The 137,231-nt window shown below is 39.4% G+C and overlaps 7 protein-coding genes across 8 annotated transcripts; 2 read left to right on the top strand and 5 right to left on the bottom strand.

Annotated features, from left to right (window-relative positions):
- Window positions 1-11,137: 11,137 nt before the first annotated feature.
- Window positions 11,138-15,320, bottom strand: LOC117512722 (myoD family inhibitor domain-containing protein 2-like). The gene is made up of 4 exons (XM_034172905.1): window positions 15,235-15,320; window positions 14,952-15,041; window positions 12,793-13,041; window positions 11,138-11,481 (listed from the first exon to the last, which is right to left on the bottom strand). The coding sequence occupies exons 2-4, from the start codon at window positions 15,028-15,030 to the stop codon at window positions 11,219-11,221; spliced, it is 591 nt and encodes a 196-aa protein (XP_034028796.1). The 5' UTR covers window positions 15,031-15,041; window positions 15,235-15,320; the 3' UTR covers window positions 11,138-11,218.
- A 3,429-nt stretch (window positions 15,321-18,749) lies between these two features.
- Window positions 18,750-28,685, bottom strand: LOC117511499 (forkhead box protein P1-B-like). The gene is given in 13 exon segments (XM_034171517.1): window positions 18,750-19,357; window positions 21,618-21,784; window positions 21,995-22,049; window positions 24,214-24,344; window positions 24,584-24,685; window positions 24,863-24,939; window positions 27,321-27,422; window positions 27,425-27,484; window positions 27,487-27,511; window positions 27,605-27,682; window positions 27,985-28,030; window positions 28,032-28,070; window positions 28,669-28,685. Coding segments are annotated over 13 exon segments (1,065 nt in total). The 3' UTR covers window positions 18,750-19,191.
- Window positions 28,686-42,934: 14,249 nt separating this feature from the next.
- LOC117512719 (myoD family inhibitor domain-containing protein 2-like) lies at window positions 42,935-47,214 on the bottom strand. The gene is given in 5 exon segments (XM_034172902.1): window positions 42,935-43,210; window positions 43,213-43,356; window positions 44,687-44,935; window positions 46,846-46,935; window positions 47,129-47,214. Coding segments are annotated over 4 exon segments (588 nt in total). The 5' UTR covers window positions 46,925-46,935; window positions 47,129-47,214; the 3' UTR covers window positions 42,935-43,094.
- Window positions 47,215-50,441: 3,227 nt separating this feature from the next.
- LOC117512718 (forkhead box protein P1-B-like) lies at window positions 50,442-83,220 on the bottom strand. Of its 2 annotated transcripts, XM_034172901.1 has the most exons (16): window positions 83,107-83,220; window positions 75,031-75,171; window positions 66,115-66,237; window positions 65,926-66,015; window positions 63,295-63,415; window positions 63,059-63,170; window positions 62,866-62,973; window positions 59,932-60,019; window positions 59,550-59,627; window positions 59,261-59,456; window positions 56,788-56,864; window positions 56,509-56,610; window positions 56,142-56,269; window positions 53,911-53,965; window positions 53,534-53,700; window positions 51,091-51,256 (listed from the first exon to the last, which is right to left on the bottom strand). In XM_034172901.1, exons 2-16 carry the CDS (start codon window positions 75,154-75,156, stop codon window positions 51,091-51,093), a joined length of 1,737 nt encoding a protein of 578 aa, XP_034028792.1. In that variant the 5' UTR covers window positions 75,157-75,171; window positions 83,107-83,220. The 2 variants fall into 2 exon arrangements, with proteins under 2 accessions (XP_034028791.1, XP_034028792.1); XM_034172900.1 differs by having other exon boundaries at window positions 50,442-51,256; window positions 65,926-66,237.
- Window positions 83,221-87,421: 4,201 nt separating this feature from the next.
- Window positions 87,422-99,561, bottom strand: LOC117512717 (eukaryotic translation initiation factor 4E type 3-like). The gene is made up of 7 exons (XM_034172899.1): window positions 99,136-99,561; window positions 95,513-95,585; window positions 92,788-92,882; window positions 92,628-92,688; window positions 89,650-89,716; window positions 89,364-89,519; window positions 87,422-89,268 (listed from the first exon to the last, which is right to left on the bottom strand). Exons 1-7 carry the CDS (start codon window positions 99,258-99,260, stop codon window positions 89,222-89,224), a joined length of 624 nt encoding a protein of 207 aa, XP_034028790.1. The 5' UTR covers window positions 99,261-99,561; the 3' UTR covers window positions 87,422-89,221.
- An 87-nt stretch (window positions 99,562-99,648) lies between these two features.
- LOC117512716 (serine/threonine-protein phosphatase 4 regulatory subunit 2-like) lies at window positions 99,649-113,364 on the top strand. The gene is made up of 7 exons (XM_034172898.1): window positions 99,649-99,698; window positions 105,478-105,571; window positions 106,051-106,088; window positions 106,209-106,280; window positions 106,436-106,585; window positions 110,779-110,987; window positions 112,201-113,364. The coding sequence occupies exons 3-7, from the start codon at window positions 106,057-106,059 to the stop codon at window positions 112,371-112,373; spliced, it is 636 nt and encodes a 211-aa protein (XP_034028789.1). The 5' UTR covers window positions 99,649-99,698; window positions 105,478-105,571; window positions 106,051-106,056; the 3' UTR covers window positions 112,374-113,364.
- A 15,296-nt stretch (window positions 113,365-128,660) lies between these two features.
- guca1b (guanylate cyclase activator 1B) lies at window positions 128,661-130,296 on the top strand. The gene is made up of 4 exons (XM_034171612.1): window positions 128,661-129,078; window positions 129,310-129,459; window positions 129,584-129,698; window positions 129,843-130,296. The coding sequence occupies exons 1-4, from the start codon at window positions 128,875-128,877 to the stop codon at window positions 129,965-129,967; spliced, it is 594 nt and encodes a 197-aa protein (XP_034027503.1). The 5' UTR covers window positions 128,661-128,874; the 3' UTR covers window positions 129,968-130,296.
- The last annotated feature ends 6,935 nt before the right edge of the window (window positions 130,297-137,231 follow it).

Below are 137,231 nucleotides of genomic sequence, written 5' to 3'. Positions count from 1 at the left end.
GATGTTAATAACTACATAAAACATTTTAAAAACGTATGCCCTGCCTCCTTCCAAATAAATGAACAAAATAGGCATATATCATGATTAATTTTAATCTTTAGTTTGTTCTCACTATGAGATATTTTGTAGTCTGTCTTAACACTGATAAATCTTTAAAATTTGTAGTGTGGATTGGTCCTGCAGTGTGCAAGTTGGACATTCCTCAATGAAGTACTAAAACACAACTATTTTTTAAAAAGCAAAGGGTTTGTGTTGTGTAGAATCAAGTTCTGTCTTTATTTAACGATTAAGTATGTTTGGAGTTTTATATTAAGCATCCTCAAAGTCCGACAATCCCAAGATTTTGCATGTCGAAAGTACTCTGCTATAAGCAAATCTTTGGCCTGAAACAGCTCATTTTAGACTTCTGTTACATATGTCACGGAGGCCTACATGAACTCCTGCTTGCGCTGTTGGACACGCCCACTGAGCAGATTTGCACTTTTCATAACACTTTGAAAATAGTCTGTGAGGGAGAGAAAAGCATGAAGATGAAAAATAGACTAGAGTACATTCATCATTCGCTGAAGCAGCCAGTGATGAGTAGCTTGGCCGCCATCTTGTTTAACAAAAAAAATGAAAGTACGAATTATAAACAAAGCAATGTACGTACAGGTTGCACCAAAAACATTTGTGGGCAACAGTCATCCAGTCCACTGGCTAACTACTGAAATCTTTCAAGCCGGAATCATAACAAGGTCACAGCTATTGCTTGGGTGCTACAGATGCAACTGAAAGTTTGAAGCCATCATAGTGATAAATATTAGAGCACTTATAAAAATCAAATCAGTTATTTACAGAGAAGGGCTACTAGAGTCCATTTGCAATCACAGATTTTCACCCAAAAATGCAACAACACTAAAAACGGTGGCAATTCAAGAGGGTGGATGAATATATCGCATCAATGACTTTGGTGTCTGCTCTCGTCCTTTTTTTCATCTCTATGCAAACAGGATAATATTTGTAAGAAAGAGGGTATGGCAAGAAGGCACTTCCTTTCCATTTAAAGTGACGCGCACAGAAACAAGCTTGATTTGTTATTGTTAATATTGTTTTAATTTATCATTATTGTTATGACACATCAGCTCAGATTCTGCGGAGTATTTTTAGCTACAAACTTTAAATATGTATGTTTAGCACACCTGACTTAGCAAGCTGAAAATGTGTGTAATATGACCCCGTTAAACCTTTGCAAAACGGTGTCTGATATCCTGACCTGAAATCAGGCACTAAGACGTGGATACAGTTAACTCAAGCTGACGCAATTGTGTACGAGCAATTGTAGCACATCGGTTCAGGTGACGTCTGGCTGACTAACACGGAAAGTGTCCGTTTTCTTCAACTATGCAACACGTCCAACAACACAGTCTCTTCTTGAATTAGTAGTTAAAAACATAGGCTTATGTAATTGCTGATTAATTTAAGTGCCTTAAAGTCATATGTGTTGTCAGAGAAATTGTAGACACTTGATGTTTATTCTGATGTTTGGTGCTTCATGTGTTTAATGTGAAGTGATAAGATGGAAAGCCATAGGAAAGATTCTCTCTCTCTTTCTCAGATAACACAATAACACTGAGCGGTAAGAAATGTTTGTGTTGTATTTATTAAAGCCAGCCTTTACACTGTCGTACTGAACATTGAGATTAAAATGGTGTCATTTTCTAAATGCGATTCAGTGGTGATGGCCAAAGTGTGTTGCCAAAATTAAGTAGTTATAAGAACTTCATAGCTGATTCAGTAATGGTGTTTTTCCTCTTTAGAAGCAAAAACTTAAAGGACAGGTTTACTTTTTTTTTTTTTTTTACAACTTTAGTTATAGCAAAACATTGGTAGAAATCAAATGATGTTTGCCCTAAAATATCCCAGTGGACAATGAAATCAGGGTTGGGGGGAGCGATATTTTACATTGTACATATTTTATTTTATGCTCTTTAATATGGCTATTCGTAAATAAATAAAAAATTATAATTATTATTATTTGTTAATGTTACCAAATTACCATAACTGGCCAAGTAACAGATGATTGTTCTAAGCAGTTTGCATCAGTTGAATCCTCCTCACCGATTGGGGAAAGTCAGGAAAAGTTAGTTTTGAGAGTCAGAGATCCCAGCACGTGTTCATAACTCCAAGCAAACAAACATTTGTTTTTTCTCAAAAAAAATTTTTTTATCTGCACAGCGTTACAGAATTGCACACCATTGCAGCCTCAGAGCAGCTCTAAACTGCTTCTAAAGAGCACATTGTGTTGTCCCTGATGCTGAGCAGACTCTGGCTCAAACTCTAGGACAGAGCCAGCTTTCCTGATGAGCAAGGCAGCACAGTCTCCCCCCCAGTACATTCTGCTGGAGTGGCCTTGAGCTACACAGAACTCCAAGCAGGCAAACTCTTCTTGGTATCTTGATAATTTTTGTGCGCGCGCACACACACACACACACACACACACACACACTGGTATACCTGCCAAAAAAGTGGGTGAGCACTCTTCTTTAAAATATCCACCCCTCCCTGATTCATTCTGCTGGAGTGCGGTCAAACTAAACTGCTGGCCTTGATTCAGCTCACGCTCATCCTTGTAACTGGCAAGCGCGCTCATGCCTCATTTCAGAAATTTCACACACTTGCCCTCATCCTTCATTTGTGCACTTTCTGGTTGACACTCTTTGAAGTAAATATTGCTCAGCACTCATTTAATTTCTGGGGAAATACTTGGTGTGAATAAATACATAAATATTGACATTATAATGGGGCCTATGGGGTGTGTGGGGGGGGAGGTAGGATAGGGGGCATGGTATTGCGATAGTGGATCCACATCGTGATGTTGACCAGGAATCAGCAATGGAATCATCCAACTGCCCAACCATGTGCTCTGCTCACCTTTGACAAAAAAAAAAAAAAAACAGAAATAAAAATTAAAAAATTAAATTTGTTTCGGAAACAGTGAATGAGAGCAAATGAGGCATCCATCCTGACAGTTAAAAAAAAATTCAGCATCCACTCAAAACGGTAACGAAATAACACTAGCGACCTATGTCGCGATCGCCAGCACATTGGTGGTTTCAAAACATACCTGTTTATATCAACTTTGCACCAGCTTTAGAAGCTAGCTCTGCTCTTTTTTTTAATCGATGATGTGCTTTTAAAAAATATATATATATAATTTTTAGGAACATATTGAACATGCAAGCCTCTCGAGTACGCTATCCTAGGTGGAAGTGACACGTTAGTGGAATCAGCTAACCTACGAGGGCTGTCAATAAAGTATAGGTCCTTTTTATTTTTTTTCAAAAACTATATGGATTTCATTCATATGTTTTTTACGTCAGGACATGCTTGAACCCTCGTGCGCATGCGTGAGTTTTTCCACGCCTGTCGGTGACGTCATTCGCCTGTGAGCACTCCTTGTGGGAGGAGTCGTCCAGCCCCTCGCCGGAATTCCTTTGTCTGAGAAGTTGCTGAGAGACTGGTGCTTTGTTTGATCAAAATTTTTTCTAAACCTGTGAGACACATCGAAGTGGACACGGTTCGAAAAATTAAGCTGGTTTTCAGTGAAAATTTTAACGGCTGATGAGCTGATGACTTCCCACGGTGCGAGACGTCGCGCAGCGCTCTCAGGCGCCATCGTCAGCCTGTTTCAAGCTGAAAACCTCCACATTTCAGGCTCTATTGATCCAGGACGTTGTGAGAGAACAGAAGTTTCAGAAGAAGTCGGTTTCAGCATTTTATCCGGATATTCCACTGTTAAAGGAGATTTTTTTTAATGAAAGACGTGCGGACGGGTCCGCGCGTCGGGACGCAGCCGACGCGGTGCGGCGGCACAGGAAAAACACCTCCGTGTTGATAACCATTTGTAAAATCCAGGCGGCTTTTGATGGCTTTCAGTGGAGTGAGTATATGAGAAATTGTTTAACAGCTGGACATGTTCCAACTTGTCCTTAAGGCTTCCAACAGAGGTGTTTTTCCTGTGGTGGAGCGTCGCGGCGGCTGTGAGCCGACGCTGCAATATGAATGAAATCCATATAGTTTTTGAAAAAAATAAAAAGGACCTATATTTTATTGACAGACCTCGTATAGCTTTTTCCCTCCAGATTTTATTGAAAAATGAACGACAGAAGCAGACCGTTGAATCTTCAGCAGAAGTTTAAAATATCACTAGTGGGTAAATAGTCCCGATAGAAATTTATCACCAGTAATCATAAAATTCCAAAACTTGTTAATAACTACACTATGCAAGGTTTGGAAAAACACCTTTTAGTTCGTTCAGAGCTTGATGCAGACGCCTCACTGATAACCCGTGTATTTTTTTTTTCTTTCAGCAATTCGTGGACAAAGGAACTTCTTCCATACAACAGAATTGTTAAACACGCGTAACACAATCAGAGGCTTCATTGCTAACAATGTTTTAATATAAATGAGGTTGTAAAATACTTATGTTTCAAAAATAGACATAAGCATGCCAGTGGCAGAGTAATAAGTGGTGAATACAAGCTCGAGTTTACTAGTCATCGTAGATGTTGAGCCTTAATAGTGCAATACACACAGATCTGTAATATTGCCCTTTGACTGAACTCTTCAGCTTTTTGTTTTTCCTCCCAGTAGAATATGTCTGATCACAGCAATGTGACTTTTGACACTGGACATTACATGTAGTAGCACTTAAAGCATTGATTGTTCATGATTGTAGTAGATGTTAATTATTGCACATTATGGCTAAACCACTAATGAAGACCTCAGTTTACATCTGCTCATTCTGAGTCCTGATGTTCACTTTCTCTGCTGATGTCACTACTGTTCTTATATTACGTTTTTTATGATATGAATGTAGCAATAGTTACGCACTGGTTTTGAATTGGTGAACTCAAAGTCATTGGTACTCCATGTGGACACTATCTGTGAGAAATATTAAAGACTTTATTTGAATATTTCCTTGTGTGTGTCTGAAATCTGTAACATCCAGTTCAGTTTTCTAAGGAAAAAAAGCATAGTTTTGAAGTTTTATTTTGTGTCATATTGAGTATGAGGTGGGGTTAATGGTGCCTACAAGCAGCCCACTAGAGGGTGGCCATAGATATTTTGGGTTCAGTTTTCATGAGCTGTGATCATCTGGTACCTAGCAGGTGCCTTGGAGTATGTATGTTGTTTTAAGATTTATAGTAAGTCTGTTTGTGCCCAAATGTGATTTTTGTAGTCACTGACCCCATGAGTATTCAAATCAGGTCAGTGTTGCTATAGATAATTTAATCCATTGGGACATACGGTGCTCTTGGCTATATCCTTTGCCAAGACTAAGTTTGGGTGGGCAGGAATTAAAAAAATGCTGAGCAAGTTTGGAACTTGACATTAAATTGTGTATTTTATCCATTTACATGCTCTTTCTTTAAAGCTACACTATGTAGGATTTGGTGTCATCTAATGGCAAGGTTTCATAGTGCATTATTCCTTCGCAAGTCTTGATTTTCTTTCCTGATGTCAGAGGTTACATCAAATCAATCAATCAAATTTTATTTATAAAGCCCTTTTACTACACACAAGGTGCACAAAGTGCTTTCCATTAAAATCAAACAAGGAAAAGACTGCGTGCATAAACAGTTAACATTCAAAAAATAAATGCAAATAAATAAATAAATACACCATCACTGCTTAATAAGTATCAAAAGCCAGTCTGAACAAACAAGTTTTGAGTCGAGCTTTAAAAGGATCAAAGTCTGTCATGGTTCTCATGTCGGGGAAGTTTGTTCCAGAGTCTAGGCCCAGCAACAGAAAAAGCTTGATCACCCCAGTGCTTATACCTGGTTCTTGGGACTTCCAGTAAAAGCTGGTCTGTAGACCTTAAGGCCCTGGTTGTGTTACAAATACACAACAGTTCGGAAAGGTAAGAAGGGGCAAGACCGTTAAGAGCTTTAAAAACAGAGCAAAATTTTAAAATCAATTCTAAAAGAAACGGGGAGCCAATGAAGAGAATAAACAACTGGAGTGATATGTGGCGACGGGAAGTGTTTGTTTAAAAAACGTGCAGCTGCATTTTGAACCAATTGAAGCCGTTTGAGAGATGACTGGGAAATCCCAACATAAAGTGCATTGCAATAATCAGTCCTTGAGCTGATAAAAGCGTGAATGGTTTTCACATCAGAGTAAAAGTTTTAATTTCTCCTAATTTACTGCTGTGCGTAATCACAAGCCAAATTTTTTAAGGGATAGTAATGTTCTGAGAATGCTAAATTTGGAAATTCTCCCTCTGTGCATGCGCAGCCATAAATCAGGTAAAAATTGCATACAAAGATTGTTTTATTGCCCATAAATATAACCACGGCCTAAGCTACACACATTTTAACAAACGGCGATGAATAAATTTTGAGTGCAGCTCAAACTTTGATCTGGTGTTTAGTTGCTAAAAGCTGCTAAAATGGGAAAAAAAAAAAACCTTGAAATAATCACAGCTGTATAAATATATAATGAACGTTGTAGAAATGAGGCATATACACAGTGAACACATAACTACACACAATAAAAATGAAACTTAAATAGAATAATACAACCCCTGGCAATAATTATGGAATCACAGGCCTCGTGAGGATGTTAATTCAGTTGTTTAATTTTGTAGAAAAAAAGCAGATCACAGACATGACACAAACTAAGTCATTTCAAATGGCAACTTTCTGGCTTTAAGAAACACTATACGAAATCAGGAAAAATAATTGTGGCAGTCTGTAACAGTTACTTTTTTAGACCAAGCAGAGGGAAAAAAATATGGACTCACTCAATTCTGAGGAATAAATTATGGAATCACCCTGTAAATTTTCATCCCCAAAACTAACACCTGCATCAAATCAGATCTGCTCGTTAGTCTGCATCTAAAAAGGGAGTGATCACACCTTGGAGAGCTGTTGCACCAAGTGGACTGACATGAATCATGACTCCAACACAAGAGATGTCAATTGAAACAAAGGAGAGGATTATCAAACTCTTAAAAGAGGGTAAATCATCACGCAATGTTGCAAAAGATGTTGGTTGTTCACAGTCAGCTGTGTCTAAACTCTGGACCAAATACAAACAACATGGGAAGGATGTTAAAGGCAAACATACTGGTAGACCAAGGAAGACATCAAAGCGTCAAGACAGAAAACTTAAAGCAATATGTCTCAAAAATCGAAAATGCACAACAAAACAAATGAACGAATGGGAGGAAACTGGAGCTGTGACCGAACTGTAAGAAACCGCCTAAAGGAAATGGGATTTACATACAGAAAAGCTAAATGAAAGCCATCATTAACACCTAAACAGAAAAAACAAGGTTACAATGGGCTAAGGAAAAGCAATTGTGGACTGTGGATGACTGGATGAAAGTCATATTCATTGATGAATCCCGAATCTGCATTGGGCAAGGTGATGATGCTGGAACTTTTGTTTGGTGCCGTTCCAATGAGATTTATAAAGATGACTGCCTGAAGAGAACATGTAAATTTCCACAGTCATTGATGATAGGGGCTGCATGTCAGGTTAAAGGCACTTGGGGAGCTGGCTGTCATTACATCATCAATAACTGCACAAGTTTACGTTGATATTTTGGACACTTTTCTTATCCCATCAATATAATGCATCTTTCCCATAGTGCGAAAACTGTGAAAACATTCCTTGCCAAAAGACACATAGGGTCACTGTCATGGCCTGCAATAGTCCGGACTTAATCCAATTGAAAATCTTTGGTGGAAGTTGAAGAAAATGGTCCATAACAAGGCTCCAACCTGCAAAGTGATCTGGCAACAGCAATCAGAGAATGTTGGAGCCAGATGATGAAGAGTACTGTTTGTCACTCATAAGTCCATGCCTCAGAGACTGCAAGCTGTTATAAAGAGCAGAGGTGGGTGCAACAAAATACTCGTGATGTGTTGGAGCGTTTCTTGTGTTTTTCATGATTCCATAATTTTTTTCCTCAGAATTGAGTGATTCCATATTTTTTTTCCCTCTGCTTGGTCTAAAAAAGTAACCGTTACGACTGCCACAATTTTTTTTTCCTGATTTCTTATAGTGTTTCTTAAGCCAGAAAGTTGCCATTTGAAATGACTTTAGTTTTGTGTCCTGTCTGTGATCTGCTTTTTTTCTACAAAATTAAACAACTGAATGAACATCCTCCGAGGTCGGTTGATTCCATAATTTTTGCCAGGGGTTGTATTAAGGATCAATACTCATCAAGACAGATCAATATGCTCAGTTGCGACCCTCCAGAACGTGAGACGAAATGAGGGTGGGTGTGACATTCATGGAAGATTTTTTGACAGGCAAAATATGCTCCACGAATATCCAGAATATCACGCACCAACACGCACTATTAAGAAACATATTCAGATGCGTTAAGTCACATTAAGAATGTCAGGAATGTGTCACAAATGACAGAAAAAATTACATTCGTAACGCGTCTTGCTTATGTGTAAAGCACTTAAGGGAGACACCAGCCACCCCTCCTGAGGAAGCCCATTTCGGCCGCTTTACTTTACTAGCGTTTACTGAAAATAAAGTCTGAAGGGCCTAAATGAGAGGGTGAGGACTTTCCAGGCACTGTGAGAGGCAAATAAAGAAAAAATACTGAAAAAGACAGGGGTTAAGACGATGTAGTTGCAACACCCCCCCCCCCCCCACCCCCCAAGAAGCTGAAGGGTTTTAGCCATGCTAATGCTCTCCAGAAGCATTTACTAAACAAAAGTCTGAAGGACCTAAATGACATGGGGAGATGCTGAAGAGCTTCACTTGTTCATGCCCATGACATATACATATTACACAATTATTAAATGAATGAGATAAATGAATATGCTTCAAGAGTGCATGACGTTGCAGTAATCAGGCTGCTGCATTACGTTGAAGTTATATTTGCTTGTCATTTCTGTCAAGTCACGCATGATTGTTTCCTACAATAAAACATAATACATCAGCTCAAAAAGTTGCATTAATGACACAATAGTGACAACAATTCAGATATTTACCTCTTAGCATCAGTCAATCTATGTTGGCTTCACTTGGACCAGATTTAAACACAAGAAAGAATGACATTTCTAGAACTCTCAGCTGACTGTCATGCTTTGTAGGAATTAAACAAGAACACGCTGGATGCATATCATAAGCAATTCAATAGGACGAGAACATGGGACAAAATGTGAAGATTAAATTAACTTGGTATTAGATGCATTCAAACTGTAAAATTTCATAAATGTATGTAATGCTTTCTTAGGGATAATGGATTATATGCAATAGAATTATACAATCAGGATACAATATATTTATGGAACTCACACTCACTTACTCATCATCAACCACTTACTCCAATTAAAGGTCATGGGTGTCTGGAGCCTATCCCAGTAGTCATGGGGCGTGAGGCGGGGTGCACCCTGGACAGGACACTAGTCTGTTGCAGGGTCACATATGGACAAACACACATTCACACACCGCACACCACCTATGGATAATTTAAAATTTCCAATCCACCTAATCTGCATGTCTTTGGTTGTGGGAGGAAGCCGGAGCACCCGGACAGAACCCATGCAAACGTGGGGAGAACATGCAAACTCCACACAGAAAGGCCACAGGTGGGAATCAATCCCATGACCTTCTTGCTGTGAGGCAACAGTGCTAACCACTAATTCACCGTGCAGAGAAAATTATGCAATGTGATTACATATAGATTTTGTAAACAGATTTTTTTAAAAACATTTATTTATTTTGGTGTACATTATTTTCTGTGTGAACACATAACTCTCTCTACTGAGTAACTGACAGTGAAAGTTACTGGTACTAAAGACGGACTGCGAGCTCTGCCCTCTCTGAAGCTTCTTCAGTCAAAGCCAAATAAGTTAGATGTTTTATTGTTAGTGGAGTGTAATTCACTAAAAAGTACTGTTTTACACAATACACAGATATGGAAAAAGCATCAAACCATTATTATATTCTTATATCAGCCCTGACGCCCATTGGTGGCCATGCTTATCCCTGAATTCTGCAGCATGAAGACGGGACACCAACAAGTTACTTCCCCAGCTGAGGCGGGTGGGTGATTCTTTAACTACAGGCACTATTGGCCTTGTAAATGTAATTTCCACCACACCATTGCCTTACAATATAAAGCGCCTTGGGGCAACTGTTTGTTGTGATTTGGTGCTGTATACATGTGCTCTGATGTTACTGTTTATCTCCATAGAAACTACCCAAACAATCTTTCATACAAACTGTTTAAAAGGACATTACAGTGTTGTGGTGGAAATTACGGCAATAGTGTGGGACAACTACATTTTGTTTAATAAAATCACAACAGTTGTATGACATTGAATACCCCAATTATGTTTTGATTATTTTACTGATATTTTATTCAGAGATATTTTAAAACATTTAAAAAAAAAAAACGTTTCTTTACCATTCATTTTTATCATTGAAGATCAAAAGTCTTGGTGTGGAACAAGCACAAAACGGCAATATTTGCATATAATGATGCTGAAAAAAGGTGAAAAAGTCATCATAGACTACAAGAACAAATTTCTTAACACACTTTCATTGTAAAGATAACTATAAAAGTGTGAAATTTCTCCTTTTTTGTTTTTCATACAGTATGATCAAAGGACATAATAAGTGCCCGTAGTCTAAGAATCACCCGGGTACGCATCTACAGATTTGTTGGGACCGGGACAGTACAAATGTCTTGTCCAAGGACACAAACAGGTAATGTGACTAGGAATTAAACATCTCTACATAATGGTAACTCCTTATCCCTTTTGATTATTATTATTACTACCATTATTTGTTTGTTGTTTATAAAAGCTGCCCATAAGTCCATCAAGAATTTATTGTACTGTTATTTTTAAATTAATGCAAGGAAATGTGAAGGTGTGCACTGTGACCAACTGAACAGCGAGGAAATACTGAAATTTACATGCTTTCGGTGTATGGGATTTTTTTTCATTTTATTTTTCATGCAGGAGTGGAGAAACCATCACAGTGCTATTCAGCTGTTCACCTTCTTTCCTTATGTGAACCTGCGACGATGATGTTTCAGTAAAAGCCACTGATGTTTCTTTTCTGGTCTTTATGTGCATCTGGCATTAAGATGCACATAAAGATCCAATAATAATGGAAAGTAATGATATAATGTTACTTTAATTATAGTGGGGTTGGGTTACAGATTTCATTTTCGAGTAGGACATTTTCAGCGATAGCACACCTCTGATATCTCCATGGCCAGTTCTAAGAGTTCTGCTGTGTCCTTACAGGAGTTGCATAAACTCCAGTCCAGTTCCACGTTGCAGTTACAGCAGTCTTTCTCTGGCTGGTCTTTTTCCCCACACTCCTTGATGTGTTTGTATGAGGGAAAGCAGCGAGTCACTGCCCTTTCACATGTATCCGGTAACATAACCATTAACTCGTGGAAATGGCAGTACAGACAGGCAAGCAGAACTGCTGCGCAATCATCTAGGGGCAGAAATGAAAAATAAGAGCAAAGAAAGGAAATACCAGTTCAAATTATTTTGCATAAACATCATCTAAACGCCTCTGATTACAAACCAACTATAGAAATACACAATTGTGATGTTATTAAAGTTACAGTGTGTGTGATTTAGTGACATCTAGCGGTGAGGTTGCAGATTGCATTATGCCATCACCAGTCACGATGTGGTTGCCTTTAAGAATAGGAATAAGATTAACTTGATTTATCCCAAAGGAAATTATCTGCCAGAGTACTGAAACCGTAACAGTAAACAGTAAAGAAGGTTTTTTTAAAGACATTTGCACAAAATGTTCAACAATATTACATATAACTCTAGCTGGATAACTTTGAATAACTGTTCAACTAGTATTATGTATTTTTTTAACATCTGCACAAGATGTTCAACAATATTGCACATAACGCTGAGCAACTGAACAACTCTGAATAACGCTGTTCAGTTATGCATTGATCCTGTAGAAGGGGGAGGAGTTATACAGCTTGATTGCCACAGGTAGGAAAAACCTCCTGTGGCGTTCTGTGGTGCACCTCGGTGGTCTCAGTCTATGGCTGAAGGTGCTCTGACAGGACATTAGTGTGGCATGCAAGGGCTGGAAGGTGTTGTCCCTGATACTGAGCAGTTTCCTCGGCATCCTCCTCTCTGACACCTCCACCACAGACTGTAGCTCAAACCCCAGGACAGAGTCAGCTTTCCTGGTGAGCTTGTTGAGTTTGCTCATGTCAGCTGCTTTCAGCCTGCTGCCCAGCACACTACAGCATAGAAAATGACACTGGAGACCAGCGAGCAATAAAACATCTGCAACATGTTGTTGCAGACGTTGAAAGATCTGAGCCTCCAGAGGAAGTACAGTCATTTAACATTTTTGCTCCTTTGCCTTCTCTTGTGAGAAGCAATACGTATGTTCCCCCATTCCACAAAAATGAGGGTTCTCAAACTTGTTATCCTGCACAAGCAACCAGTGGACGGTGTATGAAAGAGAAACCACTGATTCCTCTAATTCTTTTCTTCAGTCTTCCGGCCATGTTACAAAATGCAAAAGGAAGAGTAAGTGTGTTCCTTTTGGGTTGCTGTATCAACATGGTGGTGCAACATGGTGGACTCCATGAGGGGGGGTGGAAGGGCTCATTCCAAGCTTGTAAAACACATCACTTAATAATTGCAGGTAATTATACACTGATGAACAGATGGTTATGAGTGGTATATTCTACTTATGCCAATAACCACTCCTAAATCATACACACTGTAGCTTCAATTTTTAATAGTTTAGCAGAATTACCTCCAGCATCGGGCTGGGACGATTCTTCTGAGGAAAAACAGCTGCTGCTGTTCTTCCACTTGTCAGAACTCAAGGAGAAGCTGGATCCACCACACTCACTGCCACCCAGGGGATCATGGGAACTGCGATCGATGTCCGGCTCATCTGGTTGTTGGTCTGAGATGGTGCTCAGTCGGCGCCCCCCACTGACCACCAACTTCCCCTTCATCTTCTTAGATGGGCTGAAGAGCACAGGCTCAGGGACAATGTCTTTGATGGAGGACACAAGCAATGCAAACAAACAAACAAACAAACAAACAAAAAAAACTTATTCCGGATTAGACTGAATTAGATTCATCTTTAAATTCAGGGCTGAATCAGTTCAGTTAGACACGCTGTATCAGGTTGTCAGAGTTTTAATTATTCAATGCACCATTAAAGTACATTATGTCACAGAGGCGAAAGCTCAAGGAAACTTGCTCAGTGTACATTCAGCCACAGACTATTGATTTGCTTAATTTTCCTGGGTTGAATGAAGCTTGAAGGAAAATGTGCTGTCGTGAGAAAAATCTGCTCTCCTCATACAGCCAATAAGCGCAATATCACATATCCCACTGAGCCTGACTAAGTACCACCACACCAGCCTCCGCCCTGATGTGGTTTCAGCCTGGGTGAGTTGGAGCGATGTTTTGCTTGTGGATGTACATGTTTTGATGATGACAAAATGGGATGACAGGATATAAAGGTAGCCAAAGTAAAAACTAATTGGATATAAAGGTAACAGAACCAAAGTAAAAACTAACTGGATATAAAGGTAACAGAACACAAAGCTAAACAAACCCAAAACTAACGGGATGACAGGATAAAAAGGTAGCCAAAGTAAAAACTAACTGGGTAAAAAGGTAACTGAACCTAAAACTAACTGAATATAGACCCAATAGAATATAAAACTTAACAAAGCTAAAACTAATTGGATATAAAGGAAACAGAATATAAAGCTAACCAAACCCAAAACTAACTGGATATAACGGTAACAAAATCTAAAGCTAACCAAACTAAAAACTAAGGTTATAAAGGTAACTGAACACAAAGCTAACCAAACCTAAAACTAACTGGATATAAAGGTAACAGAATATAAAGCTAACCAAACCTAAAACTAACTGGATATAATGGTAACAGAACCAAAGTAAAAACTAACTGGATATAACGGTAACAGAATATAAAGCTAACCAAACCTAAAACTAACTGGATATAATGGTAACAGAACCAAAGTAAAAACTAACTGGATATAATGGTAACAGAACCAAAGTAAAAACTAACTGGATATAAAGGTAACAGAACACAAAGCTAACCAAACCTAAAACTAACTGGATATAAAGGTAACAGAATATAAAGCTAACCAAACCTAAAACTAACTGGATATAAAGGTAACAGAATATAAAGCTAACCAAACCTAAAACTAACTGGATATAATGGTAACAGAACCAAAGTAAAAACTAACTGGATATAAAGGTAACAGAACACAAAGCTAAACAAACCCAAAACTAACTGGATATTAAGGTAACAGGCTATAAAGCTAACAAACCAAACCTAAAACTAACTGGACATAAAGGATATAAAAGCAACAGGATATAAAGGTAGCCAAATCTAAAACTAACTGGATATTAAGGTAACAGGATATAAAGCTAACCAAAGTTAAAACTAACTGGATTTAAATGAAATTGGATATAAAGCTAACTGAAGTTAAAACTAGCTGAATACAAAGATATGTAATATAAATGTGAATATAAAGCTAAGGGAATCTAAAGTTCATGATTAAAATTAATCAAGTCTTGAATTAACTGGAGATTAAGTCTGCTGAATATAAATAATGACTGTTAATAAATCTAAATCTAAATGACTATAATGTTAAGTGAGTTGAAAACCAGATGTTAACAAAATCTAAGACTGAATAAAGCTTAATGAATCCCAAATAAATATAAACATAAACTTAACTGAATCTAAATTGAATAACTAACTGGAAAAAGTAGCACAAAATAACAAAACATAAAGTTGTATATAAAATTAGGTGGATATGATAATATTAACTGATTATAATGTTGTGATATAAAATGTCTATAAATGTCTATAAATCTTGGCTTCTATTTGGAAGCCATTTGCGGTAAAGGTGAGAAACATACCCTCAGACACATGATCTCCTATGTGATCCAGCTTGATACATTCCTGATCCTTCACAGGACAGTGGGAACCAGATGACATCTTACACTGTGCTGTAATGTGAAGAGAAAACATAGGCACTCAAATAAAACAGCAATGAGGGGTCACACCAAATATCTTCTCAACACAAACTATTTCTGCCACATGCAGCATTCATGTCCTGCATAATAAAAACCGTGCAAGAACTATTCACACAGAGGAAGAAAAACAAAATAGCTCTGCTCAGTCATTTAAGATTAGAATTACCTCTGTGCTGCTGGTTAACTGTCCAGGAGCGGGATGTGCACGATGTGCAAGCCGAGCTCCTCTGATATTTAGTGCCTCAGATCATCATGCACACACACACAATGCCGATCAATACTCGCTGCTATAACACCCTGTGCATACATGTGCAGCTCTAAATTCTATTCAATTACACTTTTATATTGGCAGCAAATCCACATTCAGACAAGTCACTCATCAAACATGAGGATTAAGGAGCAACGGCAGAAAACACATCGATCTGGCCACAATTTATCGCGCTTCAATTAGCGCGTGTAAACCAATTATAATGTTACCAGGTTTTCTGACTGGGCATGTCAAAACAAGCAGCTGTTCAATCTCCTGAAATTGGTGACCTCCATAGATTTAATTTAGTTTATTCAGTTGTTAACCCCGTCAAGAAATTGATACACGTAACATAAGGAGGATTCGTCCCATCCTGTCTCTAAACTGATGACAGAGACTCTGATTTATGCCTTTGTCTCTTCTAGACTGGATTATTGCAACATCCTGTCCTCTGGCTTACCTCAGTCTCCAGTTGGTTCAAAATGCTGATGCTAGAACTTTGACAAGACGTAGAAAGTTTGACCACATAACACAGATTTTGATATCCTTTCATTGGCTTCCTGTTTCTGTGAGGTATGATTTTAAAGTTTTGTTACTAACTTATAAAATCATTTATACCATGGTCAGTGAGAATTCCATGTCTAACTAGCGTACATTATTTTCATGTATACGCACACGTAGTTCGGCGAGTTAAGTCACTGTAATATCACTCCGCTCTGGTCGTCACCACAGCAACGCGCAAATCAGTTTGGTGCAGATCAGCTGTGTTTTGACAGGTGAATGACAGAAACGTGATAAAACATGGATTTCCAAGTGAATGTTAATATTTTTGGACAAAATGAAATGTTTGAGGAATGGGAAGAGGAGGAGAGCAAACGAGAAGAACATTGGACGAACTGGACAAGATTGAAGACGGGAAAGAAGAGAACACGAAAAAAGTTAAATATTTATGTTAGCTCACTGTGTGGGACCATGGTATAAGCTGATTAAACACTCAAAGCTGTGTATTATACGGTTTGAATGCACGATGCGGAGTCTAAAACATGATGCGAAGCGGAGTGGTGTTACTCCGCGTCCTGCATTCAAACCGTATATGCACTGCTTTGAGTCGTTTAATCTTTACTTACGGACTACCGCCTCCCTGCTGACTAAATTAAACCCTATGTACTAGCCCGTGCTCTACGTTCTCAGGACTCGATTTCTTTGTGTCCCTAAAGCTATAAAAAATCTCAGCAGGCCAGTCTTCTCTTCCTGTATTCCTGTCCTGTCGAAGGATCTCCCTGCAAAGATAAAACAGTCGGATTCTGTCGTAATTCAAGTCCAGACTAAAGACTCATCTATTCCCCTCTTATATGACTTGCATACCAGCTGTAACAGAGCACCCTCACTATATCGAAATTCTGGGTCTGTTAGTGAAGCTCAGGGCTAGCTGCCAGCAACCACTTTAATGTTTCTGCTTCCCTGTTGATTTGCTGCTGGTGAACTCATGCCTTAGGTGCTGTTATCTCCAGTAGACCAATTTTGCTCTTTTTTCTCTCTCTGATTTGCTGTGTCTGGGATTCCAGGAACTGGTACTGCTTCCAGAGGATCAGGCTATCCTGGCAATGGCATACGACATCTGCTATCAGAAGTATTCAAGAGTTGAAACTAGAGACTCTGCACCAAGATGGACCATTTGCACTTTTTCTTTCTTCATCTTTTGTAAAAGCCTTGTAACTGTTAGAATGGCCCAAACAGTGGGACACCCCTCTCTGAGTCTGGTCTGCTTGAGGTTTCTTCCTCAAAAACCCCAGAGGGAGTTTTTTATTACCATGGTTGCCTGTGCTTGCTGGGGGGGGGGGGGGGGGGGTAAAGTTGGACCTTACCTGTGTGAAGCACCTTGAGGCAGTGTTGTGATTTGGTGCAATTTAAATAAAATAACTTGAATTATACATATTACTAGCTTTTTCATTTGTTCATAGTTACTTTTAGTATATTTTATTTTTTCATGTGGGATTGACATATTTTGGATCATTTCAGATAATAATATTACTGTATCATTACTTATTATCTCCTCTATGTATGCCTGCTTGTTTATCATAAATGTCTTCAAGGTCCACAGTGCAGGCACTCTATTTTGGAAGGTTTCTTGTATTATCCTTGACAGATTTGAAATTTCTGTAATTTTATTGCTCAAATTAAATAATTTCTTTTTCTATTATATGCACATAAAAAAATAAAATAAAGTAGAATTATATTAACATTCCAGTAATTTAGGATGTTACAACCACTGGAATTAATTCATTTCAAGCAGTCATTTTATTTTTACATCATATTCCTGTGACTAAAACACCCTCTTTTTTGTGTAGTTTGTTTACAAATCAATTTTCATGCAGTTTTTTTGTTAAACTGTCAGATTTACAAAATGCTGCCTTTTGTTATGTGGCATTGATCACAGACATTGTCTGCTAAATTTGAGAGTAGATCTGGTTTATTTTTTAAATGCATTACTGACACTGCTTGTTTCATTTTGCAGGACGTTTTTCTCTGCCCAATCCTTAAATCATAAAATAATAATCTCATTGTTTGGTGTAGAGTGAGGGATTGCAGAAACTCTCATAGGACACATCTCACATGGAGCTTGGTCATTACAAGTTGGATATAGGAAACAAACATGATTGCTAAAATTTCCAAAAAAAAAAAAAAGGGGGGGGGGGGTTCAGTGATGTCACACTTATACCACATGACAAATGGTTATGGGATCAATAAGCTTTAGATCACATTCTTCAGCCTAACTGCTTATTAAGATATCCTAGAGAATGTTTTTAAAGACCATTAAGATATATTTTCCCATATTTGCAACATTACCACATTCTTGATACCACATAATTACAAATTTACTGAATAATAGAAGTGCTGCATTGTCCATCTGCTCAGATGTTTGCAGTTATACCCTGGAAAAAATGTTATCTTTTTGTCACTGTTAAACTTGACCTTTGGCTGATCTGCCCCCAAAATTTAAAGATAGGGATTAATGAGAATCTGCTCATGCATTAATTATTTTGCAGCAAGACACAATGTCCATGTTACTTATAGTAAGTGCACCTGGCAAAACTGGAAAGACGTCACATAGGGCTGAAGAAAAGTATATTCTGGTAAAGATTGTTTTGTTCCATCAATTAAGAATTTGTTATTGCTTTGTGATTATAACAATAATGAAAGCAGACGTACAGAGACATTTATCACGAGGAATTTATTATTCAGAGATGCATTTGTTTACAGGAACAGTAAATCTACATTATCTACTCTCATGAGATCATTCAGAAGTAATTCATCAATATTTACGATATGAGGTGGAAAAACACCAACAAATATAAAGCTTTTCATTCTTTTGGTCAACCGAGTACATCTTAAATAGAAATATATCAGATCATGTTGGCAGTGAACATTTTTTTTTTTCAGTTTAAAAGCAACAATTTTAACTTTGTCTATTTTCTGAAAACTAAAAATCAGGTAGTGTGGCACCAACATAACATAATGTATCTATATAGAAGGGAAAAACTGAAGTGCTAACCATCAATGTTCCCTTTGCTTTGGCTTCTCCATACATAATGTTCTTCTGTGTACAGATATAAAAAAAAATTAAAAATTGAATAAAATTAAAAATGAATTAAAAAAACAAAATCCAAATAGTCTCACTTATGTTTCTGTGAACTCACTCGACGTTACAGACAGAACCAAGAGCTTGATTAAAGTCATGGGATAAGAAAAGATGAAAAATGTGTTTCCTTCATGAGAGACTGTTCGGTTATGAAGGTGAAGCAGTTGTGTTTATATATTTATTTATTGGGGAGGAATCGTGAAGTTGCACGAGTCGAGAGTGGGCGGGCCTTGCAGTCAGAGCGAAGGCACGCGGTCGAACTGAAGGTTTGGCGTCTCTGGGCTGCTGCCGTCTTCGTCATGGATCATCATCTCTGGGCTGTGGCCGTGCTCGTTGGTGCTCTCTGGAGATTCGTACAGATAGTTTTCAGTTGCACCTTCGTCTTCCTGCTCCTCTTTAATGCTGGTGTGAGGAAGACGCAGAAAAGCAGGCATGCTATTTTGGATTAAATTACAATGGAGCCCAAACATCATTAAACTGTACAGTCAGGACCATAAGTACTTGGACAGTGACACACACTCCTTATTTTGCTTCTGTTCATCACCACCATACAGAGGAAATGAAATAATCAAGATGTTCCTTCAGTGTAGACTCCCAGCTTTAAATCAAGGGGTTTAAAAGTAGGACAGATTTGTGTAAAATATCACTACAATTGTGTTTTATGATAAACACAAAATATTGTGGAGACATTGTTTGATATATTCTAATAATAATAGTAAAAATAACAATAAAGATACCATGCCAAGCTCAATTTTCTCTTTAAAATCAATGTAATTATGGTCAGAATGGATTCAGAGTGTAAGAAATTACACTGATTTAAAAAAAAGACATGACATCTATTTTATTATTATTGTACTTGGACGTTGACCTGTGGGGAACTACGGGTTCTAGATGTGGTCATTTGTACTATATATGGACAACAGCTGACTTTTGGGGAAAATCTGTTTACAGTTATGCTACATTTTTAAGAATTGACATAGAAATGTTTCTTGTTTTATTGAAGGTTTAATCTGTTTTCAGTTGTGTTCAATTTTCTGAAAATGATTTTTTTTTTTTTTTGGTCATAAATAAGCTTTTCTGAAGCTGTTTAACCACTACAATATTCCATGTAAAGAAATTCAGAATAACTGAAGTTTTATATTTGCACTGTGTCCGTGTTCATCAAATTTCTTTTCCCTTTTTTTTCTTGGCTTGTGTGAGACACTGCTGAGACACAATTTAGCTGTTTTGTCTGGAGTGTGAACATGTTAATTCTGAGTTTGGGGTCACATGCATACAGAAAATGTCCAGATTTGATTCTGCTGTTTGGGATGTTAGAGGATGGACAGACTGATGAATTCTGTCAGGTTTGCAGCAACCTCACAGGCTTTTATTTAAAATACAGGCTCTTATTGTGAAAGTGTGTATTGGTCCGATCATCTTGCTGTTTTCACGACTTGAATCCTCATGAAAAAATACATAAGTATGCCAAAGGACGAAAGTCAGCTTTTTCTGGATTTCATTTGATGCTCTGGATACACATACACACAGAGGCCACTTGCCTTTTATTATATGGATAATGATCAATGCCAAAATCTGGTGTATTTTCATGAAACACATCATCATTTCACATATCTGCCCCACTATAACAGAAATATTGCTTTATCTATTTAGGAATTACAGTGTAATACATACTGCTTCCATTTGAACTTTTACTGGCCATTTTATTTTTACAAGTCAGGGAATGGATACATAAACATTCCCAGTGAGTATGTCTCGGATGTAATTCAGGGTATTCCTTATCAGACCTATCAGTTCAGACCTGAACTATGAATTTGAATGTGTAAGGAGGAGACAAGTGAGAGAAGCCACCAAGATACTCATGACACTTCTGAAGCAGTTACTGGTTTCTGTTGCTGTGATGACAGAAACTGTATACAGTGCCTGTTTTGGTACCACCAATTATACAGCTTCATATTTCAGTCAAACAGAGAAGGATTTTCATCCAAGAAAACATTAAATCCAGGCTTGAGTCTTCCATGTGCCTTCTGGCAAATTGTAGCTGAAATTTCACTTTTTTAATGAAACCCCTCTACGTCACTGCACTATGAATCTGTGTAGTTGGTGAAGGTACAGACAAAAGTTGCACTATCCATAGTTTCCTATACAAAGCCATAGAAAACTGACCCCTTCAGAGCTGTCTTGACAGCTTCCCTCACTAACTTGCTTCTTGTACCATCGGTTTTTTAGAACTGCCTCCTCAGGACAGATTTACCATACTATACATAAATTAAGTTCAAAACATATTCAATAAATTGTAAATGTTCATGTATTCATCTCCTGACTGCTGTAAAACTGATAGTTTGTATTGACAAAAATACAACTATTTGCTTATTCAATTACATAATTATGACCTCTGAAAATGGAGGGCTTGTGTATAAAAAATGGGAGTAATTCCTAAATTGCTAATGTAATACTTTTGTTAAACCTCTTACATAAAACTCAAAGTCTAAACTATGAGCAGAATTTGATTGTTGCATTTCAGCTCCACTGTGGTGGTAACACAAAGGCAACATTACAAACTTGTGCCACTGTTCTCACACCTATGGAGCTGACTGTGTATCAGGACAATGAAACAGGGAGGTGAAGTTATTTTTATTTATTTTGTCCTGTGGACACTTACAAAGCTTGAGGAGGAGACTGTGTGGCACTGCTGTCACTTTGGTATCCAGATCCGCCAGCGAGAGCGCCGTTCACCTGCTCCTGCAGAATGTGCGGCAGCGAGTGAAACGAGATGCTGCCCATCGCAGCAGGGTTGAAAAGAGGATTGTGGCAGTCGAGACCACCACTCTGAAAAACAAAAACATTATAATTATTCACATGTACACCACTGCACACAATGCACGCTGACACGGCGCTGGCATCTTTCTTTTGACTTTTTGCAAACAAAAATGCCCAGCGGTGTCTGCTGCTCTCACCTTTCTGTTCACTACAGCAGCTTCAAACAACACACACGAGATATTAATTCATTCCAGGCCTGAAATAAGACTTTTGTCTTACCTGCACAGCAGAACTGACTAAGCATTGACGGCTCTGAGAATTCCTCAGCATAGATCTGTCAGCAGCAACACAAAACAAACAACAACAAAAAAACAAGTTATATTTTATTTACAAGGGGCGACAGAGGTTTGAGCCTAATCCACAAATGCAGGGTATGGTTTTCCATCTTTTGCATTTCTCAAAACTGCATCCTTGAGAAATGTTCCACAGACATTCGTGCACCTGGAACACGGGGACTAAAAACTTGCATAAATTACTCCTCATTTTGGCTTCTGAAGAATGCGATAGTTAGGAAGCAGACTTTTCATGTTGCCTGCATCAAAGGTTGATGCCTCATTTCCACATAGAGTATATAGTCTGTAGGGTTGGGTATCGAGAAGCGGTTATTTTCGGGTATCCACTGATTGGATCCACTGACATCAATAGCCTTTTGCTTAATGATTCCCTTATCGGTCCTTCAGAGCGCCCGTTGTTTTGAGGGTGTTTGTCGGAAAATGATCATTTCTCAACGTTGATTACAGAGCCGCTGCAGGGTCTGTAATCAACCGCTTCTGCAGCGTGACTCCACTTTGAAGTGTGAACCAATGAAACAATGCTTCAATCCGCTGGCTCGTTGGTTTTTGTTTTATTTGGCTTTATCTTCATTTTTCCCCGCTAAAACCCTAAAGAGCATATGCCTGTGAGTAATATATACCCTTTTATGTTAAACCGACCTGTTATGGTCTTCTGAAACAGTTGATAGATGTATTTATAACTTAAAAATGGGACAGATGCTAATGCGTTAGCATGTCTATGGCATTGTCAATGTTAAAGTCAGTATTAGCTGTTCGCATCTCAGCATGTTTGTGTGCATTTGTTTTCTGTATAATAATTAATAGCTCAGCGTTTGTTGTCGTAAAAGAGTCAAATGTATTAAAAATTGTAATTTTTGTATTTATATATTATTATTAATATTAATAATAATAATAATAATAGCAACAACAGCAATAATTATAATAACTCTTTGGAAGAGGCAAGTCCACTTCTTAACCCCTCTCAAAGCCATTAAAATATGTCAACTGTGAATCATTTTGTGTGGATTAAAGTCACTAACTGGGACTATTGTCTTGTTGCAGTCAAGAAATGAGAATCGTCCTCCGTTCCATTGGCACAGCTCTCTGCCAAGACAGTCTGCTTGGAATTAGTAACTTCAAAACGAATTGCCGCTTTACATAAAATGACACCTCTTTCCAAACGCTGTTATACAGACAATAAACTACAATAGACTAAAACGTTTTTTCCCCAAAATGAGACGTCCTGCGTTCTTTATGAATTACATCCTGACATGCGGCGCAGCCAGCTGCAACAGCTCACCTCAGATGTATGGAAAGACATTCATGCCAATAATGTCCAAAAGGAAATGCTTTTGACAAAAACTACAGATTTTGTTTATTTCTATTTAGTCCAGAGATCAAGGATCCACTATGTAGAGTTTATTTATGTCCAAAGTTTAAGGATCCAGTGACCAATTTCATATTTATTTACTTTAAGACTCAATAAAATGTTGACATAGAAAACCTGTAAGGCATACTTTAGTACACAGAAAATTCACAGGAGGTATCGATAAGGGAATCGAAAAGGAATCGGATCGATATCGATAAAATGTTATCAATACCCATCCCTAATAGTCTGTGTCCATAATATAAATGAAATGCCATCTAGTGATCAATGCAAGGAACTGCATTTCATTACAGAGGCTACAGTGCCTGTGAGAGGTTGTTTTTGTCTGTTTTTCCATCATCCACTTGTGCGGAGTATGTGCACATAACACAGGTGTTTTCGAAAACTATGGCTGTAGCTTTAAGAAGCTCAACATCTGAAGGCATAGCAGCATCTCAGAAAACGAAATGGCCAAAAAAAGTAAGGCACAATGCCGCAATCACTTTCGGCTTTAGGGGAACCCCAGGTGACACCTACAAGCTAAGTTCACTCCAAGACAACTAAAGCCACACGTACGGAATTTTGTTCAGAAACCCATCCATTTTCTTTTGTGAGTATGATGCATTTGAGTTTGTTTTTAGAACATCCTCAGTTTCTGCAAAACAAAAACTTCTTTACAGTAAAATCTGTCTGCAGTTATTGTATGAAGTGGAGCCGCGAGGTCAGACAATTTGATGCGATTCATCTGACATAGTATTAGAGGAAAATACAGATGAAAACGCATTATGTTCAAATTATACCCACCATTACCAGCAGTCTTCTGGGGCCTCCGTCTGTGGAACTCAATCTCATCGACTGTCCACACAGCTCCCTTCACATTTTCCAAACGCACAAAACATTTATGGAGGCTGAGATTATGTCTCACTGCATTCTAAGACATTAAAGAAAGAACACGAAAACAAACACGCACTGTAAATACATGCAATCTTTCCAGAAACGAAAGCCACATTAATGCTTATATTGGTAAGAAAAATTAAAAAATTAAAGGTTAACGCAGTTAAATTACTCACAGGGCATCCCTGTGCTGCTTAATTATATATATATATATATATATATATATATATATATATATATATATATATAACTATCAATAATCAACAGTGTTCCTACCTTCCATGTTGCTGCATTACTCCTAAAATATGCAAAGTTTCTTGTGAACCAGTTGTAGATTTCATTTAATGTCAGTTGATTGCGAGGTGATTCAAATATTGCCTGAAAAAGACCAACAACATGAAAGAGTTACTGTATTATTATTATTATTATTATTATTACCATTTTAAAGAGAGATGTCCATCTGCTTCATTCTAATTTGTTTATTTAAAAAAGCAAAAATTTTAATTTTGGGTAGTTTTTCACCATCCCTCATAAAGTGAGTGGAGCCAACAATACCTGTCTGATGAGAGATGCGTATGTAAAGGGAGGTCGAACTTCTGTGCTCAAGTAGAAATCCTTATTGTCAACGATATCTGTGAAAATGGGGAAAAAATAGTTTTCACATAATTTCTATACACGCACGCCATAAAACTCTGGAATTTCTTTTGTAACAGACAGAAGAAACACGAGCGCACAGCGTGGCTGTGGTTTGATACATTCAGTCACTAGCCGAGTTTCCATTACAGATTTGCGTAAATTTAAGTGATATTTTCAGAATGGCAACAAAAAAAAAAAGAAAAAAAAAAAAAAGAATAAGAATAAGAAATGGCAGTGTTTCCATTAACTGATGGAAGTGACTGCTGGGTTTTGCCTCTCGCCAGAACTACAATCCCAAAAGTCATAGCGACGAATGGGTAAGTGGAACTCAATACTGTTATGTTGGTGAAATGGTAAATATTTATATAGCGCTTTTCCATCTGAATCAGATGCTCAAAGTGCTTTACACATTTATGCCTCATATTCACCCCGATGTCAGGGTGCTGCCATTAGGGGTGTCAGAAAAAAATCGATTCACATCCGAATCGCGATTCTTATTATTACGATTCTGAATCGATCCAAAATGTCCAAGAATCGATTTTTAAAAAGCATTTTTTTTTTTCATTTTCTTGCTTATTTGCTGCGTGCTTCAAACACTCGTGAGCTGCAGAGTTCAGTGGCTGTAGCTTAGCATGGCGGACGAAGAGCTAATTCAGCCAGCACCGTCTTTGCTGAAGGCAAATGTTTGGGCACATTTTGGATTTTATTATTTGCTGCGTAAGAAGGAGCTTGACATGACTTATGCAGTGTGCAAAATCTGCAAAATGAAAGTCAAGTACTTTGAAAACACTTCAAATCCGCAAGCCCAAATGCTATGCTATCACCCGGAGCTAAAAGAAGTGGAGCAGCGGTCTCTGCCGACTACTGACCAGCGCTTCGCTAAACTGCTAGCCAACTCCGAATGAGCAAAGCAGATAAGTAAATTTACATCTAGAATCACTTGATTAACCTTGTAAAGCTGCATTTTCTTAAACATAAACATTTTTTAAGTAATAAACTATTCTCAGAGCTCTTTGAATCGAAAATCGATTCTGAATCGAATCGTCACCCCAAGAATCGGAATCGAATTGAATCGTGAGTTGTACGATTCACATCCCTAGCTGCCATACAAGGTGCTCACTACATACCGGGAGCAACTAGGTGATTAAGGACCTTGCCCAAGGGCCCTTAGTGATTTTTCTGTCAGGTTGGGATTTGAACAGAGGAACCTCTGGTCTCAAACCCAACGTTTAACCACTAGACCATCACCTCCCCTTAGTGTTTATTCACATCCAATATTGTTGCCACAGTATCTCTTTTAAAGTTTGCCATTGTACACAGATAAATACATAGAATGAAATTTGTCTTCTGCATTTAACTCATCCTAATTACAGTTATATCCAATCTAACCACTAGGAGCAGTGGGCAGCTGTGGTCCGCCGCCCAGGGACCAACTCCAGATGTAGAAACTCTGCCTTGTTTATCATAGTGGGGAAAACTGGAGTGCACAGAGGAAACTGGGAACATGCAAACTCCACACAGAGAGGACCATGTGGGAAGCGATCCCAGGACCTTCTTGCTGTAAGGGCACAGTGCTTACTGCAAATCCAAAAGAAAACTAATTTGTTGCTGCACAAATCTGTCATTTCCGATGCATCTGTTATTAGCTTTCACTTCTGCTCTGTTGTGAGCACAATCACCACATTACTCTACACTCTTTGGCTGTACATACGAAGGTCAGGGCAATGCACAATGACAATTCAACAAATCTGACATTTCACTGCAGTGTGTATCCCAGGTTGCCCACGCATTCCTCTGTGGAAGACTGTCACTATGCACCACGTATACAATAACAGAGGCACCTGCAAAATAGGGCTGCAACTAACTATTATTTTCATAATTGAATAATCGATCAGTTTTCTTGATTAGTCAATTAGTTGTTCAACCCATAAAATGTCAAAAAAATGATACTCAATGTTAAGACGACACATTCAAATGTCTTGTTTTGTGCACATCCCAAATATATTCTCCTTACTGCCAAAGCAAAGTAGCAAGTAAAATAAACCAGAAATATTGCTACTTAAAAAGTTGAAATCACAGAATTTGGATAAAATTACTCAAAATGATTAATTGATAATCAAAATAGTTGTCAAATTAACAGTCGATTAATGACCGTAGTTTTACCGCAATAATGGAAGCATGGCGGCAATGAAGTGAAAACCAGGATCTTGGTGTTGCACTCTTATTCCATTCTTTGGTAAGCACTCAGGCGCACAGGCGATTAAATCTACACTTTTACCCATCAAGTGTTTGCTTAACACACTGAGATAATTCAAAATTTGGCCTCATGTGTTTCAGTTCTAATCAGCAAGACTGTAATTGAAGATCCCACTGTTACCTTGACTCACAGACCGGCTGTATCGCCTCCGTACTGGTGTTCCAGTGAAAATGCTACTGGGCGTGATGACTGACGGGGAGTCAGAGAGTGGCGTCAGGGGCGTGGTGCTGTGGCGCTCTGAGACAGGCTCAAAAGAGGAGAGCCTTTGGGCAACGTTGTCTGGGGAAGGATACATTGGACATAAGATTCACCTGAAGGAGAAAAAAACAAAAGCAATACATTAAGTTAAAAAGCAACTCCAAGCAAAACAATATTTAGTTTAACTGTAGGGAGTAGCAACTCACCGGCTGTGCTGCTGGTTTGGGCTCAGAGGACTTTAGATGAGCCATCATAGCTTGTAGTCGCTCTTTGTCCTTTTTCAGCTATGTTACATCAGAAGACCAAAATAGACACAGAGTTAGTGACTTCACAGGATGTGCTAAACCAAAAAAAAAGAAGAAAAAAAAAAGAAGGCGTTTTGGTGCGGGAACTATTGTTTTTCAGAACATCCTGAATATTAAATTATCAAAAGCTACCACTTCTGTTTCCAGACCTGGTGTGAAAATGCTCCACTGCTGAAACCGTTTAACACAGAGAACTTACTGCCAGAGCATCTTAAGAAGTTTTTCACTTTGCAGTGACCTTGCAATTAGACACCTATTAGAGAGAAATAAATCAGCTGTACCTGTAGCTCCAGCTGCTGAACCACTTGCATCTGCACACGGCATTGCTGTACTCTTGTCATCTAGTGTGTGTTCACTGTTCAAATGTCTGCAGAAAACAACAAAACTAGTGGTAGATAGTAGTCATGGAGGGCAAACATTCTTGAAATCAGCAAACACTGGAGGTGTGGAAATTTCTATAAAAAGAGAGCTGATGCTGAATTTAAACATTTGTGCATCAACGTAGTGATAAACCACATGAACAAATAAAGAATTGGCCTGAAAATAAGATGGCCGTGATTACTGTCACAAAATGACGTGGTGTGACTCTGCTGCTCTGTTTATTAACATTAAATCTCTCCTGATGCAGATTGAGTAGCGAAAAAATGGGTCAACTTTTTAAATTAAACTGAGCAAAGGGGAAATGGGGAGTCACGTTAGTCCAAGTAGCAGCAGTCAAGGGAAGGGATTTTTGGATACTGTAACTGAACATTATTCTGTTATTAAAGTTAAATAGATAACTGATTGAGATGTTAAAATGAAGTAACATTCGACACTGCTGATAATTACATTCTGGACTCACAAGCCATTCCAAGAGGGAGTGGTAAATCATCTATATATTAAAAGTGAAATGGTCTGTGTATGTGTATGCGTGCGTGATTTTATTTAGTAAGTTCAATGTACGTGCATAATATAATTGTAAATACGTTGTAAATACGTTCATAATACATGGACGACACAAGAAAGTGAAAACACTTATTTCCATTGTGGTCCATTTAAAAATCAAATGACAAAATAGAAGTAATAATAAAAGAAAATAATACTGATAATAATAATAATGATAATAATTATTATTATAATGTGTATATGATAAAAAGAACCTAAACAATTTCTAAATACATTAAGACAGTAAATTAACATTAAAAATTCTATAATTAACAGGAAATAAAAGGGTTTAGTTCTTCTTCTCAAAACTGTTGATGTTTAAGGTTCTCAAATCATTCTGGACTCACACACCATCTCATTATGGACTCATTATAGAAATGTTGCACAATTTATTACCACCCTTGAAAAATACCAGCTACCTATTTATAAACACTGCCCAATCTGGAGCCCATGGATCCCATGGGCAACACGCTAGTGTGTGCGTGCGTGTATATACAGTGAGGAAAAGTTCAATTAAAGTCACCACTTCATCAAACCCGGATGTCTTTGGAAGTGGTAGGAAGCAAATATGGGGACAACATGCAAATATGGGGACAACATGCCAACTCCACACAGAAAGGACCAGTTTGGACTGAAACTTGGGACCTTCTCACTGTCAGGCAACAGTGACTGCTAATCATTAAGCCCCTTCATGTGGAACCAGTACCTCCAAATGATTCTTCTGAGGTATTGTACTTTGCATGTGGTCTTAATTTTTAACTGATATTTCTCAAAAATTACATCATGTCCTCAGCTGACCCTCAGTCATTCCACCAATTTGGTCCAAATGATGTCAAAACTCTTCAAGCTAGTTTGTACACACACAAATGACTGAACACACAGGACCGAAACAATACCTCCACACGTGTGAGTCACACGTGGGATGGGTATCGATAAGATTTTATTGATATCAGTACCATTATCGATTCCTTATCTATACCTCCTGTGAATTTTTTGTGTACTAAAAGTAGGCTTTACAGGTTTCCTATGTCAGCGGGTCAAAGAGCTTTTTCTTATTGTGCACCCGCTCTGTGGAATGGTCTTCCTGCGACCATGAGGCAGTCAGAGTCCATGGACATTTTAAGTCAAGACTTCAAGCCTATTTTTATTCTCTTTCTTATGAATAGTTTTTATTTTTATCTGTTTTATTGTTTTACTTCTGTTTTTAATTATGTATTTGAATTTTTACATTTTTATTTATTTATTTTAATTTTTTACTGTTCTATGTGAGATGCCTTGAGACGGCTTCTGTTGTGATTTGGCGCTTTATAAGCTGATTAAATTGAATTGAAATTGAACAACATTTTATTGAGTCTTAAAGTAAATAAATATGAAATTGGTCACTGGATCCATAAACTTTGGACATAATAAACTGTACATGATGGATCCTTGATCTCTGGACATAAATAGAAATAAACAAAATCTGTAGTTTTTTGTCAAAAGCTTTTCATTTCAGACATTATTGGCATTAATGTCTTTCCATATGTCTGAGCTGAGCTCTTGCAGCTGGCTGTGCTGCACGTCAGGATGTAATTCATAAAGAATACAGCACATCTCATTTTGGGAGGAAAAACATTTTAGTCTATTGTAGTTTCTTGTCTGTATTACAGCATTTGTAAAGAGGTGTCATTTTATTTAAAGCGGCGATTCGTTTTGAAGTTATTAATTCCGACTGGACTCTGTCTCGGCAGAGAGCCGCGCAGCGTTTGGAGCTGTGTCAACAGAACGGAGGAGAATTCTCGTTTCTTGACCATAACAAGACAAGAGTCCCAGTTAGTCACTTTAATACACAAAAGGTGTGTCGCACTGCAGAAACGGTTGATTACAGACCCGCTGCAGGGTCTGTAATCAACATAGAGGAATGATCATTTTCCCGACAAACACCCTCAAAAACAACGGCTGCTCTGAAGGACCGATAAGGGAATCGTTAAGCAAAAAGGCTATTGATATCGGTGGATCGAATAATTTCTTAACAATACTCGAAAAGAACCGGTTCTCGATACCCAACCCTATGTGTGACCATACGCAGATATATAAAAAAAAAAAAAAAAATCAATGAGTGAAGATCCACTTGAGCCATCAGGATGTGATTGGCAGAAGATGTTTCCATAGATGTCAGATGAATCCAGCTTTAAAGCAGGGAACAGATGAGGGTCTGCAGTCATACTGAAGGTTCTTCACTGATGAAGAAACTTGTCTCTCTTTGATTTCAAGGAGTTAGAGATGCAGGCTCGGGCTCACGGACTCGCCATCGTGAATTCCACGCCGTGTTCCGCTGACCTCGGAGCCCGGACCATCAAACAGGAGCCCTCTATCGGAGACTGTCATCGGGACATGTACCAGCTCCACCCTTACCGCCAGCACCACCCTGGCTGCGCCTCAGATGCACCCAGCAGCCTGGAGCTAAACGAAGGCCACTATACCGTTCACGCCAAGGCGGAGTCCAAACTGGGTGACATCCTCATGGAGGACACCCTGTCGCCGGTGAGAGGGGGGGACCCGTTGCTCTCCTCCGTCTCCCCAGACACGTCGCCTTACAGCAGCTGTAAGAGCAGCGTCAGCATGGATGAGAAGGAGCAGGGCTGTTAGCACCCGCTACTGGAACACGCCCCACCTGCATCTTCACCGTCTCCATTCTGCTTCCAGCGTTCACGTGAGCTGCTAATGCGCGCTGAGCTACTGGAGAAGCTTCTCTTCTTCATATTGTCAGTTTCCTTCTCGTTTGTGTTTAATGTATTGCCTCATTATACCTTCAACCTTAATTTCAAGGACTGATTTTTAAAGTACCAGTTTGATTAGTTTAATCAATATGTTGGTGACAATGAGCTATAAAATAGATGTTTTTATATTTAAAAAATATTCCTATGTATATCTTTAGACAGAGCTTCTGCTTATTTCTACTGATTCCAAAGAATCTTGGGAAGTTCAAAATCACAGTCAGAAATACAGATTCAAAGCTTTTTAAATCACTAGCAATAATAGAAGACATATATAGTGCTTTACACTCCTTGTGTCTTAGGTAGAACTTGAATGTGCCAATGCCTTATTAAGACGTGTGCACAACATCAGTGTTGTTTTTGCTACGCACATTTTTTTTTTTTTTTGGTCAGTCTTTCAGTTGAACTTTCTTTTCTGACAAATTAATCATTGTAGATTATGATTTTATTTCTGTATCGAGGTACCCGTGACTTTATGTACACATTCCCGTCAAATTATTTATTATTAGATGTTAATAACTACATAAACATTTTAAAAACGTATGCCCTGCCTCCTTCCAAATAAATGAACAAAATAGGCATATATCATGATTAATTTTAATCTTTAGTTTGTTCTCACTATGAGATATTTTGTAGTCTGTCTTAACACTGATAAATCTTTAAAATTTGTAGGGTGGATTGGTCCTGCAGTGTGCAAGTTGGCATTCCTCAATGAAGTACTAAAACACAACTATTTTTTAAAAAGCAAAGGGTTTGTGTTGTGTAGAATCAAGTTCTGTCTTTATTTAACGATTAAGTATGTTTGGAGTTTATATTAAGCATCCCTCAAAGTCCGACAATCCAAGATTTGCATGTCGAAAGTACTCTGCTATAAGCAAATCTTTGGCCTGAAACAGCTCATTTTAGACTTCTGTTACATATGTCACGGAGGCCTACATGAACTCCTGCTTGCGCTGTTGGACACGCCCACTGAGCAGATTTGCACTTTCATAACACTTTGAAAATAGTCTGTGAGGGAGAGAAAAGCATGAAGATGAAAAATAGACTAGAGTACATTCATCATTCGCTGAAGCAGCCAGTGATGAGTAGCTTGGCCGCCATCTTGTTTAACAAAAAAAATGAAAGTACGAATTATAAACAAAGCAATGTACGTACAGGTTGCACCAAAAACATTTGTGGGCAACAGTCATCCAGTCCACTGGCTAACTACTGAAATCTTTCAAGCCGGAATCATAACAAGGTCACAGCTATTGCTTGGGTGCTACAGATGCAACTGAAAGTTTGAAGCCATCATAGTGATAAATATTAGAGCACTTATAAAAATCAAATCAGTTATTTACAGAGAAGGGCTACTAGAGTCCATTTGCAATCACAGATTTTCACCCAAAATGCAACAACACTAAAAACGGGGCAATTCAAGAGGGTGGATGAATATCGCATCAATGACTTTGGTGTCTGCTCTCGTCCTTTTTTTCATCTCTATGCAAACAGGATAATATTTGTAAGAAAGAGGGTATGGCAAGAAGGCACTTCCTTTCCATTTAAAGTGACGCGCACAGAAACAAGCTTGATTTGTTATTGTTAATATTGTTTTAATTTATCATTATTGTTATGACACATCAGCTCAGATTCTGCGGAGTATTTTTAGCTACAAACTTTAAATATGTATGTTTAGCACACCTGACTTAGCAAGCTGAAAATGTGTGTAATATGACCCCGTTAAACCTTTGCAAAACGGTGTCTGATATCCTGACCTGAAATCAGGCACTAAGACGTGGATACAGTTAACTCAAGCTGACGCAATTGTGTACGAGCAATTGTAGCACATCGGTTCAGGTGACGTCTGGCTGACTAACACGGAAGTGTCCGTTTTCTTCAACTATGCAACACGTCCAACAACACAGTCTCTTCTTGAATTAGTAGTTAAAAACATAGGCTTATGTAATTGCTGATTAATTTAAGTGCCTTAAAGTCATATGTGTTGTCAGAGAAATTGTAGACACTTGATGTTTATTCTGATGTTTGGTGCTTCATGTGTTTAATGTGAAGTGATAAGATGGAAAGCCATAGGAAAGATTCTCTCTCTCTTTCTCAGATAACACAATAACACTGAGCGGTAAGAAATGTTTGTGTTGTATTTATTAAAGCCAGCCTTTACACTGTCGTACTGAACATTGAGATTAAAATGGTGTCATTTTCTAAATGCGATTCAGTGGTGATGGCCAAAGTGTGTTGCCAAAATTAAGTAGTTATAAGAACTTCATAGCTGATTCAGTAATGGTGTTTTTCCTCTTTAGAAGCAAAAACTTAAAGGACAGGTTTACTTTTTTTTTTTTTTTACAACTTTAGTTATAGCAAAACATTGGTAGAAATCAAATGATGTTTGCCCTAAAATATCCCAGTGGACAATGAAATCAGGGTTGGGGGAGCGATATTTTACATTGTACATATTTTATTTTATGCTCTTTAATATGGCTATTCGTAAATAAATAAAAAATTATAATTATTATTATTTGTTAATGTTACCAAATTACCATAACTGGCCAAGTAACAGATGATTGTTCTAAGCAGTTTGCATCAGTTGAATCCTCCTCACCGATTGGGGAAAGTCAGGAAAAGTTAGTTTTGAGAGTCAGAGATCCCAGCACGTGTTCATAACTCCAAGCAAACAAACATTTGTTTTTTCTCAAAAAAAATTTTTTTATCTGCACAGCGTTACAGAATTGCACACCATTGCAGCCTCAGAGCAGCTCTAAACTGCTTCTAAAGAGCACATTGTGTTGTCCCTGATGCTGAGCAGACTCTGGCTCAAACTCTAGGACAGAGCCAGCTTTCCTGATGAGCAAGGCAGCACAGTCTCCCCCCCAGTACATTCTGCTGGAGTGGCCTTGAGCTACACAGAACTCCAAGCAGGCAAACTCTTCTTGGTATCTTGATAATTTTTGTGCGCGCGCACACACACACACACACACACACACACACACTGGTATACCTGCCAAAAAAGTGGGTGAGCACTCTTCTTTAAAATATCCACCCCTCCCTGATTCATTCTGCTGGAGTGCGGTCAAACTAAACTGCTGGCCTTGATTCAGCTCACGCTCATCCTTGTAACTGGCAAGCGCGCTCATGCCTCATTTCAGAAATTTCACACACTTGCCCTCATCCTTCATTTGTGCACTTTCTGGTTGACACTCTTTGAAGTAAATATTGCTCAGCACTCCATTTAATTTCTGGGGAAATACTTGGTGTGAATAAATACATAAATATTGACATTATAATGGGGCCTATGGGGTGTGTGGGGGGGGAGGTAGGATAGGGGGCATGGTATTGCGATAGTGGATCCACATCGTGATGTTGACCAGGAATCAGCAATGGAATCATCCAACTGCCCAACCATGTGCTCTGCTCACCTTTGACAAAAAAAAAAAAAAAAACAGAAATAAAAATTAAAAAATTAAATTTGTTTCGGAAACAGTGAATGAGAGCAAATGAGGCATCCATCCTGACAGTTAAAAAAAAATTCAGCATCCACTCAAAACGGTAACGAAATAACACTAGCGACCTATGTCGCGATCGCCAGCACATTGGTGGTTTCAAAACATACCTGTTTATATCAACTTTGCACCAGCTTTAGAAGCTAGCTCTGCTCTTTTTTTAATCGATGATGTGCTTTTAAAAAAATATATATATATAATTTTTAGGAACATATTGAACATGCAAGCCTCTCGAGTACGCTATCCTAGGTGGAAGTGACACGTTAGTGGAATCAGCTAACCTACGAGGGCTGTCAATAAAGTATAGGTCCTTTTTATTTTTTTCAAAAACTATATGGATTTCATTCATATGTTTTTACGTCAGACATGCTTGAACCCTCGTGCGCATGCGTGAGTTTTTCCACGCCTGTCGGTGACGTCATTCGCCTGTGAGCACTCCTTGTGGGAGGAGTCGTCCAGCCCCTCGTCGGAATTCCTTTGTCTGAGAAGTTGCTGAGAGACTGGTGCTTTGTTTGATCAAAATTTTTTCTAACCTGTGAGACACATCGAAGTGGACACGGTTCGAAAAATTAAGCTGGTTTTCAGTGAAAATTTTAACGGCTGATGAGCTGATGACTTCCCACGGTGCGAGACGTCGCGCAGCGCTCTCAGGCGCCATCGTCAGCCTGTTTCAAGCTGAAAACCTCCACATTTCAGGCTCTATTGATCCAGGACGTTGTGAGAGAACAGAAGTTTCAGAAGAAGTCGGTTTCAGCATTTTATCCGGATATTCCACTGTTAAAGGAGATTTTTTTTAATGAAAGACGTGCGGACGGGTCCGCGCGTCGGGACGCAGCTGACGCGGTGCGGCGGCACAGGGAAAAACACCTCCGTGGTGATAACCATTTGTAAATCCAGGCGGCTTTTGATGGCTTTCAGTGGAGTGAGTATATGAGAAATTGTTTAACAGCTGGACATGTTCCAACTTGTCCTTAAGGCTTCCAACAGAGGTGTTTTCCTGTGGTGGAGCGTCGCGGCGGCTGTGAGCCGACGCTGCAATATGAATGAAATCCATATAGTTTTTGAAAAAAATAAAAAGGACCTATATTTTATTGACAGACCTCGTATAGCTTTTTCCCCTCCAGATTTTATTGAAAAATGACGACAGAAGCAGACCGTGAATCTTTCAGCAGAAGTTAAAATATCACTAGTGGGTAAATAGTCCCGATAGAAATTTATCACCAGTAATCATAAAATTCCAAAACTTGTTAATAACTACACTATGCAAGGTTGGGAAAAACACCTTTTGTTCGTTCAGAGCTTGATGCAGAAGCCTCACTGATAACCCGTGTATTTTTTTTTCTTTCAGCAAGTTCGTGGACAAAGGAACTTCTTCCATACAACAGAATTGTTAAACACGCGTAACACATCAGAGGCTTCATTGCTAACATGTTTTAATATAAATGAGGTTTGTAAAATACTTATGTTTCAAAAATAGACATAAGCATGCCAGTGGCAGAGTAATAAGTGGTGAATACAAGCTCGAGTTTACTAGTCATCGTAGATGTTGAGCCTTAATAGGTGCATACCACAGATCTGTAATATTGCCCTTTGACTGAACTCTTCAGCTTTTTGTTTTTCCTCCCAGTAGAATATGTCTGATCACAGCAATGTGACTTTTGACACTGGACATTACATGTAGTAGCACTTAAAGCATTGATTGTTCATGATTGTAGTAGATGTTAATTATTGCACATTATGGCTAAACCACTAATGAAGACCTCAGTTTACATCTGCTCATTCTGAGTCCTGATGTTCACTTTCTCTGCTGATGTCACTACTGTTCTTATATTACGTTTTTTATGATATGAATGTAGCAATAGTTACGCACTGGTTTTGAATTGGTGAACTCAAAGTCATTGGTACTCCATGTGGACACTATCTGTGAGAAATATTAAAGACTTTATTTGAATATTTCCTTGTGTGTGTCTGAAATCTGTAACATCCAGTTCAGTTTTCTAAGGAAAAAAAGCATAGTTTTGAAGTTTTATTTTGTGTCATATTGAGTATGAGGTGGGGTTAATGGTGCCTACAAGCAGCCACTAGAGGGTGGCATAGATATTTTGGGTTCAGTTTTCATGAGCTGTGATCATCTGGTACCTAGCAGGTGCCTTGGAGTATGTATGTTGTTTTAAGATTTATAGTAAGTCTGTTTGTGCCCAAATGTGATTTTTGTAGTCACTGACCCCATGAGTATTCAAATCAGGTCAGTGTTGCTATAGATAATTTAATCCATTGGGACATACGGTGCTCTTGGCTATATCCTTTGCCAAGACTAAGTTTGGTGGGCAGGAATTAAAAAAATGCTGAGCAAGTTTGGAACTTGACATTAAATTGTGTATTTTATCCATTTACATGCTCTTTCTTTAAAGCTACACTATGTAGGATTTGGTGTCATCTAATGGCAAGGTTTCATAGTGCATTATTCCTTCGCAAGTCTTGATTTTCTTTCCTGATGTCAGAGGTTACATCAAATCAATCAATCAAATTTTATTTATAAGCCCTTTTACTACACACAAGGTGCACAAAGTGCTTTCCATTAAAATCAAACAAGGAAAAGACTGCGTGCATAAACAGTTAACATTCAAAAAATAAAATGCAAATAAATAAATAAATACACCATCACTGCTTAATAAGTATCAAAAGCCAGTCTGAACAAACAAGTTTTGAGTCGAGCTTTAAAAGGATCAAAGTCTGTCATGGTTCTCATGTCGGGGGAAGTTGTTCCAGGTCTAGGCCCAGCAACAGAAAAAGCTTGATCAACCCAGTGCTTATACCTGGTTCTTGGGACTTCCAGTAAAGCTGGTCTGTAGACCTTAAGGCCCTGGTCTGTGTTACAAATACACAACAGTTCGAAAGGTAAGAAGGGGCAAGACCGTTAAGAGCTTTAAAACAGAGCAAAATTTTAAAATCAATTCTAAAAGAAACGGGGAGCCAATGAGAGAATAAACAACTGGAGTGATATGTTGGCGACGGGAAGGGTTTGTTAAAAACGTGCAGCTGCATTTTGAACCAATTGAAAGCGTTGAGAGATGACTGGGAAATCCCAACTATAAAGTGCATTGCAATAATCAGTCCTTGAGCTGATAAAAGCGTGAATGGTTTTCACATCAGAGTAAAAGTTTTAATTTCCTCCTAATTTACTGCTGTGCGTAATCACAGCCAATTTTTTAAGGGATAGTAATGTTCTGAGAATGCTAAATTTGGAAATTCTCCCTCTGTGCATGCGCAGCCATAAATCAGGTAAAAATTGCATACAAAGATTGTTTTATGCCCATAAATATAACCACGGCCTAAGCTACACACATTTTAACAAACGGCGATGAATAAATTTTGAGTGCAGCTCAAACTTTGATCTGGTGTTAGTTGCTAAAAGCTGCTAAAATGGGAAAAAAAAAAACCTTGAAATAATCACAGCTGTATAAATATATAATGAACGTTGTTAGAAATGAGCATATACACAGTGAAACACATAACTACACACAATAAAAATGAAACTTAAATAGAATAATACAACCCCTGGCAATAATTATGGAATCACAGGCCTCGGAGGATGTTAATTCAGTTGTTTAATTTTGTAGAAAAAAAGCAGATCACAGACATGACACAAAACTAAAGTCATTTCAAATGGCAACTTTCTGGCTTTAAGAAACACTATACGAAATCAGGAAAAATAATTGTGGCAGTCTGTAACAGTTACTTTTTTAGACCAAGCAGAGGGAAAAAAATATGGACTCACTCAATTCTGAGGAATAAATTATGGAATCACCCTGTAAATTTTCATCCCCAAACTAACACCTGCATCAAATCAGATCTGCTCGTTAGTCTGCATCTAAAAAGGAGTGATCACACCTTGGAGAGCTGTTGCACCAAGTGGACTGACATGAATCATGACTCCAACACAAGAGATGTCAATTGAAACAAAGGAGAGGATTATCAAACTCTTAAAAGAGGGTAAATCATCACGCAATGTTGCAAAAGATGTTGGTTGTTCACAGTCAGCTGTGTCTAAACTCTGGACCAAATACAAACACATGGGAAGGATGTTAAAGGCAAACATACTGGTAGACCAAGGAAGACATCAAAGCATCAAGACAGAAAACTTAAAGCAATATGTCTCAAAAATCGAAAATGCACAACAAAAACAAATGAACGAATGGGAGGAAACTGGAGCTGTGACCGAACTGTAAGAAACCGCCTAAAGGAAATGGGATTTACATACAGAAAAGCTAAATGAAAGCCATCATTAACACCTAAACAGAAAAAAACAAGGTTACAATGGGCTAAGGAAAAGCAATTGTGGACTGTGGATGACTGGATGAAAGTCATATTCATTGATGAATCTCGAATCTGCATTGGGCAAGGTGATGATGCTGGAACTTTTGTTTGGTGCCGTTTCCAATGAGATTTATAAAGATGACTGCCTGAAGAGAACATGTAAATTTCCACAGTCATTGATGATATGGGGCTGCATGTCAGGTAAAGGCACTTGGGGAGATGGCTGTCATTACATCATCAATAAATGCACAAGTTTACGTTGATATTTTGGACACTTTTCTTATCCCATCAATATAATGCATCTTGCCATAGTGCGAAAACTGTGAAAACATTCCTTGCAAAAAGACACATAGGGTCACTGTCATGGCCTGCAAATAGTCCGGATCTTAATCCAATTGAAAATCTTTGTGGAAGTTGAAGAAAAATGGTCCATAACAAGGCTCCAACCTGCAAAGCTGATCTGGCAACAGCAATCAGAGAATGTTGGAGCCAGATTGATGAAGAGTACTGTTTGTCACTCATTAAAGTCCATGCCTCAGAGACTGCAAGCTGTTATAAAGCCAGAGGTGGTGCAACAAAATACTAGTGATGTGTTGGAGCGTTCTTTTGTTTTTCATGATTCCATAATTTTTTCCTCAGAATTGAGTGATTCCATATTTTTTTCCCTCTGCTTGGTCTAAAAAAGTAACCGTTACTGACTGCCACAATTTTTTTTTTCCTGATTTCTTATAGTGTTTCTTAAAGCCAGAAAGTTGCCATTTGAAATGACTTTAGTTTTGTGTCATGTCTGTGATCTGCTTTTTTTCTACAAAATTAAACAACTGAATGAACATCCTCCGAGGTCGGTGATTCCATAATTTTTGCCAGGGGTTGTATTAAGGATCAATACTCATCAAGACAGATCAATATGCTCAGTTGCGACCTCCAGAACGTGAGACGAAATGAGGGTGGTGTGTGACATTCATGGAAGATTTTTTGACAGGCAAAAATATGCTCCACGAATATCCAGAATATCACGCACCAACACGCACTATTAAGAAACATATTCAGATGCGTTAAGTCACATTAAGAATGTCAGGAATGTGTCACAAATGACAGAAAAATTACATTCGTAACGCGTCTTGCTTATGTGTAAACGCACCTTAAGGGAGACACCAGCCACCCTCCTGAGGAAGCCCATTTCGGCCGCTTTTACTTTACTAGCGTTTACTGAAAATAAAGTCTGAAGGGCCTAAATGAGAGGGTGAGGACTTTCCAGGCATGTGAGAGGCAAATAAAGAAAAAATACTGAAAAAGACAGGGGGTTAAGACGATGTAGTTGCAACACCCCCCCCCCCACCCCCCCAAGAAGCTGAAGGGTTTAGCCATGCTAATGCTCTCCAGAAGCATTTACTAAAACAAAAGTCTGAAGGACCTAAATGACATGGGGAGATGCTGAAGAGCTTCACTTGTTCATGCCCATGACATATACATATTACACAATTATTAAATGAATGAGATAAATGAATATGCTTCAAGAGTGCATGACGTTGCAGATAATCAGGCTGCTGCATTACGTTGAAGTTATATTTGCTTGTCATTTCTGTCAAGTCACGCATGATTGTTTCCTACAATAAAACATAATACATTCAGCTCAAAAAGTTGCATTAATGACACAATAGTGACAACAATTCAGATATTTACATCTTAGCATCAGTCAAATCTATGTTGGCTTCACTTGGACCAGATTAAACACAAGAAAGAATGAAATTCTGAACTCTCAGCTGACTGTCATGCTTTGTAGAATTAAACAAGAAACACGCTGGAATGCATATCATAAGCAATTCAATAGGAGAGAACATGGGACAAAATGTGAAGATTAAATTAACTTGGTATTAGATGCAGTTCAAACTGTAAAATTTCAATAAATGTATGTAATGCTTTCTTAGGGAGTAATGGATTATATGCAATAGAATTATACAATCAGGATACAAAATATATTTATGGAACTCACACTCACTTACTCATCATCAACCACTTACTCCAATTAAAGGTCATGGGTGTCTGGAGCCTATCCCAGTAGTCATGGGGCGTGAGGCGGGGTGCACCCTGGACAGGACACTAGTCTGTTGCAGGGTCACATATGGACAAACAAACACATTCACACCCACACGCACACCTATGGATAATTTAAAATTTCCAATCCACCTAATCTGCATGTCTTTGGTTGTGGGAGGAAGCCGGAAGCACCCGGACAGAACCCATGCAAACGTGGGGAAACATGCAAACTCCACACAGAAAGGCCACAGGTGGGAATCAATCCCATGACCTTCTTGCTGTGAGGCAACAGTGCTAACCACTAATTCACCGTGCAGAGAAAAATTATGCAATGTGATTACATATAGATTTTGTAAAACAGATTTTTTTAAAAACATTTATTTATTTTTGGTGTACATTATTTTCTGTGTGAACACATAACGTCTCTCTACTGAGTAACTGACAGTGAAAGTTACTGGTACTAAAGACGGACTGCGAGCTCTGCCCTCTCTGAAGCTTCTTCAGTCAAAGCCAAATAAGTTAGATGTTTTATTGTTAGTGGAGTGTAATTCACTAAAAAGTACTGTTTTACACAATACACAGATATGGAAAAAGCATCAAACCATTATTATATTCTTATATCAGCCCTGACGCCCATTGGTGGCCATGCTTATCCCTGAATTCTGCAGCATGAAGACGGGACACCAACAAGTTACTTCCCCAGCTGAGGCGGGTGGGTGATTCTTTAACTACAGGCACTATTGGCCTTGTAAATGTAATTTCCACCACACCATTGCCTTACAATATAAAGCGCCTTGGGGCAACTGTTTGTTGTGATTTGGTGCTGTATACATGTGCTCTGATGTTACTGTTTATCTCCATAGAAACTACCCAAACAATCTTTCATACAAACTGTTTAAAAGGACATTACAGTGTTGTGGTGGAAATTACGGCAATAGTGTGGGACAACTACATTTTGTTTAATAAAATCACAACAGTTGTATGACATTGAATACCCCAATTATGTTTTGATTATTTTACTGATATTTTATTCAGAGATATTTTAAAACATTTAAAAAAAAAAAACGTTTCTTTACCATTCATTTTTATCATTGAAGATCAAAAGTCTTGGTGTGGAACAAGCACAAAACGGCAATATTTGCATATAATGATGCTGAAAAAAGGTGAAAAAGTCATCATAGACTACAAGAACAAATTTCTTAACACACTTTCATTGTAAAGATAACTATAAAAGTGTGAAATTTCTCCTTTTTTCTGTTTTTCATACAGTATGATCAAAGGACATAATAAGTGCCCGTAGTCTAAGAATCACCCGGGTACGCATCTACAGATTTGTTGGACCGGGACAGTACAAATAAAATGTCTTGTCCAAGGACACAAACAGGTAATGTGACTAGGAATTAAACATCTCTACATAATGGTAACTCCTTATCCCTTTTGATTATTATTATTACTACCATTATTTGTTTGTTGTTTATAAAAGCTGCCCATAAGTCCATCAAGAATTTATTGTACTGTTATTTTTAAATTAATGCAAGGAATGTGAAGGTGTGCACTGTGACCAACTGAACAGCGAGGAAATACTGAAATTACATGCTTCGGTGTATGGGATTTTTTTCATTTTATTTTTCATGCAGGAGTGGAGAAACCATCACAGTGCTATTCAGCTGTTCACCTTCTTTCCTTATGTGAACCTGCGACGATGATGTTTCAGTAAAAGCCACTGATGTTTCTTTTCTGGTCTTTATGTGCATCTGGCATTAAGATGCACATAAGATCCAATAATAATGGAAAGTAATGATATAATGTTACTTTAATTATAGTGGGGTTGGGTTACAGATTTCATTTTCGAGTAGGACATTTTCAGCGATAGCACACCTCTGATATCTCCATGGCCAGTTCTAAGAGTTCTGCTGTGTCCTTACAGGAGTTGCATAAACTCCAGTCCAGTTCCACGTTGCAGTTACAGCAGTCTTTCTCTGGCTGGTCTTTTCCCCACACTCCTTGATGTGTTTGTATGAGGGAAAGCAGCGAGTCACTGCCCTTTCACATGTATCCGGTAACATAACCATTAACTCGTGGAAATGGCAGTACAGACAGGCAAGCAGAACTGCTGCGCAATCATCTAGGGGCAGAAATGAAAAATAAGAGCAAAGAAAGGAAATACCAGTTCAAATTATTTGCATAAACATCATCTAAACGCCTCTGATTACAAACCAACTATAGAAATACACAATTGTGATGTTATTAAAGTTACAGTGTGTGTGATTTAGTGACATCTAGCGGTGAGGTTGCAGATTGCATTATGCCATCACCAGTCACGATGTGGTTGCCTTTAAGAATAGGAATAAGATTAACTTGATTTATCCCAAAGGAAATTATCTGCCAGAGTACTGAAACCGTAACAGTAAACAGTAAAGAAGGTTTTTTTAAAGACATTTGCACAAAATGTTCAACAATATTACATATAACTCTAGCTGGATAACTTTGAATAACTGTTCAACTATGTATTATGTATTTTTTTTTAACATCTGCACAAGATGTTCAACAATATTGCACATAACGCTGAGCAACTGAACAACTCTGAATAACGCTGTTCAGTTATGCATTGATCCTGTAGAAGGGGGAGGAGTTATACAGCTTGATTGCCACAGGTAGGAAAAACCTCCTGTGGCGTTCTGTGGTGCACCTCGGTGGTCTCAGTCTATGGCTGAAGGTGCTCTGACAGGACATTAGTGTGGCATGCAAGGGCTGGAAGGTGTTGTCCCTGATACTGAGCAGTTTCCTCGGCATCCTCCTCTCTGACACCTCCACCACAGACTGTAGCTCAAACCCCAGGACAGAGTCAGCTTTCCTGGTGAGCTTGTTGAGTTTGCTCATGTCAGCTGCTTTCAGCCTGCTGCCCCAGCACACTACAGCATAGAAAATGACACTGGAGACCAGCGAGCAATAAAACATCTGCAACATGTTGTTGCAGACGTTGAAAGATCTGAGCCTCCAGAGGAAGTACAGTCATTTAACATTTTTGCTCCTTTGCCTTCTCTTGTGAGAAGCAATACGTATGTTCCCCCATTCCACAAAAATGAGGGTTCTCAAACTTGTTATCCTGCACAAGCAACCAGTGGACGGTGTATGAAAGAGAAACCACTGATTCCTCTAATTCTTTTCTTCAGTCTTCCGGCCATGTTACAAAATGCAAAAGGAAGAGTAAGTGTGTCCCTTTTGGGTTGCTGTATCAACATGGTGGTGCAACATGGTGGACTCCATGAGGGGGGGTGTTCCCACATAGATGTGGAAGGGCTCATTCCAAGCTTGTAAAACACATCACTTAATAATTGCAGGTAATTATACACTGATGAACAGATGGTTATGAGTGGTATATTCTACTTATGCCAATAACCACTCCTAAATCATACACACTGTAGCTTCAATTTTTAATAGTTTAGCAGAATTACCTCCAGCATCGGGCTGGGACGATTCTTCTGAGGAAAAACAGCTGCTGCTGTTCTTCCACTTGTCAGAACTCAAGGAGAAGCTGGATCCACCACACTCACTGCCACCCAGGGGATCATGGGAACTGCGATCGATGTCCGGCTCATCTGGTTGTTGGTCTGAGATGGTGCTCAGTCGGCGCCCCCCACTGACCACCAACTTCCCCTTCATCTTCTTAGATGGGCTGAAGAGCACAGGCTCAGGGACAATGTCTTTGATGGAGGACACAAGCAATGCAAACAAACAAACAAACAAACAAACAAAAAAAAAACTTATTCCGGATTAGACTGAATTAGATTCATCTTTAAATTCAGGGCTGAATCAGTTCAGTTAGACACGCTGTATCAGGTTGTCAGAGTTTTAATTATTCAATGCACCATTAAAGTACATTATGTCACAGAGGCGAAAGCTCAAGGAAACTTGCTCAGTGTACATTCAGCCACAGACTATTGATTTGCTTAATTTTCCTGGGTTGAATGAAGCTTGAAGGAAAATGTGCTGTCGTGAGAAAAATCTGCTCTCCTCATACAGCCAATAAGCGCAATATCACATATCCCACTGAGCCTGACTAAGTACCACCACACCAGCCTCCGCCCTGATGTGGTTTCAGCCTGGGTGAGTTGGAGCGATGTTTTGCTTGTGGATGTACATGTTTTGATGATGACAAAATGGGATGACAGGATATAAAGGTAGCCAAAGTAAAAACTAATTGGATATAAAGGTAACAGAACCAAGTAAAAACTAACTGGATATAAAGGTAACAGAACACAAAGCTAAACAAACCCAAAACTAACGGGATGACAGGATAAAAAGGTAGCCAAAGTAAAAACTAACTGGGTAAAAGGTAACTGAACCTAAAACTAACTGAATATAGACCCAATAGAATATAAAACTTAACAAAGCTAAAACTAATTGGATATAAAGGAAACAGAATATAAAGCTAACCAAACCCAAAACTAACTGGATATAACGGTAACAAAATCTAAAGCTAACCAAACTAAAAACTAAGGTTATAAAGGTAACTGAACACAAAGCTAACCAAACCTAAAACTAACTGGATATAAAGGTAACAGAATATAAAGCTAACCAAACCTAAAACTAACTGGATATAATGGTAACAGAACCAAAGTAAAAACTAACTGGATATAACGGTAACAGAATATAAAGCTAACCAAACCTAAACTAACTGGATATAATGGTAACAGAACCAAAGTAAAAACTAACTGGATATAATGGTAACAGAACCAAAGTAAAAACTAACTGGATATAAAGGTAACAGACACAAAGCTAACCAAACCTAAAACTAACTGGATATAAAGGTAACAGAATATAAAGCTAACCAAACCTAAAACTAACTGGATATAAAGGTAACAGAATATAAAGCTAACCAAACCTAAAACTAACTGGATATAATGGTAACAGAACCAAAGTAAAAACTAACTGGATATAAAGGTAACAGAACACAAAGCTAAACAAACCCAAAACTAACTGGATATTAAGGTAACAGGCTATAAAGCTAACAAACCAAACCTAAAACTAACTGGACATAAAGGATATAAAAGCAACAGGATATAAAGGTAGCCAAATCTAAAACTAACTGGATATTAAGGTAACAGGATATAAAGCTAACCAAAGTTAAAACTAACTGGATTTAAATGAAATTGGATATAAAGCTAACTGAAGTTAAAACTAGCTGAATACAAAGATAATGTAATATAAATGTGAATATAAAGCTAAGGGAATCTAAAGTTCATGATTAAAATTAATCAAGTCTTGAATTAACTGGAGATTAAGTCTGCTGAATATAAATATATGACTGTTAATAAATCTAAATCTAAATGACTATAATGTTAAGTGAGTTGAAAACCAGATGTTAACAAAATCTAAGACTGAATAAAGCTTAATGAATCCCAAATAAATATAAACATAAACTTAACTGAATCTAAATTGAATAACTAACTGGAAAAAGTAGCACAAAATAACAAAACATAAAGTTGTATATAAAATTAGGTGGATATGATAATATTAACTGATTATAATGTTGTGATATAAAATGTCTATAAATGTCTATAAATCTTGGCTTCTATTTGGAAGCCATTTGCGGTAAAGGTGAGAAACATACCCTCAGACACATGATCTCCTATGTGATCCAGCTTGATACATTCCTGATCCTTCACAGGACAGTGGGAACCAGATGACATCTTACACTGTGCTGTAATGTGAAGAGAAAACATAGGCACTCAAATAAAACAGCAATGAGGGGTCACACCAAATATCTTCTCAACACAAACTATTTCTGCCACATGCAGCATTCATGTCCTGCATAATAAAAACCGTGCAAGAACTATTCACACAGAGGAAGAAAAACAAAATAGCTCTGCTCAGTCATTTAAGATTAGAATTACCTCTGTGCTGCTGGTTAACTGTCCAGGAGCGGGATGTGCACGATGTGCAAGCCGAGCTCCTCTGATATTTAGTGCCTCAGATCATCATGCACACACACACAATGCCGATCAATACTCGCTGCTATAACACCCTGTGCATAATGCATGTGCAGCTCTAAATTCTATTCAATTACACTTTTATATTGGCAGCAAATCCACATTCAGACAAGTCACTCATCAAACATGAGGATTAAGGAGCAACGGCAGAAAACACATCGATCTGGCCACAATTTATCGCGCTTCAATTAGCGCGTGTAAACCAATTATAATGTTACCAGGTTTTCTGACTGGGCATGTCAAAACAAGCAGCTGTTCAATCTCCTGAAATTGGTGACCTCCATAGATTCTAATTTAGTTTATTCAGTTGTTAACCCCGTCAAGAAATTGATACACGTAACATAAGGAGGATTCGTCCCATCCTGTCTCTAAACTGATGACAGAGACTCTGATTTATGCCTTTGTCTCTTCTAGACTGGATTATTGCAACATCCTGTCCTCTGGCTTACCTCAGTCTCCAGTTGGTTCAAAATGCTGATGCTAGAACTTTGACAAGACGTAGAAAGTTTGACCACATAACACAGATTTTGATATCCTTTCATTGGCTTCCTGTTTCTGTGAGGTATGATTTTAAAGTTTTGTTACTAACTTATAAAATCATTTATACCATGGTCAGTGAGAATTCCATGTCTAACTAGCGTACATTATTTTCATGTATACGCACACGTAGTTCGGCGAGTTAAGTCACTGTAATATCACTCCGCTCTGGTCGTCACCACAGCAACGCGCAAATCAGTTTGGTGCAGATCAGCTGTGTTTTGACAGGTGAATGACAGAAACGTGATAAAACATGGATTTCCAAGTGAATGTTAATATTTTTGGACAAAATGAAATGTTTGAGGAATGGGAAGAGGAGGAGAGCAAACGAGAAGAACATTGGACGAACTGGACAAGATTGAAGACGGGAAAGAAGAGAACACGAAAAAAGTTAAATATTTATGTTAGCTCACTGTGTGGGACCATGGTATAAGCTGATTAAACAACTCAAAGCTGTGTATTATACGGTTTGAATGCACGATGCGGAGTCTAAAACATGATGCGAAGCGGAGTGGTGTTACTCCGCGTCCTGCATTCAAACCGTATAATGCACTGCTTTGAGTCGTTTAATCTTTACTTACGGACTACCGCCTCCCTGCTGACTAAATTAAACCCTATGTACTAGCCCGTGCTCTACGTTCTCAGGACTCGATTTCTTTGTGTCCCTAAAGCTATAAAAAAATCTCAGCAGGCCAGTCTTCTCTTCCTGTATTCCTGTCCTGTCGAAGGATCTCCCTGCAAAGATAAAACAGTCGGATTCTGTCGTAATTCAAGTCCAGACTAAAGACTCATCTATTCCCCCTCTTATATGACTTGCATACCAGCTGTAACAGCAGAGCACCCTCACTATATCGAAATTCTGGGTCTGTTAGTGAAGCTCAGGGCTAGCTGCCAGCAACCACTTTAATGTTTCTGCTTCCCTGTTGATTTGCTGCTGGTGAACTCATGCCTTAGGTGCTGTTATCTCCAGTAGACCAATTTTGCTCTTTTTCTCTCTCTCTGATTTGCTGTGTCTGGGATTCCAGGAACTGGTACTGCTTCCAGAGGATCAGGCTATCCTGGCAATGGCATACGACATCTGCTATCAGAAGTATTCAAGAGTTGAAACTAGAGACTCTGCACCAAGATGGACCATTTGCACTTTTTCTTTCTTCATCTTTTGTAAAAGCCTTGTAACTGTTAGAATGGCCCAAACAGTGGGACACCCCTCTCTGAGTCTGGTCTGCTTGAGGTTTCTTCCTCAAAACCCCAGAGGGAGTTTTTTATTACCATGGTTGCCTGTGCTTGCTGGGGGGGGGGGGGGGGGGGGGTAAAGTTGGACCTTACCTGTGTGAAGCACCTTGAGGCAGTGTTGTGATTTGGTGCAATTTAAATAAAATAACTTGAATTATACATATTACTAGCTTTTTCATTTGTTCATAGTTACTTTTAGTATATTTTATTATTTTCATGTGGGATTGACATATTTTGGATCATTTCAGATAATAATATTACTGTATCATTACTTAATTATCTCCTCTATGTATGCCTGCTTGTTTATCATAAATGTCTTCAAGGTCCACAGTGCAGGCACTCTATTTTGGAAGGTTTCTTGTATTATCCTTGACAGATTTGAAATTTCTGTAATTTTATTGCTCAAATTAAATAATTTCTTTTTCTATTATTATGCACATAAAAAAATAAAATAAAGTAGAATTATATTAACATTCCAGTAATTTAGGATGTTACAACCACTGGAATTAATTCATTTCAAGCAGTCATTTTATTTTTACATCATATTCCTGTGACTAAAACACCCTCTTTTTTGTGTAGTTTGTTTACAAATCAATTTTCATGCAGTTTTTTTGTTAAACTGTCAGATTTACAAAATGCTGCCTTTTGTTATGTGGCATTGATCACAGACATTGTCTGCTAAATTTGAGAGTAGATCTGGTTTATTTTTAAATGCATTACTGACACTGCTTGTTTCATTTTGCAGGACGTTTTTCTCTGCCCAATCCTTAAATCATAAAATAATAATCTCATTGTTTGGTGTAGAGTGAGGGATTGCAGAAACTCTCATAGGACACATCTCACATGGAGCTTGGTCATTACAAGTTGGATATAGGAAACAAACATGATTTGCTAAAATTTCCAAAAAAAAAAAAAAGGGGGGGGGGGGGTTCAGTGATGTCACACTTATACCACATGACAAATGGTTATGGGATCAATAAGCTTTAGATCACATTCTTCAGCCTAACTGCTTATTAAGATATCCTAGAGAATGTTTTTAAAGACCATTAAGATATATTTTCCCATATTTGCAACATTACCACATTCTTGATACCACATAATTACAAATTTACTGAATAATAGAAGTGCTGCATTGTCCATCTGCTCAGATGTTTGCAGTTATACCCTGGAAAAAATGTTATCTTTTTTGTCACTGTTAAACTTGACCTTTGGCTGATCTGCCCCCAAAATTTAAAGATAGGGATTAATGAGAATCTGCTCATGCATTAATTATTTTGCAGCAAGACACAATGTCCATGTTACTTATAGTAAGTGCACCTGGCAAAACTGGAAAGACGTCACATAGGGCTGAAGAAAAGTATATTCTGGTAAAGATTGTTTTGTTCCATCAATTAAGAATTTGTTATTGCTTTGTGATTATAACAATAATGAAAGCAGACGTACAGAGACATTTATCACGAGGAATTTATTATTCAGAGATGCATTTGTTTACAGGAACAGTAAATCTACATTATCTACTCTCATGAGATCATTCAGAAGTAATTCATCAATATTTACGATATGAGGTGGAAAAACACCAACAAATATAAAGAAGCTTTTCATTCTTTTGGTCAACCGAGTACATCTTAAATAGAAATATATCAGATCATGTTGGCAGTGAACATTTTTTTTTTTCAGTTTAAAAGCAACAATTTTAACTTTGTCTATTTTCTGAAAACTAAAAATCAGGTAGTGTGGCACCAACATAACATAATGTATCTATATAGAAGGGAAAAACTGAAGTGCTAACCATCAATGTTCCCTTTGCTTTGGCTTCTCCATACATAATGTTCTTCTGTGTACAGATATAAAACAAAAATTAAAAATGAATTAAAAAAACAAAATCCAAATAGTCTCACTTATGTTTCTGTGAACTCACTCGACGTTACAGACAGAACCAAGAGCTTGATTAAAGTCATGGGATAAGAAAAGATGAAAAATGTGTTTCCTTCATGAGAGACTGTTCGGTTATGAAGGTGAAGCAGTTGTGTTTATATATTTATTTATTGGGGAGGAATCGTGAAGTTGCACGAGTCGAGAGTGGGCGGGCCTTGCAGTCAGAGCGAAGGCACGCGGTCGAACTGAAGGTTTGGCGTCTCTGGGCTGCTGCCGTCTTCGTCATGGATCATCATCTCTGGGCTGTGGCCGTGCTCGTTGGTGCTCTCTGGAGATTCGTACAGATAGTTTTCAGTTGCACCTTCGTCTTCCTGCTCCTCTTTAATGCTGGTGTGAGGAAGACGCAGAAAAGCAGGCATGCTATTTTGGATTAAATTACAATGGAGCCCAAACATCATTAAACTGTACAGTCAGGACCATAAGTACTTGGACAGTGACACACACATCCTTATTTTGCTTCTGTTCATCACCACCATACAGAGGAAATGAAATAATCAAGATGTTCCTTCAGTGTAGACTCCCAGCTTTAAATCAAGGGGTTTAAAAGTAGGACAGATTTGTGTAAAATATCACTACAATTGTGTGTTTTATGATAAACACACAAAATATTGTGGAGACATTGTTTGATATATTCTAATAATAATAGTAAAAATAACAATAAAGATACCATGCCAAGCTCAATTTTCTCTTTAAAATCAATGTAATTATGGTCAGAATGGATTCAGAGTGTAAGAAATTACACTGATTTAAAAAAAAAGACATGACATCTATTTATTATTATTATTGTACTTGGACGTTGACCTGTGGGGAACTACGGGTTCTAGATGTGGTCATTTGTACTATATATGGACAACAGCTGACTTTTGGGGAAAATCTGTTTACAGTTATGCTACATTTTTTAAGAATTGACATAGAAATGTTTCTTGTTTTTATTGAAGGTTTAATCTGTTTTCAGTTGTGTTCAATTTTCTGAAAATGATTTTTTTTTTTTTTTTTGGTCATAAATAAGCTTTTCTGAAGCTGTTTAACCACTACAATATTCCATGTAAAGAAATTCAGAATAACTGAAGTTTTATATTTGCACTGTGTCCGTGTTCATCAAATTTCTTTTCCCTTTTTTTTCTTGGCTTGTGTGAGACACTGCTGAGACACAATTTAGCTGTTTTGTCTGGAGTGTGAACATGTTAATTCTGAGTTTGGGGTCACATGCATACAGAAAATGTCCAGATTTGATTCTGCTGTTTGGGATGTTAGAGGATGGACAGACTGATGAATTCTGTCAGGTTTGCAGCAACCTCACAGGCTTTTATTTTAAAATACAGGCTCTTATTGTGAAAGTGTGTATTGGTCCGATCATCTTGCTGTTTTCACGACTTGAATCCTCATGAAAAAATACATAAGTATGCCAAAGGACGAAAGTCAGCTTTTTCTGGATTTCATTTGATGCTCTGGATACACATACACACAGAGGCCACTTGCCTTTTATTATATGGATAATGATCAATGCCAAAATCTGGTGTATTTTTCATGAAACACATCATCATTTCACATATCTGCCCCACTATAACAGAAATATTGCTTTATCTATTTAGGAATTACAGTGTAATACATACTGCTTCCATTTGAACTTTTACTGGCCATTTTATTTTTACAAGTCAGGGAATGGATACATAAACATTCCCAGTGAGTATGTCTCGGATGTAATTCAGGGTATTCCTTATCAGACCTATCAGTTCAGACCTGAACTATGAATTTGAATGTGTAAGGAGGAGACAAGTGAGAGAAGCCACCAAGATACTCATGACACTTCTGAAGCAGTTACTGGTTTCTGTTGCTGTGATGACAGAAACTGTATACAGTGCCTGTTTTGGTACCACCAATTATACAGCTTCATATTTCAGTCAAACAGAGAAGGATTTTCATCCAAGAAAACATTAAATCCAGGCTTGAGTCTTCCATGTGCCTTCTGGCAAATTGTAGCTGAAATTTCACTTTTTTAATGAAACCCCTCTACGTCACTGCACTATGAATCTGTGTAGTTGGTGAAGGTACAGACAAAAGTTGCACTATCCATAGTTTCTCTATACAAAGCCATAGAAAACTGACCCCTTCAGAGCTGTCTTGACAGCTTCCCTCACTAACTTGCTTCTTGTACCATCGGTTTTTTAGAACTGCCTCCTCAGGACAGATTTACCATACTATACATAAATTAAGTTCAAAACATATTCAATAAATTGTAAATGTTCATGTATTCATCTCCTGACTGCTGTAAAACTGATAGTTTGTATTGACAAAAATACAACTATTTGCTTATTCAATTACATAATTATGACCTCTGAAAATGGAGGGCTTGTGTATAAAAAATGGGAGTAATTCCTAAATTGCTAATGTAATACTTTTGTTAAACCTCTTACATAAAACTCAAAGTCTAAACTATGAGCAGAATTTGATTGTTGCATTTCAGCTCCACTGTGGTGGTAACACAAAGGCAACATTACAAACTTGTGCCACTGTTCTCACACCTATGGAGCTGACTGTGTATCAGGACAATGAAACAGGGAGGTGAAGTTATTTATTTATTTATTTTGTCCTGTGGACACTTACAAAGCTTGAGGAGGAGACTGTGTGGCACTGCTGTCACTTTGGTATCCAGATCCGCCAGCGAGAGCGCCGTTCACCTGCTCCTGCAGAATGTGCGGCAGCGAGTGAAACGAGATGCTGCCCATCGCAGCAGGGTTGAAAAGAGGATTGTGGCAGTCGAGACCACCACTCTGAAAAACAAAAACATTATAATTATTCACATGTACACCACTGCACACAATGCACGCTGACACGGCGCTGGCATCTTTCTTTTGACTTTTTGCAAACAAAAATGCCCAGCGGTGTCTGCTGCTCTCACCTTTCTGTTCACTACAGCAGCTTCAAACAACACACACGAGATATTAATTCATTCCAGGCCTGAAATAAGACTTTTGTCTTACCTGCACAGCAGAACTGACTAAGCATTGACGGCTCTGAGAATTCCTCAGCATAGATCTGTCAGCAGCAACACAAAACAAACAACAACAAAAAAACAAGTTATATTTTATTTACAAGGGGCGACAGAGGTTTTGAGCCTAATCCACAAAATGCAGGGTATGGTTTTCCATCTTTTGCATTTCTCAAAACTGCATCCTTGAGAAATGTTCCACAGACATTCGTGCACCTGGAACACGGGGACTAAAAACTTGCATAAATTACTCCTCATTTTGGCTTCTGAAGAATGCGATAGTTAGGAAGCAGACTTTTCATGTTGCCTGCATCAAAGGTTGATGCCTCATTTCCACATAGAGTATATAGTCTGTAGGGTTGGGTATCGAGAAGCGGTTATTTTCGGGTATCCACTGATTGGATCCACTGACATCAATAGCCTTTTTGCTTAATGATTCCCTTATCGGTCCTTCAGAGCGCCCGTTGTTTTGAGGGTGTTTGTCGGAAAATGATCATTTCTCAACGTTGATTACAGAGCCGCTGCAGGGTCTGTAATCAACCGCTTCTGCAGCGTGACTCCACTTTGAAGTGTGAACCAATGAAACAATGCTTCAATCCGCTGGCTCGTTGGTTTTTGTTTTATTTGGCTTTATCTTCATTTTTCCCCGCTAAAACCCTAAAGAGCATATGCCTGTGAGTAATATATACCCTTTTATGTTAAACCGACCTGTTATGGTCTTCTGAAACAGTTGATAGATGTATTTTATAACTTAAAAATGGGACAGATGCTAATGCGTTAGCATGTCTATGGCATTGTCAATGTTAAAGTCAGTATTAGCTGTTCGCATCTCAGCATGTTTGTGTGCATTTGTTTTCTGTATAATAATTAATAGCTCAGCGTTTGTTGTCGTAAAAGAGTCAAATGTATTAAAAATTGTAATTTTTGTATTTATATATTATTATTAATATTAATAATAATAATAATAATAGCAACAACAGCAATAATTATAATAACTCTTTGGAAGAGGCAAGTCCACTTCTTAACCCCTCTCAAAGCCATTAAAATATGTCAACTGTGAATCATTTTTGTGTGGATTAAAGTCACTAACTGGGACTATTGTCTTGTTGCAGTCAAGAAATGAGAATCGTCCTCCGTTCCATTGGCACAGCTCTCTGCCAAGACAGTCTGCTTGGAATTAGTAACTTCAAAACGAATTGCCGCTTTACATAAAATGACACCTCTTTCCAAACGCTGTTATACAGACAATAAACTACAATAGACTAAAACGTTTTTTCCTCCCAAAATGAGACGTCCTGCGTTCTTTATGAATTACATCCTGACATGCGGCGCAGCCAGCTGCAACAGCTCACCTCAGATGTATGGAAAGACATTCATGCCAATAATGTCCAAAAGGAAATGCTTTTGACAAAAACTACAGATTTTGTTTATTTCTATTTATGTCCAGAGATCAAGGATCCACTATGTAGAGTTTATTTATGTCCAAAGTTTAAGGATCCAGTGACCAATTTCATATTTATTTACTTTAAGACTCAATAAAATGTTGACATAGAAAACCTGTAAGGCATACTTTAGTACACAGAAAATTCACAGGAGGTATCGATAAGGGAATCGAAAAGGAATCGGATCGATATCGATAAAATGTTATCAATACCCATCCCTAATAGTCTGTGTCCATAATATAAATGAAATGCCATCTAGTGATCAATGCAAGGAACTGCATTTCATTACAGAGGCTACAGTGCCTGTGAGAGGTTGTTTTTGTCTGTTTTTCCATCATCCACTTGTGCGGAGTATGTGCACATAACACAGGTGTTTTCGAAAACTATGGCTGTAGCTTTAAGAAGCTCAACATCTGAAGGCATAGCAGCATCTCAGAAAACGAAATGGCCAAAAAAAGTAAGGCACAATGCCGCAATCACTTTCGGCTTTAGGGGAACCCCAGGTGACACCTACAAGCTAAGTTCACTCCAAGACAACTAAAGCCACACGTACGGAATTTTGTTCAGAAACCCATCCATTTTCTTTTGTGAGTATGATGCATTTGAGTTTGTTTTTAGAACATCCTCAGTTTCTGCAAAACAAAAACTTCTTTACAGTAAAATCTGTCTGCAGTTATTGTATGAAGTGGAGCCGCGAGGTCAGACAATTTGATGCGATTCATCTGACATAGTATTAGAGGAAAATACAGATGAAAACGCATTATGTTCAAATTATACCCACCCATTACCAGCAGTCTTCTGGGGCCTCCGTCTGTGGAACTCAATCTCATCGACTGTCCACACAGCTCCCTTCACATTTTCCAAACGCACAAAACATTTATGGAGGCTGAGATTATGTCTCACTGCATTCTAAGACATTAAAGAAAGAACACGAAAACAAACACGCACTGTAAATACATGCAATCTTTCCAGAAACGAAAGCCACATTAATGCTTATATTGGTAAGAAAAATTAAAAAATTAAAGGTTAACGCAGTTAAATTACTCACAGGGCATCCCTGTGCTGCTTAATTATATATATATATATATATATATATATATATATATATATATATATATATAACTATCAATAATCAACAGTGTTCCTACCTTCCATGTTGCTGCATTACTCCTAAAATATGCAAAGTTTCTTGTGAACCAGTTGTAGATTTCATTTAATGTCAGTTGATTGCGAGGTGATTCAAATATTGCCTGAAAAAGACCAACAACATGAAAGAGTTACTGTATTATTATTATTATTATTATTATTACCATTTTAAAGAGAGATGTCCATCTGCTTCATTCTAATTTGTTTATTTAAAAAAGCAAAAATTTTAATTTTGGGTAGTTTTTCACCATCCCTCATAAAGTGAGTGGAGCCAACAATACCTGTCTGATGAGAGATGCGTATGTAAAGGGAGGTCGAACTTCTGTGCTCAAGTAGAAATCCTTATTGTCAACGATATCTGTGAAAATGGGGAAAAAATAGTTTTCACATAATTTCTATACACGCACGCCATAAAACTCTGGAATTTCTTTTGTAACAGACAGAAGAAACACGAGCGCACAGCGTGGCTGTGGTTTGATACATTCAGTCACTAGCCGAGTTTCCATTACAGATTTGCGTAAATTTAAGTGATATTTTCAGAATGGCAACAAAAACAAAAGAAAAGAAACAAAAAAAAAAAGAATAAGAATAAGAAATGGCAGTGTTTCCATTAACTGATGGAATGTGACTGCTGGGTTTTGCCTCTCGCCAGAACTACAATCCCAAAAGTCATAGCGACGAATGGGTAAGTGGAACTCAATACTGTTATGTTGGTGAAATGGTAAATAAATTTATATAGCGCTTTTCCATCTGAATCAGATGCTCAAAGTGCTTTACACATTTATGCCTCATATTCACCCCGATGTCAGGGTGCTGCCATTAGGGGTGTCAGAAAAAAATCGATTCACATCCGAATCGCGATTCTTATTTATTACGATTCTGAATCGATCCAAAATGTCCAAGAATCGATTTTTAAAAAGCATTTTTTTTTTTTTACATTTTCTTGCTTATTTGCTGCGTGCTTCAAACACTCGTGAGCTGCAGAGTTCAGTGGCTGTAGCTTAGCATGGCGGACGAAGAGCTAATTCAGCCAGCACCGTCTTTGCTGAAGGCAAATGTTTGGGCACATTTTGGATTTTATTATTTGCTGCGTAAGAAGGAGCTTGACATGACTTATGCAGTGTGCAAAATCTGCAAAATGAAAGTCAAGTACTTTGAAAACACTTCAAATCCGCAAGCCCAAATGCTATGCTATCACCCGGAGCTAAAAGAAGTGGAGCAGCGGTCTCTGCCGACTACTGACCAGCGCTTCGCTAAACTGCTAGCCAACTCCGAATGAGCAAAGCAGATAAGTAAATTTACATCTAGAATCACTTGATTAACCTTGTAAAGCTGCATTTTCTTAAACATAAACATTTTTTAAGTAATATAACTATTTCTCAGAGCTCTTTGAATCGAAAATCGATTCTGAATCGAATCGTCACCCCAAGAATCGGAATCGAATTGAATCGTGAGTTGTACGATTCACATCCCTAGCTGCCATACAAGGTGCTCACTACATACCGGGAGCAACTAGGTGATTAAGGACCTTGCCCAAGGGCCCTTAGTGATTTTTCTGTCAGGTTGGGATTTGAACAGAGGAACCTCTGGTCTCAAACCCAACGTTTAACCACTAGACCATCACCTCCCCTTAGTGTTTATTCACATCCAATATTGTTGCCACAGTATCTCTTTTAAAGTTTGCCATTGTACACAGATAAATACATAGAATGAAATTTGTCTTCTGCATTTAACTCATCCTAATTACAGTTATATCCAATCTAACCACTAGGAGCAGTGGGCAGCTGTGGTCCGCCGCCCAGGGACCAACTCCAGATGTAGAAACTCTGCCTTGTTTATCATAGTGGGAGAAAACTGGAGTGCACAGAGGAAACTGGGAACATGCAAACTCCACACAGAGAGGACCATGTGGGAAGCGATCCCAGGACCTTCTTGCTGTAAGGGCACAGTGCTTACTGCAAATCCAAAAGAAAACTAATTTGTTGCTGCACAAATCTGTCATTTCCGATGCATCTGTTATTAGCTTTCACTTCTGCTCTGTTGTGAGCACAATCACCACATTACTCTACACTCTTTGGCTGTACATACGAAGGTCAGGGCAATGCACAATGACAATTCAACAAATCTGACATTTCACTGCAGTGTGTATCCCAGGTTGCCCACGCATTCCTCTGTGGAAGACTGTCACTATGCACCACGTATACAATAACAGAGGCACCTGCAAAATAGGGCTGCAACTAACTATTATTTTCATAATTGAATAATCGATCAGTTTTCTTGATTAGTCAATTAGTTGTTCAACCCATAAAATGTCAAAAAAATGATACTCAATGTTAAGACGACACATTCAAATGTCTTGTTTTGTGCACATCCCAAATATATTCTCCTTACTGCCAAAGCAAAGTAGCAAGTAAAATAAACCAGAAATATTGCTACTTAAAAAGTTGAAATCACAGAATTTGGATAAAATTACTCAAAATGATTAATTGATAATCAAAATAGTTGTCAAATTAACAGTCGATTAATGACCGTAGTTTTACCGCAATAATGGAAGCATGGCGGCAATGAAGTGAAAACCAGGATCTTGGTGTTGCACTCTTATTCCATTCTTTGGTAAGCACTCAGGCGCACAGGCGATTAAATCTACACTTTTACCCATCAAGTGTTTGCTTAACACACTGAGATAATTCAAAATTTGGCCTCATGTGTTTCAGTTCTAATCAGCAAGACTGTAATTGAAGATCCCACTGTTACCTTGACTCACAGACCGGCTGTATCGCCTCCGTACTGGTGTTCCAGTGAAAATGCTACTGGGCGTGATGACTGACGGGGAGTCAGAGAGTGGCGTCAGGGGCGTGGATGGTGCTGTGGCGCTCTGAGACAGGCTCAAAAGAGGAGAGCCTTTGGGCAACGTTGTCTGGGGGAAGGATACATTGGACATAAGATTCACCTGAAGGAGAAAAAAACAAAAGCAATACATTAAGTTAAAAAGCAACTCCAAGCAAAACAATATTTAGTTTAACTGTAGGGAGTAGCAACTCACCGGCTGTGCTGCTGGTTTGGGCTCAGAGGACTTTAGATGAGCCATCATAGCTTGTAGTCGCTCTTTGTCCTTTTTCAGCTATGTTACATCAGAAGACCAAAATAGACACAGAGTTAGTGACTTCACAGGATGTGCTAAACCAAAAAAAAAGAAGAAAAAAAAAAAGAAGGCGTTTTGGTGCGGGAACTATTGTTTTTCAGAACATCCTGAATATTATAATTATCAAAAGCTACCACTTCTGTTTCCAGACCTGGTGTGAAAATGCTCCACTGCTGAAACCGTTTAACACAGAGAACTTACTGCCAGAGCATCTTAAGAAGTTTTTCACTTTGCAGTGACCTTGCAATTAGACACCTATTAGAGAGAAATAAATCAGCTGTACCTGTAGCTCCAGCTGCTGAACCACTTGCATCTGCACACGGCATTGTGCTGTACTCTTGTCATCTAGTGTGTGTTCACTGTTCAAATGTCTGCAGAAAACAACAAAACAAGTAGTGGTAGATAGTAGTCATGGAGGGCAAACATTCTTGAAATCAGCAAACACTGGAGGTGTGGAAATTTCTATAAAAAGAGAGCTGATGCTGAATTTAAACATTTGTGCATCAACGTAGTGATAAACCACATGAACAAATAAAGAATTGGCCTGAAAATAAGATGGCCGTGATTACTGTCACAAAATGACGTGGTGTGACTCTGCTGCTCTGTTTATTAACATTAAATCTCTCCTGATGCAGATTGAGTAGCGAAAAAATGGGTCAACTTTTTAAATTAAACTGAGCAAAGGGGAAATGGGGAGTCACGTTAGTCCAAGTAGCAGCAGTCAAGGGAAGGGATTTTTGTGGATACTGTAACTGAACATTATTCTGTTATTAAAGTTAAATAGATAACTGATTGAGATGTTAAAATGAAGTAACATTCGACACTGCTGATAATTACATTCTGGACTCACAAGCCATTCCAAGAGGGAGTGGTAAATCATCTATATATTAAAAGTGAAATGGTCTGTGTATGTGTATGCGTGCGTGATTTTATTTAGTAAGTTCAATGTACGTGCATAATATAATTGTAAATACGTTGTAAATACGTTCATAATACATGGACGACACAAGAAAGTGAAAACACTTATTTCCATTGTGGTCCATTTAAAAATCAAATGACAAAATAGAAGTAATAATAAAAGAAAATAATACTGATAATAATAATAATGATAATAATTATTATTATAATGTGTATATGATAAAAAGAACCTAAACAATTTCTAAATACATTAAGACAGTAAATTAACATTAAAAATTCTATAATTAACAGGAAATAAAAGGGTTTAGTTCTTCTTCTCAAAACTGTTGATGTTTAAGGTTCTCAAATCATTCTGGACTCACACACCATCTCATTATGGACTCATTATAGAAATGTTGCACAATTTATTACCACCCTTGAAAAATACCAGCTACCTATTTTATAAACACTGCCCAATCTGGAGCCCATGGATCCCCATGGGCAACACGCTAGTGTGTGCGTGCGTGTATATACAGTGAGGAAAATAAGTATTTGAACACCCTGTGATTTTGCAAGTTCTCCCACTTAGAAATCATGGAGGGGTCTGAAATTTTCATCTTAGGTACATGTCCATTGTGAGAGACATAATCTAAAAAAAAAAAAAAAATCCTGAAATCACAATGTATGATTTTTTTTAATAATTTATTTGTATGTTACTGCTGCAAATAAGTATTTGAACACCTGTGAAAATCAATGTTAATATTTGGTACAGTAGCCTTTGTCTGCCATTACAGAGATCAAATGTTTCCTGTAGTTTTCCACCAGGTTTGCACACACTGCAGCAGGGATTTTGGTCCACTCCTCCATACAGATCTTCTCTAGATCTTTCAGGTTTGGAGTTTCAGCTGCCTCCAAAGATTTTCTATTGAGTTCAGGTCTGGCTGTGTGTTTGGGGTCACTGTCATGCTGGAAGACCCAGCCATGACCCATCTTCAGTGCTCTTACTGAGGGAAGGAGGTTGTTTGCCAAAATCTCGCAATACATGACCCCATCCATCCTCCCTTCAATACGGTGCAGTCGTCCTGTCCCCTTTGCAGAAGAGCACCCCCAGAGTATGATGTTTCCACCCCCATGCTTCACGGCTGGGATGGTTTTCTTGGGGTTGTTCTCATCCTCTAAACATGGTAAGTGGAGTTGATTCCAAAAAGCTCTATTCTGGTCTCATCTGACCACATGACCTTCTCCCATGCCTCCTCTGGATCATCCAGATGGTCACTGGTGAACCTCAAATGGGCCTGGACATGTGCTGGCTTGAGCAGGGGGACCTTGCTGCCCTGCAGGATTTTAAACCATAACAGCATCATGTGTTACTAATGTAATCTTTGTGACTGTGGTCCCAGCTCTCTTCAGGTCATTGACCAGGCCCTCCTGTGTAGTTCTGAGCTTTCTCCGAATCATCCTTACCCCACAAAGTGAGATCCTGCATGGAATCCCAGACCGAGGGAGATTGACAGTCATTTTGTGTTTCTTCCACTTTTTAATAAATAATCCTAACATTTGTTGTCTTCTACCAAGCTGCTTGCCTGTTGTCCTGTAGTCCATTCCAGCCTTTTGCAGGTCTACAGTTTTGTCCTTGGTGTCAGTAGACAGCTCTTTGGTCTTGGCTATGGTGGACAGGTTGGAGTGTGATTGACTGAGTGTGTGAACAGGTGTCTTTTATACAGGTAACAAGTTCAAACAGGTGCAATTAATACAGGTAAAAAGTGCAGAATAAGAGGGCTTCTTAAAGACAAATTAACAGGTCTGTGTGAGCCAGAATTCTTGCTGGTTGGTAGGGGTTCAAATACTTATTTGCAGCAGTAACATACAAATAAATTATTAAAAAATCATACATTGTGATTTCCAGATTTTTTCTTTTTAGATTATGTCTCTCACAGTGGACATGCACCTAAGATGAAAATTTCAGACCCCTCCATGATTTCTAAGTGGGAGAACTTGCAAAACCGCAGGGTGTTCAAATACTTATTTTCCTCACTGCATATATATATATATATATATATATATATATATATATATATATGTGTGTGTGTGTGTGTGTGTGTGCATACATACATACACAAACGTGGGTCAAGATATATTAAGATTTGTTGTGCATTTCAATCATGAAATTACAAAAAAAAGTCACATCAGAATAAATCAATTAGACCTGAAGGCAAATCTAAGTCCGTGAACGTGCATTATACATATGCAATTACAATATTCATGCACTAATGTGGATGTGAACTAACATCAAGCCAACTGTGACAGAAGAAATACTTACTTGAGAAATGCCTGAAAGTCTCCAAAGACGGTCTCACAGCCAGGCCACTTGCACATTCCATTTCCATACAGAGGATGGCTGTTCTGTGCATTTTCATCTAGTGGTGGACTACAACAACATCGGACTATGAATGAAACATCTCAGAAATAGGAGTGTATCAAGCAACTCCACCGCAGAAAGCTTTAGGACGCACCTGTCTTTCCTCTTTGGCAACGCATGCTGACCATTGGTGGTAGATTGTTGACTGGAGCAGAAGGAATCTCTGGTCTCTCCACCAGAGGAGGGAATGCTGCCATTCTCACAGCCTGAGTGCACATAGTGGGCAGCAGAACACGTTATTACAAATTATCACATGCACTGTAACAGTCAACAAAATTATCTTAAATAAACAACAACAGAAAAGTCATGTTTCCACCACTGACAGCGCACCTGGTGCAGTGGTGGGGCTGCTGGGAAGGACAGACAGCAGGCCTTGCCTCTGCAGGTTGAGGAGATGTTGCTGCTGCATCTGAAGGAGCTGCTGCTGAATAGCAATCTGCTGAGCTGTCAGCTGTGGCAGGAAGATCACAGAGTGAGGACACTAGTGAGAAAATAGTGTGCATATTCACCACCCAAAATAAAACTTGTTCTGTTCTGTGTCAGCATCGGGATGAAGGAGACATGGACACTTGGAGAACGCAACAACAATGTCACTATTCTCAGACTATGGAATCTTCCCTCCAGCACCCACCTCATATGTTTGAGAGTCAGATAGTCATTATGGATGTATGACACTGGTGTAGGGGTGAGTGTGTCATTACATCTGTGGTGTCACATGCAGTGTGTGTGTGTGTGTGTGTGTATATATACTCCTGTATGTCAAATCAAATCAAATCAATTTTATTTATATAGCGCCAAATCACAACAAACAGTTGCCCCAAGGCGCTTTATACTGTAAGGCAAAGCCATACAATAATTACGGAAAAACCCCAATGGTCAAAACGACCCCCTGTGAGCAAGCACTTGGCGACAGTGGGAAGGAAAAACTCCCTTTTAACAGGAAGAAACCTCCAGCAGAACCAGGCTCAGGGAGGGGCAGTCTTCTGCTGGGACTGGTTGGGGCTGAGGGAGAGAACCAGGAAAAAGACATGCTGTGGAGGGGAGCAGAGATCAATCACTAATGATTAAATGCAGAGTGGTGCATACAGAGCAAAAAGAGAAAGAAACACTCAGTGCATCATGGGAACCCCCCAGCAGTCTAAGTCTATAGCAGCATAACTAAGGGATGGTTCAGGGTCACCTGATCCAGCCCTAACTATAAGCTTTAGCAAAAAGGAAAGTTTTAAGCCTAATCTTAAAAGTAGAGAGGGTGTCTGTCTCCCTGATCCGAATTGGGAGCTGGTTCCAGAGGAGAGGAGTCTGAAAGCTGAAGGCTCTGCCTCCCATTCTACTCTTACAAACCCTAGGAACTACAAGTAAGCTTGCAGTCTGAGAGCGAAGCGCTCTATTGGGGTGATAAGGTACTATAAGGTCCCTACGATAGGATGGGACCTGATTATTCAAAACCTTATAAGTAAGAAGAAGAATTTTAAATTTATTCTAGAATTAACAGGAAGCCAATGAAGAGAGGCCAATATGGGTGAGATATGCTCTCTCCTTCTAATCCCCGTCAGTACTCTAGCTGCAGCATTTTGAATTAACTGAAGGCTTTTCAGGGAACTTTTAGGACAACCTGATAATAATTAATTACAATAGTCCAGCCTAGAGGAAATAAATGCATGAATTAGTTTTTCAGCATCACTCTGAGACAAGACCTTTCTAATTTTAGAGATATTGTGCAAATGCAAAAAAGCAGACCTACATATTTGTTTAATATGCACATTGAATGACATGTATGTCCCTCTATTCCTGTAATATGGTTGCATTAGAGAGGTTTTGAACACGCTTGAAGCGAAATGTGCTCTGAACTCAACAACACACATCGGTAATGCAGACATGCCATGCTGCAATATGGCGTGTTTCTCTACAATCCTGGCATAACACTCATTCCTGTCACATTATGTTGCAGTGGACAGTCAAAAGATATGATAACAGGCTTAAGATGTGATAACACAGTAGACACGTCATAGACTTCAAACTAGAACACACAGATTAATGTTGTGAAGTGTGCACAGAAAGACGTATTACTGACAAACAAATGGTATCGCTAACTATTACTCTGCGAGCAAAACTAATTAAATCAACTACTTTAAGAGAAGCTAAATGCCTATTTATGCTACCACACAATGCTTTGTAATTTTTTTTTTATTATTTTGTACAGCACATGCACTGAAAGAAAAAGCTTGTATCCTGTATTACAAGTCTATATTTACTCAGAGCAGATATTAAAATCATGTGTGTTTAGTTCAGTAGACATGCGATGCTGTGAGGCTATCAGAAACAGATGCATTACTCTTAGCCAAAAGAGCAGTGCATTTTGATATTCTACGGCACAGGTGCACACATAAAGTCCTCCTGTGTCTGTACTGGGAGAGGTGTTATGAATAATTATTTCAACTAAGATCTTCATCAATAAGAGACATGTTCTAAGTAGAGCACGGTGGTGCAAGCATTTAGTGCGCTGGCTTTCAAAAGAGATGGTCCCTGGTTCAAAACCACACGCGCCCCATTCGTGCACATCTTGAGTTTAGACATGAAGGACATCAAGCATAAATCCTGTGACAAGTCAACATGCAGATCTGCAGTCGTGACCCTGAGCAAAAAAAAAAGAAAAAGAAAAAAAGGGGGGGATCCTCACATGAATGTATTTTAGAGTGAAAACTTTTTATGTCGTACACATGAAGCTCACTGTAAACAAAGTGCTGTGGCACTCTGCACAGTCATGACTCATGACTCTCATTACACTCACCATCTCCACAAACTTAATTCCCCGTCCTTGAATGACGCGTCTACCAAGTTTGGCTGTTTGTGGCAAAGTGTCAGCAGAGATATTGCGCCCCCGTGTGGTTGTACAAATACAGTGCCAAATGCTCTGAGCTGAGCTGAAACACCAAACAGTAAAAATATGACCGGACAGATTACCTCCTGAGTAACAATCCCAGCATTCTTCTGCTGCAGCAGCTGCATATTTAGCTGTTCTTGCTGATTCTTGAAGACCTCTTGAATCTGTTGCTGGAGAAATGTTAACGAAATGAGAGTTATGTAAAGGAAATAGAAATGCTGTCGCTGTGATGCAAAGTGTAACATCTGACATTGATAAACCCAAAGTACCTGGTGTAACATGAGCGCTTTCTGCTGCTGGAGCAGCGCTTGGAGCTGCTGGGGGCCTAGCATCTGCTGTAGTGGCTGTGGGACCTCTGCTGGAGGGGTCATCATCGACAGCGACGCTGGAACCTGCATCGCCCACACAACCAAAAAGAAGCAATCAAATAAAATCTGCAAAACAACAACAACAAAAAAATCATCTGTGGACAGAGCACTTAACAGGTAAGAGGTAAAACAGAAAACAAAAACTCCACATCCATAGGACCTTCAGGGTGTTTGTGGATTTCATCATGTCTATACAGACAATCCTGCAGTGCAGAAAATCCAGTGTGTTTACACGCACTTAAATTAAGTCAAACCCATACGTATTTGGACAGAAACTTTTTTTTTTTGGTCTAATTTTGCATTTGTACACCACTGCAATCGAGCTGAAATGAAACAATTAAGATGTGCTTGTAGGGCAGACTTTTAGCTTTAAGTTAAAGGTGTCAACAAAAACATGACATTAACCATTGAGGAATTACAACACAAATCATCACTTTTACAGCGTACTACTTTCATAATTATTGTATGGCCTTGCCTTGCAATGTGGAGCGCCTTGGGGCAACTGTTTGTTGTGATTTGGCGCTATACAAGAAAAAAGTTGATTGAAGTTGATACTTCTTATTCTTTTGCCTACTCCTATTAGGAGTCGCCACAGCAGATCAATCGTTTCCATATCACGCTGTCCTCTAACTTCCTCTGTCACACCAACCACAGTAACTGAATATGTCTTGGACTTCATTTACCTCAATCATTAAGTAGAAAGAGCATTGTACTCTATGGTAAATCTGTGTGGACCCTAGTGAGGGAAGCCATCAAGACACCCATACGAACTGTGAGGAGACTACAGGCTTCTGTGGCAGGGACACAAGAAACTGGTGAGAGTGTCAATAATCCTTATATAATGAACAAAAATATAAATGCAACACTTTTGTTTTTTGCTCCCATTTTTCATGAGCTGAACTCAAAGATCTAAAACATTTTCTATATACACAAAAGACCTATTTGTCTTAAATATTGATCACAAATCTGTGTTAGTGAGCAGTTCTCCTTTGCTGAGATAATCCATTCCACCTCACAGGTGTGGCACATCAAGATGCTGATTAGACAGCATGATTATTGCACAGGTGTGCCTTAGGCTGGCCACAATAAAAGGTTATTCTGAAATGTGCAGTTTGCTTTATTGGGTGTGGAGGGGGGCAGAACAATGGGCCTCAGGATCTCCTTGTGGTACCTCTGTGCTTTCTCAGTGCCATCAATAAAATACACCTGTGTTCACTGTCCATAACAAATGCCTGCGCATACCATAACCCCACCGCCACCACATGCCACTCTATCCACAACACTGACATCACAAACCGCTCAACCACACGATGTCACACACGCTGTCCACCATCTGCCCTGTGAAAACCGAGATTCATCCGTGAAGCGAACACCTCTCCAATATGCCAGATGCCATTGTATGTGAGCATTTGCCCACTCAATTAGGTTCTTTCTCCTTGTAGAGAAGGAGCTGTGTCATGAAGGGCATACAACGTAAAAAATTGTGCCAAATTAAGCTTTTCCAGCCACAAATGAATGGGATCAGCCAAAAAAAAAACAAAAAACTGATTAACAAGACTGACTGACATAGTTCGCGCACATAGTTCCTAACATTCAGACTCCTAAATTTCTTTATAATAATATAAACTTACTGTTCAAACATTTATGCATACAACACTTGAGGGGCAAATAGTGGTCGGATTATGTTACCCTTACCCAGGTCTGACAGTATTTTATAGATGCATATTGGAACACTTTTCCAAGGGAGATTTGTGACACTAAAAGTAAGCCTGGTTTTAAATTGAGACAAAGAACATATTTGTCATCATCTTAATATCATATGGGCGTAGTGTATTTGATTGAGTGAGATTAACACATCAAATTGTATGTGATTTGTATGATGTTTTCTTCATTTTTATTTGTAAATTTCATTTAAAAAGATGTATTTTATGAAACATAATGTTTGCCTTTGTATTTTATTGTCTGGCCCAAGAAGACTAGCTAATGTTTTGGCGTCAGCTAATGGGGATCCTTTTAAATAAACATCACCGTTTGCAGTATTCACACACAGTTCTTTGACATGGAGAATGGACTTCGGAATTCTGCTGTTCAGAAGACCAACGCAGTGGTAAAACTGATCTCATCATATCATTATTTTCAGTCAGATACAATAATTAGCAGCTAGCAAAGTAGCACTTGAGTGTAAATGATCAACAACTATTATAATGATGAGGGGTTGTGGATGAGGGATTTCTTTTGGCATTAGAATCTTTAATTTTGCTTTACATTTTCATCTTTTGTGTGTCCTGTGCATTTGCTACAGCCCTTGAAAAATGAACTTGACATTACAAATGTTGAGTGTGAACTTGGCATAATCTAGCAATTTCTCAAAAAGTACAATTTAAATTGACATGGTGCTGAAATGAGTAATTCAGCCATCAAACTGTTTAAATAATTAATTAAGAAGAACTCACAGGGCATGGTAATAAGATTCTCTTTTTTTGGCCAACACAATGAATATGACTGGACTGCAGGAAATACAGATGAACCTTGATCAACATTTCGGTAACAGACTTCTAGATCAGCGGTCACAAATGCCTTCCATAAAGAGCAGAGAGCGCACAGGTGTTTACACTGGTTACTGCCACGCACAGGTGTTTACACTGGTTACTGTCATGTGGCTTCACTTATGAACTCTTCCCCTGTATTTAAAAATATATATCAGAGAAATCATGTTCTGGCACTTAATGAAAGGCTGACCCTTTGTGACCATATATCTATATCTATATATATCTATATCTATATATATATATCTTTCTTGTGTCTTATTATTTATTGTTTCATATATACTTTTTCTTGAGCCGCTTGGGTGGGTAGGGAGAGTTCCCGTGGGATAAAAAAAGCTTTTCAACCTACCATCCCTGGTTCTCAAGACCAGGCACCCAAGTGGCTCTACTCTACTCTTTTCTACTCTTCTATTTTACTCTTCCTTTTTAGATATACCTTAGTATACTAGCATAGTTCCACCTTAGAATTGGAATATAATATATATGATATATAAGATATACCTTACTGAATTTTCATGCACTAAATCTAGAGATGAACAGATAGTAAAAAACATCATTACAACCATACTGCAATGGATGTAAACAACATCACATCAAACTCCTTTCAAAGCGATTTAAACCAATTTCTGAGCAACTCAAATCAGTAATATTTCATTTACGTGGGCTGTCCGTAAAGTATCGGTCCTTTTTATTTTTTTAAAAACTATATGGAGTTCATTCATATGTTTTTACGTCAGGCAAGTTTGAACCCTCGTGCGCAGGCCTGAGTTTTTCCACGCCTGTCGGTGACGTCATTCGCCTGTGAGCACGCCTTGGGAAGGAGTGGTCCCGCCTCCTCGTCGGAATTTCATTGTCTGGAAATGGCGGAATGAAAAGGACTTTTTTCCATCAGATTTTTTCAGAAGCTGTTAGAAACTGGCACCTGGAAACCATTCGAAAAATTTATCTGGCTTTCAGTGAAAATTTTGCGGGCTTCACAGAGAATAAGGACTTTAACTACAGCTTTAAGGACCCCTTTAAGGACGCTTGGCGCACCGCGCTCCGAGCTGCGACAACGCGGCACAAAACACCGTATCATTTCTAAACAGATGGCTCTGTGGATACGAGACGTCGTGCGCTCTTTCTCCGGTAATCACAAGAGCTGGACATCAGCCATTTTCTGGCAGATTTCACTTTTAACCAGAGATTTTGTCATGGAACGCTGCGCGGAGGCTTTTCACGTCACGACCGATTCGCTTGATGAGCGAGACAAAGAACACCTCCGTTTCGGCGTGTCAGTGGACAAGTTTGGACATGTCTAGCTCTCCACAGTTTCTCTGATACTTACTGGACTGGTAAGCATTGAAAGCCGAGATAGGCACTCACGCATGTGCACGAGGGTTCAAACTTGCCTGACGTAAAAACATATGAATGAAATCCATATAGTTTTTAAAAAATAAAAAGGACTGATACTTTACGGACAGCCCACGTATTACCAGTTCAACCGTGAGTTTGATGAAAATTCATAACTGCTGCAGTTTGAGCTAAAAACGAACCAAACAACAACAACAACATATCATCTGTTGTTCTGGAGGGAATCAGAACTCTGTCAAAACAACAACATAATCATCCTCTGCTTGGTATGCAGCAGCTCCCCTCCCCCTCACCATCAAAGCCCTGCAGCTCTCCGGTTGTTTACAGTAAACATAAAGAGAGTAATCAAAACTGCACAGAGATATAAATAATGAATAAAAAAAAAGCACACAGTGTCTGTTTACAAAAACAGAACTCGAGTCTCAGATTTTAATTAAGGTCTGAACCACAAACAAACATTTCTCTCCAAGGCTGAGTCTCTTTTGAATCGGGTAAACAAACTGACAGCAAATTTTGCACAGACTCTGGGCTAACAACAACACACGGCTGCTTCCTACGTCGCTCCTTCTTATCAAATTTTGTGCTGCAGAGGTGACCACCGAAGCAATGAAAACAGCTCTGTCCCACAGAGGCATTTGGCCCCTCTATTCTTCTGTGGACACCATCAACACAACAACAGCCTTTGCCTAATCCACGTTACCATGGCAGCCAGCAAGTCCAAACAACTTCTGTTGTTGTTATTGTTGAAAGTCATTCCAGCCAGCAGCAGAGTCTAACACAGATCTGTTCCCGCAAGACTGGTCTTGTGAACTCCGAGATGACTGACAGTTAAATGAAAAGCTGAAAAACACAATCTGCCATCTACTCCCTGATCACATTGAAATGCGCTTAATAACCTTAGATTGGGTGATGTTTATAAAAAAGGTAATTGACATTTCTCAAGGGTGGTAATAAATTATACAAAGTTTCTATAATGAGTAGGAATGGCGTGCGAGTCCAGAATGGTTTTAGGACCTTAGAACTCAATAACTTAACTTCCTGTTAACCATCTGGGGTCCGAGGGCATTTTTTGGACAGTTCACTCGCCTGGCATAAATGTTTTATTATTGCTGTTAACAGCTCTCCCTGCATCCCACAATCAAGTTTTATGTCTCTTTTTTTTCAGGACAACCTGTGCTTTCAGAATATATATGTTTTTGTTGTGTTTTATAAGTGTAATAAAGGTTTACAATCAAAAATAGGCAAGGAAAAAATAAAGCGAAATATAATTTTCAACACACATTTATTCAAAACACACAGCAAACTATAATAAACAACTGTTTTGACACTTTATAAAGGTAATTTGAGGTCTTGTGTGAAAAGCTGTACAACAAAAAGGTTCAAACAATAAACACAAATGCATATTTGAACAATATATACAAAATGGTCTCTGCGTTTTGTTGTTTGTCCATTGATATTGTAAACAGTGCTTTACGCAGAGAAAGCAACAGAGTTATCCTAGTACTCCTAGTATAACTAGTGGAGCAATCCTGATAGTTACACACTGTTTGAGCATGTGAGATTGTCATCAGAGGCTCTCCGTCTGCTTTCACTTTCGCTGTGCGTAATGGCACAGGGCGCACTGAGTATGTACTAATAGTATGTACTCATTGGAGCACCCAGGGGGCTATTCAAACGGGCTAACTAGTAACATATCACTCCTGAAAACGATCTTTGGCTTTTCACGTGAGGTAAATCTACGATTTACCTACGATTGGATTTTGGAAAACCATGTGATGGTGAACCAATTACGATTGGACACTCACATTGCGCACGTCATCACACAGCTTCTATGAGGAATACAAAGATGGCCAATGGCTGGCTTGAAAGTCTGCAGAGTTAACTTTTCAGCAAAAAAAGAGTAAGTTTCTATCTCATATCATTAAAAAGTTATTTAGAATTTAGTAAAGCTTGGTCTTAGCCGTTGTATATGACAGCGTCAGCCCCAGAGGGTTAATTACATAATTTTTAATGTTAATTTACTGTCTTAATGTATTTATAAATTATTTAGGTTCTTGTTATCATATACACACTGTTATAACTCATTATCATCATCATCATCCGTATTATTATTATTTTAATATTACTTCTACATTGTTTTTTGTTTTTTTTAATGGACCACAATGAACTTACTTTGAACTTATTAATAAAATCATGCACACCTTTAATATACAGATGATTTACTTCCTCCTGCTGGAATGGCTTATGAGTCCAAAATGTAATGATCAACATCCATTGTTCAGTGTTGTTAGCTAATATCTGCAGTTACTTCAAAAATATTAGTCCTATCAACGTTCCATTTTGGCGACATTCATCCCTGACCCACAATACATAAGCATACCAAATGGAAAATTTTAGCTTTCCCCAGTTTGTCCATGATCTAAAGCCCCAGTCACACGGCACTAACAAAGAACACCGAAGCAAAAACGAAACGTTGACTTTTGGAGACATCATTTAAACGTCGTCCAGCTTTGTTCCCGTAGCTGGTGCTTCATCGGAATTGTCAAACTGTTGAAACGTGAACGAATCCTGACAACAACCTCAATTCGTCCCTATTCCGTTTTGCTTTCTGTGTTTTCAGTTTCTCTGTGATCAAAGCCATACACACGCATGATATATGATAAAACACACACACACACACACACACTCACACACACACACACACCAAAAAAGTATGCAAGATGACCTTTTACATATTTTTAGCTCTCTTAGTAGTAAACCCTCATTAAAACAAACTCCTAACATGATACAATAAAATAATAAGCCAGAAGAACGTCTTTTTTATCTGTAGGTACATGAAATGAATAAATATTATGAATATCTTTCGGTATAGATTCAGAAAAAACAACATACTCTGACACATCTACAAAATCAACAGCCACAATGTGTGTCATGAACTTGAGTCATCAGCACACAAAGGCAGCTTTTTTGGCAGAATTATTGGGTTACACGTCATTAAATTCCAAATGTGGGTCTATTTATCTGGTTACTATTTGTAAAGGTGAGACTAAATATTTGCACTTACCCATATGCACTTCAGCCATTTTAGGAAATCAGCAAAAGTGTGAAGTTGTACAGATATACAAAGAGTTGAGAATTAGACTTCTTGTTTGCATTTTGCTAGACCAAATACAGCCAAAGCTACAAGCATAAAAAAGTGTTTTTTTTAACACTTGTTTTAAAGCACAGCTGGATTTTTAAAAAAAGAGCTATCTTGGGGTGTAACAATTAACACATACAAATTGAAAATCAGTTTTAATGTATGAGGAGTGACTGGAATGCACTCTGGACCCCATAGAGGTGGTGGGTGAGAGGAGGATGTTAGCTAAGCTGACATCAATTATGGACAACCCCTCTCAACCCTTACATGAGACTGTGGGAGCCTTAAGCCACTCCTTCAGTAATATTGCTGCACCCTTGGTGCAAAACAGAATCCCTCAGCAGGTCAATTACTCCAACTGTAATAAGACTGTATAATACCTCAAAATGTCTGTAGCACCATAATCACCTGCTTATTTTGCACCATCAACTACATCTACCGTCACCTTTTGTGCTTTATTACATGCACAACTGTGCAATTTATCCCGTGCTTTTTTATATCTATACATACTTATACTCACTATATTTTATTTTTCACAAAATCTGTTCAGACCAGTATTTATGCACCCACCAGCAAACATCGCAATATACTTTAGTCACTTTAATGTAAATATTTTTCTTTTTCTCTACTACTGTATGACTCTTGCTGCTGCAACAAGTAGTGATTTTCCCCCACTGTGGGATCAATAAAGTTTATCTTATATTAAAGAATTATATGGAATTGCATTGTAGCCACTTAACTAAAATGCTCCATAACAAAAAGTATTGCTTCTGGATCATACCGCTGTCCGTGCATCTATGTATGTATTGCTTTTATGAAGAAGACAAACACACCCCTGGTTATTTTGACAAATGTGATAAGGGTGGTCTTTTTTTCCTTATTTCAAAATACAATTACACAAAACAAAGTGTGTGTTTGGGGGAGGGAGGCGCGTCACAATTATTATTTTATTGATTCATCGTACAAGATAAAGATACGACCCAGATCACTTTTGCTGTGCTCCATATTGCCAGTTGTGTTTACAGACAGGCTTGTCTGCACAAGAAAGTCTCCAACATTTTAGCTACATAATGCCAGAATAAACAGTATGGTTTCCATACTATTTTAAGACTTGGGCCCAGTGTCTAAGCCGAATGAACAGAAGAAGAAAAAAATATGTAGACACTTTTTTTTTGTCAATTCTGGTCAAAGTGTCTGCTCATCTGCATTTCTCCAATGACGGGGTGCAGGTGGCTCCACCATGTGCACAGATCTGGCTTGATCTTTAAGGACAAAGCCAAACTTCATATGGCACCACGTCACGTCAAGACAGTTGGACTGGACAGACAAACTAACACAGAACTGTTTATTGTGCTTCTCCTCCAGTAGTTTGGGGTAAATATTTACTCCATCTACATCTACCAACAGTGTCTTTAGTGCATTTTCCAGAAAGCTCTTAAGTGTAGTGGGTGAAAAGTTAATTAGTCTAAATGATCCTGATCTAACATAAGCACAGTGCCATTTGCTGCTACTCAGTGGACATTCCCTCCTTAAGACGTCTGGTAGTTTTAAAGACAGTGTTTTTTTCTTGTTATTTTAATGTGGTTATACATTATACTTTTATTTTGTAACTCCAAACCTGATAACAAGCACACTGTTCTGGTGTATTTTTCATGACAGAGTCTTAAGGCTCAGTCCAACATGTACATGAAGCTCCACAAAAGTATTGCTGCTGATGCCGAGCTATTGCATACACCCCACTAAAACAGTGATGAAATGGTGCAGCTGGGAGCAACTGACCCTGGGTGCCTCTGGAGGAGGGGTCTGACTGCTCCTCAGTCGACTCTCATTCTCAGTATTATTCCCGTTTTCTGAGTGAATAGCTGGAATAGTGTGGCTTATTGGTTCTGTCCCAGACTCATGCATCTGGACCTGAATGACCTGAAAAAGAAATGTAAATGAAAACAACAAGATTAGAAATTGCATAAACAAGGCAAACAGATCTGTTGATGCTTTGAGCATAATTACAGCTATACAAGTTTAAAAAGCGCTCTATTACTCGAGCATGCAACTGTTTCTATTAAACGTAACACCAAGTCATTCACCATATGTGAGAAACTTGAGAGAAATTGAATGTTACAGCACAAGAAGTTAAAAATTACACTGGTGTAGGTCTATGCACCAAGATAAACATTCTCTTCAAGGGAGAGAGGAACATGCTCGGTGTATTTGTTGAATACCCGAGTGCTGCCATGACTACTGTAAACACAGGGGCCCTGGGCCCATGTTTATGTGCAAACATATCTTCCTTCTGGTACAATTTACCATTAACCAGGTGGTGCGATAAACGTCTGTGGCAGGTAGCACAATGCACAACTCGTCTTTTATGTGTACAGCTTGGGAGTGTGCGAGTCAAAAGTCAAGCATCAACAAAGGTAAATAAAGCAGGCAAACAAACAGCGTGAGCAGTTAAAAATCAACACAGAAACTTCAACTGAAACAGACTACACTACGTCAAGAATAATGGCACTGCTTTCAGGGATATACCAGTCACAAATTCATAAAGTTCTATAAATCTCTTACACTTTAAAGGGAAATATATATATATAAAATGACCTGTAAAAACTGTTGTAAAAACTGGAGAAAGATTAAAATCACCTAAACAGACAGACCACTGTTTTAAGTGAATTGTGAGCACTATCAAACACACTGGATCACAATGGGGTGTCATTTACAACTGAATCCTCCCTTTTCAAACTAAAATATATTTCATTAAAACAAGCTACAACCATGTTAAGCTGTACTTTTAGGCTCAGAATAACTAAAGACAAAGTGCACCGTTCCCATAGGACTTTATTTATTGTCATTGTCAAATGGGGTAAATTTGTTTATTAGAACTCAGTTCATGTCTAGGTTTAATTCAAGTTAAACTGTCTGTTTTGGGGGAATTTGCATGTAATCTGGCTTTAAGACTTGCAGACCTGGACACAAATGACCTGAAGAGAATGTGGGTGTTCTTCTGTCACCAGACCCTAAAAGTTGCCAGGGATTGCACTGGATTCTGGAGTTGCAGTGCACAGCTTGATGGATATTCCAGAATGTACAGAGAGATTAGAAAGTGGGCTGTGATGGCCTTGAAGGCAGACAAGGAATGTTCAAGGAATCTGTGATCAGGTGGCTCACCATGTGTGGTGTAGTGACCATCGATCTACCTACAGAGGTATCAAAGTACCTCTTCATCCCTCTTAACCAATAACTCGCCCTATTACATTCACAGCTAGCGATGACAGAATCCTGACAAATGCTTCTGCTGTGCCACTGGGATGGCTACTTTGAGCACTTGTGTAAGACGGATAGATCCTCCTGCCAGGACTTCCTGGTGGCTGAGCCTCCAGGCGACTGTGAACCACCAAAGCAGTAAAACAGCTGAGGGCAGGCAAAACTCCAGGGATCAGCGGTATTGGAGCTGAACTCCTACAGGCCTGTGGAGAAGCTGTTCTCCTGGCATTCCAAACAATCTGTGTCGCATTCTGGGACATTGGCATCATCCCTATGGCCTGGAAGAAAGGGTTTTTCATCCCACTCTTGAAAGGAAAGGTTTATCACCTGGATTACAACTACACGAGTGTTCTCTATGTAGGCAATGGTGCATGCAAGGATTATTCTTAGCAGGATTCAATCACAGTTACTTGCCACTGAGTAACAAGAGCAGTGGTGCTTCACACCTGATGTTTGAAGTCAACCAACAACTGCATCCTGCCACTGCCTGTATTCATTGAAGGGAAGTGCGAATGTTGGCAGTGCTTATTTGCAGCAGATTTTGCTTTTTCACAAAGTGCTTGATTATTTTGCTCTCTGGGACATTCTGAAATTTGGTGGGCTCTCCAACAATTTGCTCGACAGCTTCAGCAGCCTATACGCAGGTACTGCGAGCACAGTGTGGAGCAGAGTCTTAGTGACATATGCTGGTCATCAAGGATGTGTTCTGACTCCTACAGTGTTCAATTCTTCCATGGAATGGGTGTTTGGTAGGGTTGTGAAGAGTGGTGGTGGAGGCTTATTTTACTGACCTTGACATCATGGATGATGCTGTGATGTTTATCACAGACATCATTCCATAAATTATGGAATCAACAGAGGGTGTGATTGTAGCACTTTTTTTTTAAACTGCTGTCTGTATGTATCACTGAGTCACAGTTGGGTCATTCCATTATGACTATACATACAATTTTTAATATTGCAGCAGCGATTTACTGCCCCATTTCTTTTCCCATTAACTTAGGGGTGACATATAAAAGCAACCTCAAACAAACAATGACATCAGTGACAATGAGACATGTGGACAATGGGTGTGCAAAAATGACAAGGACAAGGAAGACAACAACAAGAAAATACCCAAACGATAAACTAAGCTTTACAAAGGAGGTGGTCAGGATAACAGCAATGATCATAGAAATATGTAGACTTTTATATGAGTTACTGGGTTATTGACAAAACTGTGAGCTACAAAAATGCATAAGAATATCATACAACCATAACTCCTATGGCTATGAACGGCAAAACGTAGATGTTACAGAGTCACCCAGTGCTCAGGACACATTTTGGCCAATACCAGGCCTTATCAGCTGTGCTGGAGTGACAGAGCGTGGATATTACGAATGTCACTGATCACAAAATCCACAGTTGGGATTGGATCAGGTTTGAAGTCATGAATCTTTTTAAGATCAGCAATAGATAAATAAATAAATAAAAGGCATGCTACTTTGCTTTCCATTTTTAAAAGAATCTAAAGAGCAATGTCAACAAGGAAAGGTCATGGGATTAATTCCCACCTGTGGTCTTGAATGAAACAAGGTTTTAAATGTTTTACATAACATTTTCAAGTTTTTTTAAATTTATTTTCATTAATATAGCGCCAAATCACAACAAAGTTGCTTCAAGGCAACTGAAATATGAACATAGGATTCTCCCCAGAATTTTTTAGTACAGCGGTGCTGTTGGCAATTATTAATTTACTCGGGGGAGTAGGTCCTCCAGAGAAGGAAGCTCTAGCATGTTGAATGTTTCAAGTACAAATGGGGCCATTTCCTGCAACTTCAACCTTCAGTCTTCTCTAAATATACAACTTAAGAGACATAACATAATCTCCAACACCAAGTTCTTCTCATGACAGAATGTTATTTATCGCACAATACATAACAATGTACACGCTAAATATACCAAATAGCTCTGGAATGAACTTAATTAGACCATGATATTTTTTACCTTTTACATTCATGTTTCAAAAATATTACACAATCAGGTACTTAAGCTCACAATAACACCCAAATGATGAGCTCACAACAACATTTATTGAAACTAGAACAGTTACATGTACATTTCTATCATAGATGTTAGAGCTGAAACGATTAGTCGAGTAACTCAAATAATCTGATTACAAAAACTGTTCGAGGATAATTCTGTGCCTCAAAGCTCCGTTTAATGTTGTCGTACGTATGCCAGGCCTGCGTGTGGCTCTCAGGAAAAAAAAAAAAAACAGAAGAAGACTACAGCATACGCATAAGCCATATAAGAGCTAATCAATGTAATTAATAAAGTTACTCATAATCTAATTTGGTTATTTTTAAGATTTAGAACTCAGAAAAGTAACTATTAGTTACTTTGCTGATGAGTTACTTTGCTGATTGCTCAATCTTACGAGTAACCAAGTTACATTACTCATTACCTTATTAGTTACATTACTTATTAGTTGCAAGTTTTTGGCAGATTCAAATAAAGTAATTGCATAAAGCTGCTAATGAAGTAACTGCATAAAGCAACTGTATAAAGCAACTAAAAATGTAACTTGTCAAAGTTACTTTCACAACACTGGTGCTCACGTTCACGTGCAGCTTGACTGACTGAGGATTACACCGACCGCTTGCGCTTACGGTCCGATGTCAGGGGAGGGCTGAGCTCCTGACACCGGGAAAGATCCAAAACTTGTAAAGATGTGAAAAAATAAATAATTAACCAGGAAAACAGAAAGGGATACGCTAAATTTGACAATCTGTGTGATGGCGCAGCAACATTGTGCCATTGCTTAGGGACAACCCTGGACTACTGATGTTATTTAAAAACACAAAAGTACTTTTTATCCGATTCTGGATTAATCATTTAAAAATTGCTAGAATACTCAATTTCAAAAATATTCTATAGCTGCAGCCCTAACAGATTTAATTAAAGAATGCTCATGCAGTAACGTTAATTCTTCATCTTGGCCCTCAGTTGTTGCAAGATGACTCAAAGCTGAATATTTCTGCTATTTCTCTCAAATACCGTTCACAAATCTGCCTGAATCTGTTATCAACCACTTCTCCTTTGCCGAGACAATCCATCCCACCTCACAGATGTAGCACATCATCATGCTGATAGACAGCATGATTATTGCACAGGTGTGCTTTAGGCTGATCACAATAAAAGGCCACTCTGAAATGTGCAGTTTCATCGCACATCACAATGCCACAGACGATGCAAGTTCTGAGGGAGCATGCAATAGGGCACCGCAGTCTCATTTGAACCCTACGTGATATCGCGGGATTTTACCACTTATGGGGACCTGTGCGCCGTTGAGCAATATATATATATATATATATATATATATATATATGTATGTTCTCCACTCAGACTGCAGTAGCCAATCACAGATTAACCTTTCTGTCCATCATTTACCTGTATTTTGGCATGCTTGGCGCCAGAAAGTTATGTTGGATCCAAAAGGATCCAAAAAGCTAGGACCAAAAGTTATATTGGATCGGTTCCCACTAACCAATAGCGTTAGAGCTTACTGCCAACAGCTAACCAATCAGAGCGCGGCATATGAAGGTCAGGAATTAGCTGACAGACACTGGTTGAAAAAATGGCAACAAACATGTCAACAACAGCAGAAAATTGTCTGCCAGCGAGGTTTGCTGAGTTCACAGAGGAGGAACTGGTGGAAATATTGAACTCCCAAGGATACCAAAAACATTAAGAAGGTAGCCAAGCATGCTACTGACACATTCATCACATCAGAATCAATCATATGCTGTTCACAACAAAATAAATTGATCTAATTTACTTGACTCTTTGTTGTTTGCTTAATTTGGGAGTTAAGCAAGGCTTCGTGCGTAACCGTACCGATTCGCTGTTTGAGCGAGACAAAGGAACACCTCCGTTTCGGTGTGTCAGAGGACAAGTTAGGACAAGCCCAGCTCTCCACAATTTCTCTGATACTTACTGGACTGGTAAGCACTGAAAGCCGAGATAGGCATGTCCCAACTTGTCCCATGACATGCCGAAACGGAGGTGTTCTTTGTCTCGCTCAAACAGCGAATCGGTCGTTATGCACGAAGCCTCTGCGGCTTTCCATGACAAAATCTCTTGTTAAAAGTGAAATCTGCTGGAAAATGGCTGATGTCCAGCTCTTGTGATAACCAGAGAAAGTGCACACGACAGTCTCGTATCCACAGAGCCATCAGCTTAGAAATGATCTGGCATTTTCTGCCTCGTCGTCGCAGCTCAGAGTGTGGCGCGCCCAGTGTCCTTAAAGCCATCCTTAAAGCTGTAGTAACACTCCTTATTCTCTGTGAAGCCCGTAAAATTTTCACCGAAAGCCAGATAAATTTTTCAAATGGTTTCCAGGTGCCAGTCTCTAACAGCTTCTGAAAAAATTCTGATGGAAAAAACGTCCAAATCATTCCGCCATTTCCAGACAATGAAAATCCGACGAGGGGGCGGGACCACTCCTTCCACAAAGCGTGCTCACAGGCGAATGACATCACCGACAGGCGTGGAAAAACTCACGCATGTGCACGAGGGTTCAAGCTTGTCTGACGTAAAAACATGAATGAAATCCATATAGTTTTTGAAAAAAATAAAAAGGACCGTTACTTTATTGACAGACCTCGTAGATAAGAAATAAGTATGTTACGCAGTCAGAGAATGCAATTGCCTGTCAGAGTCAGGATGCATCTTAAGTTCCAACACTTTATATCAGGGATTTAATTTAATTTAAAGCATTCTGGTTAGTGAGCGTAAAGCCCAGTTCCAGGTTGGGTTGCTGGTTACGTATGACAGCTACAACTCTGTGTGCAACTGTAATGCCAAGCAAAAAAAAAAAAAATTAATAAAAATACCCCAAGATACATATATGAAAGTCTATGGAAGGTTGTAAACTTTTCGCAGTCATGTAATCTAAGGTTTGACCTGAGGTGAGGTTTAATTTGAACATCACTTTCCCTCAGGGATGCAGCTCTGTGCATCACTTTTTTGTATTTAAATTTAATGTTATTGGACAATCTGCAGGATTTTCACTCAAGCCTCATGTTGGCCGCAATACCCTGAAAAATTATTGGTACACCAACAACTGCTATGGCCTTTGTGTTCCAAGTTCAGCTTCCAGCTACTTTTGCCTTATTTCATGTGTGCTTTTGCAATCGGAAATCGAGAGCAGCCGAATGAACAACAACAACACGACATCACTGAATGCACAGCTCATTGTGGGGCACTCTTTGGAATCTTAAAGTGCACTCCAAAGCGTTGAGTTGAAACGTTTCGCTGGCTGAATTCAAAACAAGAAGCTGGATGCGGACCAACTAAGTTATCAATTGACAATGTTAGATATCAAGCTTGGATATCATAATTTGAAGCAAAGATTGCAGTCAAATCACTCTGGAGTATTTAAAGCTTTGAATCAAAGCTAGTCTCGCAGGCTGAATTCAAAACAAGAAGTATATGGTTAGCATATGTAGGAAGCTATGTATCAAAAGCATACATGTACATAGTAGCCTCATGATGATGTGACCTATATTGACCAATAATAGAGACTCTGTACCAACACCATTCACTATACAAATACAGTTATGTACGGACAGCCACTGCCTTAACTGAACAACAACTCATTCTTCTGATGGAAACAAGTTCCATCGCAGCACACGGTTCACAGTCAGTGATAGCTGAATTTTCCATCATTCTGTCATTGAAAATAATGGGATGTCTGGTTTACCATCTGCCACATACAGCCAACATGTGAATGCATTCTAAGAAACATGTAGTCTAGTGAAGAGTGGGACTTCCTGTCACTATCATTAGCATTAGCTTTCCTCTATTGGCTGATGGAGGTGTTTGCTCTCAGAATGCCCTTCTAGTTATTGGAATCTGTCCAGACAGCAGGATATATAGAACATATTTATTTCCCCCTTAATACAGGTAATTCATTCCTCTTATAATGATTTAAAATGCACATTAAAATCCAACTCTGTTAAACTGTGATTAATCTAAATCTCTTGTAACCTTCTTGGGGAACAAAGAAAAAAAATAAAACCTTCAATGTTAATCTTCTGATTCTCAATCACGATAACTAAAAAGTGATTTCAGAGGCTTTATAATGGAACATTTTTAGGAAGGGCTTTCGCAAATGCGTTAACTATTGATCAGATCCCACTGGATTCATCATCAACCGTACCACTTTCACGACGATCTCTACCTTAGGGTTGTTGGAAATAAAAATTTCATTGATTATTAAAGTTAGCAAAGCCATGAATGGACCGTTAACACCATCAACTGCAATCTGTCACTGCGAGGACTTCAGCTCCATGTGTTCAATATCTTAACACTGCAGAAAAATCAGACTGCCATCTGCACCAATAGTAATTATAATAATCGACCGGAAAACGGGTTTACATGAAGGTAGCGCTTTTCTTGTAAACAGTACAACAAAAGCTAGCAGCCTCGCCTAACGCTAGCGAGTCTTTCTGTCTCCTGCTCGCTTCGCCACCAGGCGAATTTTACAGTCCCCATTAAATTCAAAATCTATTCATCAACTGTTACGGCGCTAATGAATGTGCGGCTACTCACCGAATAATGTCACAGCGGATAATCTTTGACTCGGAATTGTCTCTGAACAATAAACCTCGGAACAGCGTCCTTCCAGGTAGCGAGCTAGCCACAAGTTGCTAACAGGGGGCGGGGTTAAAGTAAAAGTAAACAATGGTGACGTTATGCTTCCCCTCCCACATGGCTGCCGACAGTACACGTAACCGACGCAGGGTGGCGCTGCAGCGCTCTGCTGTAAAACGTAAATCCACAATGTCAGTAAATGATCTAAATCCGTCATTGAACAGGATTAATGTCGCGGTTTTTTTTTTTTTTTGCTTTTAAATTCTCAAATGGATTTGCTATGTGTTGTTTAAATAAACAATAGCGTTTGAAATCAACATCGCACTTTTTAAATTAAATTCTGCTATGATTTTAAATGAAACAGCAGTTTCGTCTGTAAAATCAGTAGCAGTATGAATGAATGAACTAGAACATGATTTTTCTCTATAAATTGTACGTTAATATCATTAAAAGTGTGTACAGTTTTTTTTAGTGTTGTTTGGGAAAAAGGATGGATTTCACTTGTAAATCATATCTTAATTGATTTTATCTTTATAACATTAAGATATGATTGATCTTTATGTTTACATCTTTCATGTTTTTTAAGATGGGTTTTGTCTAAAAGTACATATGATTCAAAGTATTTTGTATAGCACTGAATCATAAGAGGGCAGCGTGGTGGAATAGTGGTTAGCACTGTTGCCTCACAGCGAAAAGGTCATGGGATCGAGTCCCATGTGTGGTCTTTCTGTCTGGCGTTTCCATGGGTTCCCTCCGGTGATATGCAAGTTAGATGGATTGGCAAATTTAAACTGTCCATAGGTGTGTGCGAGTGTGCATGTGCTTGTCTGTCTATATGTGAGCCTGCGACAGATTATGGTGTACTGTCCAGGGTGTACCCCGCCACAATCCCACTGACTGTTGGGATCTGACTGACTGGATCTACAATAAAATGTAGAACTTTAGAGTTTTGACATTGCAGCTGGGAGATGCAGGAAACATAAAACTTTTGCATTTACTTATTCAGTGAATTGCAGTCTGCTTATTATAATGGCACGAGCGTTCAACAATGAAGTATGGAGTACCACAAAGTTCTTTGAGTCTGTTATTAATTTTACTGTGCACCCCATTGGTGACCATGGAACTGACTTCCACTGTTATGTAGATCATTTGTAGATATAACTGTGTATTCATGTGGGTAATATCCCATATATTACAAAATTACAGGCTTAATTGGCTGCAGTCAAAATTTGGATGTAAATGGACTGCATTTATATAGCGCTTTTCCATCTGCATCAGATGCTCAAAGCACTTTACAAATATTAAGTCTACCTTGTTGATGGTGGATGTTGGAAACAGTCACTCATATTTTGTGACCTCTACCATTGACTACTGCAATGTATTATTTTGTTGTCTTCCACTAACACTAGAGTTGTGTCAGGAAGAGCATCCACGGTTAAATGTGCCAAATTCCAATGTGAATCTGTGCTGTACACAGGCTTACAAGGAGTGATTGAGTCGTTTTGAGCTTGACCAAGAAAAAGTAGGGTGTGATTCTCCATCATTTGTATTCTGAGAAAACAACATTTCTCAACTTTTCACTCATTGAGTCAAACCTTGCGAAATGTTGATTTCTCAGAATGCGAAAGATGGACAACCACACCCTACTTTTTCAGGGTCAAGCTCAAAACTTCTCAATTGCCCCTTGTATATGTTTGAGGCTTATGTCCCTATGATTGCAGGATTTTGTCAGTTGGGGGGGGGGGGGGGGGGTGTCAAGCCCAGGGTGGGTCCCTACAATTCAGAAGACAACAGCAGGTGGTAGAGCGTTTTCATTTCATGCTCCAAATGATGTGGAACAGTCTACCAAATGAAATTCTGCAATCACATTCAATTGAGGTTTAGAAAATTAGATGCAAATCTAATTTTTATTCTCAATTAACAATATGATGTAAGGATTTTATCATGATGGTCTTATGTTTTTAATAATTTCATCTTGTTTTTTTATTCATTTTTAAATTGATGTTTAAAACTTTGTTTTAAATAGTATTTTTTTTCCCTGTAATATTATCATGTGAAGAAGTGTATTTCTTTGAAGGTACTATACAAATAAATGTTTGATAAAACACTGGAATGTATTTTTCATTGAAATTCACTGGTAAAACATGGCCCATTTTGCTACACCCCACCCACCAAAAAACCTTTGTTTCAGAGCAACCTTGGAATTAAAATAAATAAAAAATAAAGCCTTCCAGTAGCAATCTATGGATGTTACTGATATGACCCATATAGTCATCCCATTTTTTTTAAAGCCAAACATTAACAAACCTCTTTATTTTTTCTGGCCATTTGTAAAAGTAATACAGCAACGTGACACAATTCCAACATGCTAAACATAGATACTAACCAACATTCAAAACTGCTGGTAAATACAAGGCACCATCCAAGAAAATCAACAACTAGTTTCAGGGTCTGACATCTGAAGTCAGTTGTATATGTGCAAAGACAAAGTATAACTGTAGTCTGATCAAGTGTACTTGTATTACATGAACAACAGGACAATACAGTGACAAATAACATTGATAATGCAAATAGTTTGGAAAATTATTACTTTTCTCCAATGCAGTTTGTTTTGGCACAGAACAATTCTGTCCACCTGCATTAAAAAAAAAAACAACAAACCAACCCCACCCCACCCCAAAAACAACCACCACAACAAAATGAAAAACCAAACAAATGCATTAAAGCAAAGTAAGCTTTTGTGTTATGTATTTTAACTCAAAGGTCTTAACATTTAAATTAATATGATTTAAATGCTACAAATACAACATCTTACAGAGCCAGGAAATGTAATTATGAAATTGTTACATTATAAGATACGCAACATTAAATTAACCCATTTTCACAAAGTAATGAAAATGGTGGTTCTATCCTGGTATAGAAACCATTAAATTATACAGCTGTTCTGCACCCCCCCCCCCCCAAAAAAAATAGTCTGGGGGTTATGTTGCAGTGGAGGTAGGCGCTCTTATGAGTGCCATTCTACGGCCAAACCTTTTTTTTTTTTTAATGTAAAGTTCTTGGACTGACATTTCAGCATTGAACACTACAACAAAAGTATTTAGAAACTGATTGATGGCATAAATTTATTGTTCTAATAAAGTGGCATTTCATTAGAGTGACTGAGTGCTTTGTCCCCATTATAGATTCCTACAAAAACTCTACAAGCTATACATATATACTCCTCACTATTTTTTCCAGGGAAAATGTTATCTGCTTTACGAATCCAGTTTCACAAATAAAATTTAAACATACTTGTGCAGACCCTACATTTCTTGAAACAAACTAACAAAATACCTGGGTCAACTGAAACTCTTTCACCTCACAATTAGAGGTATTTTTGGTGTTAATAATGATATCTCCATGGATTCTGGAGGAACTGTTTTACATATAAAAACAAACCAAAAAGCTATAAAACAGCAACAAACAAAAGGAAAACCAACAGTCTACCCCCCAAAATTCACAGAAATCAAATGATTGCATATATAGGGTGTCCCCAAAAAATATACATTTAAAACCCTCGGTTTGACCCTTAAATGCTACAAACTGAATCACTTATGTTTCTTTTTTACTTGCAGAGACCCTGAAGTTTATGTTGATGCCAAGCATTGATGAAGGAAAACATCTGCCGAGAAATCCGAAACATTCCTCAGGATACTCCCCAAAGTGTTTGCAGGCCGTAATTGGCCAACGCGGGGCCTACACTGAACATGTTGTCTAAGAGATTGACAAAATGCAGGGCCAATATTGACATTGGTATGAAAAACTTCAACCTTTCAGCTTTCAATCCAGCCATAAATTTATTTCCTAGACATATGCTTTTTATACTTTTATATTTTTGGGGACACCTGGTATTTCTCATAAACTATACACAATCTTATGTGCACTGAGGTCATTGTATTGTAACAAATATATTCCTCTCACAAACCACTCACACATTTAAGAGGAAATTTTGAAAAATGTGCAATTTTCTGCTCAAATATTAGCATTACTCTATATGAATTATCTGTAGTAGAGACAGCAGTATTTGTCTGTACCTTAGGGAAAAAAAATAGAGAAAACAGACTAGAAAATCTGTGACACATTGTTAATGTAAAAGTTTGCTTGAAAGCTCATTGTCTGCATTCACAAAATTACATTTAATAGCATAGAAAAAAATCTGACTATTCATGCAGTTTTGCCATAAAAAACATTCAAACACTGCCATTGCTCAAAGTAAGCAAATTCATTTCTTGGCTTCCTGTTAAAATAAAGGGATTTTGAATATATCTGTAGTTATACAGTGGCATGCAAAAGTATGAAACTCTTGGGAGTTTTACACATTTTACCATTACAACATCAGAAAGGGTTTTTTTTTTTTAAATATGTTATTCAAGAGTATGTGCTTCTCTACATCCAAATTTCTCTAACTGATGCCCTTTAAACACACTGAGAAAACAAATTTTGACAGCACGATGTATATTAAATAATGGAATGCATAATCACAGGCACCCTTTAGTACACTCACTGTCACTCATCTTCAACTGCTTACTCCAATTAAGTGTCACGGAGCTAAACTGCCACTTTTACAGCCAGTTTCCTTTAAAAAGGTCAGGGGAAGGATACATGAACATTTCCAAGTCACTGAATGTGTCTTGGACGTCATTTCCATCAATCATTAAGAAATACAAACAGCGTGGTACGCCGTAGTAAATCTATCTGGAGTCAGCTGTTCGCAAAAACTGAGTGGCCATACAAGAAGACTAGCGAGAAAAACCACCAAGACACCCATGACAACTCTGAAGAAGTTATAGGCTTCTGTGGCAGTGAATGGAGAAACTACGAGTAGTGCAACTTTTGCTTATTGCATCACCAGTCACAGCTTCAAGCTCAGGTTTCCCTCATATACTGTACTTTATGGCAAGCTAGCTGAAATTTGATATATTGCTTTTGAGAAACGTTTTAAGAAATTTTAAACATAGGGAAGTCTAAATTCATTAAAAAAAATCTGATACCACATGTAAAAGCCTCAGGGAGTCTAAAGCCCCGGTCACACGGCACTAATGAAGGACACCAAAGCCAAAACAAAATCAGAAATCTGGATTTACGTTGACACCGCTTACCCTTCGTCCAGCTTTGTTGCTGTAACTGGCGCTTTGTCAGAATCTTCAAACTGTTAAAAATGTGAACAAATCCCAATGACAACCTCAACTCCTCTGTATTTCGTTTTACTCTCTGTCTTGACGGTTCCTCATCGTTTGCATAGTTCCCGTAATGTCAGCATTCTGTTTGACTGACATCCAGTGTCCCAAGTCCGACGTCTTGCACAAACGTTGACGATATTCAAATGGATCAATAACTAAAGCTCTGATGAGCTGCACGTGACTCATCCATGTGTGGGATAAAAAGCAATGTTGTCATACAGACTCAATAGCGGCAATAATGTTTATCAACTACTGTAACTATTTATGCACGTTCCAGCCATTTGTGGCTGGCCTGTGTGTGTGCACACATTGTTGTCAAGACAACCAGATCCCGCACCTGCAAGTGCTGCGGACATGAGGACAAGGCTGGCTGCACTCGGACTCGTACCCGCTGTCAGTCACATTACTGTGAATGTTTCATTTTCATTGTGAATGTTTTGATTTAATTTCGTATTCATTGTGAATATTTCGTTTTCATTTCGTTTAAAGAGTCAAGGTCAACATTCACTTCATTTTTCTTTTGTTAGTTTCAGTTTTGTTTCTTCCTTTATGCGCTCTTGATTCACAGGCTTTTCAGTGATGGGAAAAATGCAGGATCATTCGTCCACCTTTTCTCAAAGATTTGTGAATTTTTCCTTCGTTCAACTATCGTCGTGTGACCAGGCCCTAACATTTGCACACCACTGTAAATGACAATAGTGCTCAGAATAGGTGAAATTCCATCACTGGAGAGTCACATGTGGTATGTCATATGAAGCGCTAAGTCACTACAAGCCTCATCTCCAGTGATTTTACGATCCTAAACATCTTAATCAGCCCAATATATACAGTATATTCTGTGTTTCAATATGCTAATGTCTTGATCGACCTCCTTCGAAGGCGTGGTGCTCCTCGTGTGCTGAAATAGAAGTAAGATTACAATGAGACCTGTGGCATTTGACAGTGGTACTTTCCTTTTCAATATGAGACATAATAACAAAGAAAAAAACTTACGTTTGTAAAACACTGCTTTAAAAGATGTCTGTGGAAGGAGCTCATAAATCTTTCCTAGGATGTTCGACTCGTTAGCGCAGGCAGCATTTCCGTTCCAGACCTGGAAGACATCTTCTCTGTCTCTTACACTGACACTAACACCAACCACCTCATCCTCTGCAACAAGAACAGCAACATTAACACACAATGTGTTCACCAAGTTGCACAGAAATTGAACATTTAACAAAATTTTAAGATACCAGACATATTAGATTGGAACTTTTTTATTTTATTTTCGCATTCGTACCTGAGGGACAGTAGTCACTGAACTGTTCTCCAATGGTCGCCAACAGCAACTCTTTCCAAACAACAGACTATAGCAACATGAACACAAGTTGTTACACCGCAGTGGATATGACATTCTTTCATCAGGTGTGCATAACAAACACAGAAGCACTGAAAGAAATATTATGCTGCCAACATGAGTCAAGTGAGCCTTTTTCTCTGGAGTTGTGCTTTAGTGCTTTCTTTCACAGCTAGATGAGCTACTCGTGTTATTTTTAATAAGCGCAGCTTGTGACAATCCAAAAATGGAAATGAAGATTCTGTAAATCACAGCCCTGAATGACCTAGTGAGGACTGAGGCTGATGGATCTACACTGTAATTGTTCTCATTTACGTATTTGTATTTCTGTTGTCGGACAATTAAATAATGCTGATGCGATTACGGTTAATACCCCGAATCCTCAAAACAAGGTCAATTGACCGAGTCTAGTGTAATTAAGCCATCTACTGTTGAAATGAACATAAGTACACATTAATATCAACAAATTAAATGGGAGATCAGCTATACCTATAAGTAAATGGAGAGCAGTAAGATAAAGATTTGTCTTCCAGCCACAGGCCCCATTGTGTACATTAGGGATACACCTTTTTAATTTTCTTCCTCAGAAACAATTTCCTGTATCATATTTAGATTAGCCTTTATGTATACGCAACTAAAACTTACTATTGAGCTGTCTTTACAAAAACCCATGATTGTACTCTTATGCAAAAGAAAGTCACCCAAATGCAACAGAGTATAAAAATTTCAACTGAACTTTTTTGATCAAATACAAAAAAAAAAACCAAAACACAACAACAACATTGATTTTCATTGTTTTCTAGCAAAAGCTGATCAGAATATGACACAGGACTACAGGGTTGCAAAAAAGTTGTAGCCCTAGAGTATGCCCTGCTGTGCATCATTAGTTAACCCATTTCAGCAGAGCTGAATTCAGTTTGGTTGCTTTTGGTTCTTTCTATTTTATTTCTGCTACTAACAGAAATACATAAAACAATTTTTAGCAAAAAATGCTGCAGGTTTCTCTAATGGGAATTTAGTACATTGAGAAAATGATTAAGGGCCTTCTCTTCCATCCATCACAAAAAGGTTATCCGTAGTCAGTTTATGCCTAACCCCTTTGCGCTCTGATTCCACATCCACTAAGGGCCCTGTCCCACTGGCGTTTAGGAGGATTTGCGTATGGATTGTGCACAAAATTGGCCCATATTTGCCAAACATCCGCAATATCCGTGTAACATGCTTGTATGAGTTGGCCGTCATCCGAACACGTCCGTGATCATCCGCAGAGGCATGCATGTCCGCAGCCAGGATTTTTGAGCTGTTCAAAAATCTGAATGCGGATGACATCCGCCTTACATATTCCATACATATGTACTCAATTCATACACAATACATACTCACTCTATGCGCTGTATATCTGCCGTTAACTGCTGATATCCGCAAATGATGGGGATGTGCGGTTTGACAGTGGACTGGGACAGTGTTTAATACAGATATACTGCGTGCCCATCAAGTCCACATCACAAACTAAAATATGTTGTAGCAAATGCATACAGATTGGCCATGAATAAAGCGTTTTTATTACATCTGCTTTGCAGCTGATTTGCGGACAATCTGTGAATGCATAACAAACACGTCACGTAAACCCAAAGTGTGGCAGAAAGCGACATACCTGCCAGTCAGTGCCGGTCCGGCTGTGTAAATCCACAAAGACGTGGCTGCTGCAATCCAGGACTTTTATTTAACACCAACAAAAGGAAGAGTTGCTGTTTTAGCCACAATTCATGCTGAAGTGTGTTTTCTGTGACACTCTCAAAAAAGAAAAAAAAAAAAAAAAACACCATCTCACACCCAGAGCAGCTTCCCCCCTCCCGCTCCCCAAACTCATGAACAGTTAACCCTCACATGACAACACTCTGTGATCAACTTGTCCAAGTCCAGCATTTGCTCCAGAGCCTGTATTGTTGGTGTGAATAGTGATACCGACGGCCCGAGTGCGCTTCTTTTGACTGCAATGCAGATGCCGTGCACGCGCAACACGTGCGCGATGCATTCATAATACACCCGCTTACTGCCGTGATAAACTCCGTAATTCATACTGGGACATTTATCATTTTTTGGCCATTTTTGTTGCGGACGACAATGAACGCCTGCAATTTGTATACTCAATTCATGCACAATTAATCCTCTCCCCAGTGGGACAGGGCCCTAAGCACGCAAGTAGATGTGGATGTGCTCCAAATCCAATTGCACAATGCTCCTTCCACAGACCTTGCACTGCAGATCACAGAGATAGAGCTCTAAATGTTTATCAATTTACACATCTTCTGACAAAATTATAAATACAGGTTATTGGGAATATGTTGGCTGTATGCAGGTTAGTAATTTTCAGCCCCGGAAGCCCCCGGAAGACCCAGGACACGCTGGAAGGACTATGTCTCTTGGCTGGCTTGGGAATGCCTTGGGGTTCCCCCGGAGGAGCTGGGGGAGGTGTGTGTGGATCGGGAGGTCCGGGAGGCTTTGCTTGAGCTGCTGCCCCCGCAACCCAACTCCGGATAAAGAGGAAGAAAATGGATGGATGGATTTATTTATATAGTGCAAAATTGCAATCTGCATAATGTGAAGGCACGCCACATACAGAGTAGGGAGACCTCATGAGTTTTTATAACGTACCCCCAAGAGACGGTACTAGGTGACACTGGCAGGGAAAACTTCCTTTTAAACAGGAAGAAACCTCAAGCAGAACCAGATGTGAAGCATGTCAAATTATTATTCAAAGAGAGACCTAGTGGCAACAGAACTTGTAAGTAGATGAACAGATGCAAGCAGTTCATGCCAAACTTGGTCACCTGCTTAAATAAATACAGACATAGCATTCATTAAGAGGGCCTTCCTCACACTGGCCCCAATAAACACTCAACATCATTTTTACCACTTACCGTACACTCTTTGGGTACTTTCATTTTCCAAACACCACCTTTTGCATTGCTTTCTTCTTCCCTGTCAGAAATTCAACAGCAAACATCAAATATACTGTGCTGCCTTTAGTCTAGTTTCAAATAATATGGATACACTTGTTCATCTTCAAGATAAACTTACCAAAGTGGTTTTCGTTCTCCTCTCATCAGGTGATAGCTACATCTCAGTGGCAAACTGGAGACACTCGGTATGTTGTTGTAAACTCTCCAAAAGTTCTACATAAGGAACACAGAGACAAACAGGTCATGTCACTGAAATGTTGCTTCAACACAAGGAATACAGACAAGTGGCTGGAAAATGGACTTAAAACTTCTTAAACAAAACAAAACTTTAAACAAATCTCATATAACTTTCTTGGAATACGAAGAGTTTGGATATTTCAAGTCCTTTACAAGGTAACTATTAAAACTAAAGAAAAAAGTCAGATATCGGCAATGAGGTCCACTGGCACCCCTGCTTATCTCTGGATAAAGTTGCGTGAAGTGGATGACAGTTGAAAACTCCTCATAAATGGGATGCCGGTCCTTCACAGGTTTCTTCCCCAGCCAATGCCAGTACCCATTTACAGCAGGGTGGACTGAGAAAATGCAGATTAAGTGTATTAACCACGGACACAGAAAGGTAACGTGAACGGAAATCAAACCCAAGTCTGCATATTCGCAGCTCAACTCCTTATCCCACTGATCTACCTGATTTACACTTATTAAAGCTAACAACTAAGTTATTATAATTTAAAAAAATTAATCAGAAACCACAGAGGATCTGTTTAGGAATGAGTCCTACATTTTCATTTCAATAATTCAAAATTCAGTAAGTGTTGTTCTTAACGGTTAAGTGAAACTTGAATTGTTTATGGCTTTATTTCAAATCAAACTATTCTGGTTGGGGGGGGGGGAGGGATAAGACATACCTATTTAACTAATTCTTCAACAACAGCAACAACAAGAACAAAAAAAAATCCATCTGTGTACTTGCTCTAAGGGTTGGTAAGGTCAGACGTTACTTGTGTGAAGCACCTTGAGGCAGCTTTGTTGTGATTTGGCGTGATATAAATTATATAAATGAAATTAACTGAAATGAATTCAAGCATGGTTCCAGTTTCTGATACATGATGATTTACTCCTGATTTCTATTTTATGTCACTGAAATTAAACTAATATATCTGAGTTTTAAAATACTATTTGGACAAAGCAAATAATTTAAAAACATCACTGGAACTTAGGATGTTGATTTTGAAAAAAACATTTCCTGATTTTTTTTAATAGATGAAACATTTAATTGGCAGCTTTATCATGAAAATAATTAATTAGATGTTGAACATAACGTAAAACTCAAGCCAATAAAGACCTTAGTTACAGAATCATACACCGATTAGCAAAATGTTTCCATACCAATATATACTCAACAAAAATATAAACGCAACACTTTTGGTTTTGCTCCCATTTCTCTAAAAAAGATCTAAAACTTTTTCCACATACTCAATATCACCATTTCTCTCAAATATTGTTCACAAACCAGTCTAAATCTGTGATAGTGAGCACTTCTCCTTTGCTGAGATAATCCATCCCACCTCACAGGTGTGCCATATCAAGATGCTGATTAGACACCATGATTAGTGCACAGGTGTGCCTTAGACTGTCCACAATAAAAGGCCACTCTGAAAGGTGCAGTTTTGTTTTATTGGGGGGGGATACCAGTCAGTATCTGGTGTGACCACCATTTGCCTCATGCAGTGCAACACATCTCCTTCGCATCATCCGTGAAGAGAACACCTCTCCAACGTGCCAAACGCCAGCGAATGTGAGCATTTGCCCACTCAAGTCGGTTACGACGACGAACTGGAGTCAGGTCGAGACCCCGATGAGGACGACTAGCATGCAGATGAGCTTCCCTGAGACGGTTTCTGACAGTTTGTGCAGAAATTCTTTGGTTATGCAAACCGACTGTTTCAGCAGCTGTCCGAGTGGCTGGTCTCAGATGATCCTGGAGGTGAACATGCTGGATGTGGAGGTCCTGGGCTGGTGTGGTTACACGTGGTCTGCGGTTGTGAGGCTGGTTGGATGTACTGCCAAATTCTCTGAAACGCCTTTGGAGATGGCTTATGGTAGAGACATGAACCTTCAATACACGAGCAACAGCTCTGGTTGACATTCCTGCTGTCAGCATGCCAATTGCACGCTCCCTCAAATCTTGCGACATCTGTGGCATTGTGCTGTGTGATAAAACTGTACTTTTCAGAGTGGCCTTTTATTGTGGGCAGTCTAAGGCACACCTGTGCACTGTGAGGTGGGATGGATTATCTCAGCAAAGGAGAAGTGCTCACTATCACAGATTTAGACTGGTTTGTGAACAATATTTGAGAGAAATGGTGATATTGAGTATGTGGAAAAAGTTTTAGATCTTTGAGTTCATCTCATACAAAATGGGAGCAAAACCAAAAGTGTTGCGTTTATATTTTTGTTGAGCAGTAGCTCAAAGACATAAACAGATATAGTAATGATTCAGTATGTCAGGCACACAAAATATTCCTCTAAAGGGAAAAAAAACATCCAAGTTACACCGGTATAACAGCTTTCAACTTGTCTGACACTTTTCAACAAGCTGACAGTATACAATGTGTTCTGCACATGTTGCTAATGTGTGGTGATGATATCTTTAATACTGTACACCCCCCCCCCCCCCCCACCAAAAGCCTTGGACAAGAAAGCTTAGTATACATCCCCAAAACATTTTAATAACAGATTATTATGTAGTACTAGGCAAGCTTGGTTTTGGTATATTTGGATAGGTGGAGGTTGCTGTGTGGGGGCGAAATACACCCTGCAAAAACTTTAAATCATCTTACCTGGACGGTGTCCACTGTGTAAATTTTCGTCAGGTTTGACTCACATTCAGCTGCTGTTGTACCTGGAAGGGATCTGATAAAGACAGACAATTATGTTTCGTTAAATTCCACTATCATTTAGGGTTATAACTAGTGATTTTTTTCCCCAAATGTTCTGTTATTTTGTTATAAAATGTTACCACACCCCACAAAAAAATTCTTAATTTCCCAGAAGTCTTACAAATAATTTCTTTTGCCTGAAATATAGTCAAAAAGCCAAATATAGTTTACAATTATATAAAAAAACAGCTGCATATCTTTAGTAGAAATACTACAATTATGTTACTGCACAGTTTTGATTGCTATATCAGATTAAAAAGATTAATCACTTTTTGAAAATTTTTCTAACAATTTCCTGCCAATAGACTATTAACTGCAGTATTATACGTATAAACAGCCTATGTCAAATATTTCAAGTCCATTCCGGCATGTTGCAAATACACTTTCGTCAGTGCGACATTACTCAGCCATGTGTCACTGCACTGATCTCAGAGCAGACACACTGAAGAGGGTGATCAGATGACAAATAAGCTTGTAAACAACTAACAGTATTGACCTGAGAATCACAGAATATTTATTTTTGTTTAATGCCAAACAATTAATGAATGATAATTAAAAAACAGTAATGAGAAATGGCAATTCTAATGTACACCATTTAAATTTAATCTGGCAGGAAAACATACCAGCAAGACACACATCCAGGATGACTCAGCTAAAATAGAAGAAAAGTGGTCTGTCATAAAAGGCTAGATCTGACTGAACAAAGTGTCCATTAGTCCAGACCTGTGATGGTTCCTGTCCACCTACATGTCCGTACTACTTCCATCTTACTTGTATATGTACATCGTGTGTCTGTGAGTTCGAAGTCTGTAGCCGACACAGGTTAATGCTCAGGAAAGAGTCGGGGCCAGAGTGATCTCACTGTATTTACCAGTTCACTGGAAGTTCCATCAATCAATGCTACTGTTACGATTGTGACTTGTGTTGTCTTTGTGTGTACATGTTTCAAGCATATCCTCTTTTAATGTAGTGAATTACAAAGTAACAGCATTTGTTGCTTTTAAGATATTGCTTATACATAAGCAATAGCTAGTGTAAGCAACTGTGTTACCAGGACAAGGAAAAATACAAATCTGGTACAGGGCAATCTAATTATGTAACACTTGGACAAAAGCACCTGCCACGTGATACGTTTGCCAATGAGACGTGAGATAAGAATAGCCAGCATGGGGTCAAAGCCTCACTATGTACATAACACAGAAAGATACAAACATTCATAGCAACAGCCTTAAAAGTACTGCTAGTGATATGGCACTATATACAAACCATGACTTGCTATTAGCACACCACCTATTGCTATTTAAACTACCCAACGTCATGATTTATGCACAATCCTTAAACCTAAGTTTTGATCTTGGAAATCATAAGTTGCGTCTTGTACAGCTTCAATACCATGATGTCCTTCTTTATCTTGCAATAATCACAGTGGTTTGTTATTGGATGGCATATGATTCTGGTGGGTTGTTATTGGATGGCGTACGATTCTGGCGTGTTGTTGTTGGACAGCATACAATTCCGACGGGTTGTTATTGGAAGCCACACGATTCTGACGGTTTGATATTGGATAGCGTATAATTCCAACAGTTTGATACTGGATCGTGTACAATTCCGGCATGTTCTTGTTGGATAGCATAGGATTCCGGCGGGTTGTTACTGGAAGCCGTATGATTCAGACGGTTTGTTATTGGATAGAGTACGACTCCGGTGGGTTGTTAAGGTGCGGTTACACATAACCAAGATGCGTTTCTTACATTCCTGACATTCTTAATGTGACTTCATGCATCTGAATAGGTTTCTTAATAGTGCGTGTTGGTGCGTGATATTCCTGATATTCGTGGAGCATGTTTTTGCCTGTCAAAAAATCTTCCACGAATGTCACACACCACCCTCATTTCGTCTCACATCGTGGAGGTCACGTCACGTCGTGAGTATTGATCCTTAATAGAACGTGTCAATGTTCGTATTGGTTCCTGTGATGGTTCTTGGAGCCCAAACTGTCACGCGTTATTATGAAGTGACACGGAAACTGTCAAGTTTTGACACGACTTGTAACACGACGTCACATTTCACTGCTCGCCACGACAAATCAGTTTTCTGTCATGTGCGCACAATTAAACTCTGCTCCAAATGTCGTTCCACAGTTCCTGCTGAAGCTCCTCAGGATGCTCCTGCAGGTGTTCCACCTGCTGTTGCAACCGATGAGCAGGAGAATGAGTGTGAGCAACCAGAGGAGCGAGAGGAGACTCACGTGCAGCCAGACATCTCTGCACCTCCTCCAGTCCGGCGGAGGAAGAAGCGTGCGCACAATTAAACCCTGCTGCACCGCATTCAGTTTGATTGCTGACACCAAGTCGGCTAAAAGTCTAATTTCAGTGCTCTTCAGCGCGCTCCTGCAGGTGTTCCACCTGCTGCATGTGCCTGATGTTTGGGAAAATGGGCGAGACGAGAGCCGCATGAAGCCACACATCTGGCTCTGTCCGTCTCCTCCTCCTCCTCTCTGCGCCACTCCACTCCGCACAGAGCCCAACTACGCATGCAGTCACAAAGTTCTTCTGAAAAACTGGAGCAATCTGAATTTGGTTGGATGAATATGGGTGTGTGTGTGGAGACAATTCACCTCGTTCATAACGTGACAGAACTTAACGATGCGCTGTTACGCGCAACAACACGGAACACTATTCTTGACCGTGCATAATGGTTCCTGATAATTCTCCAGCAACACGTGCCGTTAATCGTAACGCGTGTAACAGGTTGCAGCAGTTCCTGAGGACACCTGACGCCTCTGCCTCGAATCATCACATTCGTGATCAGCGGCCAAGAATGTGTACTTCGTGGCATTCGTGACTTGTCGTCGTTATGTGTAAATGCAGCATTATTGGAAGGTGTATGATTCCGATGGTTTGTTATTGGAAGCCTTACGATTGCGGCGGTTTGATATTGGATGCCATACGATTGTGGCGGTTTGATATTGGATGCCATACGATTGTGGCGGTTTGATATTGGATGCCATACGATTGTGGCGGTTTGATATTGGATGCCGTACGATTGTGGCGGTTTGATATTGGATGCCGTACAATTGTGGCGGTTTGATATTGGATGCCGTACAATTGTGGCAGTTTGATATTGGATGCCGTACAATTGTGGCGGTTTGTTATTGGATGCCATATGATTGCAATGGTTTGTTACTGGATGCAGTACACATTGTCAGAATACAGTATATCAATAGCCACTTCAAAATTTTAACCAACATCAGAAATTCCAAACAATTACAACAAAAAGCACAATAACTAAACAAAATACAAATTAAGTGTTCAGTCATTATCTACCAAATCTGAGCTGATCACTATTGACATGCCCTGTTTAAAATCCTTCCAAGTGGAGGATTTGTATATGTAGGTCAGAGAGAACAAAATAAGCAGAAAAGCTACATTTTCTTAACATTAGCAGTACAAAGTACATCCAAGTCCGACAAGGCCACTTCTAAAAGGTTTATCTGGTAGCTGGTGGTTTCTGCTCTTGATTACCTGTCCAACCAGAAGGTCCATGGAGAATGTAAAGGCAGAATGTGGTCTTCATTCAACTCTGTGTCTTCTTTAATGTGAAGATTGTGTTCTAATGTGTTGAGCGCCACAGCTGCTGGCACTGCCATCGTTTACAAAGAAACCCACAGCCCTCTGGACAAATGTAGCCCGCACAAGCCGCTATGATTATAAATAGGTTGTTGTGGTATAATTAACCCCGATCAGACGCTGACTCACTGGACGTTTCACAACAACAGAAGAAAAACAACAACAACAAAACCAAACCTCAACAACACGTTCGGTGACACCTACAACCTTCACAAAGTGATATAAAAGCCGACTTAGTAAAAGCGAAATTCACAAATGCACTATCAACAAACAGTAACTGCTAATTTTAGAAAAGCGAACTCATCTCAAGTGCTGTGAGAGATTTCTGTCTCTGTCGCAGGGCTTCCGCAAATGTGACGTCACTCTTCACGCATGCGCAGTTGAGATGCTAGCGGCTAACAAGCAAGCATTTCCTGTTTGAGCGATGGACGTCGACGTTTTATTGGAAGCGTGTCAAGGTATTATTTAGATTTTTTTTATTGTTAAACTAGTTAATACATTCGTTGTAGGTGTTATATAATACTTTTGAAAAATAATGTTTGTGAGCTCACCGTTATGTTGCTGTAACTGGGCTTATCAAAGTAGCGTTTTGTTCGACCTTAAAGTTTATATTTTATTGTTCTCTCTCCATAGGGCAAAAGTTCTTTTTAATGCAACATTCTGACTTGCTTATTCTCAAATTTGTTATGTGTCTCAAGCAGAAACTGGTTGTTGTGTTTACCTCACAGCAGGTTCGTCGCACATTCACAAACACATTGCTCGTGATTTTCAAGTCTCGCATCACATCTCCTGCAGCAATGATGATAGTGAAGCCACTTTCAACAAAAGACATGTCAAAAAAAAAAGTGCAAACTCGTGTTGAGTTGGGTTTGGACTTATTATAGCAAAAGCATTCAAACAAGTGGTGCTTACATGACAGCATTTTCCAGTAAATGATAATTGGACTGTCTTTATATAGCGCTTTTCCATCTGAAGATCAAAGCGCTTTATATTGATGTCTTCCGTTCTCTCTCTCACACACACACACACACACACTGTGATGTCAGGGTGCTGCCATGTAAAATGCACACCGGGAGCAACTTGATCTTATTGATCTGTCACACATTTTGTTTTGGATAGATCAGTGGGTGATTTCACACATACATACAAGTGGGGTAAAAAAGTATTTAGTCAACACCTGATTGTGCAAGATCTTCTACTTAGAAAGATGAGAGAGGTATGTAATTTTCAACATGGGTACACTTTAACTATGAGAGATGAAATGAGAGAAAAAAAAAATCCAGGAAATCACATTGTGGGATTTTTATAGAATTTAATTAAACCATGGTGGAAAATAAGTATTTGGTCACCCACAAACAAGCAAGATTTCTGGCTCTCACAGACCTGTAACTTCTTTAAGAAGCTCTTCTGTCCTCCACCTGTTACCTGTATTAATGGCATCTGTTGGAACTCCTTATCTGTATAAAAGACACCTATCCACAGGCTCAAACAGTCAGACTCCAAACTCAACCATGGCCAAGACCAAAGAACTCTTGAAGGACACCAGGAAGAAAATTGTAGATGTGCAGCAGGCTGGGAAGAGTGAATCTACAATAGTCATGCAGGTTGGTGTGAATAAATGAACTGTGGGAGCAATTGTAAGAAAATGGAAGACATACAAGACCATTGATAATCTCCCTCAATCTGGGGCTCCACGCAAGATGTCGTCACATGGGGTCAAAATGATCATGAGAACGGTGAACAAAAATCCCAGAACTACACGGAGGGACCTGATGAATGACCTGCAGAGAGCTGGGACCAAAGTAACAAAGGGTACACACTACGCAGAGAGGGACTCAAATCCTGCAGTGCCAGGTGTGTCCCCCTGCTTAAGCCAGTATGTGTCCAGGCCCGTCTGAAGTTTGCCAGAGAGCATATGGATGATCCAGAAGAGGATTGGGAGAATATCATGTGGTCAGATGAAACCAAACTAGAACATTTTGGTAAAAACTCAACTCGTGTTTGGAGGAAGAAGAATGCTGAGTTGCATTCCAAGAACACTATATCTACTGTGAAGCATGGGGGTGGAAACATCATGCTTTGGGGCTGTTTTTCTGCAAAGGGGAGAGGATGACTGGTCCGTGTTAAGGGAAGAATGAACGTGGCCATGTATCGTGAGATTTTAAGCCAAAACTTCCTTCCATCAGTGAGACCATTGAAGATGCAATGTGGCTGGGTCTTCCAGCATGACAATGATCCCAAACACACCGCTCGGGCAACGAAGGAGTGACTCCGTAAAAAGCATTTCAAGGTCCTGGAGTGGCCAAGCCAGTCTCCAGGCCTCAACCCCATAGAAAATTTGTAGATGGAGTTGAAAGTCCGTGTTGCCCAGTGACAGCCCCAAAACATCACTGCTCTAGAGGAGATCTGCATGGAGGAATGGGCCAAAATACCAGCTACAGTGTGTGCAACCCTGGTGAAGACTTACAGGAAACGTTTGACCTCTGTCATTGCCAACAAAGATTTTGTTGCAAAGTATTGAGTTGAACTTTTTTTATTGACCAAATACTTATTTTTGACCATAATTTACAAATAAATTCTTTAAAAATCCTACAATGTGATTTCCTGGATTTTTTTTCTCATTTTGTCTCTCACAGTTGAAGTGTACCTATGTTGAAAATTACAGACCCCTCTCATCTTTCTAAGTAGGAGAACTTGCACAATCAGGGACTGACTAAATACTTTTTGCCCCACTGTACCTTGTTTGGTTTTGACTTTCAGACTTTTCAGTTATGTCCAAACCAAAATAGCAGATGTAAAAGTTGACTCGTACCATGGTCAGGCCCAAAGGATCAAAATTTGGTGCAACTGAAAGAGGTGGTCTCGGTCCAAATCAACGTGAACCATGGTCTGTTGTGTTTGCAGTGTGGAAACACTTTTAGGGCCTGATGTTGCAAAAAACAGTGTAAGGAAAATTGGTGGGGAATAATACAGTGAGGCTTATTAATTTACTCAATTAAAACCAAGTGACTCTGTGCTGCTGTCCATCTTTTCTCCTCGTTAAAGATAAAACAGCCATGTTTCTGTGTAGGCTCTCAGTTGTCCAGGTGGTTTCCATAGTAGAGAAGCTTGAATCTTCGACTGGACTGGGTTGCTTGTCGCGAGGACGTTTCGCTTCAAATCGCAGAAGCTTCCTCAGCTAAAATTCTTGCTCTGGTGGTCTGACTTCTGTCTTGACTCTTGTAGAGAAGAATAATCAAGAAGTCACAAAAGCTGGAGTTTTAAACCTAACCAGACCCCTCCTACCGAGAGGCAGACTGCTATAGGCCAGTGACTAAACAATAGCTCTAATTAGTACCTATTGTGCTCTAGTTAGCACCCTCCTAATGACAGGGCAGCTGTCCCTCCGAATGATGGGACGGACCCTCTCTTGATGGCTCCCTTGATGACTCTGCTGATGACATGAATGACTCATTACCATGAACAAAAGACTGAAACTGCTTTGACCTGAGTACCCCATTGAAAACAGGGGATAAAGTGTGTCTCAGACCCCCTCCCCGGTTAAGGCTGGGTTTCATACGTTTCAAAAAGAATGCCTCCTTGACCCCTCTCTCAAACCATTTCTTCTCTCTGGGTAATATTTTAACTTGTCCTCAAATGTGTGGTTAGTGTCTTTAAGGTGGAGATGAACTGCAGACTGAGGTCCACTGGCGCCCTCTCTGCGGTGCTGGTATAGCCTTTTTATGTAAAGGTTGCTTAGTCTCACCTATGTAGTGTTCGTTACAGTTTTCCTGACATCTGATAGAATACACTACATTGCTCTGTTTGTAACTAGGGATCCTGTCCTTAGGGTGAACTCATTTCTTCAGACAGCACAAAATCCCAGTTTACTTTAAACCGGTTAACACCTTGAGACAGAAAATAGTTCAAATTAGTTCACAGGGGGTCTGAGACACGATTTATCCCCTGTTTACAATGGGGTACTCAGGTCAAAGCAGTTTCAGTCTTTTGTTCATGGTAATGAGTCATTCATGTCATCAGCAGAGTCATCAAGGGAGCCATCAAGAGAGGGTCCGTCCCATCATTCGGAGGGACAGCTGCCCTGTCATTAGGAGGGTGCTAACTAGAGCACAATAGGTACTAATTAGAGCTATTGTTTAGGAGCTTGGTTCGCATTGCTGGTAGTAAGTCAAACCTGTTTCCAGTGCACGTTGGCCTCCGCCAGGGCTGCCCTTTGTCACCGGTTCTGTTCATTATTTTTATGGACAGAATTTCTAGGTGCAGCCAGGGTGTAGAGGGAGTCTGGTTTGGGAACCACAGAATCTCGTCTCTGCTGTTTGCGGATGATGTGGTTCTGTTGGCTTCGTCAAATCAGGACCTTCAGCGTGCACTGGGGCGGTTTGCAGCCGAGTGTGAGGTGTCCGGGATGAAAATCAGCACCTCCAAATCCGAGGCCATGGTTCTCGACCGGAAAAAGGTGCTTTGCCCTCTTCAGATCAGTGGAGTGTCCTTGCCTCAAGTGGAGGAGTTTAAGTATCTCAGGGTCTTGTTCACGAGTGAGGGACAGATGGAGCATGAGATCGATAGACGGATCGGTGCAGCGTCTGCAGTGATGCGGTCGCTGTATCAGACCGTCGTGGTGAAGAGAGAGCTGAGTAGGGGGGCAAAGCTCTCGATTTACCGATCGATCTACGTTCCGATCCTCACGTATGGTCATGAGATTTGGCTCATGACCGAAAGAACGAGATCGCGGGTACAAGCGGCCGAGATGAGTTTCCTCCGCAGGGTGGCTGGGCGCTCCCTTAGAGATAGGGTGAGGAGCTCGGTCACTCGGGAGGAGCTCAGAGTCGAGCCGCTGCTCCTCCACATCGAAAGGAGTCAGTTGAGGTGGCTCGGGCATCTTTTCCGGATGCCCCCTGGACGCCTCGCTGGAGAGGTGTTCCGGGCACGTCCCATTGGGAGGAGGCCCCGGGGAAGACCCAGGACACACTGGAAGGATTACATCTCTCGGCTGGCTTGGGAATGCCTTGGGGTTCCCCCGGAGGAGCTGGGGGAGGTGTGTGTGGATCGGGAGGTCTGGGTGGCTTTGCTTGAGCTGCTGCCCCTGCGACCCGACTCTGGATAAAGCGGAAGAAAATGGATGGATGGATGGATGGATATTCTACCAGATCCAAAAATTTCAGTATTTTAGATTCAAGAAACAGGTGATTTGTGTGGCTCCTGAAGCTGACATTATGCATAATCCTAATGGCTCTTTTTTGAAGACATACCCAGGGCTGTAAAGCCATTTTATACTTGTTCCCCCACACTTCAGCACAGTAACTTAAATAGGGTAATACCAATGAACAGTACAATAAATGTAATGATTTTTTTGTCAAGCACATATCTTGCTTTAGTTAACACTCTGATGCTTTTTGCAAGTTTAGATTGCACATATTTGATGTGTGCTTTCCAAGAAAGCTTTTCATTGACCAATACTTCTAAGCACTTTATTTCTTTAACCCACTCTATATCTATCAGGAGTGCTTCAACTTTTCTGTTTTTGCAATGTTAATCTAGAGGCCCATTTTGAAGAGCACCCTATATTTTCACTGCAATAGATATTTCCTAACCCAGAGAAGAGTTGATCCTGTCTTTATAAATAATTTTGTGTTGAGTGTCATTGGAAATGTAATCCTGCCAATAAATGCCCAAAATTGTGGATTTTTTTGTTCAATGTAGTAACTTAATTTTTTGTGATTAGTAGCACAACTGTAGGCGTAAGCATCAGTAAGTGAATTGGTTTGCAACATTACTGTCTTTGATGCCATGATAAACTGAAGCATTTTCAGCTTTGATTATTTTTTTCTGCTTTTTGTCTTAATATGGATAGATACAGATGAGGACCAGCGAACCTCCAGTTGGTATCTTTTAACATAATAATTTGCATTTATTTTTTTTATGTATTATATAAACCATAAGGATGGCAGGGGAACATGTCTGGGCACATGTAAAGTAGGCCTTTTGTTTACACAAGATTTATGAAGACTTGTTGCTAATCAGAGGGTCCTTTGGCTACTATGGCCACTGTTGCTTTTCATAGAGTTTGTAAGAAGGTGTTCACATCTGGCTAGACTGATGATGATGGCTATTGTTATTTTATTTATTTATTTGCTGATTCAGCTTCAGTGTTAAAAAGGATTTCAACAATATTGGTGATGCTAGTTGTGAGACTAACTAAGTAGACTAGAGCTAAGTATATTTCTTGGTAATTTTTAGCACCCCGTTCACGATCCAGCGTCTCTGTGAACTGCTTGTGAACCCCAAAAGATACTACACAGAACCAGACAAGTTCCTCAGGGGTTTGGAGAAGGTGAGCATTCATCAATGCTTTGTATGAAATTAGCTTAGCATCAAAGATTTACAGTGTTCTTTGTGAACAGTCAGTTCTTACTTCCACAGATTATGTGTCACAGAGGTTTTTAAACCTTGTCCTTTCCTTGAAAAACCTTAGAGGATCCAGGAGGATGTCTATGATGAACTGGGATACTCCTTCAATGTGCTGTGGTCTTGTTTTAACCATGGCAGTATTTTCAAGATGTTTGAAAAATACTTTTTTTTTTCTGTCTTGAACTTTGACATAATTTGATAATCCCTTGGATTTCTGTGTGTAACATCGTACATTCAGTGACATATCTGGGAGGTTTTCCAGAAGTGAAAATGTTGTGCTGTGGTTAGGCTTCATTTGATTTTGAACACATCACGTGGTACAATTATTACTGTTTTATTATTATTATTACTATCATTATTATTATTATTATTATTACAGTTATTACTGTTCATGCATTACAGAATGTAATGGTGGTCAGCTGTGTGTATCCTACACTGGAGTAAGTACATGAGTTGTTAATATTTTAATTGTTTACAGGCAAGAGTTTTAGTGTTGAAATGCATGTCAGCTGAATTAGCATACAAAGATACAATAAATGTTGTGTGTTTGTGTTTTGACGGAAAAATGTGGCAACAAGTGTAAAGGGAATGAATGGAATGTTTCCTGGTAATTCTTCATTATATTCAGGCAGGTAGGTGCATTACTTGTCAACTTGCTGCCTCAGATATAAAATGTCATCAAAGTGTTTTGTCTTACATGTCATTTTGTAATCTTGCTGTTTCTCATGTTTAGGTATGAGGTGGTTTGGCGTGCTTGAGAATTCTAATTTTAACTGTTCTTCTGCAGTGAAACTGTGAATGGATCAGGTACTCCAGAACCTCTTGGCAGACCAAAGCTGTTATTGTCTGCTTCGCTTTCAGCTAACGGCCTTCCTGACTGCACAGCCAGAGAAAACCCACTGCAAACCACAGAGGAATTGGCCAAACACTGTATAAGGTTATTTATATATCTATCCATGCATCCATTTCATGGTCTTTAGCAGTGTGGCCATATTTCACCAAAGCAAAATATGGTAAAAGTGGAGTGTTATTTTTTTTTTATTATTATTATTTTTTTTAACAGCAAAAATGTTGTTGAATGGGCAGGTGGGTTAGTCCATTCCTGGCAGTAATTTAAAAACAATAAATGCTGTCATCTTGTGAATTGCTATATTTATATTATTTAATATGTTTTGCTCAGTTCTAACCCCAGCCAGACCAGACAATCACTAAGGGCCTTTGGGCAAGGTCCTTAATGCTGGAGTTGCTCCTGGAGTGTAATGAGCACCTTGCATGGCAGCACCCTGACATTGGTGTGTGTGTGTGTGAGTGAGTGAGAATGGGTGAATGAGAGGCGTCATTGTAAAATGCTTTGAGCTTCTGATTCAGATGGAAAGGCACTATATAAATGGAATCCATTTACCATTTATATTAAAAGAGCACATATTAAGGATGAAGTGATTAGCTGGTAGTTAACTTTCAAGAAGTAGAGATGGATCCATTGCAGGGGTCACCAGCCGTGTTTCTGGAGGGCACCTGCAATTTCAATTTTCAATCAATCAAGTTTATTTATAGAGTCCTTTACAACACTCAAAAGTGACCAAAGTGCTTTACAACAAAATTTAAAAACAAAATGTAATAAAAACAAATATCCAACAATAAGACCATTACAGAAACAGTTATATAAAAAATGCATAAAAACAATTAATAGCATAAAGTAAAATGCCATCATGCTACTGAGTGTTAAAAGCCAGCCTGAACAAATGCGTCTTGAGCCTGGACTTAAAAAGCTCTAAGTCAGAGATGATTCTCATTTCAGGGGGCAATTTAATCCAAAGTTTGGGCCCAGCAACAGAGAAGGCCAGATCACCCCAGTCTTTAGACCTGGACCTGGGCACCTCTAGTAAAAGCTGATTTACAGACCTCAAAGACCTGTTTGAGACACGAGGATGCAAAAGCTCAGTCAAATAAGGTGGGGCCAGGCCATTAAGGGCTTTAAAGACAAACATCAAAATTTTAAAATCAACCCTAAAAGAGACTGGAAGCCAGTGCAAATTAAAAAGAACTGGGGTGATGTGCTGACGTCTTGATAGGTTTGTTAAAAATCGGGCTGCAGCGTTTTGCACCAGCTGGAGACGACTCAGAGATGTCTGAGGAACTCCGACATAAAGGGCATTACAATAGTCAATTCTAGAGCTAATAAAAACGTGGATAGTTTTTTCAAGATCAGTGTGGTTTAAAACCTTAGGTAAAAGACGCAACTGATAGAAACTTGTTCTTACCATGCTGTCAATTTGTTTATCAAATCTAAAAGAATTGTCAAATACCACCCCAAGATTTCTTACTATAGGTTTCAAAGATGCAGACAACAAACCAGAACCTAGAAGAGCAGGGTCATCAAACAAAATGTAATCAGTTTTGTCCTCGTTCAAATGAAGAAAGTTTTGCTGTAACCACAACTTTATATCAGCCGTGCAGTCTGACAAACGTTTGATAGCGTCATTTGTATTTGAAGAGACTGGTCATCTGCATAGCAGTGAAAAGACATGTCTCTCCATAATGGAGCCCAGTGGTAACATATAGAGACAAAACAAAATGGGGCCCAAAATGGAACCCTGGGGTACTCCACAAGACAAGGTTACAGCAGAGGAGGACAAGTCACCTATCATGACAGAAAATGTTCTGTTCATTAGATAGGAACTAAACCACAAATTATATAGCACCAAATCACAACAGAGTTGCCTCAAGGCGCTTCACACAAGTAAGGTCTAACCTTACTAACCCCCAGAACAGCAGTGATAAAGAAAAACTCCCTCTGAGGAAGAAACCTCAAGCAGACCAGACTCAAAGGGGTGACCCTCTGCTTGGGGCCATGCTATGGACACAAAGTACAGAATAATTCACAAAACGAATATACAGGAAATGCAGTTGGTGCACAGGAAAGGAGGGTCTCCAGCACAAAAACCTCACCCATCTCTGGATGGAGCCGCACCTTAAACAGAGAGAAAAAACAGAATCAGGCATCAGAAAGACAGGAAATACAGTATAATTTGCCAGCATTAAACAACAAGAAAAATGGAAAATACTAAGGTGATCACCGGCCAGTAGCCGTAAGCTTCACTAAAAGACCCAGAATTTAGGTAAAGTTGAGGCCACGGCATGCTCCGTTTCCTAGTAAAATGAATTAAAAGAGTAAAAAGTGTAAAACAATACTATACCAGAATGCTAGCTATACGAAAGGGAAAATAAGTGTGTCTTAAGTCTGGACTTGAAAGTCTCCACAGAATCTGACCGTTTTATTGACGCAGGGAGATCATCCCACAGAACAGGGGCATGATAAGAGAAAGCTCTATGACCCGCAGACTTCTTAATCATCCTAGGGACACAAAGTAGTCCTGCACCCTGAGAACGCAAAGCCCGGGGTGGTACGTAGGGTTTAATTAGGTCAGCTAAGTAGGGAGGTGCCAGTCCGTGAACAATTTTATAGACTAGTAGCAGAACCTTAAAATCTGATCTCACTGGAACAGGAAGCCAGTGAAGGGATGCCAAAATGGGTGTAATGTGATCGAACTTTCTGCTTTGTGTCAAAAGTCTGGCTGCAGAATTTTAAACCAATTGGAGACCCCAAATGCTGGACTGTGGTAAACCAGAAAATAGAACATTGCAGTAGTCCAATCTAGAAGAGATAAATGCATGGATCAGGGTCTCAGCATCAGCCATAGACAGGATTGACGAATCTTCGCTATATGTTGCAGGTGGAAGAAAGCAGTCCTCATAACATTTCTCATGTGGAGGACAATGTAGGATCAAAAATTACCCGAAGGTTCCTTACTTTGTCAGTGTGATGTATGACACACGAGCCTAGGCTGAGCGTCAACTGCTCAAATTGATGCCGGTGTCTCACTAGACCAAGAACCATCATTTCAGTCTTATCAGAGTTTAAAAGTAGGAAGTTTCTAGACATCCAACTTCTCACTGATGCAAGGCAATCTTCTAAGGATTTTATGTGAATGAGATTACCAGCAGTTATCGGCATGTATAACTGAGTATCATCAGCATAGCAGTGAAAGGTAATCCCAAAACGCTGCAATATGTGCCCAAGGGGTGCTGTATAAAGGGAGAAAAGCAGGGGGCCTAAGATGGACCCCCGTGGAACCCCAAATTTCATGCCACTAAGGTTAGAGGTAGTGTTACTGTACAAAAAACAGTGAGAAGGACTGGTCAATATGACGTCAACCACAAAAAACAGTGAGAAGGACTGGTCAATATGACGTCAACCATGCAAGGGCACTCCCAGTAATCCCAAAATGATTTTCCAGCTTATCAAGTAGAATATGATGATCCACTGTATCAAATGCAGCACTGAGATCTAACAGCACCAGAACCGTAGTGGTGTCCAAATCCATTGCAAGTAGAAGATCATTCACCACTTAAGTGAGAGCTATCTCTGACCTGCCCTGCATGTTTTCTATCTTTCCCTGTTCTACTCCCAGGTAATTAACTTTATCAGGTGTGCTCAGCCAATCAAGAGCTGAAAAACACCACTTTAAAAAATTCAAGTGTGACTTGAGTAGGTAGATGTGGAAAACATGCAGGGCAGGTGCTCTTCAGGAACAGGGTTGGTGAGCCCTGCCATAAACCATACACCAGGGGTTGGTGACCCCTGATTTATTGTCTACCTTGGTGGTTACCATCAAGGACCCTGTGCGGTACTGTGGTGTGGTGGTCACAATGATCCCAGTGCATGCTACTAGATTTGACGTGGCTTTGATGCACTAGATCAGTTGCAAAAGTAACTGTTTTGCTTTAAAATACCATTGACGTGTCTGCCACCTGCTGAGCATGCCAACCTGCCGGATTGTTTAGGAATGTGCATCCATTTCATCGTTAAAGGCTATAGTCAGTGCAGGGTCTGTATGTGCACATGCACATCCCATTGCTTTTGTTACATGTACAAATGTCCATTGTGAGGATGGTGTGAAAGGAATCCTGTAGAGCTGGTGATTATTGATGCCAAAACACTTTCTACACAAAGAGTCTTCTGTCTTCCCCATTTTTAGAAAATTTACACTTTGCTTTACTGTTTATTTTTGTCAGGAGTAGGTGTGTGATTTACTCAACTAATTACTTGCAATTCTTTCTTTACTCCAGTGATTCCTCACTCTCCCAAGGTGAAAGTAATTTAAGCATTGGTCTAAAGAACAAACATGGAAATGAGGATTCTGAAGTTGACAAGCACGAGGTCAAGAGGCTTAAGTCTGACAAAGATGGTGGTGAAATGGAGAGTGAAGAGAAGGAATTGTCTTCTTTTAAATGGGTTGAGAGACTGGCGATACCGGAGCATTTAAAGGACTCTTGTGGTACGTCTTTTGGCTTGGCTATGGCAGATAATTGGTAAATGCTGCTTGTAGACTTGGAAGTGTTTTGCACCATGGGTATCAGTCCAAGAGTTTTAGTGTAACAAAAGGAAATTTTGCAGAACGATCTAATATTTTCAGGATAGGTCCAGAAAAAAGGTGTAAACTCACATACTAGAAGTATCCAGAAATCCCCCTGACAACTTTTTCAGAATCCAAGATGGTATCCAAAATGGCCGTCATGTCACTTGTTTTTATCTATCTTTGCTTCTGCAAAGACTAAAAGCTTAACTGAAATGACTAAGTGTACATATTAATGCATGAGAAACTACAATGACATGTAGATGTTTTGCTTATTGGAGATGTCAGAAACTGATAATGACCGTATTATAATCAAATTCAAAAGCCTGTGTGTGTGTAAAGACATTTTTGCTTCTCAAAAGTGAGAGCGTATGTGTTTTAAGGTCAGAGAAACTATGCAGTCATTTCAACTTTTGGTGTTGTCAGAAACTAATTAGATGATGTCTATATTTGAATCCAAGTGGCTGCAGTTTTATTTCTTTAAATAAACTTGCCTATTGATAGGTCAGAGATGTCGCCATTGAGTATAAATTTTTATGACATGCTCCAGGTACCATTTCCCTCAGTCTTCACCTTGAAGTTATGTAAATAAATATGTTGAACCCTCGTAAGGTTGTGCCACTACTGTTGCACATCATCATCATCCACTATTGCTTATAAAACATATTTAGACACATAAATCAGGTTCCTTACCTTTCCAGAAGCAAAGATAGACTGTAAAAAACAAACAACAAAAAAGAGTTTGATTTTGAAAAAGCCACAAGCAAGGGATTTTAGTGTGTGATTCTCCACTTTTCTGCACCTGTCCATAAAATTTTTGCTTTTTTTTTTTTGCAAAATTTTCATCATCAGCTCATGATCTTGGCCTATACTTGCGATCTCTCAATTCAGTCTAGTTATACAGTGCCAAATCGCAGCATAAAGTCCCCCAAGGGGCCGCACAAGAGTAAGGTCTAAACTTACACACCCTCTGAGCATGCACATTGACAACAGTGGTAAGAAAAAACTCCCTTAGGAAGAAACCTCAAGCAGACCAGAATCAGTCAGTGAGCATCTGCTTTAGTCATGCTAACAATTCTGAAGAGATTCTTTGTAAATCAGAATGTAACAAAGTGTTATCTGCTCTGCTTTTCAGAGTCCAGCAGCATGCTGACAGACACGTCTGAGGGGATGACTGCCTTGCGACTGAAGAACGACAGCACTGAGGACCGTCCTGATCAACCTGCACAGCCTGAGACAAGTACAGACTTTGAACAGGACAGCACTAATACTGAGACAAGCCACAAGCGTGTCCAATCTTCAAAGTAGTTGTTCAGGTGGCCTGTCAGTAGAACATGCCGCTGACAATTGAAACATCACAGAAACTTTACTTGATCCTATGGAACAAGACTAACTGCAAGTGTAGCCAAATGACTGTTATGATACTATGTGATACCAGTAGCACTGTGGACTTGAGACCCAGAGGAACTCCTCACAGGAGGAGATTTTTATTCCCTTCATTTGCAGCCATTTCAGACCACACATCCATCGGTCTTTAAACTGGAAAGAGGCAATTTATAGATGATTATGAAGACATCTTTTTCCACTCCTCAATAATAATCCCCCCCGACTTTTATACATTTATAAACCAGCCTTTATTTTTGTATGTCCAAAATAATAATTTTGATATTGTAATATCTTTGGCTGAAGCATAGCTGTTTTGATTGTCTTATATTTGAGATCTGGGTAGCAGTGTTGCCTCACAGCAAAAAGGTCATGGGATCGATTCCCACACGTGGCCTTTCTGTGTGGAGTTGTTCTCCCTGTGTTTGCATGGGTTCCCCAAGAGAGCCAGGCAGACAGAAAGTTAATTTGGCTTAAAGCTGCAGTGTACAGGATTTAGGAGTGATTATTAGCAGAAATGGATCATTATCATAGAATCTGAAAAATATTGTTGTTTTTTTTTATCACTTTGGTTGCTGCTACAGATATTTGGGAATTTAAAAAAAATACAATACTGATATCTGCTGATATAGGCATAAAAAAATGTCATTGTTCCTAACAGTTTATTATAAATCCTTAATGATGAAGAAATGTAATGGTGATTTACAGTGTAAACATGAACTTTATTGTAAATAACTATAAATATAACAACCATACAATGTACCTCACTCTGCCTTCACTTGGCTTGGCAGTCGCTGTGTCACATCACTCATAAAATAGATTTCTCATCTGTCTTGGGGGACCTTGTTGTTGCGTAGTGACCACTTGTGTGGTGTTGTTACAAAATGCCCACTGTGATTAAAAAAAATGAATGGCAGCTGGTTGCTTTGCCTCTGTCTCTTGTTGCTAATGTGACCAAGGGATGATGGGAGTCTCGGCCATGCTTGATGGCATTATCAATGATGCGGTTGGCGTGTCCTCTGCTCAGCAAATTATGTAATGACACTATTTCTGACAGTCAAAGTGTTTTTCTGCATTGTTTAATCAGTAAAATATCTCCAAAAATAATGTTGATACCGTGATGGTTGTGAAAGGTTCATATCGGCTGATATTATTGGCCGTCTGATATATTGGTCAGTCTTTCGAACATGACATTCTTAACCATCTGGGCATTGGTGTATATTTCCCCGCAACAACCAATCAGTGTGTTTTTCCTAAGCTTAAAATGAGCCCTTCATATCTACACGGAAGTTGGCCCCTTCATGGAGCCCATTATGTTGATACAGTAGCCTAAAATGTTTACTCCACATTTTCCAGCCTGTAAGTCTGACGACGAAGACTCAGTAGTTGCTCTGTTTGCTGGTTGATAGTGCAGCTTGACAACTTCAAGTACCCTAATTTTTTGTGAAACGTAGGCTCATATCTGTTGTTTATCACAAGAGAAGGAAAAGGAGCATGATTCCTCGTCACCAAAGAAGCAAAAATGTGAATTGAAACAAAAATCATCTTTGATGCAATAATGCAGTTTGCAACCTCACCACTAGATGACACCAAATCCTACACACAGTAGCTTGAAATATGTCAAAGGTGTTTTGGCGCTGTGTATATCATACCTTGTTCAGAAACTATTACTTTGATAATAAAGATTTTTACAGTATCTGTATACATTTTGGCTGTAATATCCATGTATTGCCTTTGGAAAAACTAATAACTGGGGTACACCTTGGATAGGCTGCCAGTCTGTCGTAAGACCGTGTGGACAAACCCATTTTCTCTCTCACACACACTTATACACAGACAATTTGGACTCACGCGTTCACCTAACCATCATATCTTTGGAAGTGGGAGGGAACTCTTGCAAACACGGGGAGGACATACAAACTCCACACAAAGTACTGGGTAGGAAGCGATCCCAGGACCTACTTACAGTGAGGCAACATTCTGCAAAGTCATAACATACATGCACTATTCTCTAAAGGATTATGTTATACCTTTGAAATTGCAAGTCATAATTACATGTGAATTAGGATTCCGTTTTCTTTACTTTTTAGATAAACATCAACTTCATCATGACTCATGAGCAGTATGTTCTCTGATAAGGTGGGCCATCAGAGCAATTATTTTTTTCAAAGGTAAAGATGGTGGGCCTGAAGATAGAATGTTTCATATGTTATTAGTCTGTATATACATACAGTGGCAAGAAAAACTATGTGAACCCTTGAGATATTACACTTCTGAATGTTGGGATGACATCAAATAAAAAAATAGGCTTCTGTATATGATAATTTATATCATGATGGCATTTATACTCAGTGAAATCTAATCTCTACAACATGACATACATTAAAAGTACAAAAGCCAAAGTGATCTGTTGCATAAGTAATTTTACCCTTTAATGCTTTAGTGTAACACAACGTAATAATTTTACAGCCAGTTTTCTTTAGACAACTCAGCAGAATGACACATGAATAATTTCCAAAGTCAATGTATGTGTCTTGGACTTAATTTACAACAATTATTAAGAAATACAAACTTATAAATCTGTCTGGAGGAGGCAGTTATACCATTGAGAGTCAGGAGACTAGAACCAGTTAAAAATTTGAGCCATAGTCACATTATACCGAATGTTAGGACAGTCTTTGGTGTAGGTCCCAGTCATGACAGTGAAGAAGTATGTTGATCCCAAATTCTTTTGGAAGAAGATAGTGGCAAAGCCTATGCCCTGTGTCAAATAGGGACCAAATGTTGCAGTGAGGGTGAGGAGGTGGCATGTCAGGTCAGCGACTGCAAACAGAGAGATGAGTTAGAACGGACATATTTGAAGAATGTCTATCTTTCTTATCGGTCCTGATTTGATGACTAAAAGACCAGCTGATTCCTATTAGATACATGTCTATACTGATTTGGTGAATCTGGGAGATACAAGCCTAGATTAGACCTGTTTTATTGGTTGAAAATCTTCGGTTCCACTCCACTATGAAGCTGTGAGTTGTGATGCAAAACAAAACCGTGATTAATTAAGAGACCAACTACAACAACCTCTTAGTTCACTGTACTTTACTGTGTGGTCTGATTACACACCATGTAAATAGCAAAGGGGAATTGGGCTCCCCATAATTGCACTTGCGTTACATATGCTGGATCGTGTGCTAGCAATTATGAAGGTTGGGCCCAGAATGTTTGGAAGGGATGATTTCTCAAATATCAGACAAAAATACCCTCTTTCACATGGAATGATATCAGATTGTGGAAGCTAAGTACAGTCAAACATTAGTTTGATGTATTTTTGTTGCTTTTCAATACATTGTCAAAAACATCAACAATAAACAGTACATTTATACTGTTATTTATATTGTGTATTTATATTTATATTTGCAAACTGTTTTTCTTTTTTCACTTTTGATACTTTGTGTGCTTCTTACCCTGTGTGCTGCTATACAGTGCTGCTGGAACCTCAATTTCCCAGAGGGAGTCTTCCCAAGGGATCAATAAAGTTCTATCTAATGTAATCTAATTTGTCAAAAACACTATGATGCCTCATGGTTACACATCAAAAGTTTGACTTTGACTTGATTAATAGGAACAACGTGATCTTCAGTGTCTCAAAAACAGCTAGGTGTTCAACCCTCATCTACATGTACTGAAGACATAAAGTTTTTTTTAATAAATCAGATTGTTTTGGATGGGTTGTAACTCCATACTGGGTGCAACAGAACAGTGTCAGACAGTGTCGTGCTTGTAACATGATTGATTTATAATGTGTGAGCTGTGTTACAGGAGTCTCCCTATGTTACTGCTGAAGGTGTGAATCATTTTAATCATGCGCGAACATTCTATGACTCCACCAATGGCCTTGATACATCTAAGATAAGATTACCATGATCCCTGTTGTCAGCAGATCTCGTGGACGATACTGAACCAGGGCAGGATCTCATCTGGAAATGCTGGCTACCACTAACACAGGCACGTCAGTCTACTGTTATTGTTTAGTTATATTGTAGCATGAATAAACACAGACTTTACTTTATGGGCCAATATGTAAACAAAAGCTCAGAAAATGTGTTCCCTCCCATTTACCAACCATAAGTCTGCAGGGTGCGTGAGGTGTAATTTACTGTCCTCTGGTTGTGACTGTAATGTTAATAATAGGTTTCAACGTGACTGGAGGAGACAGGTAAACAACATGTAAACAACATGGCACCTTGAGGCTCTGGGCCTGCAGGGATTGCTGAATGCTTTGCCTACATGAGTCATCAGACTAATCAGCACTTACACCAAGACGGAAATCTTCCAAAGTCCCGTGGAAAGTCTTTATTTAAACAGTGCCTCAAATCACTGTATTTCAGTTCAACAGGTGAAATTTGGATGATTTTATTGTGTAATCACAGAGTTTGGCGAGGTGGATGATTGCACTACTACTTAAACATTCTATGTGACATTATCCTTCTATCCATTACAGTTTTTAATTACGTGCAGATGAGTTTTTTTTTTTCAATCAATGGATATTTCATATCTTTAGTATACAATGGCGATACCATCGAATACTCTCACCTGCCAGGTTGTTTCTGTGGTTCTCATCAGGATTATTCAGTATCTTACTGAATAATCTTAATGAAAATCAGGGGAGGGATGAAGTATAGGGCAAATAACTCATTAAAATTTGGTGAAGATCCAGCAACCAGCAGTTTCAAGGTCTTTTGGGAACAATGGCAAATATAAAACCTCAAATGGTGTGAGGACTGTTCCTGCAGGTGTGATGTGCATATAGAGTTTAATCAGTTCCAAACATTCTGCCCATGGTCTCCTCGTCTCTTCCATGCATATTTTAAGTCTGCCTTTAATTGTTCCGTTAGTTCTTTCTACCAACCCTGCGCTTTGTGGGTGGTAGGCACAATGGTTTTTCAAAACCATTTGTAAGTTTTCTGCCAGTCGTGAAATCACTTTGTTCACGAAATGAGGTCCATTATCACTATAAATGATCTCTGGAATGCCATAATTTGGTGCAACAGTTTTGCAAATGGCCTTTGCTACAGTTAGTGCATCAGCATTCTTAGATGGAACAATCTCAACCCATTTGGAAAACACATCAATGAGGACCAAGCAGTATTTATATGGTCCACTCTGGTTGAGTTCAATAAAATCCATGTGAAGCATTTGAAACAAATACTGTGGTTGTGGAAACTGGCCACGTTTTGGTCTCGCGTTCCCTTGTGGGTTGTGTCGAATGCATGTTGGGCACATTCTACAGAAGTTTTTGGAGTAGGAACTGAATCCAAAAGTTGCAATATGTTTACTTATGAGGGTTACCATCCCTCCTGTTGACACATGGCAGTGTCCGTGTGATAAAATGGCTGCCGCTTTAAATAAACTTTGAGGTAAAACTGGCATGTCACGTACACAATAGAGTTGTTTTATTATCGAGTGTAGCGCCTTTGTCTGTCCAAAGTCTTTTCTCTGTAAGTGGAGTCCCCTGTTGGCAGCTCCTCAGTACCTCAACATCAATCAAGGATGTGTCAGTCTCAGCTGTGTAAATGGCAGATGCTCCAAATGTACCCGAAGCAGCGGTTTTAGCAATTTCATCAGCAAATCTATTACCATTAGACACCATATCTGTGCCTTTAGTGTGTGCTACACATTTGCACAAAGCCAATGAGGTGGGTAAACAAATGGCTATCTGTATAAATAGCTACTTTTTTGTCTGTGGCCAAAAGACAAGCTCTGGTCAGAGCAATGAGTTCAGCAGCTTGTGCAGAATGCGTGGGTATTTGTTTTGCTTCAACAATACCATTCTGTGATGTCACTACAACATATCCTGTCTGCGTCTCTCCCTTATCATTTTTGGAGCAAGAACCGTCAACATACCAGAGTTCTCCTTCAGACAAGGGAGAATCTTTCAGATCGGCTCTAGGGAGCTGGAGACTTTCAGTAACAACAACACAACTATGTGGGTCTCCATCCTCCTCAGTGGGGAGGAGAGTAATAATAATAATAATACATTTTATTTGTATTGCACCTTACATTTCAAAGAAATCTCAAAGTGCTACAGCAAGGATTTAAAACAGATTTCAAAAACCATTTCAAACGATAAGATATCTAAAAGGCCTTTTGAAATAATGTCTTTAGGCCTTTTTTAAAGGCCTCCACACTTTGTGGGGCCCTCAGGGTCTCTGGGAGGGAGTTCCAGAGCCGAGGGGCCACTGCCTGGAAGGCCCTGTCTCCCATGGTGGAGAGTCTGGTCCTGGGTTGATGAAGGCAGTGTGAGGAGGTGGTGGAGCGGAGAGATCTTGAGGTGGTGTATGGGGTGAGGAGTTCATTGAGGTAGAGTAGCTGGATTTAGTGTGGTGCATCGCTTTATGACCACATGGGGTTGTGACAACAGTGTAGCAGTATAAGATAAATGTCTGGCTGGTGATAGAAAATTCATTTTAGCCTGTAACAATAAAACATCTACAGCATGTGGTACTAGGAGCGTAGTTGGGTGAAACAAAACAACATCAACTAATGAATCAATGGCCACGGCTACAGCACAAACAGCTTGAACACAAGGGGGCAGTGCTTGTGCTATAGGATCCAATCTTTTTGAGTGGAATGCAACTGGTTTCAATTTTCCTCCATGAGGTTGTAACAGCACGGATTGCATGAAACCAGATCTGCAGTCAACTGTTTGTGTGAATGGGTTAGAATAATCAGGAAGTGACAGCACAGTAGAAGATGTTAGTTCTGCTTTCAAATCACAAAACTTTTTCTGCCTCCTTGGTCCACGTGATTTTATCTGACAGTCCCATGGGGGTGACATAGATCAAATTTAGTAACAATTGTGTTTTAGCAGCATAGGATGGGATCCAAGCTCTGCAATAATTACAGAGACCCAAAAAAGCCATTATCTGCTTTTTAGTCACAGGTTTGGGAGTGTTTGATATAGCCAACTTCCTCTGCTGCTGAATTTGTCTTAGAGGTGCACCGATCAGGATTTTTTAGGCCAATCACCGATCACTGAAATTTTGATCTGCCGATACCGATCAAGGCCGATACCGATCAAGTACATATTTGGATCATGCCCAAAATAAGAGTATAGGTCTAATGTATAGGACTATTTTTGCATTAAAACTTAATGATGAAAACAAAAAACATGCATTCAAATAAAGACACTAGAAAAAACTGCCAACTTTTGTTTTATTACACTGACTTTGTTCTACCAGCAAGCTTTTTTTTTCCATGTTTCATGTTGCTCAGGTTACAGCCTACAGAGAATACGTTGAGAATGTAAAATACAGCTCTCATTCTATGGGGTTAAAATTTTCTCAATATTTGTAAATGCACACAGGATGATCTACAAATAATAATTGATTTGCAAATGTGTTCAGATATCCACAAATGCAAATTTCATATTTGTAACTTGTAAACTGGTCTTTGCAAATAAATCAATCAATCAATCAACTTTTTTCTTATATAGCGCCAAATCACAACAAACAGTTGCCCCAAGGCACTCCATATTGTAAGGCAAGGCCATACAATAATTATGAAAAACCCCAACGGTCAAAACGACCCCCTATGAGCAAGCACTTGGCAACAGTGGGAAGGAAAAACTCCCTTTTAACAGGAAGAAACCTCCAGCAGAACCAGGCTCAGGGAGGGGCAGTCTTCTGCTGAGACTGGTTGGGGCTGAGGGAAAAAAAACAGGAAAAAGACATGCCGTGAAGGGGGGCAGAGATCGATCACTAATGATTAAATGCAGAGTGATGCATACGGAGCAAAAAGAGAAAGAAACAGTGCATCATGGGAACCCCCCCACAATCTACGTCTAAAGCAGCATAATCAAGGGATGGTCCAGGGTCACCCGATCCAGCCCTAACTATAAGCCTTAGCGAAAAGAAAAGTTTTAAGCCTAATCTTAAAAGTAGAGAGAGTATCTGTCTCCCTGATCTGAATTGGGAGCTGGTTCCACAGGAGAGGAGCCTGAAAGCTGAAGGCTCTGCCTCCCATTCTACTCTTACAAACCCTAGGAACTACAAGTAAGCCCGCAGTCTGAGAGCGAAGCGCTCTAATGGGGTAATATGGTACTACGAGGTTCCTAAGATAAGATGGGACCTGATTATTCAAAACCTTATAAGTAAGAAGAAGAATTTTAAATTCTATTCTAGAATTAACAGGAAGCCAATGAAGAGAGGCCAACACGGGTGAGATATGCTCTCTCCTGCTAGTCCCCGTCAGTACTCTAGCTGCAGCATTCTGAACCAACTGAAGGCTTTTTAGGGAACTTTTAGGACAACCTGATAATAATGAATTACAATAGTCCAGCCTAGAGGAAATAAATGCATGAATTAGTTTTTCAGCATCACTCTGAGACAAGACCTTTCTGATTTTAGAGATATTGCGTAAATGCAAAAAGGCAGTCCTACATATTTGTTTAATATGCGCTTTGAATGACATATCCTGATCAAAAATGACTCCAAGATTTCTCACAGTATTACTAGAGATCAGGGAAATGCCATCCAGAGTAACGATCTGGTTAGACACCATGCTTCTAAGATTTGTGGGGCCAAGTACAATAACTTCAGTTTTATCTGAGTTTAAAAGCAGGAAATTAGAGGTCATCCATGTCTTTATGTCTGTAAGACAATCCTGCAGTTTAGCTAATTGGTGTGTATCCTCTGGCTTCATGGATAGATAAAGCTGGGTATCATCTGCGTAACAATGAAAATTTAAGCAATACCGTCTAATAATACTGCCTAAGGGAAGCATGTATAAAGTGAATAAAATTGGTCGTAGCACAGAACCTTGTGGAACTCCATAATTAACTTTAGTCTGTGAAGAAGATTCCCCATTTACATGAACAAACTGTAATCTATTAGACAAATATGATTCAAACCACCGCAGCGCAGTGCCTTTAATACCTATGACATGCTCTAATCTCTGTAATAAAATTTTATGGTCAACAGTATCAAAAGCAGCACTGAGGTCCAACAGAACAAGCACAGAGATAAGTCCACTGTCCGAAGCCATAAGAAGATCATTTGTAACCTTCACTAATGCTGTTTCTGTACTATGATGAATTCTAAAACCTGACTAAAACTCTTCAAATAGACCGTTCCTCTGCAGGTGATCAGTTAGCTGTTTTACAACTACCCTCTCAAGAATCTTTGAGAGAAAAGGAAGGTTGGAAATTGGCCTATAATTAGCTAAGATAGCTGGGTCAAGTGATGGCTTTTTAAGTAATGGTTTAATTACTGCCACCTTAAAGGCCTGTGGTACATAACCAACTAACAAAGATAGATTGATCATATTTAAGATTGAAGCATTAAATAATGGTAGGACTTCCTTGAGCAGCCTGGCAGGAATGGGGTCCAATAAACATGCCGATGGTTTGGACGAAGCAACCAATGAAAATAACTCAGACAGAACAACCGGAGAGAAAGAGTCTAACCAAATACCGGCATCACTGAAAGCAGCCAAAGATAACGATACATCTTTGGGATGGTTATGAGTAATTTTTTCTCTAATAGTCAAAATTTTGTTAGCAAAGAAAGTCATGAAGTCATTACTAGTTAAAGTTAATGGAATACTCAGCTCAATAGAGCTCTGACTCTTTGTCAGCCTGGCTACAGTGCTGAAAAGAAACCTGAGGTTATTCTTATTTTCTTCAATTAGTGATGAGTAGAAAGATGTCCTAGCTTTACGAAGGGCTTTTTTTATAGAGCAACAAACTCTTTTTCCAGGCTAAGTGAAGATCTTCTAAATTAGTGAGACGCCATTTCCTCTCCAACTTACGGGTTATCTGCTTTAAGCTATGAGTTTGTGAGTTATACCACGGAGTCAGACACTTCTGATTTAAAGCTCTCTTTTTCAGAGGAGCTACAGCATCCAAAGTTGTCTTCAAAGAGGATGTAAAACTATTGACGAGATACTCTAACTCCCTTACAGAGTTTAGGTAGCTACTCTGCTCTGTGTTGGTATATGACATTAGAGAACATAACGAAGGAATCATATCCTTAAACCTAGTTACAGCGCTTTCTGAAAGACTTCTAGTGTAATGAAACTTATTCCCCACTGCAGGGTAGTCCATCAGGGTAAATGTAAATGTTATTAAAAAATGATCAGACAGAAGGGAGTTTTCAGGGAATACTGTTAAGTCTTCTATTTCCATACCATAAGTCAGAACAAGATCTAAGATATGATTAAAGTGGTGGGTGGACTCATTTACTTTTTGAGCAAAGCCGATAGAGTCCAATAATAGATTAAATGCAGTGTTGAGGCTGTCATTCTCAGCATCTGTGTGGATATTAAAATCGCCCACTATAATTATCTTATCTGAGCTAAGCACTAAGTCAGACAAAAGGTCTGAAAATTCACAGAGAAACTCACAGTAACGACCAGGTGGACGATAGATAATAACAAATAAAACTGGTTTTTGGGACTTCCAATTTGGATGGACAAGACTAAGAGACAAGCTTTCAAATGAATTAAAGCTCTGTCTAGGTTTTTGATTAATTAATAAGCTGGAATGGAAGATTGCTGCTAATCCTCCGCCACGGCCCGTGCTACGAGCATTCTGACAGTTAGTGTGACTCGGGGGTGTTGACTCATTTAAACTAACATATTCATCCTGCTGTAACCAGGTTTCTGTTAGGCAGAATAAATCAATACGTTGATCAATTATTATATCATTTACCAACAGGGACTTAGAAGAGAGAGACCTAATGTTTAATAGACCACATTTAACATTTAATTTAGTCTGTGGTGCAATTGAAGGTGCTATATTATTTTTTCTTTTTGAATTTTTATGCTTAAATAGATTTTTGCTGGTTATTGGTGGTCTGGGAGCAGGCACCGTCTCTACGGGGATGGGGCAACGAGGGGATGGCAGGGGGAGAGAAGCTGCAGAGAGGTGTATAAGACCACAGCTCTGCCTCCTGGTCCCAACGCTGGACAGTCACAGTTTGGAGGATCCAAGAAAATTGGCCAGATTTCTAGAAATGAGAGCTGCTCCATCCAAAGTGGGATGGATGCCGTCTCTCCTAACAAGACCAGGTTTTCCCCAGAAGCTTTGCCAATTATCAATGAAGCCCACCTCATTTTTTGGACACCACTCAGACAGCCAGCAATTCAAGGAGAACATGCGGCTAAACATGTCACTCCCGGTCTGATTGGGGAGGGGCCCAGAGAAAACTACAGAGTCCAACATTGTTTTTGCAAAGTTACACACCGATTTAATGTTAATTTTAGTGACCTCCGATTGGCGTAACCGAGTGTCATTACTGCCGACGTGAATTACAATCTTACCAAATTTACGCTTAGCCTTAGCCAGCAATTTCAAATGTCCTTCGATGTCGCCTGCTCTGGCCCCCGGAAGACAATTGACTATGGTTGCTGGTGTCGCTAACTTCACATTTCTCAAAACAGAGTCGCCAATAACCAGAGTTTGATCCTCGGCGAGTGTATCGTCGAGTGGGGAAAAACGGTTAGAGATGTGAACGGGTTGACGGTGTACACGGGGCTTCTGTTTAGGGCTACGCTTCCTCCTCACAGTCACCCAGTCAGCCTGCTTTCCCGGCTGCCCGGGATCTGCCAGGGGGGAACTAACGGCGGCTAAGCTACCTTGGTCCGCACCGACTACAGGGGCCTGGCTAGCTGTAGAATTTTCCACGGTGCGGAGCCGAGTCTCCAATTCGCCCAGCCTGGCCTCCAAAGCTACGAATAAGCTGCACTTATTACAAGTACCGTTACTGCTAAAGGAGGCCGAGGAATAACTAAAGTATTTGCAAATATAAAAATTTGTAAAAAAAACAAACAAACAAAAATTACATTTGTAAAACTGGAAATTGTATTTGTGAATTGAGTTTCAGCATTTGTGGATCACCAATTACATGCATTCATCGCTTTCCTCTGTGATGTAATTTTGAGACATTCTTTTCGCGAAATCCACAGATCCACAAACAAATCAATCAATCCAATCAATTTTTTTTTATTTCGAACTTAGTTGTCAATTCCACTATCATGGCAGTTCACAATATAAGCAAATCAAATGAACAAAGCTTCTTTGTACTCTGTACCTCTACACTCATATGAAGAAAATAAACAAAACCAAAATGCCTACTGATTTACAAATACACACTCACGCACACTGGATATCCACTAGATGGCAGTGTGGTTCCATTCATTACACAGCAGTCTATTTAGATCTCTCGGAGACGTTTGACTCATTTTGTCTTCTGATACGAGCTGGACAGACATGGACTACATTAGATGATGGCGACTGCTCTCCTTGTCTGTCCAGCTCGTATCAGAAGTCAAAATGAGTTTACGTCACAGAGGAAAGGGTGTCATGACATGACCAAGCGCTCCCTGCGCTACTGCATGCACTGTTGTGATCGGTCCTTTTGATCGGCGTATTTTGCTGATCACTGATCAAACCGATCAAGGCGTGATCAGCCGATAATGATCGGTGCACCTCTAATTTGTCTCCCTTCGGCAGTAAGTGTGTGACCCAAATAATCAACACGTGGTTGCACCCATTGCAACTTCTGCTTTTTCACTTTATTTCCTGTTTCTGCCAAATGAGCCAAAAGAGCTAGAGAGTCAACTTTACAGCTTTCAGCAGTGTGAGATGCAATCAAAATGTCATCAACATACACAAGGATTTGACTTCCTTGTGGGGGTGTAAATGTGGACAAACGACTAGTAATGGCCTGTGTGAAGATGGTTGGGCTGTCTGTGAAACCCTGTGGCAATCTGGTGTATGTATATTGTTTACCAGCATGTGTGAACGCAAACCAAAACTGTGAATCTGGGTGAATCGGAACTGAGAAAAAAGCATTACTAAGATCGATCACTGTAAAAAATGCACTATCTGGTCTCAAAGAGTTCAAAAGCGTGTGTGGATCTGGCACTAATGGAGCTCTTGTTTCAACGGGCGCATTAATGAGCCTGAGATCTTGCACCATACACCAGTCAACACCATTTGCCTTTTTGACAGGAAATATAGGAGTGTTACATGGTGAATCAGGACATTCTCTGAGAATTCCTGCTTTCAACAACCCGTCAATCACAGGTTTAATGCCTTCTTGTGCATCTGCTTTGAGCGGATATTGGCGCGCTCTGGGTCTCCAGTCAGATTTAGGTTTCAACTGCACTGGAGCTATAGACTTGATAAGTCCCACATCAGTGGGATCTTTGACCCAAAGTGTTTCAGGGAGGTCTGCAAGATCAGCCTCCTCCTCCGCTGTTAGCAGAGTACCAGCCGTTTCTGGTCAGGATATGTCAAAGTCATGAACAGCAGGATGCGCACTGATGAGCAGCCCCAAAGATTTGCGGTACATTTGAGTGGAGGGGCTAACCTCCCAGCCTTCCTCATCTTGGGCCTGATAATCAGAAGCACATACAGCTCGGGTCACAAAATGACCTAAATCTTTCTACTGCAGAGTCTGAGGCTTACACAATGACACGTGAGGGCTCCACGGCATGAAAAACAACGGGGTAACTTCAGGAGATAACACAGCGTCAGTGCCTGCAGTGGACTTCCTGTCTGTGTACAGATAAGGAATGTGGAGGGCAGCTGGGTCATGTGACATCAGTTTTTCTTGGTCAGCACAATCAGGCTGCTTTGAGATGCACATGGTAACATGTAACTTTTCAGCCAACATAACGTCACACACACATACACACAACATAACACACTTTCATCATCCTCCTTTCTCACAAACATTGCCTTAGTCTCTGCGACTCCTTTCCTTCTTTTCACACATTGTTCCAGCCACAGCCTTGCTACTTTCAGCTCTTCCTCTTTCTGTCCCTTCGCTTTCCCTGTCTTCCCTGCCACACTGATGTCTAACTTTCCCACAACATCCTTCCAGTCCTCCTCTTCCACTTTGGCAAAAACTTATCAGTACAGTATCAACATAAATTTCACATCTCCTGTAATTCTAGGCTCCTCCTTGGAACAACAACAACAACAATTTCCCATAATGACTACGTAACTACCAGAACTCACTATTCCCTAGAATGAATTCACTGGCACTGTGGTCCTTCAGCGCCAGTATTCTCACAGGGTCATTTCAGCATGACCATGCTAAAACAGCTGTATAACTTAAAAAACTCAACACCTTACTTGTTTTGCTGACTCTGTTCCATTAGTCTGGGTCCGGATGGCGTCAATCCGCCGTTGGCAGTCGGAGGTGACTCTAAATCACCGGCCTGGCGAGGAACGACCCCTCCCAGGTCTTTGCTTCAGTCCCACTATTAAGGACCGGCCGTCGACGGGCTTCGGCGTGTCTTCCTCCTCCTGTCAGTGACTGGGTATGTTGGCAACCGGGTGGAAACACCAAGAAATGTCAGGGTCAACCTGCAGACACTTAAGAAAGAATGGACACGGGATGCAGCAGCAAATCTTTTTTGTCAGCTTTGCAAAGGGAAGAGCAGTCTCAGAGCACACAGTCTCCACCCCTCTCTCTGCTCAGCATCTTTTATTCACTCAAAAAACGTGATGTACATGCAGGGCGTGATCGTATAGTTATTGGTTAAAGGCTCACATGAGTCATACAACATGTCAGTTACCTTGAGTAGTCACATGCAAAATATCCTGTGCAGCTGTTGAGCAAAGATCAATTAAAATCCTTTCTTTAGGATTGTTGACTTATACTCCCTTCTACTCCCATCAAACAACCCGTCTTCAGGCAGGATGTGAAACCGACTGGTGCTCATCAGTTCTGTTGCTTACTGACTTACCACGGGAACTTTCCTCGTTGCAGGACTCAGCAGTCAGCACGGACGTGTAACACAGCACAGTACAGAAATATAAGCATGAGATAATGAAATACTGAACAAGTGATAATATGTAATGCTGAACAAATGATAATAACTGTAAAATGATTTCCGTGGTATTAAGAGCATAATTTTTCTGACAAACTGTTTTTCATTTGTATCAATATTTTGGGATAGCACAATTTTTTGTCTTTTTTTGGGGGGGTAGCCTCGATTAACAAATAAATAAATAAAGGCATCAGAGGGCTGATGCATACCCTGAGCTTTCCACACACTGTGATATGGTTATATTATGGACAAGAGAAATCTGAGATTTCTGACACCCGGATTCGGATCACCTCCAAAATTCAGTGGAGTCTTACGTGCCCCAGTGTCTATCTGTGGTGCAAGTTTTGTGAGAATCTGTGAAGTACCTTTGATGTAATCCTTCAAGGCCTATGTAAAGTGAAATCTTGATCCAGAATCTGGATCACCTCCAAAATTCAGTGGAGTCTTCCATGCCCTAATATTTATTTGTGGTGCAAATTTGGTTGAGACTCTGTGAAGTTTTTTTTTTTAAACATAATCCTTCACAGCCTACATAAAGTGAAATCTTGATCCACATCCAAAATTTAATGGACTCTTCCATGGCCTAATATCTATCTGTGATGAAAATTTCATTAAAATCCATGCAGTAGTTTGACTTACATTCAGACTAACAGAGAGACAGTCAAATAAATAAATAGTGATGATTTTAGTATGTCCTTGGTGGATATACTGTAATAATGGATACTTATTGACAGCAGCAGTACATGCAGTGGGCTTCGAGGGACCCACACTGGGCACCAGGGCCTTCCATGCACAAGAGCTGAAGTTTATGAATGAACTGGGAATGACTCTTGAATTTCAATTCAGTTCTTGAATTTCAGTTGAATTTTGAACGGAGGCAGCTAACAGGAATTACAATTCTAAATTTCTGAATTTTGCACAGCCCTCCGAGCTACATTGGTAGCAGAGATGTTATGGTAATTTTATTTTATTTTTTTTAATCGGGGTGGCTTTTTCTTGATCTTGAACTTTTGGCCAACAGCGCACAGGGTAATACATCTGACCAATGGGCCAGGAACAGTTGGAATATAGGTTTGAGTTAATGCTGAAGGGCTTGACTGAGTTCCCTTCTAGTTAGCCCATATACCTCTATTCAAATTAGCATTCATTTCCTATAATTGTTACTTTGTTAACAAATGAATGCACTGTAGAGAGTCATTATTTCAAGGTAACTCAGATTTAATTTGCAGAATTTTGTTTTGGCTGAAGCTGGGACACAGAGGAATCCTCTCATCGTCTCCCTCTGAACTAATTGATTGAGACAAATCTTAATTTCTAATCCCTAATCATGTGATCCATAACTGTGTTCATCTCCTCTTAGCTTTCAGAGGTGATTTGACACAATAGAAAGCCTATGACAATTCAGCTCATTTAGACTTTCATGTCAGTTTGATTATTTTAGTCGTGTTTGATTTGCACGGGGGGCGCTGAAGTTACCAGACAGATAACTCAAGTAACTTGTATGAGTTTGTGAGAGTAGACAGTTCTGTGTAATGTGAGAAATCATTTCAGCCTTAACATTCTCACTTAAAGTACTTCCACAATGGGTCAGCGCCTAAGCGAGGACAGTGACCCAGACAAGGAGATCGACGTGGCAGAGCTGCAGGAATGGTACAAAAAATTTGTGGTGGAATGTCCAAGTGGAACTCTCTTCATGCACGAATTCAAGAGCTTCTTCGGCGTTACGAACAACAAGGAGGCTGCGGATTACATTGAAAACATGTTTCGAGCCTTTGACAAGAATGGAGTAAGTAAATTTTACACAATTTGTTGACTGGTAAAATTTTATGACAACTAATATTTGTGTTTTGTTATAGGTACATATGTGTAAAGTATGATTGTAATTTTAAGATGGACCAGTGGTTCTGCCTAGCACATTAAAGGATTTTTTTTTTTTACATTTTATGAGAGAAATAAGAAATTGTTTCCTTAGAAAGTGTATCAAAAAAAATTTGTTAATTTTTCTGCCCATTAACAGGACAACACCATTGATTTTCTGGAGTATGTAGCAGCCTTGAACTTGGTCCTGAGGGGTAAATTGGAGCATAAGCTTAAATGGACATTCAAAATGTACGACAAAGATGGCAGCGGATGCATCGATAAGACGGAGCTTCTTGAAATTGTTGAGGTAATATTTGCAATTTTGCAACAATGCTATTATTGATTTTTAATGCTTGCAAAAAATATTTTTTACACAAGTCAGCAATCTGGGGTGGAATGTCCTGATTATATCAACATCTCTTGTCGATCAGTCTATTTACCGGCTGAAAAAAGCCTGCCACGGCGAGCTGGATGAAGAGTGCAATCTGCTGACCCCAGATCAAGTGGTTGATCGGATATTCGAGCTGGTGGACGAAAACGGAGATGGTGAGTGTCTCTGAAAAGACGTATTCATAATTCTTGTGAATTTGTTGAATTGAGGACTATAGAGAGGGTGTGTCAAGAGAAATACACATAATGGGTCCAATGGTTTACATCCAATGCTGACTGTCGCTGGCTGTCACCACCTAGGGGAGCTCTCGCTGAATGAATTTATCGATGGAGCGCGGCGGGACAAGTGGGTGATGAAGATGTTGCAGATGGACGTCAACCCCGGAGACTGGCTCGGTGAGCGGAGACGCAGCGCCGACTTCTAGGGCTTGAACAAGGACACTTCTATACCCTCTTTCACACACAACCTTTGAGTGTGACTGGGATTTTATAACTGTTGCAGTTTCTAAAAACAATCACACAGTCACCCTAGCATTGTATACCGTTATATACTTTTGATGTAGGGCCACAAAAATGTATTTTCTTAAATTTGTGCTGATAAAAAGGCTGTCTTTCTGTCTGCTCTGGTTCAGGCGATGCATTCAATTGAGTTTATGAGCAACAGAAACCTGTAGATTTGATCTATTTATTGCCACCTCTTCTATGTTACTTATGTGTCTCTATGTTGTAGATGCTGCAGATATGAAGCATGTTTTGTTCCAAAAAGCACCAGTTATTCATTAAATAAACACCTAAACTGACTTCAGTGCCTTTGTGTTTTAATATCAATCAATCAATCAATTTTTTTATATAGCGCCAAATCACAACAAACAGTTGCCCCAAGGCGCTTTATATTGTAAGGCAAGGCCATACAATAATTATGTAAAACCCCAACGGTCAAAATGACCCCCTGTGAGCAAGCACTTGGCTACAGTGGGAAGGAAAAACTCCCTTTTAACAGGAAGAAACCTCCAGCAGAACCAGGCTCAGGGAGGGGCAGTCTTCTGCTGGGACTGGTTGGGGCTGAGGGAGAGAACCAGGAAAAAGACATGCTGTGGAGGGGAGCAGAGATCGATCACTAATGATTAAATGCAGAGTGGTGCATACAGAGCAAAAAGAGAAAGAAACAGTGCATCATGGGAACCCCCCAGCAGTCTACGTCTATAGCAGCATAACTAAGGGATGGTTAAGGTTAAGGAATATCTCGACCCAAACAAGCAAATCTGAGCGCATTTTAAAATTTAGGCACACTACCAGTCAAACGTGTGGACATGTTCTCATTCAAATGAATGGTAAAATGTTTGCGGTTAGGACTTCCAGTAAAGGCAGGTGAGGAGTAGACGTGTTTTCTCCAGCTCCCGAACTTCTTGCAGTATAACCTTAGAATTACCCCGTCACATCGGGCTGTACTACAACATCCGTTGCAACTTTGACATGAGATGACTTCCAGAGCAGCAAAACAACAATTGAAGAGAGACTCTCCGCCGAAAGATAGCACGATGGATAATAACGTAAATATGGCCACACTAACCAAGCTGCTGGAGGAGCACAAGACTGCCTTGGCCGCGGAGTTTAAAACCACTATCTCCGCACTAGAGTCAAAACTTGATATTGTGCATACCACTCTGAGCACCCAGGGACAGCGCATTTCATCCCTGGAATCCTGTTATTATCAGGTTTCACAACTTTCAAACCAAAGAAAAAGTCATCCGAGAGGCTCGGAAAAGAAGATCTGATATGCTATATCACTCCCGAAGTCATGGAACGACGGGTTGCATATCGAGATATCATGCAGCAGCTCTATAACCGGGGGCTGAAACCCTCACTTCTCTACCCGGCCAGGCTGATGATAACCACGGAGAGAGGGGAGAGACTGCGCCTGTCTTCCGTGGAGGACGCCAAAGACTACCTGTCCACCATGCACACTTAACAGGATCCGCATCGATACATTAATGTGCCGTACTGTCCAAGCCAGTCCAGGATGTCCAACATTTGTTTTACTCATTTACAACTATGTGAAGCACTTGTTTAATTTTGTATGGAGTAGGGATAATTCTTTATGCATTTATTTTATATATATATATATATATATATATATAATTATTATTATTTTTTCTTTCTCTGTGCCTCACATTTCGTGGGTTGTTCACACGCATTCAAAGGGATTCTTGGGAGGGGGAAAAAAAAAAGCACCTCAGAGACTGTTCGCCTCGAAGTCAGTTCCCAATTTCAGGGGGATCCCCGTGTTACTTCACGGTTCCCAGCACCACACAGGCATTTGAGGCAGTTATATAACAAATACTGTGACATGACAATTTTTCTAAGTCATGTATTATATTTTTATTTAAGTATCTTACGAATTTCTGTTACTCTTTTTAAAACAGGACTGTATTTTGGACACTACATTATTTAGTACTTACAAGATGGGATCCTTATTGTTCCTGGATTTAATTCATTTTACACCATTTGCTGAACAGCTGTTGTGCTTTGTTCAAGGGGTTAATTCATTCTTTTATTTTACTTTCCACATAGTGGGAGCTGGAATGCGTTGGAGTAGGATAAATAGGAAGTTAGTATCTTGTTGATACAGAAGTTTATTTTCCTTAGGGATTTGCTTTGTGTTAAATGTATGTGATATATGTAGGTGTGTGTATGTGGTATACATGTGTTGTCTCTCCTCGTGCTACCCCCTCGTCCCCCCCTCCCTTTTTCTTTTTTTTTCCCCTCCATTGTCTCCGCTTCCCCACACAGCTCAGTCAACCAGCCCTCTTGACAGTCCATTCTGATGTCTGGTAGGAATCTCCGTTTCATATCGTGGAATGTGAAAGGAATGAATAATGTTGTCAAGGCCAACAAGGTAATATCACACCTTCAACATCTTGGGGGGGATCTGTGCTTCTTACAAGAAACCCATCTTTGTAACTCTGAAATTTCCCGTTTAAAAAGGACTTGGATGGGTCACCTCTTCCACTCAGGGTTCACTGCAAGGGTAAGGGGCACAGCGATTGTTATACATAGGGATATTACCTTTGAACCCTCTGATATTATAAGCGACCCTAATGGGCGCTTCGTTATAGTCTCAGGCAAATTACAGAATACTCCTGTGGTCCTGGCCTCAGTGTATTCCCCCACATGGGATGATGACAAATTTCTATCAAAATTTTTCTCTTCCCTCCCTAACACTGCAGACCATGTTATCATTATTAGAGGTGATTTCAATCTAGTACAGAACACTACACTTGATAGGGCATCAACAAAACACACTACCCTAACAAAATCGGCCGCTATCTTGAAGTTTCACGCAGACCACCTGGGATTAGCTGACCCCTGGAGAACCAGATTTCCTTTTAACAAAGAGTTTTCCTTCTTCTCCCACATCCACCATAGCTTCTCGTGAATAGATTCTTATTGGATAATAAACTACTGCACAGCACTGTTGCCTGTGAATATCACAGTATTGTCATCTCTGACCATGCCCCCACGACAGTTGACATTACTTTTTCCCCCTGTAGACCGGCCCACAAATTTTGGAGATTTAACTCTCAGTTGCTTACAGAAGCTAAATTTAAAGATTTCCTCACCAAGGAAATAAATTTCTTCTTTGAAACTGACAGGCCAGATATCAACAGTGATATACTGTGGGATTCGTTCAAGGCCTATTTACGTGGACAAATTATTTCATTTGTTTCCCATTTTAAAAAAGTCGAGACCCAGCTATTACAAACAAAGCAACGTTTTTTTGGTCAAGGTGATAAACCCAGCAAACTACTGGCATACCAAGCCCGAGCTGCAAGTACCTCTAAACTTATACCCAGAATAGCATCTTTGTCTGGGTTGGTTACAACAGATCCTGTGGAAATCTGTAATATTTTTTTCTTGTTATTACTCATTACTTTACTCCTCCGAAACCCCCTCTTGCAACTGGTTGGAGCCTAACTCTCTCGACTGCTTAACATACCCTCAAGTAGACAACGATATCTTTCATAATCCAGGAGCCCTCATAACAGTTGCAGAGGTCCAAGAGGCCATCAGTTCTCTACAAAGCTCAAAATCCCCTGGGCCAGACGGATATTCCGCAGAATTCTTCAAAACCTTTTCCAACATACTTACATTACTTACATTTAATGATGCATTCGCGAATCAGCGACTACCTACTACATTCTCAGAAGCCTCAATAACTTTATTGCTTAAGAAAGACAAAAAATCCCCTCCATTGTAACAGTTATAGACCCATTTCTCTTCTCAACGTTGACTTAAAAATTCTTTCTAAAGTACTGTCCACTCGACTCCAGAAGGTCCCACCGACACTAATTAACCAGGACCAGACCAGCTTCATTCCAGGACAACAGTCTTTTCACAACACCAGAAGATTATTAAACATTATCTGCTCCTCTTCAGACTCTATCCCAGCTGAGATCATCCTGTCATTAGACGCCGAGAAGGCATTTGACCGTGTAGAGTGGAGCTACCTGTTCTTCATTTTAAATTTGGTTTCGACTCCAACTTTATATCATGGATTAAACTTCTTTGTACCTCCCCAGTAGCTAGTGTCAATATTAATGGCATAAAATCTAAACCTTTTTTGTTATCCCGGGGCACTCATCAGGGATGCCCTCTCTCTCCATCCTTATTCACTCTCGCTATCGAACCATTAGCCTTGTGGCTACGTAGCAATAAGAAGTTTGAAGGGATATCCCGATTTGGCCTTACCCACAAAGTTTCTCTATATACAGATGACCTCTTGCTTTACGTCAGTAACCCAACCTCATCCCTTCCAGCTATTCTGGATATCTTAGAACAATTCAGGGGGTTATCTGGCTATAAAATTAACCTGCCTAAAAGCGAGTATCTTCCAATTAATTCTTCAGCGGAGACTCTCCCCTCCACTTTTTTCTCCTTTAGAAAAGCATCCCAAGGTCTAAAATACCTTGGCATCATCATAACAAAATCACTCCCTGATTTATTTGCAAAAAACTTAAATACGCTGTTGGAGCGATGTAAATCAGATTTAACTAGATGGTCCACTCTACCTCTGTCACTTCTGGGCCATATCAGTCTGGTCAAGATGACAATAATTCCACGCTTTCTCTATATTTTTGAACACATACCAACCACTGTTTATCCGCAAATCTTTTTTTCCACGCTTGATCAGTTGATTAATTCCTTCTTATGGTGCAACAAACAAGCTCGCATTAAGAGATCAACTCTCCAACTTCCCAAATCTCTCGGAGAGCTAGCCTTGCCTGACTTCCGCCGATACTACTGGGCTAGTAATATTAATAAAATCCTCTTCTGGAATGTTAAGATTGCTCCCAATAATCGCCCACTATGGGCCAGCATGGAGCTAGCATCCACACCTGTCGCTTTATGGTCAGTAGTCTGCTCACAGCTACCCCTACCAACCAAACGTATAGCACAAAACCCCCTTGTTTCGGAGACCTTAAAAATTTGGAATCAATTTAGGAGACAATTTGGCCTACACTCCTCATCTAAACTAGCTCCTGTTTACCAAAACACTTCATTTCTTCCATCCTGCTCTGATGCAGCCTTTAAATCCTGGTCAAACAAGGGTCTGCAAACTATTGATGACCTCTACATTGACTGTGTTTTTCTTTTACAGACTTATCAAAAAAAATTCACTCTCCCTCAGTCTCATTTATTCCGTTTCTTCCAGATTCATCATTTTGTACAAAATCAGTTCCCTCACTTCCCCAATCATCCCCCGGAAACCTTGATGGATTCACTTCTCTTAATCAAAACAACACAAAAATCCCTAACGTCAGTCTTATATGATACAATTTTTAAAATAAACCCGACCTCCCTGAATTTCCTGAAGGCTGTCTGGGACTAGGACCTCAGGATCACAGTCTCTGACGAACAATGTGATCGCATACTTAGTCTAGTTCACACCTCCTCTATATGCGCTACGCACAAACTTTTACAGTGCAAGATCTTACACAGGAGCCATTTCACTAATGCAAGATTAGCTAAAATTTACCCAGACAGAGTTGACTCTTGCTACAGGTGTCAACTGTCTCCAGCTGACTACATGCACATGTTTTGGTCCTGCCTCAGACTTAACGACTTTTGGCGTGCCATCTTCATTACACTAGGAAAGGTCCTTCGCTGCACAATGAACCCTGACCCCCTTGTCACTCTTTCTGGATTGCCCCCAACCCCTGGCTGGTCCAAATCATCACAAAACATTATTGCTTTCACCACTTTGCTGGCAAGGAAGCTTATACTGCTTAAATGGAATCACTCATCTCCACCCACACATAATAGATGGATTCAAGAAATTTTAAAATGTGTGAGACTTGAGAGGATTAGATTCTCCCTTAAGGGCTCTATACAGGCCTTTCATAAAACCTGGCAGCCCTTTCTACATTATATAGATACCTTTGTCTATTGATGCTGAAAACCAATGAAACACTGAGTTGTTGACTCCCCCCCCCCTTTAAATAATAAGTATTAGTTATTATCCCCCGTGTGTTTGTACATTCCATCTCTTGTGGTATGAATGAGTAAGAGTGAGAGGGCTATTGCGTGTCAGGGAAGGGGAACTCACCCCCAATACGCTGTCTTAATGTAGACATTGTCTACTATAAAATGTTCATCACATTCTGATTACGTCCATTGGTTGATGTCAGAACATCCTTGTTTCTTTTTTCTGTACCCTTCCCTCAAATGGAAAAATCAATAAAAATAATTGGAAAAAAAAAGTTTGCGGTGATTTCTACATTTACTTTGACTTCTGTTTCATTGCACACAGTATGAACCCTAGATACTTCATGTTTTTTTGCACTCATCTTCATGTCATTTGTTAATATTCATTCATTCCTACGTTTAGGGCTTGCAACAAAAAGTTGAGATAGTGACAGTTTATTAAAAGTTTACAGATTAAATCATCACTTTTACAACCAGTTTTCTTGCAAGAAGTCAGGGGATAGATACATGAACATTTCCAAGTCACTGAATATGTTGTCTTCATTTACATTAGTCATTAATAAACACAAACAATATAGCACTGTATGGTAAGTCTGTGTCAAGTTGGCATTTCTCAAAAATTGGATTACCATGTTGGAAGGAGACGAGTGAGGGAAGCCACCAAGACACCCATAACAGCTCTGAAAGAGTTGCTTCTGTGGATGCCAGTGTAGAAATTGGGAATGGTGCAACATTTCCATATTGTCAATTCAGTTTCATTTATATAGCGGCAAATTACAACAATGTTGCCTCAAGCCGCTTCACACAAGTAAGGTCTAACCATACATACATGCATATCTCACACACACACACACATATATATATATATATATATATATATATATATATATATATATATACGAGGTCTCTTAGATAATAAACCAACCCTTTTATTTTTTTTTTAACTATATGGATTTGAATGACATGCGATTACACCAATCATGCTTGAACCCTCGTGCGCATGCGTGAGTTTTTTCACGCGTGTCGGTGACGTCATTTCCCTGTGGGCAGGCCTTGAGTGAGATGTGGTCCCGCCCTCTCGGCTGAATTCCTTTGTTTCACACGCTGCTCGAGACGGCGCGCGTTGCTTTATCAAAATTTTTTCTGGACCTGTGAGGAATATCCAGTGGACACTATTCGAGAAATTAAGCTGGTTTTCTGTGA

Source organism: Thalassophryne amazonica, chromosome 6, assembly GCF_902500255.1.
Source record: "Thalassophryne amazonica chromosome 6, fThaAma1.1, whole genome shotgun sequence".
Lineage (NCBI taxonomy): Eukaryota > Metazoa > Chordata > Actinopteri > Batrachoidiformes > Batrachoididae > Thalassophryne > Thalassophryne amazonica.
The sequence above is the reverse complement of the archived record's forward strand: the minus strand, read 5'-3'. Positions and strand labels throughout refer to the sequence as shown.

Excerpts from the sequence above, each read along its gene's own strand:
- LOC117512722 (XM_034172905.1), bottom strand. The coding sequence starts at position 15,030 with ATGTCATCTGGTTCCCACTGTCCTGTGAAGGATCAGGAATGTATCAAG. Across the intron at positions 13,042-14,951 it reads AGGAGATCATGTGTCTGAGG|ACATTGTCCCTGAGCCTGTG; the intron begins GTATGTTTCTCA and ends CCTCCATCAAAG. Across the intron at positions 11,482-12,792 it reads GTCCCAGCCCGATGCTGGAG|ATGATTGCGCAGCAGTTCTG; the intron begins GTAATTCTGCTA and ends TTCTGCCCCTAG.
- LOC117512718 (XM_034172900.1), bottom strand. The coding sequence starts at position 75,156 with ATGCATGAGTCTGGGACAGAACCAATAAGCCACACTATTCCAGCTATT. Across the intron at positions 60,020-62,865 it reads GACTTTCAGGCATTTCTCAA|ACATTTGAACAGTGAACACA; the intron begins GTAAGTATTTCT and ends TGTTTTCTGCAG. Across the intron at positions 56,865-59,260 it reads CAGCCGGTCTGTGAGTCAAG|ATATCGTTGACAATAAGGAT; the intron begins GTAACAGTGGGA and ends CCATTTTCACAG.
- LOC117512717 (XM_034172899.1), bottom strand. The coding sequence starts at position 99,260 with ATGGCAGTGCCAGCAGCTGTGGCGCTCAACACATTAGAACACAATCTT. Across the intron at positions 92,689-92,787 it reads GGAGAACGAAAACCACTTTG|GGAAGAAGAAAGCAATGCAA; the intron begins GTAAGTTTATCT and ends AATTTCTGACAG. Across the intron at positions 89,520-89,649 it reads CAGTGACTACTGTCCCTCAG|AGGATGAGGTGGTTGGTGTT; the intron begins GTACGAATGCGA and ends TTCTTGTTGCAG.
- LOC117512716 (XM_034172898.1), top strand. The coding sequence starts at position 106,057 with ATGGTGGTCAGCTGTGTGTATCCTACACTGGA. Across the intron at positions 106,281-106,435 it reads TCTTCATTATATTCAGGCAG|TGAAACTGTGAATGGATCAG; the intron begins GTAGGTGCATTA and ends GTTCTTCTGCAG. Across the intron at positions 110,988-112,200 it reads GCATTTAAAGGACTCTTGTG|AGTCCAGCAGCATGCTGACA; the intron begins GTACGTCTTTTG and ends TCTGCTTTTCAG.
- guca1b (XM_034171612.1), top strand. The coding sequence starts at position 128,875 with ATGGGTCAGCGCCTAAGCGAGGACAGTGACCCAGACAAGGAGATCGAC. Across the intron at positions 129,460-129,583 it reads AGCTTCTTGAAATTGTTGAG|TCTATTTACCGGCTGAAAAA; the intron begins GTAATATTTGCA and ends CTTGTCGATCAG. Across the intron at positions 129,699-129,842 it reads GGTGGACGAAAACGGAGATG|GGGAGCTCTCGCTGAATGAA; the intron begins GTGAGTGTCTCT and ends GTCACCACCTAG.